Source organism: Jatropha curcas, chromosome 5 (assembly GCF_041381405.1).
Source record: "Jatropha curcas cultivar XTBG-Jc1 chromosome 5, XTBG_Jcur_1.0, whole genome shotgun sequence".
Taxonomy (NCBI): domain Eukaryota; kingdom Viridiplantae; phylum Streptophyta; class Magnoliopsida; order Malpighiales; family Euphorbiaceae; genus Jatropha; species Jatropha curcas.
Window position 1 is genome coordinate 27,843,923 of NC_143155.1, and position 139,752 is coordinate 27,983,674.

Consider the following 139,752-nt stretch of genomic DNA (forward strand, 5'->3'; position numbering starts at 1 on the left):
CTCAATAATTGAGAACGTCCAAAAGATGTAAGAGTAAACTTGGAATATGCGAAATGGTTGACCTGGACTAACACTAGAGCCGTTTTTGTTTTACAATAAACAAATCCAAATACAATGTGCACGGCCAAGACGTTTACGCAGGTTTTTTCCCGTCTCACGTGTCATGGTTGAGCCTTGACCACACACGCTGTTACCACTGTTATTAGTAATTTATTCCCAATCCAACTGAAAAACATCTTTCAAAGTATGTATCTTTATCATGAAATGTCAGTCTTTTAGTATAATCCAAACCAATCAAGGGACACAGAAGAAGAAGAAGAAGGAGAAAAAGCCAATAATGGAGAAATAATAGAAGAGAAAAAGAATTTCCATTTTGCTGATGTTGATGGATGATGGACCCCTCAACAATGTATTGCCCTATTAGGTTGCTGAATTATTATACCCCTTGATTGATTAATCAGTCAATTAACTATATTCGAGGATTTTACAATTCATATTCTTTTCAAAGGCGCAAATCTTTCAAAAGACAATATTAAATGGGCCTGGACTCATGGTTCAGACTCTATTTTAACACGGACGGATAGCTAATTGCATGGCTCAATTCCAATCAGGCCCACCAAGGAGAGGCCCTTGTTGTTCAATGCATACTTTTCTTCTTCTTTTTTTTTTTTTTTTTATTAATTTGTTTAATTTTTTTAGAATTTATTTATTTAAATTAAAAAAAAAGGTGACGCAACGAGTTAGAATCTTTTTTTTTTTTTTTGGAACAACTCAATAATGTCAAAATATATCCATATCTTATGTGAATCATTAAGATGATTTTCCATTAAAAGAATAGTTTTCAAATGAATATTTCTTTAGGAAAGAGAAAAAGGTGCAGAATAACTCGCGTAAATGAGTTTTTTATAATTTAAAAAATAAAAAAATAATTATATAGGCTTTGCATGATTAATCCGTTGCACAAGATTGTCAAGCTATTGATTTTTTAGTTAAGTAATTATGAACTTCTTAATAATAAAAGGACGGGAATGAATAGCACTGGTAAAGAAAAATAATAAAAGAATAAAAATGACTAAAAATGAATTTGGAGAAAGAATTCCAAAGATTTAAGACTATATAGCATAATTTTTCTAGTCAAACCTAGGGGTTTAATAATAATAATAATAATAATAATAATAACAACATAAACCAAGAAGCTAATTTTATTAATTTTTTCTTTTATGCGGTGGGGCATTATACTTTCAGTCTTTGAAAGTTTTTTAATGATAAACCCATCAATTTCTTGCAAAGAAAAACAATCCACTTGTCAAGAAACAACCAGTATCAATCGGGAATTGCAAAACAAATGGAGACTGCCCTGGATATCTACATCAAGATCAAAGTATCAAACGCTAGTATGTAATGACATAAGACGTAATGTATGTTTTGACAATGAAAAAGACGTAATTGTATTCTTCCTTATACATATGTTTCCTTTAAAAATTAACAACTTTGATAAAAAGGCACGCCTAACGGTTAGCTAAATCAGTCTTTAACTTCCTTGGACGATTACTACACTCTCGCCATATATAACTCTTCATATGACCACAACAAATTAGCGTCTCCAATTCAAATTAGGGTAAGTGTATGTTATTTTAGTTCTTTCTTTCTTTCTCTCTGTTTCTTGATTCTGTATTAATTCTTGATATTCTGTAGGGGGTTATTAGATAGAAGGATTGATGGGAACGTACAGAGAAGATGAAGCGAAGAAGAAGACGGTGAAGGATTATGTAGCTTGTCTGTGGTCGTTTTTGGTCAGCCTGACGGGAGGTTTAATACTGGTTTATTGGGAGTATAAATGTCGCCTTACAAGTTGTCAGCTATGGATGGTGCCTTCGGGTCTAATTCTACTTGTTACTCCGGTGGTCATTTGGACGGCCCTTGTCTTTTCAGAAATTTGCAATCCTACAGATGCATCCGAGACGAATCAACCCGTTGTTTCAAAAGATGACTTGGTTAATGACACACAGAGATACTTGAAAGAAACTACTGAAGTGTAATTAACTAATCTTGGTTGCTGAGTATTTCTCATTGTTTTAGCTGTTATAGGAGGCAAATCCATCACGAGCACACTCTGATTCGGATTTTCTTGTATTGCTGCCGCTTAAATTGCTCATTTTATACAAATCGAACATCTTAAGCTCTGTCCTAATCCATTTAGCATAAAACAAATTTGTTAATTAGTATAGCACAGCAGGTTCTTGGATAAAACTCTGCCCTAGAGATCCTTATTTTCCTTGAAGCAGAAGAAAGATAAAAGAAAAAAATTGAAAATTGAATAAACAAAATAAGAAAGAATGTTGCCTTCCCCAGTTTGTATTTTTGTAATAGTTTATAATCATCCAGGTCTGTCCTAATCCAATGGTATGCAGATATGAGCGTTTACCTGCCGTCAGGGCTGGATGGCCATTTTCAATAAGCCAGGCTTGCAGAAAATGTGAATCTAAGTTGAGATTCAATTACGAGTGCCAAAAAAAAAATTAATAAAATAACATAAGAATCTGCACCTCTTTTTTTTTTCTTATTTTCGCAGCTAATCTTAAAAAGAAAAATATCCTTTATAAAGAAATAATACAAGTTGTGTTTGTATACATCTCTATCGACTGCTTAGCCTGGCGTTAATAGCTCTCATGCTTTGCGTGGCTGACCTGCATTCAAGCACGCTTTCCCCCACCAGTTCCCCTGTATCTATGGGGACAAAAAAAATACATTCGTGCAAATTTTGCAATGAAGTAATCAACCGATCAGTTACTGTCATATGGTAAGGCAAGAGTAAGTTTTCAACTATTTGGCTCCTGCTAGGATACCCACACTGAAGTCACATCCAATGTATAAAGACTTCTATGTCCAAAATTTCAAACACAGGGGAAAGTAAGGATATCGTTTAGACGAAATAGTGAAAGAATAAAGTAAGGATACATCGCAAGAAATTGCAACAACAGAAATGAAGGAAAGAGGTTTGTGCTAGCCTCAAGCCTCAACATCAGAGCGGGTTGGGAAATCTAGGCCATGCAGTGCAGGTATATTATCTAAATCTTCCTTAGAGAACAATGGAAGTAACCATAGTGTCTTCTTTGCACCAAATACCTACAATAAAATAAAAATGGTACCATAAGAACACAAGACCGTCAAAGTTCATCTGGAATCAAAAGTGGCTTCTATAAGCCAAAACATTTTGCTGACAATTAAACATATGCATATTACAAGACCTTTTTCAATTAAAGTTATACTAGCAGAAGATTAAAAAGCCAAAAAGGGCAATGAATATTAAAATTTTAAGTGCTTAACCAATTGGGATTTGCTATTTGGATGCCCATATGTTTGTTGACATGAAATGTAAACATTTCTCCTTTTTTTTTTAATCATTTTAATCCCTTAATGCATATCTAGTTACAAGAGAAGTACAAAGTCACGCTGATTTCAAATTATTCACTCATTGCGCAGAATTTTATTTGAAAAAAAAATATTTTAAAGCCTAGACATTTTAGAATGCCATTATCATTAATAAAGGTAGAAGAGGCTGCAATTTTTACCAACTCCTAACAATAAGTGCTACAGTCTGAAACTTGAGTTTATATTCTGCAGGAGCAGGATCGTCCCACTTCTGCATATTTTACTCTAATTCTTACAATCACAGATCCGTAACTCACATGTACAAGCACACCAGCCAGTATAAGCTCATACTCTTAGAAATTACAAATATTTTACTTGCACCAATTTTATTATTTGCAAAATAGCAAAGTATTTCATATCAGTATAATAATAATATAAAATGGAAAAGACTATGCATAATATATCCAGTGGGTATCACCTGTTCAAAATTATTCTTCCTGCCCATGTCATACTTCCACCCGACTGCTCCTTTCTTCTCATAAACCTGAAATGATGAATTTGAAAGGTTATTCACAGCAATCAGCTAACCAATATTCAAATTAAGGACACTTTGACACTTGCACAGGAATTAAAGTCAAATTAAACATGCATTTAACTGGAAACTACAATTAACTATCCCATGACAATCAATGCCTGTCTGCAACATAATTTAGCTTTTTTGTCTAAGTAACAGTCAGTTTCAGATACACTCCAAACAAGGAAGAAGTTAATCCAACTTCCACATGCTAACATGTCAGGAAGCACAACTAAAAATCATTTATTTTTTAACAAAAAAAAAAAAAAAAAAAAAGGTAACAACTATTTATTTTTACCTCTACAGATGTGGTGTTACTTGACAGAAGAGAAGCATGCATAACTATGAAGCAAAGAAGACTGAGGGCAAAAGCCAAATTAAGAACTGCATCAAGGTATACAATCTGTAAGAAACAAGGGAACAATGAGAATATGGAAACAATACATGTAAAAGGAAATTATTAACCTGGGCAGATACTTTACCAAAAGCCAAAAATAGAACTGCTAGTTTGCCAGGGGAGTTTGAATGATTCTTGGCTTCATCAAAGAACTTCATAAAACTAGGCAATAATACTAGAGTGTCCATTGTTGTCTCCAGAAATGTATACAGCTTCAAGGAGAGCAGAAAACAAATGAAACCCAAGGAGCAAAGGAAGTCAGGGGAAAAAGAAAAGAATAAACAAACAAATTAAAACACCACCAGCCCCCAAAAGAAGGGGAAAAAACTCTAAATACTAGCAATGGAGGTGAGAAATGGAAGAATGTTTCCATGCATTTAAGCTTTAAACTTAAAAGTGTAAAGAAAATATGTCATTGACATTCAGCACCAGTTCGGTCAATTTGGCTTGTATTGCTTATGGCTAAATATTGAATTATCCCGGTATGATACACCCTCACTCACATAAATGCAGGATCCGCCTTTCTTAAATTCAGGTGGTTCCCATGTATTTGTGAGTGCAGGGTGCACTATTCATGAGTGCATCTGGTTCACTTAATAATTCCCTATTGCTTATATTTTGCCCCACCCCAGCTTTCAATTTACTGAAGTTTCCCCAGCCGTGGGAAATGACTACCAGACCGTCACTGTATACTTGGTTATATTTCTAAAAGTCAAAGGTCTTCACAACTTTTTCCCAAGGAGTACAATATCTTCTGTAAAAACTTGCAATAATATATGGTTTCTACGAAATTCAGAATATTGCCTTGGTTTAGTAGTAGCATCATCAAAACTTTCAGTATATAAGTGGAATTGAAGTTAGGTCCTTATATTTTTGGAGCCTCAAGATAAATCACACTAGATGATTATGCATATACTTCAATGACCAATCAGAAGCTATTTTCCTAGCATTAATTAGGATTCACATACTGAAAATTGAGTATCGTATCTAATTAAGATCCTAACTTCATACACAGTCTTCAACTAAACCATCAACTAGCCAGAAGCCTAGTCCCACTATAACCCATTCATCCTTGGGAATTGGTACAAAGATGCTAAAAAACTTGCAACCAAGTCTATGAGCTACCATATTTATCAGCTCAAATGATGTTAAAGGTAGCATGACTTTACTGGATACCTCCCAATTTTGCAAATATAGATTCTGTTGAGCTTCTCCAGCCTTTGACTGGATACTTGAAAAAAAAAAAAGAAAGAAAGAAAAGAAAAGAAAAGAAAATCCTATTTGTTGCATTATAACCATGAGTAATTATTTTAAACACTTAAAAGTGAAAAACAAGGAAGCATGAGTTTACCAAGAAAAGAAGGAAAAATTTGTAGTTTCGAGCTCCGACACAATTCACTACCCAAACACAATGATGATCCATCTTAAGAACACATCTTTGGCCTACAAAAGGTAACAAAAAGATTCGAAGAATTTCAACACTTATATAACATCACCTTAAACCAATTCCATGAGCAAGGTATGCTTCATTTTATGGGCAAACAATCAAGATCTTATCAATGTAAAAAAGGCTTATCATTTTGGTAAAATTGGAAACCTCTTTTTCCACCTTAAATTTACCTAGTTTGTAATTATACCTCAATGACAGCATGTTAAGAGCACCAACAGTGTCTGAGGGGGCTAAAGAGTAATGAATAGGATACGTATTCTGTAAACAATCTAAAGGCAGAATACAAACAGATAGACAGATAAATTTATGCTATAACAACAACACAACTCAAATGTTCAATATTCAATGAACTTCATAAAATCACTGCAGCCTGGAAGCTATTTCTCCTAGTTCCTAGCCACTTTTCTTGAAATAAGACAAAGAATATATGGCCATCATGATGATCAACTGAAACTGGTGTAGACAAGTAGTTAAAAAGAAATAACCAAAAAATCTATGTTCACAAAAGGGCAGCATTTTCAATTTTGCTAATCTCAATATACCATTACCGAGAAGAATTGAAACTATATTAGAATCTTCAAGAATCAAGACACCATCAAACTAAATAACACTACAGTAAAATCAAAAGATGCACTGTCAACTAATGATCAAAATCAGTCGGCAGTGGAAACAAAGATAAAGAAGTTTCCTTACAAACAGAGCAATGATGGCAACGCGGTGGCTTGCTATTCTGGCAGTGATTGCAAAACCCCACAACTGGTCTTCCATCCAACGCCTCAGATGCAGACCGTGTGGAACTCAAAGCCCCGGGCGCTCCATAATTCGACTCACTGATGGAACTTCCTCCCTCCAAATTCTCCTCCAACACCACTGGACTCCAGTTAACGGGTACAGAACCTGGGTCCTTAAACACTACCATAAAATAGCTCCACAGTAACAGTACGAGCTGCACTTTCATTTCAATCTTTTCTTAGCAAACAAAACCAAATTGAGAGAAAAAGATCCATTTCAAACTATGAGCTAAAAAAAATTACCAGAACATGGAACAGTACAACCATGAAGAAGGCCAAAACAGAGTGAGCACCGCCGCGAAGCAATTGGGGACCCCAAGTAACAATCACCACGGCGTAGTAGGAGACGGCGATTATTCCGGCGACTAGAAGAATCATCAAGTAGCCGAGAACTTTGAGGCCGGAACAAAATTTGAACACGTTTACGTCCATTACCCGATTAAAGCGGCGAAGTGTCCTGATTTCGGGGATGATTGGGACTCTTCTTCTGGTTCCCGGTGGGAATAGGCGTTTCCAGATGTCGGGAGCCAGGTTTGAAGGGAATTGACTGATCGGTTAAATTTGAGCAGGTAAATTTGGAGGTTGCGTCGGAGAAGGAAACTTTGGTATTCACTTACTACTCAAATAAGCTCTGCCGTCGTGCTGTACTTTAGTCTTTACAGTTCAAATCACAAGTCTCGAATCTCTGCTTCATGGATAAAATTTGAAGAACAAACAACCAAAACATAAAAATGAAAAAAAATAAAAAATAAAAACGAAACGAAAACAAAATCCTTAACGACGACGATGATGAATAAAATTTAGTAAAATTTTGAGTTTTTTTTTTTTACAGTGAAAAAATTTGAATTTTTTATTATATATAAATTTTGAATTTCGTAAATTCAAAGTGTAGCAAACTAATTAATTCCATTCGATTAATTTATTTTACCAATTTATGCACAATCAATGCACAAATTAATAAATTCTTCTTAAAAAAATTACACAAATTAATAAATATGAAAAAAATAAATGTAATACCTTGATTTATTAGTTCCAAAAATACTGAATTCAATTTAAATCAAATTACTAATATTTATAGTATAAGTTGATTATTGGGTATTTTTGAAGAAAAGTTATATGTTAAAACCGCGATAAAAAAGAAAAAGATAAAAATAATAGTTAAATCTATATAAAAAAATATATAATCGATTCTTAAATTATAATAAAATTAATATTTTGATCATCTTAATGTTCAAAATCTAATTATGAAATTCACAATATATGATTCTATTAACACTTGTCACAGTATTAATAGAAATATAGAATTATAAATTAAGAATATTGTTAGTTTTTAAAAAATAAAAATCCATCACATGATTTACATTTTTTTCAAAAAAGAAATAGAATTTAAATTGGTTTCGGAAACAAAAGGGCAATCTGAAAGAAACTCATTTATGACAAGGGCAAATTGGGCTTTAGACCAAAAAGATGAGACACTTAGAGCTTGACAAGTGGTATGTTATACCAAAAGAATTCATTAAAGATTCCTTGGCTAATTTTGGTGATATAAGATAAATAAAAAGGAGCAATGTTTTTTTCTTCCATTTTCTTCTTCCACCTCCTTCAATTTGTTTTTCCTTTCCCCTTTCCAAACCATTAAACCCTAGTTATCAAATGTCAAAAACTCTTCCTCTCATTTTTAATCTCCATTGTGAAATTTGTTTTCCGAATTCCAAGGAGCTAAAGACAAAGTTAAGAAGACAATAAATTATAAAAATCAAAAGATATGATCTTCTCTTTACATTTAAAAAAAGTTGTTTGGATTGCCGGTAAAACTTAATACACTGAGAGATGAGTGTTTTCCCTCTTTTGTTAGGTAATGCTCAAATCCTTACTCTATTTCAATTATGGTGTTAATAAATTACAGAAATTATATTTAAGTATTGAAAATAAGGGTTTAATTTGGTTATAATGGTTTTGATTTGGCGAGGTTTGAAGCTTGAAAACTCTGATTATGACATTGAGTATTGGATTAATTAGTCTTTATGTATAGATTACATGTATAGGATAATAATTAGGATTTATAAAAAATATGCATACCTTGGAAAGTTAAAAGGGGTGTAGAACAAGGGAAAATTTAATAATATTTATGGCCAAAATTAAATTGGCAATGTCATAAATATATTAGAAGGATGGAAATTAGGAAAAATAATTAATACAATTAAGTAAACTATCGGAATTTCGATTATGTTAATTAAGATTGTAAATGTGGAGTTTACATAACGACTAAATTAAATTTCCAGATATTTTGTTATTTCCCATCTTATCTAGATATTTTTGAAATGCTCCAGTTACTAGGAAGCATAACCAAAGGACGACATGCAGTGAAACATACTCCCTCTATATGTCTGTGTGTTAAAATGGTGAAATTGGCATGTATGATTGGATGTGGCTCATACTGTAGCATAAAATGTAGGGTGTAATTGTGTATCTGATGATGTTATGTGATTGCGGCTATGACATGGAATCATTTGGATATACAAATGATAGGATGAACCATATGATAAAAGGCTGATTGGACATACATAGAGATTGATACCTCTTTGTGAACATGTATATATAGAAATTATTAAATATGAAAATAATGAAGTCCTTCCACGAGGGCTTGATCTCCCTTGGTCAACTGCGGAAGATTGCGCTATAAAAACTGTGGTTCCATCAACTAATCTACATTAGATGTGATTATATGTTAATTGCTGCATGTGAATTGCGACATTCAAAAATATCAACATTATCTGCAACTAAAAGTTCATTACAAATTTTAAGAAATCATTACATTGTATTTAAGGTTATAAATATTTTTTATTATTATTCATTAAATTGAAGCACTCATTCATGTTTTATAATTTTTCTAAACATACAAATCCTTATTAGTTGATTTCATTTTGTATTAGATGCATTATTTTTAATTATATAAATATTAAATTCTACTATATTTGTAATATTGAAATAAGAATTAGTTAATTAGAACTTCGTAATTATATTCAAAATATTTTAATTGGTTATCAAACTACGTGCGGTCATGAGCCTTACATCGAGTCTATGTTGTTATATTGGGCCATAGATTTGATATGAGTTTAAAGAATTATCTAATGAATTACGAAGTCTTACGTTTATATAAGTTTTAACATTTTTAAAATATAAAGAAATGAATCGATCCGTGACAATAAATTGTAAAATGTCAATATTATTATTTATGTTGTAATGCAATAATTATCTTAAATTTCAAGTAATAAGATCATATTTCTTATTTCACTCACATCATCAAATGATCTCTTCAACATTAAAAAAAAAAAAAAAAAACAAAATATAACATTTTCGTATGGAGTTTAACACATACCAGTCATGTACCTCATAATTTATTAAAAATAAAAATTTACTGGCTTAATGCCTAAATATTATTGTCAATGCATGGTCTATCAAAGTTTTGAATTCTTTTACCTAAATATTTTTAAGATAAAAATAGTGTGCGAGCAAAGAAAATTACGAATCTCTCAACATCTAATAGTGATTTGTTAGGTACGAACCGTCAAAGACGAACCGAACCGAACCGAACCGACTGACGTAGCTTCCGGCATACGAAAAATAGTTCAAAGTTATTGTCTTAAAAAGACAGACCAAATCTAATATCTCAATTGTTTGGTAAAAAGAATTTTTAAAAACACTTTTGCCTTTGTTTTAAAATTCCAGAAACCTCGTCGACGTTGAAGATCGTGTCCTGAATCCAGCACTCTCACTTACTGGTGCCTGCCTCTTCTTCATATCTCTATTTCCATATATTTATGTAATAATTATTTCATATATATATATATATATATATATATTTTATTTGGATTAGGGTTATCGATTTGGGGATTTTTTTTTGGGTCGTTTGGGACTAGGTTTAGGGTTCTGAGCAAAGCAAGGAATACAAATATGCAACAACCGCCGCAGATGATCCCAGTGATGCCTTCCTATCCACCTACAAACATCACCACTGAGCAGATCCAGAAGGTATATTTTTTGCATCTATACACTCTGTTGTTGGTTATCAAGTGCATTAATGTGGGGATAATTGGGATTTTTGATTTGTGTGCTTTTTAATGATTGTTCCTGGGAGGAGCTAGGTAGCGTTAGAGTTGCTGTTGAAGGGGTTTATTTTGGGATGGGGTTGCATAGAGTATGCTATCAAACCCTAATTTTGCAGGCTAATAATTGTTTGAAGTGAGGAGTAAACATTAAAGGGACTAGTATACATGGATGGTTTGTTAATTTTTATCCAATTAAAAAAGATTCTGGCTGGAAAACTTTTTATACAGATAACATTTTATCATTTAATCACTTACTATTGTTAAGGTTGCCTGTCCTTGTTTTTAATTGGTAGACTTTTCACTATTCTATTCCGTTATTTACAGAATTTATGCATACAGTTACAGTAGTTCAATTCTTTTTCAGAAATGATGTAATTAAATTAGTAATAGCTTAATATTGCTTGTTTATTTAAATGTTGGTTTCCCTTTTAGATATTTTAATTTTTTGTTTTTTTTTTTTCCTTCTTTTACCTTTCAAAATGGTTTAGATAAATGGAAAATATGAAGGGACTCATCATATTGGGCTAAATTACAGCATATGAATATTTAGCTGCCGATCATGATTATATTTATACTGGAGGAACGTGCTTGTTCTACATCTGACTACCGTTCATGACATCCTGATAATTCATTCATGTATCCCTCATGTGGTAGATATCTCTACCTGCTGATTGGTTCAATAAATTTAAGGTTGCTGGAAGCATGATAGGATGTGATATGGCTTTGTACAATGAAATGATTTACCAAATCAACTTGGTGTTAAGAGTTAAGACCTGATAAATTAATATTACCTTTTGGTTATATGCTTTCTAAGCTATTTATGTTCTTTTCCCCCCCTTTCACTGGCATGTTCAGTTGTAGAGAAAGGCTCCTCATTTTTGAGATCAACAGCCTTCAAATAACTCTCGGTTATGGTGATTAGATTTCATTTCATCAACATGAGCTGTTACTTCTATATTCGTAGATAAAATCAGTATTTCATAAATATCTACATCCAACCAAATAGCTTTTATGTGGACAGAAGAGTCTAGCAGCCAACTTGGCTAGCAATATCCCACTCTGTCTTTGCATGGTCATTGCAAACGGTGCTACTGTTAATGGATGTGGAGGCTATGCTCAATGTAGTTTTAAACTAGAATCATTTTTGAGGTTAACTTAGCAGAAAATATTGGTGTTTGATTTGTCTTTTTTAATGCTTGCTGCAGTACCTTGATGAAAATAAAAAATTGATTTTGGCGATCTTGGACAATCAAAACCTTGGAAAACTTGCTGAATGTGCCCAGTAAGTGCCTTGTTCTCTGTAACTGCATATGCTTGTCCAAGACTGTCCCATCCATCCTTCTGTACAGGGTTATATTGCCTTTTATTGATTCTGTGTGTTGCAAGTTATAATGTTAGGTCTTAGTTCTGTGCATTTTAAATAATATCAAGGGTCTTCAGAGAATAATGGAAATTAGAGTGGATGACTCTACTCTTTACTCAGCACTGATTCGGAATAAGACCTGAAATCAGTTATTTGGAATCCCAAAAACACCACCAGCAGTTTTTGAGATCCAAAGCTTCACAGTTCTCTACACAATTAAAATTGGTACTTTGGAAGCTGAAAGACCCCATAAGCTTGTTGAATCTTGCCAACTTTTTCAAATTGGTAAATGCAATTTCCTGTATTAGATTATTGTTGCCCCTGAAAACCTGGAGTTATAGGACCCTTCTACCAATAATTTCAGTAACTGATCTTTTAATGACTTTGGCTCTGATTGCAAGTTTGATATTCGTAGTCGTAGTAAAAGATGCTTTACCTATGAAGCTGGCAGTCATCTCCTTGGTTTTTGTTGGAATATGTGAAGAGTTCCTCGATGGTTGCAGTTATAGATTCAAGATTATCCTTTCTATGTATGCACATGCACTCTTGCTGTTGTTTGAGTGTGTTTTCATGTCTGGTGTGTATTTGCATATCCGGCATTTGTGCAGTGTCCATATAAGATTTTGATGATCTAGGTATCAAGCTCAGCTGCAAAAGAATTTGATGTATTTAGCTGCAATTGCTGATGCACAACCACAGGCACCAACAATGCCAACCCAGGTGTGTGGTTGATCTTTTGGTGGTTCATAGGCTCTCACAATTCTTGCTTATGTATACTTACACTTTCAGATGGCCCCACATCCTGCAATGCAACAAGGAGCATATTACATGCAACATCCTCAGGCGGCAGCAGCGGCGGCAGCAATGGCTCAGCAGTCAGGTATTTTCCCTCCAAAGATGCCGTTGCAATTCAATAATCCTCATCAAATACAGGATCCTCAGCAGTTACATCAAGCAGTCATCCAAGGGCAAATGGGAATGAGACCCATGGGCCCCAATAATGGCATGCATCCCATGCATGCCGAGGCAACTCTTGGAAGCAGTGGCACTTCTGTAGCTGCAGGCTCTAATGATGTTCGAGGGGGAAGCAAACCGGATGCCCCTGAGGCTGGGGCATCAGGTGCTGATGGCCAAGGGAACATGGCTGCTGGGCACGGTGGTGGTGATGGTGCGGAGGATGCAAAGTGAATGGCCCCTCTGGAGTGGTCTACAGGGATAACTTTTCTGTTGATAGTAGGCATTGCAGAACTGTTATTGTTCTGTGATCTCTCAATAGATTGAGCAAAGAATTGGATGTTTCTCGTTTCCTTCTAGTTTTGACAGATTAGGTAGGTAAGTTGTAAGGGTCTTGGTATGCGAATGAATCAAAATTCCAACCAGATGCGAGACAAAGACAGCTGTAGATTGTAGAAGGAAGTGGTGGGATGGTACTATAATCGTATGTCAACTACAAATGCATGCATTGGTGTTTTACGAATTTTGGTCCAGAAATTTTCGTTGCCTATTTGTTGTTGTCAGTGTGTGGTGATTGCAGAGTTACAAGGCCACAATCGTTGTTTTAGCTGGTAAGAGATCTGCAAATCACACCAATGATGCCAGGGCATGCCACATCTCGCTAATTTCAACTAAATTTCTGGTCTTAACCCTTTGTTTGGACGGGTATATATATATTTTTTAAGAAAAATAACTATGAAAAATATTTTGGGAAATATATTTTCCCTTATTTGGGGGAGAGGATGAAAATATTGGAGAAAATAATATTTCACTTATTTTCTATTTGGACTCACGTGTTTTGAATTTCTCTATCGAAGGAAAGTAGAAATTTAACTTATTTTTATTAAATTATCCAAATATTCTCAAATTAATTAATAAATTTTGAACTCTTTATTAAATATTTCATCATTTAAGTGATGATATAATTGTCAATTTTTAATAATAATATTTATCTTTCAATAATATTTATTTTCCTTTAAAATTTTTTTCTTTTCAAATAAAAGAAAATAATTTTTTTTTATTTCATCATATTCAAATACAAGTATGGGAAATCACTATGAAAATTAAGCTGATAATTTTTCATCTTTTTCTTTATTATTTTCTTTCCTCCAATATACTTTTTCCTTTCTAAACAAAGGGTAAGAGTCAGACTTACAATATTTTTTTTTTTCGATTGTCATTTTTGCGATTTTTCTTTCTCTCATTCCAGAAGCCATCAGAAAAGATGATAAGGGAGAACCGGCAAAAAAAAAAAAAAAAGGAGATTGGTTCGAAAAGGGAACAAAGGACAAAAGGAAAAAAGAAAACTAGAAGAACCTTAGGAAGATAAAAGAAGAGAAAGACAAGATAATGATACCGTTTTCCTAAATTAAAGCTTCCTTGGAAGAGTGGAACAGGGTAGGGTCAAACCAGAGGGATAAAGGAGATTGAACGAGTGATCGTAATCTTGAAGCATTTACTGCCCTTTTTGGTAGACCCAGAATTTTGGGTGAATTTAGAAGACAATCTGAGAATCAAAATCGGATCAAGCTTCATGAATTCTTGCGCAAGAAACTGTTAATTTCCAATTATAAATTTTGTTGATGATCCAAGACAATACACATTCCATGTGCCAGAATTCAAACCAGATCGTCAAATGAATTGTGAATCTAACATTCCATAATTGATACACAGAATTCTAATTTTTTACCTACAACGATTTGACAAGAATTTAAAAAAAAAAAAAAAAGAAAGAAAGATCTTTACGAAATAAAGAAAAAAAAAATTAAAAAGTTGATTAGAAGATTTGAACAAATCAGAAAATGATTTGATTTGATTTTAATTTTTTTTTTAATTTAAGTCCAAAGTCTATAATCAAAAACTAGAAACAGCTGTAAAAAAAAAAAAAAAAACATTATTTTATTTTATTTGGCCTTCAGACATTTCCCGGTCCTTTTCAATCCAAACTATCTGTCTAATAATCACGCAACCGGCTCCGGCTCAACCGCACGGTCCACGCCTCCACTGTGCATTTAAAACTAGATACATCCTCTGTTGTTTTCTTTTTAGACTATGTTACCTGTACTTGTCTTTGCTGGATTAATCAGCTTCATCATCTCTGCTTATTTCAACATAATTAAACGTTAACCAAAATCAAGAAAACCAAATGCAAAAACTGTTATCTTCTCTAACAACTGATCTTTAGCCTCTCTCTTTACTTTTTTAAACCGAGATACTACTATTCATATCAGACATGAAAGAAGAGCAGCTTTCTTACCGTCACCATCATGGGAACAAGAAAACAAAACTTTCCGCGTACGTTATCCTCTTCCTGCTAGCCTACGCCCTTGGTTACTTGTCATCGCTATCGTCCCGCTTACAGCCACCCACATCTCCTCAACCCGCCACCGGTATCTTTAACAGTCTCCCTTCCCAACTCGACAACTTTCGAGTCACGACTCACTGTTCTGACCCGCTTCCCTCTAGCCTCGTCCGTCAAACGATTCTTGACCGAATATATCACGCCACCTCGCCCTACGACAACTTTCCCCCTGCGCGCGTCACTGGGCTCCTCCGCGATAAACGGGTCAAGGGATGGGGATCATACGGTGCCGTTTTCGAACACCTTATCCAGAAAGTCAAACCTAAGGTGATTATCGAAGTGGGCACTTTTTTGGGCGCGTCGGCTCTCCACATGGCCAACTTGACCCGCCGGCTGGGGCTTGACGCACAGATTCTCTGCATCGACGATTTCCGTGGGTGGCCCGGATTTCGGGACCGGTTAAAATATGTTAATATGGTAAACGGTGACGTTTTACTGCTGTACCAGTTTATGCAAAACGTTATTTATTCGAATGCTACCAAATGGGTTTTACCCGTTCCGTTTTCAAGCGGGTCGGCTCTGGAGAAATTATGCGAGTGGGGCGTTTTTGGCGACTTGATTGAGATAGATGCGGGTCATGATTTTAACTCGGCTTGGGCGGATATAAACCGGGCTTATAGAATCTTGAGACCGGGTGGGGTAATATTTGGTCACGATTATTTTACCATGGCACATAACAGAGGTGTAAGGAGAGCAGTAAATTTGTTTGCTGAATTGAATGGGCTTAAAATACAAACGGATGGCCAACACTGGGTGATTGATTCTGCTCAACTTCCTTCTACTTAGTTCGGGTTTCAAAGAAAAGGAAAAACCACCACAACAGAAAGTCCTTTGTGTTAATTTTGTAAATTTATAGCAGTCGTGCATTAATATACTTTTTCCTACTTTTGGCATTTTACCTTTAGCGGGCCAATAAAATGTTGCTTTTCCTTTTAAACTAGGCTTATTGGTTCTCATAATCGTAATGCTTAGAGACTAATTATAAGATCACGTTAATATTTGAAGGTTGAAATAGTAAATTATCAAACATCATTCTCTTTAACGTTGTCCAACATCCTTTCATGGACACGCTACAGTAACGATTTTATTTCCCCTCCGTCTTGGGCTTAAGACTTTCTTTGGCCCATGAAGACTCGGTATACTCCTCAAGCTATATTTGCAATCTTAATGGGCTTCTAATTTGCAAGCGTAGTCCATGAAGTCTTAGTTCGGCCCATCATCTGGCCCAATTCTAAGCATCGTTAAACAAACCACATTACATTGGTCCAATTCGTCATTGGGGGGCAATTTAGGATATGACTCGAATATCTACTGTGGTCCCAAATACGCACGTGTAAAAGCTTGCATGACTGATTCAATTACTCGTGCTACTAAAAATGTGGAAAAATATGGAACGAGAGCCATTTCTCATGCCATAAACATGTGCTAAAAAAAACCTCAGATTCCGACCCCCCGTCCCAGAAGTTGTTTTTGTTGTCACTGTCGTGTCTTTTAGCCATGTGAAGGGACCAACGTCCAAGTCCCATGCATTCTTGAAACTAAAATTGCCACTTTATACATATGATTCCTTAAATTACAAAAAATAAATACAATTTCCTAGTAATTAAATTCCACGTCAACTCGTCAATTTGATATAATTTGGATAAACTAAGTGATCATATTTTAGGTAATTTTTTGTTAGTCACCGTATTTTTTTTTCCTTTTCTTTTAGCATTAACTAAATATAAATATCTCCTGTCCATTAGACTAAGATCAATTCTTGAATATTTTGTTACATTTATTTCATTTATAAGATTGAAGTCTTCCTCGCTTAAAGTAAGATAGTAAAGCCACTTATTTTTGGTGATTTGTTAGTCATGTTTTTATAATTTTTGGTTAGGCTGTTGGCAATTTATAATTTAAAAAAAAAAAAAAAAAACTCTGATATGATTTTATTTGGCAGAAAGGAAAATAAAAAATAAAAAAAAATCCAAATACACGTCTTGTTTAGGATTGGCAGGAGAAGTGTTGTGAATGACCATATATGGACAGATACGCGTATGATGATGAGTATTTTCAGCAGAATTAAATGTACGTAGAGTGGTCCCTTGGTGAAGTCCACAACTGATGCGATGAGATACTAGACTGGCCTTTCGTATAATTTTCACTCTATCATTTCTTAATTAATTGGTGGAGAAAGTTTTATGAATTAATATATGCATGAAGCATGTATATGAATGGGAATATTTTTTTTTTAAAGAAAGAAAAAATTAATTATGAAATTTTTTTTTTATTTGGTAAGAAAATGAAAATATTGAATGGAATAATATGTCATTTTATTTTTTCAAATCCACACGTGAATCTCTAATTTAGAGAGAAAATAATATAAAAAAGTAGATATTTCATTTATTTTTATTAAATTACTCTACTCTAAAATATAATTTAATTCATTAAAAATTTTTATTAATCGAAATAATATTGAAGACTACACAACATAAGATAGCCTTCCCTTAAAATATTTAAAAGCACATTTCATTGTTTAAAAATAAATAAAGGTATTTTATTAACTTTCAATAATAACATTTTATTTCCTCTTAAAAAATAATTTATTTTCTTTCTTTTATTATATCTAAATATAAAAATGAAAAATATCAATAAAAATAAAATTGACATCTCTTGTCATTTTTCTCCTTTCTAAACAAAATATAAACTAATAAAAATAAGTTTTTTAAATGTGTACTTCTGATTATTATTTACTGAAAAAGGAAGAAATAGTAGTAATAATATTTTTTTTAAGAAAAAGGTTGAGGCAGTCAATCACATCCTTACTGCTGTAAATGTAATTTGGCTTTTGCTGACGTGTACAAAGAGACAGCGGTCCACAATCATATCCATCCATCTTTAAATGGAATAAATAAATAAAAGAAATTTGGTCCCCTCAAATACCCAAATTTTATTTCCATCACCCAGTTGTCGTCTTGCGCGGACGGTAGCGTTGCTATTTTGGCCGTTGCGAAGGTCGAAAACAACACTAAGCGAGTTGCCCTCGTTTTATTGGTTGTGAATTGGGATTTTAGCATATTTTAGTCACCACTTTAAATTAGTAAATAAATAACACGTGTTGAATTGAATTCTAGTGGTGGGGTGGGGACCAAGACTCCATCTTCCATCTTCCATCTTCCATCTTCCATCTTCCATCTTCCATGTCTCCACTAGTCCACGAAACAAGAAACAACCATGGATATTTTAGGCCGAGTAAAATTATACTAGTCCCTTACAGGATCTCTCTATCCCTGAAATATGTGGAACATACACTGTATCCTTCCAATGCATGAATCACACCACATATATGCCCAAAAAATGAAATAAAAAAAATAAACGTGATTTAATATCATCCACAATTCATTGACTTTTACGAGTTTCACCCATTTAATTTTTTCTTTTCGAACAAAACAATTCTGATGCCACAAATATGGGAACATCAGAAAACAAAGTTAATTTATATTCCTTCAGTTTTCAGCATTTTTCTTTCTATCACAAAACACTTATCTATAGGACATACTAAATTAAATGTACAACAATATTCTACTAATATACAATAATTCTGAGTGGAAATTGAACAAGTTAAAAGGGGAAAAAAGAAAGACTGTGGAAGAAGAAACAAAATTAAACAAACTATCCAACATATTATTAAGCATTAATTAACAACTTATTGTTCTAGCCTTCTAAGAAGTGCATTTTTCATTCCTTCTTCAGTTCTGAATCCATCAGGAACCCTAACCACCACATCTTGAAGCATGAGTTCATTGACAGTGGACATGCTCGCATGGTGCACTTGAAATTCAAGGTCGCGTAATGCAGTCAACAACTTAGCAGCTGGGTAATTAACGTTCTCAGATTGAACCCTGATCATCGCGTCATCACCTAATATCTTAACCTCAATATCAAGCGTAAAACCAGAAATAGGACTAGGCCTTGCTTGATCTACAGAAGTGATTGTGCTTTGATTATCTGTATTGTCAGTCACTTCTAATTTAACCCTTTTGGACTGATCTCTTTGTAGCTGTGAGTCCAATTCATCAATCTTAGCCTTTAATTCATTTATATAGCAAACAGCATCTGATAGCAGTGACGCTTTATCCATTCTGGATACGTTTGGGACAACCGCTCGCAAGGCGTAGAACCTGTGGTTTAGCTTCTCGCGCCGCTGCCTCTCCGCCTCTACATGGTTGAGAGGCGTCTCCCGGCCAAGACTCGGTTTTCTCCCTCTTTTCTTCGGAGTTCTTTTCTCTACCGTTGGAGCAACTAATGGACAGTCTGAGTCAGAATGCTCAGAGTCTATATAACACTGGCCTGGTTTATCAATATCTTTCTTTGCTTCATAATTAGTTTGTTGTGCTTTTTGTTCAAGACTTGCTTCTTGGTCTTGTGCTCCAGCAATTAAGCCTATATCAGCAAAAGAAATGTTCATGTCGAGTAACTGAATAGATGCTGAGTTTGTATTGGGATTTTTAGGCATCAGATCAACAAGATCTGACCCAAAAAGAGATTTTGCTTCTTGGACGAGACCCCAGTTTTCTCTAATGACATCACAAGAGCCCAATTCAAGAACCCCATTATACGTAGGAATGCAAACCAGAGTTTCAAGGCCATGCATTTGTGCCTCTTTAGCTCTTTCACAGTTGTAATATCTGAGTTCTTGAGCACCGGTTAACCAAACCAAAGAACCAGTACTAAGAACTTTACCAGGTATACCTTCTCCAGCAGAGAAAGATCGAGTGAGAGACATAACATAAAACCATTCAGCGTTGGTATCATCCATCATGGAACAATCGATGTCATTGTTATTGCCGAAGAGAGCATGGATTCCTTTCATGGCGATTTTTCTCTCACCAGAGTTTATAGCTGGAATGCGATTGTTGATAGTGGTTAGTTTTGGAGGTGTCTGTCTGCTGCTCTGGAAATGACCATCTCCCCACGCAAGGAAGATTCTGCCATTATCATCGTTTGATGTTTGCCAGAAAATAGCATAGGACCAACGGTCTGATTGGCCTTGCAGCAAGAATTGAAGCCTCTGTTGGAGACACAGTTGACTATTGTCTTGCGATAGAGAGATCAGTGAAGAAGACGAAGAGGGAGATATAATTAGGTCTTCCATGGATAACTGAGAGTAAAATGCAAGACGTGGAAGAGAATGAAAAGGTATTCGCAGATTTTCTTTTTCCCCTTAAAAAGAAAGGGAGAGAGACAGAAAAGAGGATTTGTCTTTATGGTGAGATGAACGGGATGATGACTATGGAGGACAAACACTGAAATAGTGTCCAGCAAGGGAAGCCTAGTCTTACTCTTATAATGTCTGATACTAAAATAAAATAAAAGGAAATTATTAAATGTAGCAACCATACTAAGCACAGTGTTTAGGGAAGAAAATACAAGGGCGCTGACTGAACCTAGACTGGATAAGTCTTATAAAAAAAATGGTTAAAGAATAATTATAATTTATAATGTAATTACATAATAAATAAATTAATATAAAAATAAATTATTCATTATATTTATATTAAAAATTAGAAACAAATAAAAAATAAGCATAAGTTGTTCTCGAAAAATAAATATCGACCTCTTATTATTTGAGTAAAATTGTAAGATTATCTGTGGACTGACAAATTATTTGTCGTCCCTTCCCTAGTGGCAACACGTAGCAGGGTCCAGATTAAATTAACCACGCGTTTACAGAGGAGAACTTTCTTTTTTCCGGTGCATGGAAAGGCAAACTTGCCAAAATCAAAGCAATCGGATTCTATGATAAGATGAAGAAACAGGAGGGCCTACACAACATATAAAATGTAATACTCTTGTTCTATAATTTTGTCATAATTTGAATTATAGATAGACTGATTAATTTTAGTTAATATAGGTAAATTATACTAATTTTTATTTTATTTCTTCTAAATATATTTTTATGTTAATATGTCATTGAAATTAAATAATTTATATTAAATTGTTCTTGAAATTGATTAAATAGTAATAAAATAATTGATTAAATAAATAAAGTTAATATTTTAATTTTATTTATATTAATATCTAATCAATGATAATATTTGAGACAAAAAAAAAATGATAATTATTATGAAAATGGGCGAGTATTGATCATTGCTACTCAATATAAAAAATATTAGAGAGTAAAAAAATATATTATAATATTTTTCAATAAAAAATTAATTTTTATTAATATGTTTTTGACATATCATTATTATTAAACTAATTAAAATATCTAATATAAAAGTAAATAAAGAGTATAAACTTAAATTTCTTCAATAAAAGTACAAATTTAATAGCTGTAATATTAAATTTCATATTTAAAAATATTGCAGTGCTTTTACGGAGACAATAATAGAGGAGCGGTGACGTAGTTTGGTGATGGTGGGGCCAAAGGTGTAAAATTGTAGTAGGGATGTCAGTAAGGGGTACCGCTAGCACGTTAACGGAAAGTGAGAGGGCCAGTGGTTATCGATTGGTGGTACGGAACAGCTTCCGTAGGGTCCATGTTCTTACCCGGTCTTGGATTTATTCATAACCAAATAAACCGCAAATGGGTTTTTAAAAATTATACTCAGTTTATGTATTTTGCGTTATTATATATTGTCAATCAGTTGTTTATGCAATCATTACATTATAATTTTAATTTCTTATTTTAATGCATGGAATGGCAGCATTGTCTTAATAAATGGATGGAGAAAAAAATAAAAACAGCATACATATTTTTTATATATTTATACAAGAAAATGGCGACAGCAATAGGTGTAGTGGTGTCTGATTAATTAGCTTTTTTTTTTTTTTATTTTCTTAGGGGAACCTAATTAATTAGCAACTTAATTAACATGTGCATTTTTTTAATTATTTAATTATTGCCTCTCTAGATGCCGGTCGAGGATCTTACGATAACTTACAATAAAAGGAATAATTTATATAGGATTAAAAACAGATTTGGTCCTCCGTATCTGCATAGCAGCATAGGCATAAATTTTTTTTTTTTTTTTTTTTTTATTTTATTTTTATGCTCTCTCAAGGCTTGGCCTCACTAGTGTGATAGATTAGGATTTCCACATATTTCCTATTATTCTACTAGAATTTTAGATAGAGTTTTATAGGATGGGTAAGATTTTTTTTATAGGTTTTGATTGAATTTGATCGAATCACAATAATTTTATTATATATTAAATCAAAATTACTTTCAGGACCTAATTAAACAAATTAAAAGATTTTAAAGTCAAATGAAGAATTGAAAAACAATGAGAGACTGAAAAATAAAATGCGTTATCTTCTCCAAAATCATTATTTTCTTAGTTAAAAACTTATCGTCACCAACAGTAAAAGGCCTGCAATAGCCAACATCGTTGTCGGTCATTTCGCTCCTGTTAACCGCTATATTAAATGAGTTTGTTAGTGGGTACTCTATCCATTATTAGTTAAAAAATGCATTAAAAAAAGAGGTACTTTACAACATAAAGTAAAGTACCTTCAACGGGTTTTTGAAATCTTTAAGTTGGAGGATAGATTTGTGAATATTTTTTTTATTTATACATAAGACTCGTAAATTCAACGAAATTAATAATTTTATAAAATCTTTCCAAATCAGCAATTTTTTGAATACCATTAAATTTGTATAGATTTTTAAAAAGTAATGATTGAATATCCATCAAATTTTTATAGATTTTATAAGTTCTGAATTGAATACTGAAAATTTTAATAGACTCTAAAAAAACATAAATCAAATACCATTGAAATTTTAAAAGATTTTAAATCTAACAGACTCTTAATCCAATATACCTTCCTTAATATCTCTACTCCTTTTTCCAAAAAAAAAAAAAAAAAAACTTAAATCTTATTTTTTGGTATATTATATTATATAATATATTTTAAAAACTCATATTAAAAAAAATATATAGATGCTTTACAACATGCTTAAACCATTCTCATTTTTTTATCCTGTCCTATTGTAACCATTTCGTACTATAAAAATTTATATAGATGTGATATTTGAAACTTTTACAATTAAAATGTCCCTCTAAGAATAAATATAGACTAAGGACTCTTTTATTGTTGTGCTAGCAAGATATATTAATATATATAGTTTGTGAGTCATGTGTCATTTAATTGGTTTTTTCATTTTTTATAAAAGATGTGGAAAATGAGTGGTTTCTATGTCGAGTTATCTCCGTTATAAAAATTATTATCAATTTAGTAAATATTATTTAAAGAGAAGGATTATCCTTGCAAATATAACTTGCGATGTTATTATTCCTGTTTATTAGGCTTTATGAAGTAAAAAATTATATTAATTTTAATATATAGTGTGATCGTGGGTAATAAAATATGAAAAATAATTTTTTGGATAAAATAAAATTGGAATTTTACTACCATAAATAGCAATCCCGTGATACTTTTGAAACTTACAAATAAATGAATGATTATGAATGATAAGATGTTTAATTATTTCATAGAGGCTTTTTCTTTTTTCTTTTTTTTTTTTTTGTTTTGTTTTTTTAAAGAGATATACATTAAATTTCTGATAGAAAAAGCTGATAATATATTATTGTTATGCCGAGTATAATATAAATATAATTGTGATTGGAACCCACATCTTTCTTGCTTACTAATGCTTTTGGGTTTTTGTGGTTGAGAATTTTCTATTGAAATCCTAGTAATATTTTTCAAAAAAAGAAAATCAATTTGAATTATTTTTTCTACCAGTGAACGACATAATTTTTAAGCCTAAAAGGTTCGATCTTCTACTGCTTATCCAAAAACTCTATTGCAAATGGAAATTATTTGAGAGATAAAGATAGAAAGGAATAATGAAATTTAAACATTTCATGAATTTCTTATTTAGTGGAGAAAAATTTAAAAATTAGACAACAACCTATGTATCAACGAATTTTATAATAGCTTTGATTAATGATGAAATTAATTAATTAATTAATTTTGTTTTTTCAGCTAAACAATTTTACAATTCATAAATTTTATATTCTATCAACAAAGCTAGCACTAACTAAAAGTTTGGTTTTCCATTGCTATAATTACATTTTTGGGCAAAATTAGGAGCAATTTTGTTGGCCATGGAACAAAGTTAATTAAATAATTTTTGGGCAAAAAAATTAATGTGAGCTTTTCCAAAACCCTAATATTGACATGATAAATAATTAAATATTTATGGGATTAAAATTGAATAATATATTCTATTGTCGTATGATGGCGTAATCTATGACTTCAACAAACAGAAAATTTTGTGAAAAGATTATATTAAACGCAAGATATAACGTCAATCAAATCATTAATTATGTGAAAAGCAGCACATATAAGAAATAAGTCACTTTCATGGTTAAAATATACTAAAAAAAGGCTAAAAAAAGTAAAAGGATTAGTCATTTATTTGTATTATTGATATGACTAATCTTTGTTCGTACGAGCCAATATATTACCTGAACCTGAAAAAACCATTTGCAGAGACGTCTCAGCTCAGACAATACAATGCATTTACATATGGACTTTTTGTTACCCTCGCTTCATTAACAGTCCTCATATTAAAAAATTAATTAAATAAATAAATTATCTCGTGTTAAAATTATCAATTATAAAAGGAAAATTAATTCAATAACCACTTCGATTAGATTGGAATAAAAGTTTTTTGATTGCCTCGTAGCCGTAGGATTGTACAATCATTATAAATATTTTATAATAAGAATAATATAGTGGGAACCACTTAAAAAATGTATAGATCAACATCGACCTGCCATTCGTAGGTTGGCTTTTAATTTTAGGCAGCGGGACGAAATCTACTTTTTGGACCATCTTAACCCCCAAAAAGAAAAAATTGAGAGAAAAAAGTTTTAAAAAGTAAATAATAATAAAAGAAAAAAAAAAAGCTGATAAAAAAGAAGATATGATTTCAATTTTCAGTACACTTTTCAGTTGTTTTTAAGTAGGGATATATTAAATTCAAGCCCTTCATATTTAAGCATATTTGGAAGAATATTCAAATGGCCAAAATGTTAATAATTTAGAAATTATATGTATATATCATAATGCATAATAATTAATAAAATATTAATTTTGTTTTAAAAAATAAATTTTAATAGTTCATTTATTTTCTAAAAATAAAAGTTATGTGAAAACAAATGAAGTGCATCCATAAAAAAATGGCCTTTAAATTAATTAACGATATTTTTTTTAATTAGTAATTGATGATGCTAATTTGCTAAATTTTTATTTAAATAGATAATTATTTAATTAGATATTTATATCTAATATAAAAAATTACTTTTATAAAAACTGAAATGTAAATGATTTTGCATTCAAATCAACTCTGCTAAAAACAAAATCTTTTTGCTAATTCACACGACGTTTTTATTTATTTTGAAAACAAGGATAGAACAAGTGGGAGATTAACTAACCATTATCTGCTAATAATAATATTATTATTATCTACTAATCAACGTATAAAATTAGAAATGAAGAAAATCCCATGAGTAGCATGTGCTATTTATTTAAATTATTAATTTCTCTGTCATCTATTTTTAATAAATTCTGTCAAAGGACCAACCACTTTTATAGTAAACACTTATCAAAGATGTTAGGATGACAATCCTCAATCTTTTGCTGGATTTGGACAAAACCCAGTTGAATATAATAATAATAATAATAATGATAATAAAATGACTTGTATGCATCTTTGATATAATTCATGCTCTATGACTTCAATAAATAAATGAGACAATAGGTATATTAATAAATATATATATATATAACAAATGAGCAGCCACTTGTTTTTCATTGCTACCTCGTTTTATTATTTCCTTGGTTCTGTCATTTTTCCCAGCTTAAAACGGTAGCGTGTAAATTATGGTATTTGGCCTTTCTGAGTCATGAAGATTTTTTCCTTTTAAATAATTATTTCCTCATCAACCGAAGTAGCCAAAATTTCCCCTCTTGTTTAAGTAAAAAAATATTAATTATATTTATTTTTTAAAATTTAGAGGTTCACTTTTCAGTTTTTTTATTAAGATGTGTTATTTGATTTTATTATGACAATTTTTATTTTATGTTTGTTTTTTAAAAAGAGATTTATGTTAAAAAAGTACTTACAGCAAGCTGAGGTATGGTATCATAATGTCAATTAATACGCAACAAATTTAAAATTTATTTTCCAAATAATCTTCAGTTTAGTGCATATCCAGAAACATTTAATTAATAAATTTATTTTTTATTTCTACAAATAAAAAGTACACCATGCAAATATAAATTAAAATAAAACATGTATTTTTTTTTATAATCCGACTATAATTATTAACATACTACAAAGAAGCATACTTAAATATCAATTAAACTAACTTTAATTATTACCTTGGACTTGGAGATGAGTCATCCCCCACTTTCACTACACTGCTGCTTGAAAAAAAAACTCCTTTACTACATGTGCTTAATTTCCAGATGCTTAATCGGTTCTTAACTCTTTAATTATAAGTTTTTACTTTTAAAATTTATATTATATTTTGATTAAGGTAACATTTCACTCGTGGCCGGGGGTGAGGCTGACATGACCATAACTATATTATATAGCCAACTTGCAATCAATAATTAACATTATTATATTCGTAAATTATTTTTACTTAGACAAGGAATGGTGCTCGTAAGGGTGGCCACGGTTCCGGAACCGGCGGTTCCGGTTCCACAAAAACTGAAATCGGAATCGAACCGAAAAGGTTCGGTTTTGATTTCTGAAATCGAAATCGAACCGAAAAGGTTCGGTTTTTATTTCTGAAATCGGAATCGAACCAAAAAGGTCCGGTTTCAGTTCCGGTTTGGAACCGTCCGATTTCGGTTCCGGTTTCGGTGACAAAACCGACGGTTCCGATCGGTTCTCCGGCGAATTGCATAATTTTAAATTTTGAAAACCGGTTTAAAAAAAATATTTGAACATAAGAAATTAAAAAATACACCTAAAAAATTAAAAAATACTTCAATTAAATTTATTTTTTTAAAGACTTGAACATAATTATTTTTTTAAAAAAAATTTTTCAACTGAATTTATTTTTTGTTTAAAAAAGTTTGAAAAAAAAAAAAAAAAAAACTGGTCTGTTGGAGCCATTTCATTTTGGTTATATTATATCAACAAAAATGTGTCAACGGCTAAATGCCAACTGTCATAACATTTCTCACCACATCCACTAATTGGATAAAAGCAAGTACAGCCCATATTCCTATAAGCCCATGAGCTTGGCCCAAAATAGACATTTCATTCGGTTTATAACGCCAGAACTGCCGGTTTGAACCGGCCGGGGAACCGGCGGTTCCAGTCCGGTTCCGGCCGGTTCTCTGGAACCGCAGGTTTCGATTCCAGAAAATTTGGAACCGGAATCGAACCAGAATTTTTCGGTTCTGGTTCCTGTTCGGCCCGGTTCCGGTTACGGTTCCAGTTCCCGGAACCGTAATATGGCCATGTCTAGGTGCTCGTGTCATGCCATTTTAAGAACAAAAGTACAGTTATTTCACTGTAGCAAATATTATATTAATAATATTTTTTTTTTGAAAGGTTGATTAATTAATAATATTAATTGAATATCATTTGACACTAATTAGCATATCTAGAATGCTATCAACTGCTAAAGTAATACTAAATATTTGCAATAATACCAATACAATATTTTTACAAGAATTTTATGTATTGACTCACTTTACTGTGATTATTATTTTGATTGACTTAGCTAATAGATGATTCCATATGAATCTTATCTTTCCGATTCAGTTGAAATAAAAGAAAAACGGAAAAAAATAAAAAAAACCAATTGCTAACTCACATATCTTGTCATGATTGATTCATGAGTCCAGTAGCATTAAAATCAAGCCTGTAGAAATTTCCTTCGATCTCTACCAGAAACCCCAACATTAACATTTTTGTTATTAATAGACAAAATCTATTATCATAAATCATACAAAGTGAGTCCTCTCCAGGATTATTGTCTACTTAGCAAGAGCTTCAGTTAGGGCCACCAAACACTCCTAATTAGAGAGAATTATGAACAAACACTGTTATGACTTATGATATCTATGACTAATGCTGCGTTTACACAACCATCCAAGATTCAAACATATTAAATGGTAGTCTCAATAAGCAGAATCATCCCCAAGTTTCTCCTCCTTCTCCTCCTTCTCCTCCTCCTCCTCCTCTATTATTTACAATTCCAAGATCTTGAGTCTTCTTAGCTGGCTTACTCGACTGAAACACAGGGTGTCTGCATAACCTCCTAACCCCTTTTCTCAAACTTAACCAATCCCCACTATCATACTCATCCTTGATTCCATTTTCTATACCTCCTATTTCACTTGAAGGATGCCTGCAATCTGATATTGACGCAAATTCCTCTTCTCCATTATTTTTTGCATGAAAACTTGAATGGCTCTCCTCCGTTTTGGATTCTAGTCTATTCATAGTGGCAGGCCTCAAGAACTCACCAGAACTGGGAACATCAGGTGTACAGGAATGTTCAGATTTGCTGTTTAAGTTTGACTGACAATGCTCTCTCTCGTCTCTTGGGGAAACTGTATTTGCAGTATGCAACCTAACCTTGGCAGCTGATTCATCCCTTTCTCGAAGGTTCTTCAAGATCAGTGTCTTAAGCAAGTTCATTACTTGAACTGCATGAATCAACGCAGTCAAAGGATCTGCCATCTGCATGATCGTATAAAGATTAGCTGTTAATTAATAGTATATCTGTTAAATCCTATTTAGATAAGTCCACTCAACATAAACCAGGATTGATTAGTATATGCTGGCTATCACTTAATGTGTTCAAAACCTTACAAATTCTTGTTGTCTACAAACAATATCATCTTTCATGTTAAAGGCTAACTATCTTATAGCACACAAAACAAGACATCTGAAAATAGCAATGGAACAAATTCAATAAACCTGGGTCATGTTGGGCGCAAAGACCATAGCAATGTTCCGAGCGTTCATCTTATTGTATTGTTCATGCTCCACAACATCCGCCATCAAATTAATGGCCCAACAAAGAAGTGCAGATTCTGTTGGAGGAAGTAACTTTACAAGTTGAGTGCAGTCATCTTCCGTGTTGCAGTGCATCACTTGTTCTGGTGTAAGAGAATCAAGTACTCCAGATGGTAGTTCCCTAAACCATGCCTGTATGTCATCAGCAAGATGCACCGTCAGTTCAGGAAAAAGGAAAAATAATTACACTAACCAGTAACCATACTGTTTAAAGATGTTAAACATTTGATATGCATACCTTTATTAAACCTGCTAAACAATGAACATCTATTCCGCGCTGCACTACACCTCTGTTTAGCTGGTCTCTCACATACTCCTCGTGGCTATTCTCAGCATTTATTCGAAATATTCCTTCTGCCTTTGACAACCGAAGCAAGCATGATAGGAAAACCTTAATTTTTGAACAAACAGAACAATTTCTTTTATCTAAATTAGACATTTATCTAAGAGTAGGAATACTAACACACCTTAAGGCCTCCTTCAACATACAATCGTTTCTGCATCATGAGAAGAATAGTCGGTACACTGTTTCCTCGGTCATCATAAGTACATTGCATTGACTTGGCAGACACTCCGAATACATTTGCGCTGGAAAGAAAGAATTATCAATCATATAGTCAATAGAGATGCTGAATGATCCATAATTAGGACAAAAACTACAAAAATAACCACAGGATTAATTCTATCAGACACTATATATGCAACAGAATACATGCGATTCTTTCACATTCGCTATTTAAAAACATATTTGCCGAGGATTTTGCTCTCAATCGCCTAAAAAATTCACAACTAAACCACCAAGAGGCGAAGAGCAATCCTGCAGTATTCAAGTCCAATCAGAAAACAACAAAATCTTTAATGGTTTGCCTTTGCATACACAAGACAAAAACTACTATCTATTAATCAATTCGGACCACATGAAAATAACATTTGCTTCCAGCGATTTCCTTCAATTAAGTGAAATTGATGAACTTAAAGAAAACCTTCTTCAGTAAGAGAAGCACAAATCTTAACAGCAATGGTTGATCTTGGTACAATCTCTTTATAGAAAACATAATCTATTTTTACCAAATCCGGTAGTATCTCATTCGAGATTAATGTACTCAACAGTGATTTGAAGGTTTTTTTTTTTTTCTTTTTCTGGGACAATGATTTGAAGCTTTCATAGCGTTTAATGGCAAAAGTTTAATTTCGAATGCTAGGATGCTCTGCTTCCTAATTTCACATCCTATGGCTCTCATGGCTAAAATTCATTGCGATGAAAAGCCATATTTAAGCTAGCATGAAGCATTTCAGATTCAACTAGATGTCCAACAATTCAGTCTCTTAAAACACCATTCATCATGGATTCCAAAGTTCAATGGCGGCCCAATTCTGTATCTTCCAGGAAGCTATATATTCTAGTCATCTCAACAGTAAGCAAATTAAAAATCGGAATCTGTCTACAACCCAAACCCGCTAATTTTACAGGCGAATTAACAGGGGGAAAAAAGGATGCGGAATCCCCAAAAAGTAGCAGCGACTAAACATTTTTGAAAGATGAAAAAAAAAAAAAAATACCGCTCGTCAATACAAAAATTTCACTTTTAAGAAGAATTCTTTTCTTTTAATGGAGTGCCGTAAATCTGATTGAACAGCAGTCGACACTTTATTAGCAAATCAATCATAATTCACCAAGCAAATATCTTCAAAACGACCGTCTCATAACCCACAGGGAAGGGGGTTTGTTTAACAATTCTACTCATAATTGACCAAAAATGTACTCCAAAATCCGAAACACAAAAATGCCGTAAAAGAAAATTACAGAAAAATAAGAAAATCACAGAACCAAACCTGGCACTGGGGACCTTCCTGGAAATCTCGGGCTCAAATTCAGTCGGCAAACCAAGGAAACCGTTGAACCGATCGAAAGTAACGTGAGAGACGTGCCTAACATCAGTAGGCCAGCTAATATCCATGGAAGAAATATCTTCTCTCTCTACACTGCACGTGACCAGCGACTTCCTTAACGCGGTCATCAAAATATCCAGTATAGCGAACTGATTACTGCCATGTCGACCTCGGCCATTCCCTCCTCTACCTCCAAATCTCGACCCAGGACTAATAAACGGAGTGGATATTGGGTTTGTCAAACCGCCATCAAAATCCTCGTCTTTATATTCTTCTTCGTCGTCCTCCTCCTCGTTTTCCTCTTCATCGCTGTCGTTTTGACGGCAAAGGGGACTTGGCGGTGGACAGGAATTGAACTCAGGGAGTCCAACGAGTCCGCAAGATTTGGATCGAAAAAGGCGAGTCATAATTATATTTTTCACAGAAGGATTCGATTTGAACAAATGGCAGGAACAAAATAACAGAGAGAGAATAGGAATAAAAAAATAACGAGGAGAGATTAATATTAATAAGGGAAGGCTCGGTGAGAGAAAGAGACGACGTTGGTGGTGGAGAAGAAGAAACGAGAAGAGGAAAGGAAAGACTGGGGTTTGCTTGAGGAGGAGAAGAGAAGATAGATATGGTAAGGGGGATGGAGACATTTGGTCTCCTTTTTGTTGGTGTTTTTTAGTGTAATTTGTGTGTGCATGACAATGGAAAATAGAAAGTGAAAAGCGAGAGTGGACAGATGATGACACGGGAGAGACGGATAGTTGACAAAGAGGAGACTGGTAGTACTTTTGGATCTTCTTCGTGGTAAATTAGACTAATCACTTCTTCTTCTTCCTCATTATATATCTCATCCATATAACATAACAGAAATAACAGAACACGGGAAAAAGTAGGCGCCACCGTAGCTGTCAATGTAAATAAATAAATTATTATACTGACACACGCTTTTTAACTGAATAATTCAATAATACATAATTTTGAATAGTAAAATAATAAAATTATAATTACTCTGGAATATGAAGATATTTTGGCTTCACATCAGATAAATTATAATCAAATAATTCAAGTAAAAATAGGAACTATTTGTCAATTTTTATAAAATTCCAGTACTTTTAATTCGGAATTCAAGAAAAAAAAAAAAAACCATCAGTGGGTGTTTTTCTTTTGGAAAATTTTAGTGAGTATTGAACTGATGATCTGGAATTAAATTATACCCTTAATTAGTGGATTTCTATTTAAATACATAATAAATTATAATTACTCAAAATTAGAGAATTCAATTGTTGCATGTCTCATCTATCTATAAATTCAACTCTTAATTTTCAATGTTTATTTTTTTTTTTTTTTTAAAAAAAAAAAGCCAAAACGCTTACACGTGACTACATGAGATGTAATCAATAAGGCATGAGGTTAGCAAAACTTTTGATAACAAACACTATCTTTCAACTATTCAGCATGAGAGTTGTTATCTTTTTTTTTTAGTATTGGATATATTGTTCCGCCATATATATATTTATCAATTTTAATACTTTTTTAATTTCTACTTGAACAAAATTAGACTTAATACAATAGAGTCAGGTTACCTGTACTCTTAATTACCATTTTTGTAATTTTGAAAGACTGCGTACTATTAAAAGAAATGTTGGATATTATATATGGTAATGGGGCAGAGGTTGCCAAAATAATGATAATAATTCCTGATTTGCAAGGGCAGTCAAAATTAGCATAAAACACCATGTCCATATCCCCAAATATTATATTATTAGATCATCTTTGAATAGAAAATGTTTACTTGGAGGAAATGTTTTTTTTTTTTTACTTGGTATGGACATTTTGAGTATACGAAAATAGAACATCTTTTTCTTTGGGGACAATCAACTTAATTATTGCTTTGAAAACAAGGATTTGGATCCATAATTAAGTATTAACTTATCTAATTAATCATCTGCCAATTCCAAAAACTGGTCACGTGGTCACATGGAGGTGTTCCTCGGTGGGTTCTCCCTCTCTGTCTCGTTAAACAGTTAACGTCATACCAAATACTGTACAGTGAAATTTAAATTTAATACCTCTTAATTATAGGGTTTCAATTTTAATCTGATTTTACTGCAAAGCCAAAGCTCCAGGGACACCATCCTAACGAAAGAGCATTTGAAATATTAATGATAATTTTTTTGCGTCTCAAAGTAGGATTACCGGTCCTCTTCAGCCCCGCTCCACACAATCATTATATGTAGTCTAAAAATTTCCTGACAGAAACTTGACATAATCTGCCCCGATCGATCTGATTGCCATTCCTACATCAATCGAAGTTTTTTATTTAAATTAAATTTAAAAGTTTCTTTATTTAAGATATAAGGATGAATTTATACATTTAACTATTCACTTCACTGTATAAACCGCGGCGTGATGATCTGAACCAGTGGTTCTATATGGTCCCAATACGACTGACTCTCAAGGTGTATCGCCAGCCACAGTAGGGCTATTCCAGTGCATGTTACAGGCTTGCAAAAATAATTAAAAATTTTTTGCCAACTCTACGCTCTTTTTCTTTTCTTTCTTCTTTTGAATAGGGTATTGTTATTGTATTACTTTTTCCTCTGTGTGATTAGTTGTCTTCTTCGGGCTGTTTCGTTTGGAAATTATCCGCTGTAATTAATTTTAGTCATTCATTCTCTCTGTTCGTCTTTTTTGAACTGTTAAAGAATTTTATATTTTGTAATTTATACTCACACTGCTTTCATACAGCCTAAAATGTTTCCAAATGTCCTCCTAATCCAAAACATATACATTGGTTTATTATTTAAAAAAAAATATTGACATTTTTTACTAATTCTTTGTTATGTTGTTGACAACGAGATACTAGCTTAAGTTATTATACTATATTATAAAGCCCATGCATGACGCCCCGCATGTCCTATTATATAGCTTCAAATGTTTTATTTTATTTTATTTTACTATTAAATATCCCTTAGCACTTGAATAAAAGATTGATCTCTAATGTCAAAAAAAAAAAAATAAAAGATTGATCTCTTTTCTGTAAAAGAGACGTAGAGCGTTTAACCACTGAATCAAATTTTCTTTTTTTTTTTTTTTTTTTCATTTTTTCATTAATCAGAAAAATGCACGCCAATGGTGGCCAATTGGACACGTAATATAATCGTCAAATCTATGTCCAAATAATACCAAAGGCTGTATCTAGTGCTATACGTACTATTGGTGTTTGTTAGATAATAAATATATATATATATATTTAAAAAAAAAAAAAAAAAAAAAAAAAACTTTCGAGAGACATTCTGTTATTGCATTGCATGGTGGTTGATGAGACAAATAATCTTTCGGCATCAACTCAAAATGTGATTGAACAATGATGGTGATCCTGACATTTCACCAACTCCTGTCATCTATGACAATTACCGATGTTCCAAGGTTTTCTTACTTGTAATGTACCCTTTGCTTTTAAAAAATTTGCAGATCTGATCTTTTTGTACTGTAAGCAGAAATGGCAATTAGATTTTTTTTTTTTTTTCTTCATGCAAAAAGTGTCGCATGTATAAAAGGTGAATTCAAAATGAGCCATATATGAGTTCCTTTCAAGTTACTCCAAGAATCTGTCAAAGCTCCACTAAATGAGATGATTAGGTAAATCTTTTATGTAACGGCTTAACAGAACCACACACCCAACTCAAATAAGCACCTCATAACAAAACCATGTTTGAGTTTGAAGATATTCAAAATTAAAACAGGAAGCAAAGCAATATATATATATAATCGTCGAATTAAGTGAGCTGGATTTTTCCAAATCAGTATTTTTATGTACGATAACAAGATAATTAAAGTGAGTAGCAATGATTGGGTTATTTCATATTCAATTGAGATTAGGACATGTCGGTACCTCCCTTGGATTGAGCTTTAAGATATTTCAATTAGCAAATGGGGATTTCTCGGATTTCATTAAATAACTTCAAGGTGACTCACCAAGAAATGTGTCATTTCTCTATGTTTCTAATCAATTGTCAATTAATATATCCAAAATAATATAAACACAGCCCCTTCAAATTGGAAAATTGTAGCTAATTGCATGTGAATAAAGTATTTGAAGCCCATGGCCCATTATTGAAAAAGAAAAGGCGATTTAGAGTTTTAGCATAAGAAAGAGAGAGAAAAGTTATTAATAGGACCAGGGATATATGTATGCCTTTTTAAATGCACTGGGCTGTCTGTGAATGGGGAAGAAGCTACAAAACTAAACTAAATGGTGATGGGCTTGGGCTTTGTTAACCATGAAGCTCTCCAACCCAGGGGCCCATATTAAAGTTTCTAACCCATTGGTTGTATCAATCTCCAACTTTCATTCATTGATACGTTGTGTGGGTAGGCTCTCTTTATTACGTTGTACTGTGTTGTTTTTATTGGCGATGATCTGATATCACGTAGTATAAGATTATTCAAGATAATTTATAAGTAGAGCGTAGTTTCATTGCTGACGGAGAAGAACATTTATTTCTTCACCAAAAGGATGGTTGACACTTGCGTAGAGCTTTTAATATTTTGATTAACAGTCGGTCTGATGAGTTTTTCTGCCATTTCGAATTATAGGTGGTTAAATTAAGTAGCCATTTAATTTCTCAATCATTGCAGTGTAGATTTTTAGGGCAACGCACCGAAGCATGTAACTAGCCGTATAAACGCGACTGTAAAAACAAACAAAAATATATAAATGTCAATAATAATCCCTAATGTTACTTGAGGAAATACACAAAAATGCCTCTTACTATTACACGTTTAACAGCATGGCATATTAAATATTTGTGCGACAATTGCATCTCAATTTATAAAATTACACTTTTTTTTTAGTATTAGAGAGAAGATTTGAATCCGGATTTATTGCACGTTCGTATATACACTTACTATTAATCTATGTCTTGGTGTGCAATTTGCACGTATTGTACATTTTTGTTAAAATATAATCAATTAATCACTCTTTGCTTCTTTTTTTTTTGAAAAAAAAAAGGAAAATACTAAGTTGTATTGCCTCGAAGAATAATAATCAAACAGAACAGTCGGATACTATCCCAAGATTGAAAGCAGACACTATAAATAGAAGCTTTAGCTAATAAATGAGCGCCCACGTTTGCTTGCCTCCCAATCCACATAACCTTAATCTCACTTCTAGAACTCAAAATAGTCCTATGATCTCAACAACTAAACTAAATTTTGAGTTGTCAATTAATCATTTATTGAATAGTTGAAATAAACATATTAAAATCATTGTTTTAAAAATGGTACTAACCACACATAATTTCAATGCCTTATATATATAAAAAAATTCTTAAATTATAGCATAACTAACTAACGAATAGATTATTATAGTTTTAAGAACTAAATTATATTAAAACTAACACAGATCTCTCTCTCGATAAAAAAAAGCTCATCAATTTAGAGACAAATGGAAGCATAATTTAAAGAAATATATATTAATTTCACTACAATTTAGAGATTCAATTTTTCTTTCAAATAAGGTTATTTTCGTCTTTTTAAATAAGAATGGACAAACAAATGAGAAACTTTTAGGATGAAGGATTTATGTATTAATCAGTTAATTATGTAATTAAACATGTTCTAGAAATGGTTCCATGATATATAAGATAGAAGAAAGTAAATAAAATTATTTAAAATAGAGTTTACTTAAATATTATCAATTGGAAGGAGCATGAGAATATGAACGTCAATTGTCAACTGAAAAATAAAAGCAAAATAAATGCACGAACCAATCACTACAACGGGGGTCATGCATTACCGTTCAACAAATTAATTCTCAGTTCAACGAAAAAGAAAAAGAAAATTCAAATTAATACTACTTTCTATAAGGTTCATAAGTAATTATATTGAACAACTGAGATCTTGCCACCTCGAACTCAGTCAACATCTGGAGATTACTGAATTCTCAACAATTTCGAACCTTCGGACCTGGCTGTGATGTGCATTTTCGTCAGCTGAGATTCTGTCAAATCCTGTTTATCAACTACTTTCTCATACTATCTTTACCTGTCATCTACCGTAGTCACCATCCTCCAGATGACGCCGCGTGTTACCTATGGATACGTTTTGAAGATCCGAAGTTTCAACTTCTGTGCTCAAATACCCGAACTACCCTAGCAACTGGGAACACGTGTAACTAGCAAAGGTTGCATGGGTTCAATGTGTGGTTCGTTGAGCAGGGAATCAGAGTTAGTTCTTTTTTACTAAAACAACTTTTGTCATTAAACAATTAGAAAATAACGGCAAGAAAAGTAGCAAAAGACAAAGCCAAAAGGAAATGGTCTACAGTGAGAAAGGAAAAGAAAATTAGAAATAGAGAGAGAGAAGACTGGTATACTCAAAGTTCAAATAATATACTTGTAAGCAATAAATTCGGTAAACGGAAACCTTCAGATTGTGAAATATGTATGCACGGCCTAGCAGACCATTTTCATCAACATGATTTTCACTTTTCAGGATTTGATTATGCAAATCCGACGGTGGCTTACGAATCTATGATTTTAACTTTATGTGCCTTAGAATTTCTCTAGCTGTTAAACCTCTATCTGTGTCACTCTCTCGACTTTGTTTCTTAACAGACCCTCTCTCTCTCTCTTCCTCAGACTGACTCAATACCTTCTTTCATTCTTTTCTTTTATCGTTTTCTTCACTTAGATCCCTCTGTTCTCTTTCTCCCTGTTTGTTTTCTCTCCGATGATAATCAGATCCGTCCGAAAATTTTTGTCACCATCAGATGTACAGACTTTGACTCAGGACTGATCAGATACAGCTGGAGTAGAATTGCTAGATGGGACAGTGTTACGGCAAGACTAATCCAACAACTGACAATGACGCAGCAACCACCATAGTTGCAACCGGCGATCGCAACCAGACGCCGTTGCGACCATCCACGCCGCGTAATGGCGCCGTTGGGGTGCCCTCAGTAAAGAACACCCCGGCAAGGTCCTCTAATCCGAGCCCATGGCCTAGCCCCTATCCGCATGGCGTTTCAGCTAGTCCACTTCCAGCTGGAGTGTCACCGTCTCCGGCGAGAGCCTCCACGCCGAGGAGGTTTTTCCGAAGGCCGTTCCCACCTCCATCCCCTGCCAAACACATAGCTGCTTCTCTGGCTAAGCGGCTCGGTGGTGGTAAGCCCAAAGAGGGGCCAATTCCTGAGCACGGTGGTGCAGAGACAGAGCAGCAGCAGCAGCAGTCACTAGACAAAAGCTTTGGTTACAGCAAGAATTTTGGGGCTAAGTATGAGCTGGGGAAGGAGGTTGGGAGAGGGCATTTTGGTCATACATGCTCCGCGAGAGTAAAGAAAGGGGAGTTCAAAGATCAGCCCGTTGCTGTGAAGATCATATCTAAGGCCAAGGTACAATGCTATCAATTTTTATCGCTTTTGATCAATTTTACTCACCGTCTATTTCTTTGTGTAATGCTATATTCTATTCATTTGATCTGTGAGGCTGTGCTTATTAGTAGCACATTAGGTTTAGATTTGGGAAGCTTATGAATCTTCAGAGCATGAATTCTTGATGGAGTTAGATTTTGGGCGCTTTATTTACTAATGCTGCTATTGGCCAAGCCTAATGCTTTTTTATTCTTGTCAATACACAATCTGCTTGTAATTTACTTTGAGCACTGATTTTGAGTGAATGCAATAACACGTGCATATGGAAATAAGTGGAAGGTGATATGATGTAATTTACCTGTCTTTATGTAGTAATCATCAGACCATTGCTGAATTAATTTTTGAAATTTTAATTAATAATTGTTGTTCTGGAATAAATTCTTGTTATTCTGGGACTAATTATAGTCAATGCTCCCAAGATAATAGCATTGATTTGCAAACATATTGGTGATCTTGTTTCTTTTAAGCCAAGCATGAAGAGTACCGTGATCTTGTCGTTTAGCTGTAGCTATCGTTGCTGTTGATATGGAAACACATCCATCATAATAATTCCAAAAGGAATATTTTTTTCACATATGGCATGATTGTCGGTACTGAATTAAGATGGAGAAAGTTCAACTGGAATACGAGGTGTAATGATTTATGTGCAGTTCATGCCTGCAATGTGTTGCAAAGGTATCTTGAGGCTTCATGTTTTCCGCAAGTCAAACTCAGCTTTATGCTCCTGAGGTAGAAGCATATTAATAATTAATGAGAATATGATTACAAGCTTAGATTTGTTTAGGAAGTGGTTGTCGTATTCGAGAGGATGATATGAGGTATCTGGTTTGTACAAATTATATTAAAAAAATGTAATTGAAGTTAAGATTCAGGGAGTCCGAAATGCCACAGCTAGAATCACATTTGCTCGTCCCCAATACTCATAGGTTTTCCACCACGAATTCCTACTTTGAGCATTTTGCCTTAGCTTTTTGTTTCTGAAGAAGAAAGATATGATAGGCATGATTCTTTGATGATTTTAAAGTTTGACTTACTTTATGTAGAGACTGTCAGAAGACCCATGCAACGTTCTTGTTCTTGTTCTTCTAAATTAAACTTGTCAAAGATTATCTTTTTTCAATATCCTTAAAGTAAGAATGTGATCCATATATTTGCACGATAGAAAATTTAGTTTCGCAAAATAAACTTCTGCTTATAATTGTGCATCTATCAGAATCTTGAAAAAGGAAATTGAGACCGGTTTTAGTTTTGGGTCAATTATGTTCACTATTATGAAGGATATATAGTGAATGTAATTGGTCCACACGATATGATCTGTACAGTATTTAGAAATAATTACATTCCAATTTGGAAGAATAATGCCAACGAGGGCGAAATGTACATGGCATAGTCGTGAACGTTATGTTATGGTGGCCATTTAACTATATATTTAGTGTACATACGTGACAAATTTGCAAGATGGATTTTCTTGCTTTGTTCGTCTCTCTTGGTTTTAGTTCTCTTGTGAATGAAGAGAAAAACATTGATGAGAATAACAGTTTGCAGGATTTTATGAGTTCAATTGCAATTATTGAGTTCCTAGGCTTTATTTGATCATTTGATTAATATGTGGGCAACAGTACATGCAACGTAAAGTGTTATGCAACTCTTATGTCCTATTAGTTATCTTCTTCGCAAGTTAATTTTGTTGTCAGCCTTAATCTAAAGGATGAACATTTACTATAAGGATGATCTAGAAAGAGAATAGGATTTGATATAACCAATGGCAAAAAGAGAGGATTTGGTATAATGTAACCAAATATAATGTGTTTATAAATGTTGTTATTAATCCTTTGTGTTTTGTTTGGTGAGATCTGAAACTTTCTCATATCTCCTAAGTAATTTCCTTTGATCTTGCCTGCTGGTTTTTCTACTTCAAACTTAATTTGTGTTGTCTCTTATATATGTTGAGAATTGATATTTCCAATGTAAACTTTTCTCTACCAAATTTATAGCCTAATCACAGGAAGTATTTGTGCCATGCATGTCTCACTAGTAGGGAATTTTTTCCCATTCCTATAATTGTATCCTTTGCTTGTGCTAATAAGTTAGTATTTCAGCTAAGCCTGTGTATTTTTAAAATCTCTGGCAGGATCAAAATGTTTGTACTTGACAGCTTCTGTTATTACTGATGTTTGAATACAATGCTCAAGTTTATGATCAGCTTTTATGTAAAATTGTTTAGTTGCTATGTTGATTTACAATACCTGCAATTTTATGTGACTTATGCGACAGATGACAACAGCAATATCAATTGAAGATGTTCGTCGGGAGGTCAAAATATTGAAAGCACTATCGGGCCATAAGCATCTTGTCAAATTTTATGATGCTTGCGAAGATGCCAACAATGTGTACATAGTCATGGAGTATGTCTTTTTCTCATCCTTTCTATTCCTTTCTGGAAACAAAATTTAGCATTGGTGGCTCTACAAACAGCGATTTTCCCCTTTTTATTGAGTAATATTTAAGTAATTTTATGGAATTTTCTTTTCTAGAGCTAGTGAATTTTGATGCAATTTTTCTTGACCCTTAATGAAAATTTTATTATTTCTAATAAAATTTTATTTGGTTGTCAGATTGTGCGAGGGTGGTGAACTTTTAGATAGAATTTTGGCGAGGTATATTATTGACCCTTTATGGTATATATATTATATCATTTTATTTATTGACATGACTCAGTCTCAACATTTTAGTTACAGTTGCCATCATTCATTAACTTTTGATTCCACTTACACAAAATTGTATAACCTATCCAGATCCTATGGAATCTGAAAGATTATATTAATGTACAAGATTTTCCTCTGCTGCAGAGGAGGAAGGTATACGGAGGAAGATGCAAAAGCTATAGTTGTGCAAATACTGTCAGTGGTGTCATTTTGTCATCTTCAAGGTGTCGTACATCGCGACTTAAAGCCAGAGGTTCGTTTTCTGCTTAAACTTAGCTTTCCCCTCTCTTCCCTTCTTGTGTCTCTTTCTCGTGTGTGTGGATGGGTTGGGAGGGGTGTTGGGGTTCATGGGTATTCTTTCTCCCCATGATCATCCATTGTTGATGCGCTTTCTTTCCTGTTGTACAGAATTTTCTTTTCACATCTGGGGGTGAAGATGCTGATATGAAGCTCATTGATTTTGGTCTTTCTGACTTCATCCGGCCAGGTAAAATTAATTAGCTTTCCATATTTTTTGATTGGTCTGAAACTGGATGATTTCCTTGCCTTAATGAGGCTACCTTCTGGTTAATTTACTTGCCCGTATCAAGAATGCAGTTTCCCTGTATCTTTATTTAGTCGCAGGAATAGTTTTGACCATTTCTTGCCGTAGTCACCTTTTTCCATACTCTGTAGATTTCAACTTCACACAGCTTCATACACCATGGATATGGCAGCAAAGCCAGTGTTGCTCTAATTTTTATATTTTTATATTATGAAGGTCAATGATATCAAGATAGGCAATCTAGAATAATGGGTTTCTGGACATATTAACCTATTAATATTATGTGAAATTTTCAACATATAGTTCCTGCCAATTAATAAGTTTGAACTACATTACCCCTGTGATTCTTTTCTTTACACGGTAGCTAATATGCGTTTTTTTATTTGCAGATGAAAGACTCAATGACATTGTTGGAAGTGCGTACTATGTTGCACCTGAAGTCCTACATAGATCTTACAGTCTGGAGGCAGACATCTGGAGCATTGGCGTTATTTCCTATATTTTATTATGTGGAAGCCGGCCTTTCTGGGCACGGACGGAATCTGGAATTTTTCGTGCAGTACTTAGATCTGATCCCAACTTCGATGATTTACCCTGGCCTTCTGTCACTCCTGAGGCAAAGGACTTTGTGAAGAGACTCCTGAACAAGGATTACAGGAAAAGAATGACTGCCGTCCAAGCTCTAAGTAAGTTGGTAATTCTTGTATTGCTATTTAACATGCTTACAATTGTTGATGCACATGATTTTGCGATTTTTCTTACATTATTATATCATTCTTTCTGTGACAAGCAAGTCGCTGAACAGATGCTGTTATTAAATAAACCACCCATCATCTTTTAGGAATATAAAAATGAACATTTTACAGATTACCATCGTATTTAAGCAAAAGGGCTGATCATTCTGCCATTAGTTTGATCCACAGCATTTAAAAGTGTGGGTCTGTCATTTAGATGTGGAAATACATCCGCTTAAAGTCTTTTTTTTTCATTTATAACCTGTGTGATATTCAATCCATTAGCTACCATTTACATTATAATTTCATTCTTGTTGACAATGCAGATATCCATGATTTCGTGGCATCCATACTATATTTCTTGCCTTTTGATTTCTTTTAACTAATGAATCACCATGTTGCAGGTCACCCATGGTTGCGAGATGATAATCGTCCTATACCCTTAGACATATTGATCTATAAACTAGTAAAGGCATACCTGCATGTTACACCTTTCAAACGTGCAGCACTGAGGGTACTCTTCTTCTTCTTCCAGACTGCCTTTTTTCTTTGAGATGTTATTTTTCTGAACTGAGACTTATTACTTTGTGCTTATTAACCTTTATAATGCAAATAATGTTTGTAAAGTACATCTTATAACCAAAATTATTATCAAAATTAATGTACTTGGCAATGCAATAAGGATATTATCTGCATTTGTCTTAAACTGTATACCTTATAGAAGAATAATTTACAACCATCAAAATTATTGCTAAATTTTTTTGTCTTGTTCAAGAAAGTTGGTTAAGAAATCCATACCTATTGTCATTTGTTTTAGCTGTACTGTATATAATGTTGTTTATAGTGTTACAAGATTATTTGAACAATGACCACTGACCATTTCCATAATAGCTTATGTAGCTAAAAGTTTTCAAGTTCCTAATCACTTACCATGCTTGGATTTCAATGTGAAAATTTGTTATTAGGTCCATATTTTATGTTTGAATTATGGTGTGGTTCCAATGTGAAATATCAAATAGTCACTGGAAAATATTCTTCACTTCGCTTCATCTCATGATTATGTTGATGCTCTTATAAATGTAGGCTCTCTCTAAAGCATTGTCTGAGGATGAGCTTGTTTACCTCAGAGCTCAATTCACGCTGTTGGAACCAAATAGGGATGGGAGTGTCTCTCTTGAAAATTTCAGAATGGTTATTCACATCTATTTTAACTAATATTAGTCTGAATTTGTTTATGATTTTTTCAATGCATGATATTATAATTGAACAAAAATGGAATGTTTTGCAGGCTCTAGCGCATCATGCTACCGATGCCATGAGGGAGTCAAGGGTTCCAGAAATTCTTAATGCGGTACTGTGATATGGTTTTTACTATAAGTGATAGGATAAGCTCTCACTCATCTATAACAAAAGAGGGTTAAGTTGCAAGCCTTCCGCAGCTGTTGTTTTCAAGAGTTAAAAAAAAGAATATGTATACATGTATATAATTGGAGAACTTGAGGCTAAGATGACAGTTTTGAAAAATTTGCATATATATGATGTTTCACCGATTTTTTTTTAAATAGAGCTGTTTAAGCTTTAAAAACCTCTCTCTAAGTATTGCCTTGTTTCTGAGTATTTGAAACCTTTCTTTTCTCTTCGTGGTTTAATATTGGATGGTTGTGTCATGCTCTTACTCTGTTTTCATTTTTTCCCTTGGTCAGATGGAGTCCCTCGCCTATAGGAAGATGTATTTTGAAGAGTTTTGTGCAGCTGCAATTAGTACATACCAATTGGAGGCACTTGAAGGGTGGGAGCAAATTGCCTCCATTGCTTTCGAGCATTTTGAACGGGAGGGTAACAGAGTCATCTCAATTGAAGAATTGGCACGAGTATGTACAATGTTTGGCTGTTTGATTGTGTGTTATAATTGTTGTTTGTTATGTGGAGGATATCATTTTAAATCAATCATTACTGCAGGAATTGAATGTTGGCCCTTCAGCTTATTCATTCATCAAAGATTGGATCAGAAACTCAGATGGAAAGCTTAGTTTACTTGGATATACAAAATTTTTACATGGTGTGACTCTTCGTAGCTCAAATACAAGACATCATTAGTTTTTTCTTTTTTCCTTTTTTTTTTTTTTCAGCCTTCTACATATAATTTTTTTTTTCTTTTTAATTTTTCCCAAAAAATTGTGGCATTTGGAGGACTTAGGCATTTTGGGAGGTTTGGAATTTTTCAGGGTTGGGGTACAGAAAAAAAAAAGGATGTGCATAAATGAACATGTTAGTCAAGTCAGCTCTGAGATTGTTCAGGCGAAAGTCAAGTTGAGATTTCCCTTGGTGCTTTCTTTCTTTTCTTTTTTTTTTTTTTTAAAGGTTTTATGTTGAAATTTAGCTATTGATTCATTTATCTGGGAAATGGAAATTATCTGATGCTCATAGCAATTTGATTCAAGTTGGTTAACTAATACGTTCTCGAGTCTTCAGTCAGCAGTGCTTGGACGGCTTGAGAGGTTGGTGATTGAATTGTCCACTTGATCATTTATTGTGGAAATAATCAACGGCTTAAATTATTATTGTTCTACCTTTTTTTTATTCTTAAAATCTCCAATGGGATTTGAATATGAAAACTCCAGATGAAACAGAATTAAGATCGGGAAAACATGGAGCTGTGTATCGTAACAGTTAAATAGTTAACACCGTCTGCGAGTTGCATGTTGCAATCTGAGTCTGAGAGTGTCCATTTCATAATTATCTAATGTTCTGCCAGTGCCGTGGAATATGGAAGTGACTCTAGATTTTATTAATTAAAATTCTTTTTTTATTTAAAAAAAAAAAGTACTAGATTTAGTGTTTTACAATGCTATCGTGGCCTCTTCAAATCTTTTTAAATAGGTAAAATGATAGTAAATCAGAAGTGCATGTTTGAATCGAAACCGTCCCATTCACTCTGATGGCTAATGATGAGTCAAAATAGAAGAAGCAGGCAATCATTAAGGTTTGGACTGAAGCTTTCTATAGTGTTGTGGTCTAATGAAAGATGGGATAATTATTGAACCATTTTCTGCAAGTGCATTGTATGGATCATGTGCTTTGGACTTTGTAGGAATTCTTCAACTTAAACACACACTCATGAATGATCTTTGTATCCTTTTGAAAGTGGATGGACGGCTTCAAGATATTTCCTTTTACGCCGCCGACTCTGACAATGATATATGCATAATTCCAATTAAACCCCCGCACAGGAAAGGAAAATGGTTTTAATTAATTAATTTTGGTAGAAAAATAAACATTAAAATGGCTATCCCTAAACGTAAACACATTATTTAAAGAAAAAAGAGAGATTATTTTTCTAAGCACCATATGATAGTTTTCATATGCTAGAATTTGTACGCATATATATACATATTTCTTCCAATACATATGTTGATGATAACTAACCCGACGATATAATTGGATAAAAATACATTTGGACACAGCTGAATAAATTTTCAAAAAGTGAAAAAAAAAGCATGAGTATGATTTATGTGTTGTGATGAATTTTCCTCCTAGCTTATTAGTGCGCTAACAAAGCAAAAGGGAATTACCGCAATTCGTTATAAATTACTACTAATTATCAAAGAGATTTGATCGCATTAATTACGACGAGATAGACTGCTCCATAAATGACACATTGGCGTGTCTAGATATTTCTTTCCCTTATTGTTTTTTTTTTTTTTTTTTTTTTTTTTTTTTTGTTTCTTAGATGAGAAAATTTATGAAATTTATAATTGCATAAGGACTTGGTTCAGTAAAGTAATTATATTTATTATTTGATGTAATTGGTCTCTAAGTATGGCTGTAACTGTAAAGGTAATATCATTTAGGAGTGATTTATTATTATTATTATTATTACTTCGGAAGGAAAAAAGAAAAAAATGCAGTTCTTTTTATGGAAAATAATCTCTCTATTGCGTGTTGAAACTCTTCAAGATTCACTTAGGTCCAAATTTCTCTTGATAAATTGTTTCCAAGAAGAGTTATTACCTTGCATATTTTACTGCTTCAATCAAATTACCAGCAGTAAATTACAGTGCGAGTGTGGTGGTCACATTTTACACATCAAATGAAGAGAAATATAAACAGTCCCATGACGAGTTAAATATTGAGTTCTTAGGCCATGCTATTGGCCAACGATGGCTTCTTCAAATCAATGTTTATGGCAATGGAAGCACAAAATTAAAGGGGATGCGAAGAAAGGTACGATCTTTGGTTCGGTCCAACTTCCATTCTTATATAATTCTTTGCACTGGGAATTGGATCATCTTTTATGTGGATAATGTTGCTATTAGAGAAATCCGGAAGACTGCTTCAACGAGTGGGAATTTTCCTTCTAAGCCTATGCCCTTTATATGCAACAATGTGGGGATAGTTCTGGTTGGACAACAGGTGGAGGCAGGTACAATCTTAATTACAAATATGCCCCTTTTATTGCCCAGTATAAAGATTTTCTTTTGTGTATGGATGCTCCAGCAACCCGAACCGACAACCACCCGATTGTGATTTGGATACATCTTTTACTGGTTTAACAATTAAGGAAAGAATGAGAATGAAGAATTTTAACCTATACTTATTGCTACGATCATCGTCGATGTCCCAAGCCTTTGCCCAAATGTGTAATTGATCCACAAGAAGCAGGCAAGTTCCGATAATGGATTATCCAGTGTTTAACCGGGTCAGGCTTTAAGCTTAATTAGTAGAATTTTAGTTCATTAATTAGCATAGGAGTAGGTTGGTTGAGGTGCCTCCAACTACTGGGTTGCTTATTATAATTGAAAAAATAGTTTATTTCAAAATATTTGTCATATTTTTTATTTTAAGGAGTAATAAATTTTTTTTTTCATGTTCATCCTTTTTATACGATCAATAATTATTATTTTAATTTAATAATTTTTTAAAATTAATATTAAATTAAGATTAATACAGCCAATTTATTCAATAATTTATTATAAGTTAGATAATTTAATGATTTCTTAATAAATGTGAAATTCTAAATGTTACAAGTATTATGGAATAAAGATAATATTTTATTTTAAATATTAATAAAATTTTAGAATAATAATTATTAATGATGATGATGAGTCAGATTTAATGGTCTTGTCAAATGTCAACTACTCAACTCCCATTTTTTTTTCAACTGGAACAGCAAACTTCCTCATTAGTCATTTTGTTTGCTTTGCTTATATATGTATAATTAATTAATAAATAAACATATAATTAATTAATCTTAATTTCAAAATGTATTACAAAAACAATAAAGAATCCAAATTCTGCAACCTACAATCAATTTATTACATTATAAAATTCTCGTTATTATTATTAATTAATTAATTTTTTCGACAAGCATGCCCGCATGGCTTAACAGAAGAAGCAACAGGTAGAATAATAAAAGTAAAAAAAGATTTTGTTTATAAAACGCTCTGGCTGAGTTGTCTACCGAAACTTATTAATTAAAGTACATGACACGCGTTACTATCAACAGAAACAATTTTACTAGAAGGTTAATATGAGCTTAATGGGACTCACTTACCCAATTAGCACTAAGTGCATGCATATATGATATATATTTAATTTTCTAAAAAGCAAAACGTTTTGCAATTTAAACGAAACACGTGTCTCCTGTCCCAAATTAAACACAATATTGCTTTTTTCTTTTATTTAAATAATATAAAAATAAAATTATTGAGTATGAAAGGTGCACTAAATTGATGGTCCATTTATGTGAGAGATTGCTTAATTATTTAACATAAAAAAAAAATTGTACACTAAGATATAACCAAGGCATAATCTAATAATAAATACATATGCAGTTTGAGAGTATATTTAATTTGAAAAACTTTTTGCCTAATATTCGAAAAAAATAATAATAATAAAAATTTGTGTTTTACTACCATTTAAGAGAAGATAATAGAACCTGATCAAATAAAAGGGTTTTGGAAAATGTATTTATTTGCTCTAATCCGTCATTATCTCAGTAATGACTGATGAGAAATCATTATCACTTCCGATAAATGAGAAAATTAACATAAGAAATAAAAAATACAAAATAGTCGCTATCTTAGCTAATCATATAATTAGCAAAATAATTAAAGCACCTTTAGTACCATATATATAAACAGTATAACCAAATACCTAATAGTCTCTTCTAAAAAAAAAAAAAAAAGTCAAACCCCACCATACTATGAACCATAGAACTCCATAAATACATCTGAAAAGGTTCACTGATTCTTGTTTTTGGTCTTCTGTTCAAGAACAGTGCAGTGGACTGCCCTGTAAAACCATAGTAACAACCAAAAGGCTCACTCTACGTGGAGATTATGCTTCTCTCTTATTTTGACCGTAACCTCTCTTCACCTACCGAATTCATTACTGCAACGGCGAACTTTGGATGGATTACTATTCAGTACTATTATATTGCTATGTTCAATTGTGGTTCATATCCTATACATTGATAAGTTTTCTAGAAATGTACGGATTTTCTCTTTTTTCTTTTTTCTTTTTTTTTTTCCTCCTGAAACTAATCGATATTGTAATTTTTCTGGTTAACAAAATCTTGAACTGATTGCTTTTTAGGACTCTTAGGATAGAGTCAAGAGTTAATTTGTTTTATCTGATTAAATTAAATATTCCGTGATTGTCGTCATGATTAATGTTAAAAAATCCCAAATTTGAAGGTCTAAAGCAACTGCCATGGCCCTACCATTGGTTTGGTTTGGTTTGGTTAGCTTTGTCTATTCTCTCGCTCAGTGTTGTGGCAATGCTGCAATTGGTATAGAAAATATTTTCCCGAGAAAGAAAAAGTAAAATATTAGAAGAAAAGAAACAAAGGGAAAAGCATTTACTATTCTCTTTTCCAGTACGGATCCTAACAAAATAACAAAAATCAAATACAATTGCAAGGTAATATTCTGTCGTCATTATCTCATCATCATCGACCGACTTTCTCATCGATCTCTACCGGCCAACCATAAGAGTCTAGCAAGAAACAGAAACAAAGAACGAAAAACAAACCCTAAAAAGACTCCAAATTTAAGCATCCCAGAATGAAAGAGACCTGAACCCATCAAAACCCATTTCCTGGGGAAGAGAAACGTTAGGCCTGTTTGGCACCACAACCCTTTCTTTCACCCTCTTAGAGTATTAATTCTTTCATTGTATCAAGTCATCAAACCCTAAAACAGCCGACATGATGGTGGTGATGAAGGGACTTTTCTTTGTCAATCATGCCTCGAACGTACCTAAACTCCTCCACATGGCAAGGAATAGTGATTGTGCCTTTCTGATCAAACCCATATTCTTCTTCGGCTTCTTTCAATAATTGAATGAACAGTGGATGATTAAAGTACATCACAGGCACTACGAATCTCTGTTGCTCCTCTCCCTGGCCCACCTTAATAGCCAAACACCCTTTAGGTACGTCTCTCGCTTGCTTCTTGTTATTCCCATGGTGGTGGTGGTGATGGTGGTGAAGGTGAGGCAGGTGTAGGTGGAAGTTCTTTTGACTCTTCTCTCCACTACCCATAATCATAATAATAATATTTAAGATCGGAAAACAAGAACAAGAAACAAGAAACCCAAGAAAATCTTTACAAGAAAAGAAGAGAAAAAGGCCAAGGATCTACGGTAATGGCTTGTTTGAAGAGGGTCAAGGAAGAATATCTAAGAGACCTTGGGAGGTTGGTCATGGTCGATATAAAAACCCCAAACAACACATGCCACCAAGAGGAGGAGAAGTTTTTATATAGAAATAGAGGAAGTGAGAGAGCCCCAGAGAGTGGGGATTTTTTATTACTTTATTTACATAAATATTAGCGTAATCACTAATCATAGACGAGTTAATTATTAATTGTTTTTTAAAACGGGTAAGATAACGATAATAATATGATAGTAGAGAGAGGTGAGATTGTTGCTGTAACGGACTCCTTGGGCGGGGGTGAGATAGGATTAGGATTCTTTATTTCAGTGTGGCAGAATCGTAATTATGTTTTTTTTTTGAAGGAAAGACACGTAGACAGTGAGTGGAGAAGAGTTAGACACGTGGAGGATTGTGGGGCAACGCATCATGAGCATAGCCGACAATAGAGTGTCGTTTACAGTAAGGCAATTGGAAGGGACAGCCAATAGCAGGTCTTCAACATGTCCATGTAGGCATCAAGATTGTCTCGTCAGCTTGCGGGAGGGACACATATGCTCCTGTACCAACTATCAAAGTTTTTATTTATATGTATTTGTGATTTTTATTGTTTATTTATTTTGTGGTGATATACAGAGATACCGTTTGGGTCAATCAATATATTACTATCTTATTAGTTGGGATTTCCATTGTGAGCGAAATTTCCATTTTTGTTCCTAAATGGTAGGCCAACCAATCTCGAACGGTTGAAATCTAAATATATTAAATTAATTTTAAGTTATTTTTTAAATTTTATTTCCGACCAAGTTTGTAAAATTGCAGTACTTTATAAAAATAAGGTTTTATATAAAAAAAATGTGGCCAAAAATTTAAAGTCATCAAAATCTTGAAAATAAAAATTGCAATGTGATAATATATATGTGAATGGAAATCATGACAATAAAAAGATGTTGAATAGTGATATTTTTCAAAAATAAAAAAAAAACAATTATTTTGATAATAATAAACAATATATAGATATTAGAATTTTAGGAAGGCAAGGCATGGGACTTGTCATGGTTTAACATCGAAAGTATAGAATTTTACGGTGGATTTATATAAAATTATACCATAAATAAAGAAATAATATATATTTAGATAAAATATAATTGGTGAAGGAAAAAAAACAGAAAGGAATCCAAACTCCAAAGAAAATGGTATTGTTTGAGCCATCGATTTTTTTTTGGGTTGGTAATTGAGGGATTTTATTTGTGAACATTAATTGGTCGTAAGCGTAAGTATAAAGTTAGGAGAAGTAAAATCACATGGGAACGGGGTCCACTGAAGTACGTTCTTCTCTCCTCCAACTGAATACAAACATCGTCGGAGGAATAAAATCGGGAGCCACAATGACAAAAAAGTCCCTTTCTTTTCCATCAAATTCCAATTCCATGGGACCCAAAATCTCGTTGGCCAGATATGGGAGCCCTGGATTTCTTTGTCAACAGAGAAAGATATAGACTTACCCTCCCCTCAGTGACTTAATGCGCGCCTGACAATAACATACAGGAAACTATTTTCTTTTTTTTTTTAAAAACCCCTTAATTAGGATGCCAAAATGCAAATTTGCTGGAACCGATTCGACCCAACAAGAACCAAACCATTGAAAAAACATTACAAACTGAACAATGAGAATGACAATCAAACTGAAAATTACAAAATAGTTGAGATATTATTTGATTTTATTCAATTTTTAAATTCAGATGATTTTTTTATTTCTGAGGATTAAATTTTAAGAAAATTGAAATAGTATTGGTTTCCAATAATGATTTATATTCTAAAAATATAATATTCGATTTTATTTTATTGGACACTTTATATATTAATTTGCAGCTGTGAATATTTGATCAATAAAACCTATTAACATAGTATATATATTCCTACATGCTATTGATGTATGTTGTTCGGAAATCATTTATGTATAGAAGAATCAAATGAGTTATTATTTTATGGTTGAGATAAATTAAAAAAGATTAGTTGCTATTATAAAGATTTACATTTTTAAAGGATTAATTTTTTTTTTTTTTAGTTTTATTATTTAAAAGAATATATACCATTCTTTTGATATTAAACGATGAACTTTATTAGCTTCTGATAATAAAGTTCCATATTTCATTTATAAAAGTATTTGTAATGTTTGAAATTATAATTAATGAATTATATTCTTTAAAAAAAAAAAACGAATTAAATTGTAAGCATTGAAAATGCAAGTAAATGAAAAGACCAAAGTAGAATGTTAAGATGGGATTTATTTGGGAAACGTATGAGTGTATTGCTCCACAAAATCAGATGCATTTACTTTATTTTTGGTACAGATGTTAAGTGAGAATATATAAATATTTTTGTGGCAGTAGAAGGAGGAACATTCCCGTCACTACACATTTAACAAAATAAATAAATAAATATATAATGCTAATCATACGTGTTAATGTGCAACTATATGTACCGCACTTGTACTGAATGTACTCTTACATTTTATTATTTATTAACAATTAAGATTAGACTAGAAAGACAAAGTTACATATATATAAAAGAAACAAAAGGAATCACTAAAACGCCAATGCCAAAGTGGAGTCATATTGATTCTCCAGAATAAAAAAAGTGGAGTCATATATCATTACTTTGCTAGCTGATTTTGTTTTTAATGCTAATACAAAACTACATGTGCTTTTGCTGGAAATATAAGCAAAAATTTTAAAAATCTTCTTTGTTTCTTTTTTTTTTTTTTTTTGAATATTTATTCTCTGTTAAATAGAATTTCAATTCATTATTTTATGTTTATTTTTATTTTCTGTTTGTGAAATTTTCAGTAATTCAACTTGTAATGTACCCAACAACTTTATGAGAGAGATTTGAGCTAATTTAATATTTCTTCGAGTAAAAAGCAATCAATTACCAAACACTAATATTAATGTAGAGCTATTTTTAAGATTAGGTTAAATATATCACAAGGATAGGCCTTTCGGAAATAGGATATTATAATTTTTGGCAGAAATGAATCTTTCATATAAACTTTCGATGAAAAGAATCTCTTTCCAATAATAGGATATTTCTAAGGTATATCTTGATTCCATAGTTGCTTTTCCTTTTATTTTTTTAATGGCAGTTCTTATCTTTAAATTATTCCAAAAAAAAAAAAACATTTTATAATTTGAAAACAATAAGCTACTTCTAATGTTTTCTTATCTTAAGGTGTTAATTTGGATAAATTAAAATCTAAGTGGGTGAAGATTATGTAATATGACAGTAGACAATGCTTATATTTAATATATATAAAAATAAATAAATAAATGGCAATGGTGGAGAGTGGAGAAAAAGATGCAAAGTCAAAGAAATGGGGAATGGAAAGACCACCCAAAGTGGAGGGAGTGGCCGTCGCTTTTTAAAGAAAGAAAAAGGAAAAGATCCATACTTCTTTTGTCATTTTTATTCCCTCAGCCTCCTGCTTTTTTTAATACCAGAATTTACAAATGTTTTAGGAGAAAAAAAATATATAAATATATATATCTTTTGACTTCCAAAATGCGTTATATGACTGTGGCATCTTACAACTACAAGAAGGTTCCACTAAAACCTTTCTTTGGACTCTTTCTAATTCAATCTTCAAGAGTTAAAACAACAAAAATTATCAAATTACACGAGGCTTAGAACTAAAGAATGCAAGTCGGGCTTATAGGCTTCAAAATTTTGTTTTCAAGCATACGAAGATAGGTTGTGATAGACAAACCTTGGAGCTTTTCTCATATGATTCAGATATTTGTAATTATATGTCAATTCACAAAACTTCATTGACTCTTCCGTCGTCGGCTATCTTTTCTTGAAGCACATAATTACAAATTGAATAAAACTATTTTACATCATTTTGCCCGTGGACTTGTATAAATATATCGTCAATGACTTTGGAAATATAAAAATAAAAATTAACCATAATTTTTATCTTTGAATTTCATGAAACTCGATTTTAATTATTTAAAACGGAACAAAATACTTTATTTGTTCCGTAGAAATAGAATTACTTCTATTTTCATACATATTAAGAAAAAATAAATAATTAATATTATTAAAACAATAAAGTTGTCCTGCATTTTTTTAATATACACATAGTAACTAAAAATTGAATGATAAAACTATTGATAATAAAGAACATTAAAATAGTTATACATTAGAAAATTCAGAAATTAACTATATATTTCAGGAAGAAAAATAATTTAAGAGCTTTTGTTTTTCTTCCAAAAAAAAAAAAAAAAAAAAAAAGGTGGGAAACATGAAACAAAGGTTTGGAAAGATGTAGTACTGTTTTTGCCGAAAGGCTAGTGGTCCAAACTCTAGAATACGTCGATTTTAGAAGTGGGAAAGAATTTGGATTGCTAAGGAATTTATTTTGTGCTTGTATTTTTTCTGACTCTGCCTAATCGAAAAAAGTTCTTTTTGATTCTTAGCGTCCGGAATAAAGTTAGCATTAACCATCTCGTATGGTTTATGGAATATAATATAAATATACATGAGAATTAAATATAATATAATATAAAAATATTTCTCACCAATTAAATACACTAGCAGAGATAGATAAGACTTGCAATCGACTGGGCTTTTAATGGATCATGGTAGTAGAGACAAATAGTAGGCCCAAAGTTATTTAAAAATATTGGGGGGAGGCCCAAAAGTAAGTAAGAAATGCTGAAATTCTCCGAAGAGGAAACAAGGATGTAGGAACCACCAAATAAACGATGAACTGGATAAACACAGGACTGAATGATAAAAGAACCTCAAAAACAGAAATCATTCAAGGAAAGATCCTGATGATCAATAAGAAGGAACAGTCTTAAAATTGTGAAGGACGAGCAGCATTTGATTGCGAACCTTTCATTTTAGACATAAAAGATCGTGGTTTAGCTCTTGGCAAGTAATTAGAAGGTGATCAAGTAAAAATCAAGGTGTTCTTCGATTACATTAAACAATCAGCTTGAGTCTTTAATTTGAAAAGAAAAAAGCAAGTTATAAACTTATTGAATGGCATAAGGTCCTTGACATTTTTCTTTAAACAATGGTTTCATTGACTAATTAATTCACAGTTTGTAAAAACATTTACATGTTATCAAATAAGCAGATTTCTATATGTATTTTACGCTAAAAATGCTGTATTCAGAGGTAAAAGGAAAGGAAGAACTTTGCATTCCACAGTAAAAGGTACAAAAAACCTAAGGTTTTAGTATTTTGTATGGAGACATACAAAGTACTATACATCCAAAAAACTAGTTTTTAAAAAGTTTTGGTCAATTGTTTTACAGAAACCAATAATTCATGGAAATTTATGGTCATGAAGGTTTATTCATCGACATGGAGTAAAGGCCTCTCTCTCTCTCTCCCTCTCTCTCTCTCTCTCTACAGATCAAAGATTAAAGAAACAACAGATAATCATAGATAAAAGTGAAGCAGAAAATGGTTTACTTTATATTTGCAAAGGTCAAAAAGATTCAATTCCCAAAAAGCAATTCTTTAATTACGAGACAACAGAATTCATATAAGTCCATTTTCAACAACAATGGCTAGAGTGAAATGGAAGAAAAATGTGAAACGCCGCCCTTATTCTTTAACTAGTATACCATCAACATTGGTCTAATTAAATCTCCACCAGGTGCAAAGAAATGCAAACACAATTAATGATAAAATAGAAAAGGTAATACTTGCTTCCTAGATTCCAAACACATTAAACTTACGATAATCACAAATTTCCATACACTGAGAAGGCTGTTTGTATGAGGAAGAAGAAGATGAGGACGGATGGGGAACAAGAGCATAATAAAGGCTAAGAGGCAGAGGTTTCTTCTATGCCCCTAGAGGCATGTGGGAGAGACTCTTTTGCCCATCTTTCAAATCAATTGTTTAACATTCGGCATGTTTCTTCCTCAACTTCCATGACAGAAATTTCACAATAAATGGAAGAAAGATCCTAGCTTTATAAAACCCTTTTGATCCAATGGGTTTTTCACTAACCCACTAAAATGTACAACGTAGAAACACAAAAATGGGAACAAACTCGCTGCTAAAGCATGTGTTTTATCCTGCACAAAGCTTTTCTGCAAATCGATCAGACGTTTTCATTTCACCAATCGTTATCAATCAATCTATTTTATGAGAGAGATTTTACACAGAAGATTTCTCTTTCAACACATTAGATCAAATTTAGAACATTTGGATGTTCGAGTGGATTTAGTTACTGCTAATAATATCTGAAGATTCATGTCCTCGTAAAACCTAAAATGAAGAGACAACAGAGGAAGTTTTGCGAAGAAAACGAGAATCAAAGTTTCTAAATTTATAACAAACAAATTCAACTTTGAAAAGGATTACTTTTTACTAGGGTTTCAAACAAGTACACAACAAAGCCAAGACTTGAGAGGTTCCATTAATGAGAGATGCACGAATACGATTATCCTCACATGCACACAGTAATAAAGAAAAAACAAGCGAATAAGGAGGTCCATTACCTATGGCATGCAAATCACATCAGAATATCCTATTCAAATGGGATTAGGAGAAAAGAAAGCAAATTTAGAACAATCATATCGTAGGACTATACATACATGTCAAATGTAAACGAAGCACCAGAGTTGCGATATGTAGAGAAATATGTGTCCAATTGTAAATATGTAAGTCTGCATTTGCATAAGCAATTTCTATCTCTCAATCTCTACAGAATCGAGAAACTTTTCAAAAAATGACAGAAAAAGAAAGTAAAAGGCATCACTTTCTTGCTATTACAAATTCCCAGAGGTTACTTAGGCCTTTTCTAAAAGATTTATTTTGAGATTTAAAAGTCCGAACACAAAAACAACAGAATAAAACCCTAAGAGAGAGAAGGAAAAGTAGAAGAAGAAAAAGAAGTAAAAGAATGTTTACCAAAGTTCAAAGCCAGATCTGAATAAACCAGAAACGGACAGATCGGATACTGAAAGCCATCATGAGAGAAATCTGGCTATTGATGAACTATAAAAAGGCTGACAAAAGAGAAAAAAAAAAAACACCATCATCGCACGAACAGGAATGAAAATAAAAAGAAAGTAATGATTAAACTTTTATTCAAAGTAGATTGGTCAAAATACTTCATCATTACACCAATCTGCACAAGACCAACAACCTTGATTAGCCTAGAAACGAAAACCCACGATCTAAAAGTGCCTGCGTTTTCCCAAAAAAAGACAAATATAAACAAATTAGAGAAACGATGAGAGAACCCAAACCTTTGCATGCAACCCTTGAAAAGAAAAATCAGATCTCCATGGAAGCATTAATTGGGGGGAATGAAGCCTGGTCCGACGACACTATCACATGATCAATCTAATTCTAAATCCATACACCTATTAGATCTATGGATATAATTAAAGAAAAATCATCAACAAAGATGGATCAAAAGAGAGTCCTCGAGCCAGACAACATTCCCCTCAAAAGAGAAAGCTCCCTTTGCACAGCTTCTTCTTCAGTAGAGAGAGTTAAAGGGAAATCATTGTGTTCTTCTTTGGGTAAAAGTCTTTATCTTCTATCCCCCAAGAGTCTCGCCTATCTTCATGGGGGATGAGAGCGAGAGAGATAGGGGGAGAGAGATTGGTGATGATGAAGAGATGATGAAGAGAATGATATGGCATGGGGGTTATAAGAAGGAGTAAAAAGAGTGGAAAGCCAACGTTAAAAAAGACAAAAGATAGGTGCAGACCCGGCCCTACCAGCTGGTTTTTCAGTTCCAGAAATGACCACGACTCCATGCACTCTATTTCTCATGTATACAAGATGGGAGCGCTAAAATCCATTTCCACCGTTGGATTTCTGAGATGAATATGATGGTAAACACCTCGTACGGGATTGACTATATCTACACGAGAAAAACCCACCATTAGATTATAGGTCTGATGGTTGATGGTGTCATCAAACATGAACAGTGGATGTGTACTATGTAACCTAGAAATCGAGACACATTATGGACCGTCGGATGGCGAGACTGTGCCATGCTACAAAAAGCTGTAATTTCCATCATAAAATTAGATTATTGATTATTTAATAATACTAACTATTTAAATAATTGAATAGAAAAGGAATCAAAGTAAAGATGGCCTAGAATTGAGTCAGAGGAGTGGTTGAGTTATTGAGCTGCCCGATAATGGTAACCCCATTTAATATTTTTACACTTTTTGGAATCAATTATTTTGTAATTTGGACTTTCCAATCTTTTAATAATTAATTCTCCTATTTGTTAGTGAGAATTTTTCAAAAATAAAAAATTAAAATAAAAAAAGATTTTTGTATTTTTATGAAAGATTGGACCCTCGTCTGCCGTGTCACTTTTAGGCAGGGGCGAGGAATTCGAGGCGATGACCGACAGATAGAGTCAGGGGGTCCACGCTTTCCTTTTAACTTTGCCTTTTTACCCATCCCAATTCCTCGGTGACTCTTTTTTGCAACTCTTAGGTCAAAATGACTACGTTTTTCACTTGCTTTTTTTTTTTTTTTTTAAATTTCTTTCTCTCGCATTTTCGATCATATTCATCACTACACAAATCTTTTCCTTTTTTTGCTTATTTTTATCTATTTTTAGGTCTGAATTAATGATATAGCGTAGCTTTCACAGTACATGGACTTTAATAATAATGTGGTTGTGGGTCCTCTGAAAAAATGGGGTGGCTTTGAAATCGCCCTTAATTGCAGGCAATGCATAGAAACCGCTTGTTAGTGGGACACTTAATTATTTCTCTACTGATTCTTGATTTAGGGTTTTGTTTTTGAGTTACCTCATATTGTTTTCATAGCTTTCTCAATCTTTGAATTCAAAGCAATTATCTGTTGCTCTTAAAAATTAATTTTCGAGTTCATTGAGAGGATGGCAACAACACATGCTTTCGCGATAATGGTGTGTTTGGCTTATTAAAAACATCCCTCTAATTTCTTTGGTGTCCAGATAGAGACTAGGCAGGAGTGACTATATCATCTTCAGATCACACACAGCCATGGAATTTAATGGGTCCAATTCCTTTTTTTCCTCCCTTTTGCTATTTCTCTCTGGGTTGTGACAGGCCTCTTTCCCTGCTTTTTCCCAAAGTTAATAAATGCTGGTAGAATAATTAGTTTTCCGACTGTTACTCAATAATTTAGAGATATTAAGCTGCGTTTTAAGTAAACTATTGAGAAGTGAAATCAAATGATGCAGAGTTAATTACAACAACCTGCCTGCAGAATGCTATGCTCCACATTTTCCCCGCAAGCATATTTCTTTAAAAAAATACCGATAAATAAGAAAAGGAAAGGAAAATTTTTTATTTGGAATTGATGAGATGAGAGAGAGAGAAAACTGTGCTTGTACTTGTCACCATAGTAATATTTTGTCTTACATTGCAACTTGTATTCTCCATTAAATTTGATGTAATTGCTAGCTGGACAAGTTCATGTGATTGACAAAGTAAGATTTTTTTTTCCCAATTGTTAATGTCCAGTTAATCACAGGTAATTAAAGGTCAGTGATAAATAATCCAAGTTAATATTAAAATGTAGTAATGCATATTAGCGACAAAGCTCTCTCTTTCTTTTCCTTAAAAAAAAAAAAAAAGATAGACTTCTCTTTTTACTTTCAATAAATTTTCCTTAAAAAGAGTGAGAAAATGGATGACTGTTCACTAATAATGGGGTACAGTGTAGTAATGGAAAATTAATGAATATTAAGAGTGTGAGGGAAAGAGATAAGGGTTTGTTTGGAAGCGAGGTTGGTGCCCGTAAGAAGTGCTGCCATGCTTAGCTATCACTTCTCCCTACTGTACATCAGAGTGACAAACGGAGAGGACGATACTGGCTCCAGATTTCAACGCTTTACAGTCTTGAAAATTGTGTCTCTATATATCGACAGAGAGAGAAAATGGGATAGGAACAACACGTAAATGTCAAATCCCAGCATCTCCAAACCAGGTTGTCGACATTTCAATTTTATTTCTTTAACATATGCTGTTTGTTTTAATTCAAATTCTTTGACAAAATCCAAGAAAATCTTCATTTTATTAATTAATTATCCAATTTGTTAAGATAATCGAGTTGATTAACAATGAGGGAGTACAGCCTTTTTCCATTTAGGCCAGCACCACCTGGGCATATTAACATGATCCCTACCCTCAAAATGCAACAGTCACGTGCCAAATGTCTCTCTCCCTCTCTCTCTCTCTCACTCTCTGCAGAGGAGTAGTTGAAAAGGAAGAAAACGTTAAGCCAACTTTAGAGGTAGCTTTTTGATATTTAAGTCAAATTGATGTCTGGATGGAAGAAAGAGGGCATAACTTATACTCTTAAAAGCAAAAACAAACATACAAAAGCTTACGTGGTTAGTGTTGTTAATTTTGGAAATTTTATTAAGACGGCCATTCTGCACATTCTCCTATATAAATTTTGACACCTTAATCTTTTTTTTTTATTATATAATTTAATTTTCTTTGTACTGGAAGAAGACTTTCTTAGCACCTAAAACATTGTTTCTGTAGGTTTGTAGCATTGTAATTAGTGAAAGTAGCAAGTACTGTACAGTAAGACTCTCCTCTTTCTTGGTTTATAATTCAATTGCATAAAGTGGATTTTCCTACTTGCTGTGTTTTCTGCTCCTTAATATGCTAGCTTAGCTACACCTAATCATCAAATCAAAAAACACTAGCAAATCGCTATTGCTTCTAACCTCATTTTAATACGCGTATTATAAACAAATTAAGATTTGAGCCTCCAGAATTCAAAATGCAGGAAATCTGCCGGTCATGAGACAGTGTTGTGATTGTTCATGCTATATATAGGTGCCTAATTTAACAGTGGAAATTCTGTATTTGGATGCTCATTTTTTTTTTCTTTATTTTCTTTTGTACAACAGTAAAATCCATATTCCTTTTCCAAGAAAAACAAATTGTAGTTCAGACTCAGAAATGGCAAACCACTGTTCACTTTGAGCGAATAAAACAACTCGACCTCTATTTGAATATGTACAAAGTATACGAGGAGTTATGCCTAATTTTGCTTCAACTCTGAACTGATTATATTCTTTTCCCAAAGCATAATACGAACCCCATAACTGGAAACCGTCCCAACTTCATTTTAACTACTTTTGGCCCATTTTAGGTTTCCATTGCGTAAATAGAGGTTACTATTTTGACTAATACACACCCCAGTCTCCTCCTAGCACTATTCCGATTTAGTGGATCTTTAAATTGGATTTTATTGGGCCGAGAAGAAGGCACCAAGAACTGGACCTTGTACAACTCTTCTCTAGATGGGCCATCCACGACAGGCCCGTCCAAATTAAGACTGGACAAGGACAACGATTAGTATGACACGCTCACAAAACTGAGACAAATTTGGTTTTGGTGTACAAACTGAAAGGAAGTATTTTTCTTCCCTATATAGAGATTTTGACCTGATCAAACACGACAAATTTGATGATGACCATGACTGTGATTTAATCTAATCCCTTTGCTTATTCCTTAAATCCAACGTACCAAAAGTGACCCATTTGATCCAACATTTTGAAAGATGAAACCATATCCCATTCGCTTTACGCCATATAGACAAGCAGTCTCTGTAGCTTGTGATGGAAATTTCTTGGAGCTAATTTGACAATTAAGTGCATACGTAAACAACTAATTTGACAATTAAATTTGTAAGCTTATTACAGAATTTGGTATACGAGATTGGTCCATTCCATTGGTTGTTTTACTTGCCTATACGGAACAAATGCTACTGCAAATAATTACAAATAATTATATTTTGTATATACTCATCGTTTTCGTGGACTGTCTTCATCACTTGTGCTTCCCTTTTACTTTTTCTTTAATTACAAACTTTATAGTCAATCTGCTTGTCTATCTACTTTTCATCAGAGCTCTATCTTTTTAAAAGGATCCTTAATACAAAATATGATGTATTAAAACATATATTTTTTTTAATATGGAATTGTACAATCCATATGAATATGATTGCACCCAAAGAAAAAAAAGATTTGCTCTAGTTACTTTAAATTATTTGGATTATTTGTCATGGACCTCATTTAATGCTAAGATTTTAATTATGGGCACCATATTTCAATTATAAGTTGATAATATATATATTCTACGCATATAATTACGAGAATACTTACTCTATTCGTAAATGTTTATTACATCTGAGAAAATATCATATTTATAAATATTTATGGATTTGACCAATAATATTTTTTTTTATTTTTATCTTTATATATGATTAATAGTGATTGCTTCAATTATTCAATAATTTATTATAAATTAAATAATAGGATAATCAACGTATCAATAATTTATTATAATGCAGATAAATTAAAAATGTTATAGTTAATATATTAGTAATTTACTGGTATAAGTTTGACAAATTAAATTATTTTTTTAAGAAATGTAAAATATTCAAATGCGATCAGTATTTGAAAATGGAAAGAGGATGAGCCATTGGATTGTACACTCCAATTGATATTCAATGGACTACGAAATTCCCACGTGTGTGAGCTCGTATTATAAGAATCTGTTTTTTTTTTAAAAAAAAAAAAAAAAAAAAAAAACTAAATAGACGTTGCATCGTTGGGCTTTCCAAAGGATTAAAAGACAAAGGCTACCGAACCACGTGGCAAACAGAGAGAGCATATAAAAAAGCACAATAAGACAGAGACGTTCGATTCAAACATTGTCCCCACAACGAGTCTCCATATGCTACGATATTGAAGGAGCAATAGGCACGTGTATTCTAACATTGAAGAAGCTTTCTACGTTGGACCATCAATTTCTCGCCACGTCGTCAAGTACACCTAAAACTACAAAAGGAGATGACGACAAAATGGGATACTATGTTTTGACCCAATGCAGGTGTCAAAGATCTATTGGGTGACGTGTGACAGCCGATAGATACTTGTTCTTGGGCAACTAATGTCATTGGCTGGATTTTTTATTCATTTATATTTTTTATAAATAAAATAATAGATTTTTTAAATTGATATTTGGTGGAGAACCAAAGTCGGGCACGTTCAGACTGAGCTCCTGACAGTGACTCAATCCAGTATGGCTCGAGTCGACCTGTCCGTGGCTCGCTCGCTGCTTAGCCATCGGATTCCAAATAACATCAGTAACTCTGGGTGAAATTGAAATAATTGTCAATGGCGATGATATTTATTGCAAATATAAAAACTTTCAAAATTCTGTACCCAATATGAATTTTATTTTCAAAAACTTTTAAATCATTTAATTATAAAGAATATTTTCCCTAAAGAATAAGAAAAGATCAAGGTCTTCAATTCATCTCAGAGATGATGAAGACCAATGGCTACTGACCTTGTATGGAGAGGAAACATATGAGCTACACTTGCTGGACATGAAATCTGGATTTTATTGTCTTTTTCTTAAACGAGGAAAGCAAGAATTAGAGTATCAGTAATTCATGTTGCCGACAAAATATATAACTAATTAAGATGAAGGCGATGACGTGAACAACAGTGACAATGACTATGCAAATGTATTTTAATATGCTGCAAAGGATAAAATTACTAAAATGTGCTGCAATACTTCCTTTTTTTTTTATTTTATTTTAAAATATTATTTGGATATCTTAATCATTTTAAACATTTTGTCGGCACAATTTTACACCCTTCTTCTATCATCATTACATTTTGATAATTTTATGCAAAAATTTTTTTATATATTTCCTATTACAGATATAAATTAATAATGATTAAAGCGAAATAATTCTCTCGAGGAAGTCAAATGTGTTATTTTTTATAATATGACAATAAAAATAATAGTTGATAGAATAATTAATATACACTTACTTATTTACCAAATTATTTATAAGATTTGTTTCAATTGATTTCTCAAAAATGAATAGAATGATGCTATTTTTATTGCATATTTATTATTTAGATAAAACTATCAATTTTGTTCAATTTAATCATTTCATCTCCTCCTTGTTTTATTATTTCATGATTATAGAAACCCATTTATACTAAAATCAAAATCTGAAATCTTCTCTTTTCCGATTGAAAAACATAAAATTTGTCTATAATATTCACATATTATTTTTCGATGGAAAAATCTTTTCTTTATTTGAACGAATGTCTTTTTTTTATTATTTATTTAAATAAGCAAAATAAACTGAAAATTATTTAAGGAATGTAATGTTTTCCTTTGTTATTTGAAAAAAGGAGGAAAAATTTTGAAAGAATGGGTAATATTCATTTATTTTCCACCTAAGCTTACATCTTGTGAAATCTCTCTAATTTGGAGAGAAAATAATAAAGAAATTGAGAATTTGACTTATTTTTATTAAATTATCAAAAATAACAAGAATTACATTTTATTGTTTAAAAACAAATAAAGACATAATTTTACATTTCTGGTGACAATATTTTATTTTTTTCTAAAAGTTTATCTTTTTCAAATAAAAGAAAATAATTATTATATCAAAACAAATGGTGAAAAATAACTATGAAAAAAAACAAAAGTGTTAATTACAGAGAATGATAAATTAAAGACATGGATGCAAATAGACAAGCCGGCTTGAATTGGCTACCCAGTGTTTATTAAATTCTGTGGGCTAAAGCTTCCCTTATAAACTTATTAAAACCAAAAATGATTATCAGAGAAAACTGGTAGAGTTTAAAAAAATGGACTATGTTCACAAGGAAAAGCACTGTACGCTATCAGATCCAATACGTCCTGGATATAAAAGTCCCACAGAGTTGGGAATATAAAGCAGCGATCATTCGCTTCAGACAAACCATCCATGAAAACACACTCACTCGCTCACTCCTAAAACATTCTCTACTCCACATGTTTGACGAAGAAGAAGTATATTCTCCTTGTGCTTCTGCGGAGGACCTCTTTACCGCCATGGACACTGCACTCAGTACAACCTCGAGAAGAAAAAAGACCAAGAACAAGAGAAGATTCAGCGATGAACAGATTAAATCATTAGAAACCATGTTCGAATCAGAATCAAGACTGGAGCCTCGAAAGAAACTTCAGTTGGCAAAAGAGCTTGGCTTGCAGCCAAGACAGGTTGCAATATGGTTTCAGAATAAGAGAGCTAGATGGAAGTCTAAGCAGCTCGAAAGAGACTACAGTGTTTTACGCGCCAATTACAATAATTTAGCTTCCAGGTTTGAGACCTTGAAGAAGGAGAAACAAGCGTTGGCTATTCAGGTACTTTGATCAATACCAAATTCACATTATTATTTCATAATTCTATATCATAAGCTAATTGATTAACCTAAAAAAAATTAATTTGACAGTTGCAGAAACTGAATGAGCTGATAGAGAAGCCAAGGGAAGAAGGAGAGTGTTGCGGCGAACAAGAAACAGGTGTGAATAGCAGTGAAGGTGAATCGGAAGCTAAAGGAGTTATCTCGTCGTTTGAAAGATCAAGAAATGGATTAGGAGTGGCATCGGATGAAGATAGCAGCATAAAAGTTGAGTATTTTGGATTAGAGGAAGAACCTGATAATAACCTTATAAGCATGGTGGAAGCTGCAGATGGATCATTGACATCACAAGAAGATTGGAGGAGTTTAGAATCCGATGGTCTTTTTGATCAATCCAACAGTGGCAGCGATCAGTGGTGGGATTTCTGGGCTTGAAATCGACAGAGGACTGTATATAGGCAAATAAACTCAAAAAAGTTTATCGAGAGGAACATTTAATTTCCAGTGAATTGAGTACCAGTGATCAGCTCAGTAGCCATGAAACTAGTAAAGCTAACACCGGAATGCTTGTATGTGAATGAGAGAGAGAGAGAGAGAGATAGTGCACAAATACCTCCGAACAGAAAGAAACATGTACCCGTTTAATTTAGAAGCTGTAATTGCTGTGCTATCTCATACAAATTTGCTTGGTCTTGCACTGTTTTTAAATTAACAAACTAATTAATTGAACAGAAGCGGTTGGAAATGAAGGAATCCAGCGATTCAAAGTGATTACTGAAGCAAACTCAGGAAATTAACCAAAAAATTCAATTTACATGAATCTTGCCCAATTGAATTACAACAACATTAAACCTCTAATGGGAATGATCAATACAGAGATATCCGATTTCTTATGCTAACGGCACTGTGAGCATATAATGGACGGTATCTATATAATTTAATTCGCAAAATCATATAATAAAACCCACAAAAATGTGAAGAATTCAAGGAAATTGACCTTCAATTTCCCAAATCCGAGTTCAAAATTAAGCACCTTTAATTTGATTTCAATTGAAAAATCCGATGCTTGATTATTTTTATTGAAAAACAATAAAAGGACATGGATTTTTTTTTTTTTTTGTTTTTTTTTGGGGGGGGGGGGGGGGAGGGAATAGAATCGGACGGCTGATGTTTTTCGTTCTCAGAGTTGACGGCGGGATGATAGGAATTATGGGGTCCCCACCTTCTCCTATCCCCTCCTGTACGATAAATTTTTGGTGGTTAGCTTCTGGTCAATGACGGGTCTCATCTTCTGCATCTTGCTGATTTAACTACAGGAACGGCGCCGTATAAGGTCTAAGACGCAGAAAACGAGGTGTCGTTCTGAGAGAAATTTGTTCCACTGCCTAATGCTGTTTCTCCGTAAATCAAGCTACTCTCCTTCTCTCCCTCCTTCTTGTTGCTGCTTCAATTTGGTAAAGTGCCCTTTGAGGCGATAGAGAGTAATGAACGACCTCTCCAGTGCGGTGCTGAGAGAGCAGAATAGCGAGAACTGCAAGCCAATACCCAGAGTAGCCGTCTTCATTTTAGTGGCTCTATTCGCCATTGGACTTTCGGTTTCGATTTTCATACTGATTGTTGTCCATAATGCCATCTTCTTTCTCTCTTTCCTGCTTATCTCTGGCTTGGTTATATCTTTCATAGCTTGGAACAGAGTTAATTGGAGGCATAAAGCTGCAGTTTTTCGCTTTCTTCGCTCCTTCCCTGACTCTGACCTTGCTTCTGCACGTGACGGTCAGCTCGTTAAAATCACTGGGGTACTTCACTATTTCTCAGTCTTTTACTCCCTTATTAATTTTTTCGCGTTTCTGCTTTTTCTGCTTTTTGTATATTTGGTGAAGTATGAAATGCCTTGTCCACGTTTTATTGCTGTTGCTCGGAAAATATATAAAACTGGGAGTTCCATTCTATCGTTAGTTGGTGCTGTATTTTAAGTTTTCACATATACAGATATCGATAAATGAAAAAAAAAAAAAAAAAAGCCTATTAGTCAAAAGAACTCAATATTTACAGCAATTCTATCTCTCTATTTAATCAATCTATAGCTTAATTAATTTCAGCTGAAGGATTTTCTACTTTTCGTTATCCCTATCTGGAGTGAAAGTAAGAATGGCATAGTGAACTATGCAACAGCTTTGGCCGTTTTAGTTATTTACTGAAATGCAAATAAAAATAAGTGGACTTGTGATTATCAAATTAAGTGAAAAGTTCAAAACTTTGTTGTCCCAATGAAAAATGATTTATTCTTGTCTGTGACTGTGGATGCCTATAGATTCTCTTTCTGTAAGGAATGTGGTGCTCTTGACAAAAATTGGATAATGCAATTTTTGGGTTTCGGCAGGGGTCGTTTGGTTTGTTATTTAAAAATAAGGAAAATAGAAGAAGGTTATAAGGTTGCAGCCTGACCGCCTGAAGTTGTCTTTTTATGTTTTTATTTTTTATTTTTTTTAAAAAGTCTGGGATTACCTGTCTTGCCTTTTCTGATTCTGCAAGTCATTGACAATTAATAGGATAATGGTTTTATGATTTGTTGAATCTACCTATTGTTGTCAAAAGCTTAGGAGGTGTTATGTTGAAGATGGTAGCTTGTTACTTTCTACATTATGAGCTCATAGAAGGCATCATTTGAATTGAGAATTTTCGTTTTGAGTATAATCTTAGTCAATTTCTTAATATTTTTAAAATTAGAATTTCTACAGAATTACCAAGCAGCTAAGCGGTTTGCTAGCAAAGTGAGTCAACTTCAAGACAAGGAGTTGACAGTTTTTGACTTGCCAAGGAGATAAAACATTATTATGTTTTGTGATTTGTGTAGTGCAGAGATGGATGTTTCAAAAACTGGTAATTGATTAGGTATTGCCTTGATGGAGTCAAAGAAAAGCTGTTAATTTCTTCGAGGATATAGAAATTAGAACATGATAAATTGGTTCTGGTGTTTTTGCTGCTCACTTCCACTTGATGGATGATCAACTCACCTTTCTTTTATTTTTATTTTTTTTTCCCTGGCAATTTTAGCTTGCTTCCTGTGGGAGTGTTTCCTTGGAATCTTCATATGAAAGGGCTACTAGATGTATCTATGCATCTACACTTTTGTATGAATATGGAGGATTTGGACTCAAGCCAAAAGATGCTAATACATCATGCTTCCAGTGGAGTTTAACATACTGTGAGGTGAGGATCCTCATCTTTAAGAAAATAGTGAGATTAGAATTGATATTCTGTTAAAAGTTTTATTCAGTAATTTGATAGATAATATCTGTTTCCTTATCCAATTTAAATAAACCTTTAACAGGATAAGCTGTAATCTGATAATCTGTCTCTTTACAGATAAATTTGCATCAGTAGAATATATTCAACTTGAGAAAATAATTACTGTTTTCATATGCCCTTAACTACACCTTGGCAATCTTTTCTTCAACGTGTGTACCTTAACTTTTTTTTTTTTTTTTCCTTAAAAGCACTTCAACTTGAACGAAATGGCCTATTCTGAACACCTAAAATGAACTCTAACCATTTCTATGCTCCTTTTGTTTTCGTTAAATTTACCTTTCAAATTTTGTACTTTTTAAATCTTGCAGCTGTTTGTCCAATTGGGCTCAATCAATAGGTCATTGAATTCAAGTATTGCTGAAAGTTTAAAACCAATCAAGATAAAGCTTATGATTCGAGGGTTATAAACTGCTTGTTGCTGATAACCATGCCTTCACCCCTTTCACCTTGTTTCAATGTTCCCGTTTCTATGCTTTTCTAATCAAGTGCTTGGTCTTAATTGGCATCAGACTGATTTCTTCACTTCATAGCCTCCTTATATTTCGTGGTCTACCCTGTCTGTTTTTTTCCCTATCTATGGTGTCTCACTGACTGTCAAATTCCACCTAGAATCATCTTGTCGCTAATTGTCTTATCAATGTGACAATGTACATTATAGACAGCAAGGATTTGCTCGGATGGCAACAGGACTGCTGATCCTCATTTTAACATTTAACTTCATTTTGCAGTCCTACTCAGTCAATTCTTCAATAATAGAGCCCTTTGGGCATTGTTATTGCTAATAGCAGATTTTAGGCTAAAAGTTAGGAGTATACATTGGTCATGTTTGAGCCATTAGATTTGGCTCTTTTGCTGTGTGATTTTCATAGACAAAAACTTATTTGGAAAAAATTACCATGTGAAGCTTTTCTCAAAATCAGCTTTGGCCCATAAGAATTCACACTTCAAAGAGCAACTATCCACTGATTCAAAGAAATTTTTTTCTAACTTTTCGCCCAAAATCCGCCGTTAGCAACAGTGATGCCAAACTAACCCCAAATATAAGTACAAATAGTGAAAGTAGAAGTCAGCATATAACATAACTGATTCGTCTGCAGTTTCATTTTGTCTGCCTATACTCTGACCAGTCTATTGTTTCAGTGGATAACTAGGATGGAGACTCATTTCATGGCAAAGTCATGCCACATGTTATAGGAGCAACCGAGCTATCTGCTATTTTGTTTGATGGAATAAAATTTAATTAATAAAAAAAAATAAAAAAAAGAGGCAGAGAGAGAGAGAGAGAGAGAGAGAGAGATAGAGAGAACCCTTTGTAAGTAAGATATCTAATGCGTTGATGGGGACCTTAGAAACTTTCCTGCTTCATTAATGTTTGTTACGTCTTCTGCCTTGGTCTTGCTTGTGCAGCCATCAGCAGTATCTGGGAACCTGATTAAGAAACAGTCAACCTTTCCATCAGTGATAATGTGAGGTGAAAAGCATGCCATACATAAATGATTTGTAGTTAAACCAAAAGCACCGGCCGCCTTTGCTTATGCTCTATTCTAAATTATTTACATAGAACTGAAGTTATATGAATCTGGAAATCCTCATCCATGTTTTATTCCTTGCGGCGATTTTCTGATTAGGATTTGTAACTGGCAGAGATATTCCACCGACTTCTACATAACGGATAGAAAATCTGGTATCAGAGCTTTGGTGAAAGCTGGTCCTGGTTGTAAAGTTGTTCCCCTGATTGTTGAGAGCAAACTAGTCGCTACTACAAGGCAATGCAGAATTCTGTCTCCTCACTTGAGGAAATGGTTGCAAGACAGAAACCTCTCAGTTGAAGCCCGTCTACTGCGGTTAGAAGAAGGGTAAGCATACTGATTTATACAAGAAGCCGAATTTTCCAAAACATATTTGTACATATGCAGGTGCAATGAGCTGGAATTATGTATTTGCTTGGGCAGGTATATACAAGGAGGTAGCATTGTGACTGTAATTGGAGTGCTTCACAGAAATGATGACATTTTGATGATTGTTCAACCACAAGAGCTTCTCTCTACAGGATGCTTGTGGACAAAGCTTATTCTTCCAATTGATATTGATGGACTGGTGGTAGGACTCTCTAATCTGAGTGGCCCCATCAGTAACCCAGATTTCAGGCAACACACACAACAATAATGTTAACCTATTAGACAAGTATTAAGGATTCTGATTCATAAAATTGATTCCTTCTAAAAAGGTATCCGTTCCTATTTTGATTTCACTTGTTTAACAATGTACGCTAACACTGTTGATTAATTTTGAAATTACACAGACTACAAAATCGAAACGTATATCAACAAATGGGCCTAATACGGCCCATTTTCTGTTTTCAACAGCTCAATCAAGCTCGCCAAAGAGGCTTTTAATCGGCCCAATCAACCTCCGGCATACAAGATAGTATACAACATCTCCCTTCTGAAGGAGCAATCCGAACTCTGTTTCGATTTGAATTTTACAATAATATATTGCTAATATTTATGATTTTATATTCAAAACACAAATCTAGACGTGTATTCGTTTCAAATGACTATTTATTTATTTGAATAAAATTAAAATATATAATACTAATAATTAATTTGGTAATTATTGTCAATTTAGAGGATGTACGAGGTATATGCCAACTCCTTAGCATTAACTTAATAATCATCATTGTCAGGATTTCTTCAAACCCTTTTTCTTTTTTCAGCGAATCACTCTTATGCTGCCCTTTCAGTTATAAATTATTGTCATCATTAGAAATTTCTCCATAAATTACTCTTTTTTTTTAAAAAAAAAAAAAATCTTTCTTATGTTTATAATTTTGCTTCGACACAAATACTAAAAATCTTTCTTATAATTAAAAATGTTTTTTAAAAGTGGAATGTACCATTAATTTTAAATAAAATATAAAAAATAGGCATTATACTGCTGTTTGGTAGTGTTCTTAGTCCTTATCGCACTATCAGATTCAGACAACATGTTACTTCAATGGACCTTTTTTTGGTTTTAATTCCTTAGAGACATGAGTTTTCATCCTAATTAAAAAATTATTTTGCTAATGATTTCTCTACACAATTATAAAATATACACACGTCATCTGAAGATTTCATTTTCCAAGTTGTAACGAACTTTTATTTTTTTTTATTTTAAATTTACAGAGACATTTCTTAGGTGGATGGTATTGGTAGGTATTGGAAACTAAATTATCGGTTAATATTATACATTATTACTAGATATTTATTTAATAATTTAAATTGTTAATTTAATGTAGACATTATTAATATTTGATTGATTTAAAAGCTGACCAAACCACGAGTTCACTAGCTTACTCTAAATTTTTGGTAAAAAGGGTTTATGCGTCATTATCACATTTCGTTTTCCGTCGTCTACAGGAAGGATTAATTAAGAGAAAAAATAAATTAGATTCCATTGCCGTTTACCTGTGTAGCCGGTATCAAAGGATCACAACAAAGTTCTTGTTAATTAAATTAAAACAAAATTCCCGGTTGACCCAGATTCCTTTCGTATTGACTTCTCAGTCAACACAACTCCATATTGGCAATTTGGCAGAAAAACATTTATTTAATTATTACTAATAATTTTACTTGGCACTAAATCATTTGTTCTCCCATAAAAATCTTGTGCTTAACAAGAAAAATATAGAAAATAAATTTTTTATTTAAAAAAAAAAAAAAAAAAAAGATGATGGTTGAACTGCATTTAGTGGTCACAGCACATTGGTTGGCTGTTGTTTTAGTCTTATTTTATGTTCACTTGTTACCTACCTGTCTATGTTCAAATCTAATCCAAAAAAAGGGGTACAAATGTAGTTTAATTAAAGTTAAAATGAAAAAAAATCCATGAATATGCTGCTAGTTGGTGATATAGATCAATTTGATGCCACCGAAGCCAATGATTGAGTCCTATGATCTTCAATTTGTTATGTATCGCGATTTTGTTAATAAAAGGTAGATTTAGATTCTAAGTGAAAAGTTTATTTTTCCATCCAAATGATATTAAAAGAAATAAGGAGTTCAATTCAATAGAGTAAATAATAAGTTGATATCAAATATTTAAATAGCTCAGTTTGGATAGATGTTTGATGCCCTAAATGAGTTGTTTGGCACCATCTAATTTTAATAACATTTGATATCTTAAAAAGGAAAAATAAATAACATAATGGTCTATAAATTAAGACTAAATAATCTATTTCTATCTGGAATCAAATCTTGAAAAGAATTAAAGAATATCACAATCACAAGCTCAAAGATTTTATATATAGCTGGATTCACTTTGCTTATATCCTTCCATTTCCATATATTTATAATTAATTCATCCATATTCTTCCTTTCTTGGTGTTTTACTGTTTTTCTATTTGCTACGTACCTTTAATCTTTTACCTTCTGTTTCTTGACTTATCACTAAAAAAGTAATAAATATCTTTGATTTGAGTTGTAATTTAATAAATAATTAATTGACACATTGTATAACAACTGTAATATTTCGTCCGCAAGAACACCAAACGAAAACAAAAATTTTCATTGGTCATGATCGAATTTTACATGAGTATAAACATTATCTTTGTGTAGGAGAGTAGGGCCCATGCAAATGCAAACTTCACGTCTACTTCTCCATGCTTCTGTTGAGCTTTTATCAGTCGAAATGCACAAGTGGCAAGCATATATTATCCATCACAAATAACAATTGTCTGTGCATAATTGCATATACAAAAGAAGCCATAACCCAAAAAAAAAAAAAAAATAATAATAATAATAATATAAAGAACGAACAAAAGAAAGAAAAGGAGCACGGCTTTAAAGCCGATCGAAGAAAATAGTAATACACAAACATATTATCTTTCTTTTTGTTCAAAGAGACAAAGATTCAAAGTCAAGAATCTTTAATTAGACCTTCCCCACCCAACCCATGCTTAGATTATATATGTATGGCATCAAATCCAATCATCGATCTATCCAGTTGTTTATGCTTAATTATAATTATTAAGCGGGTTAGGCTTAACTATCCCACTGAACTATTTCATATCCTTTTTTTTTTTTTTTTTTGAGTAATCAAATCGATTCCATTAATTCCCATGGTTTCTCCTTCAATCACTTCATTGTTTGCCAGGAATGATTCTGTTTCTGTCTCATTATTTTTATGTCCATACTTTTGAGCCACAAACATTTTACTAATTGCTCTACCTTCCTAATGCAAAACAAATTGATTGGACCAGGATTTCACTAGTTCATCATCATCTCATATAACTAAATTAAATAAAAAGGAAATATATCAGTGAATTTCTTGTTTTATATTAAAATAATATTTCCAAATGGGTTAAAGAGATAAGCTTTAATAATGTAATGTGTAAAGATTGACCTATAATTTAAGTTTAAAAGTAGTAAAAACATTTTTATCTTTTTTTTTTTTTTTTCTCACTTCATTGGTTAGATATTTCCGTTAAAATTTGAATCTAATATCTTTTACTTCAAATTTCGAACTATAACTACAAATTTTAGGTACATGTTCTTTGTAATAAAGCACTAAAAATATTATATCATTTACTTGTGTTCATGATGATCAAAATTAAGGGAGTCTTGAGGCCTATCTTTGACCTCTTTTTGGTAGTTGAAGCAATTAATTATTTTTTTATTTTTTATTTATTTTGAAGAGTGCTTATCTCATTTACTTGGATTGCATTTCCCTGTTATTATCACTAAATATCATATTTTAGATTACTCGTAAGACCAAGTTCAAGAATTCAAAAGCTAAAGGGTTAATTTCTTATGAACTTGTTCAAAGTTTTTTAAACAATTCTGTGTCTCCTAGCTAGCTATTTTACTTGAATATATACTTTCAATCAACCAATATACACGTGGTAGAGTTCATGGGAATCATATCAAATGAAATCAAAAATAATATAGGTTGTTCAAACTAATAGTCTGATATGCGAATTATATATATATATATATAATAGTAATTAATTAAAAATATTCTTCCATCCTTAACATCTAGGTAATTTCCTTTTCAATTTGGCTACAATATATAAGCATAATATTCATGGTTGAACGTTGATTTTTGATTTAAGACTAAATTAAACACTATAATTTGAAAACCTACCCCCAGATTGTTTATATCCTCCATGAATATTCTTTGATTAATATGCTAATTAATATTAGTAAATGTGAATAAATTAGAACCTAAGCAATAATATAATTATATATTTATATGTTTGATTAAGCAATATTGGCAACTTAACTATCTCTTACGTACTTTACAAGTAAATTTTGACAAAGTCGTCTATAAAAAGATTTGCAAGAAACCTCATTTGTTGATCAAAGATATATATATATATATATATATATAGGTTATGTTTCCTTGGAGGGATAAAATTAGAGACGAGTCAATGACGACCCCATGCATAAGAAACTTCTTGGAAAGCTCCCTAGCCTTCCCTAGGAGCCAACAAAAAGAATAGCTGCCATTTCTTGGAAATTTCTTTTATCACATTCACATATATTATAATGTAATGTGTATACCTGCTTTTCAGTTTTAAAATTTGAACATTGTTCTATCTATAATCTATGTCATAGGTCAGCTTGAATGAGAGAATTTTCTGATAAAAAGTTTCTAACCACATGTATAAAGAAGAGATGTGAAAATTAGCTCATGATTTTTTTACTGCTAGCCAAAAATGTAACATTGCATTGCATATATAGTGTAAGAAAATCAACATGAGCCACTCATATATTAGACTATCAATGAAGAAATTTTTTAAATTTATTGATATTTTGTTCAGTGAAATTTATATATAAATACATATTTGAATTAGCAAACATTCATGAGATATTACTGAAGCCTATATAATAATGAGAATATGCCCAAGTGGATCCAACCCATCAATGATCGGTCCATTTTGAAAGGCCTTTTTATGATCTCCACATCACATGGCATCGAGGAAGGAAGGTGAAAACTCTGGGAGGGTTGGTATACCTACAAAACAAGAAGAAGAAATATAAAAACAATATTGAATTATTTTATTTATTTATTTTTGGCAAAGTTTCAAGTCTTTATCGAAAAGCAAGTGGGTGAAATTTGCGTTGGTGCAATTCTGTTGACATCTTTGTCATGGACCTTGTTTGTCATATGAAATGACTTTGTCTAATCATTTATACATTTCCTTTTTCTAGTGGATCATCTCCTCTCTCAATTTCATATTTCAGAATGGACCAACTCCTTTTTTTTTTTTTTTTTTTTTTTTTTTTGTATTTGCCAAAAATGTTACCATCGTCGATCTAGCTCTTTCTTTCTTCTTTTATTTGTTACTTTCTTTTGTTGGTAATGTCAAAAAAAAAAAAATTACTACTATTTTTTATCATCTGATTTTCACCGCTGGACTAAAACATCAATTTGCTTACAATAGACAATTACAAAAGCATATTAACCTAAAACACTGGTCAGTAAGTCACGGACAATTGTGTATTTTTAATAATGCGGCTTGGTCTTTCAAAATTAGAGCTTAGATTCCCAAATACCTCACCCTCATTTGACCGTTCGGTTTCTAATTAGAGCAGCAACATCAACGGTCAGGGATTGCTGACCGTGCAACGTTGAAATCGAAACCGTTGAACTACTTCGAACAAGGGTTAAGAACGTGACGCATTTCCGGTCCCACGTTTGACAGTTGGGCCCGCGCTAAATTAACTTTCTACACCATGTCTTACTCCAAGCCTGAGACATGGTATCGTAGACCATGTGTGCTGTCTCGTAATTTCATGTCCTTTTTTGCCCTTACATGTACAAAACCACGAGGGCAATTCAGGGTATATAGAAATTATAAAAACGAAAAAGTGACCTGTGCACTGCAGATTTCTTTTCCATTTTTAACCCCAAATGGATGCCACGTGCAACCATCTGCATTAATTACAGCTAGAAGCTTCGGTACGCGGGTAGTACGATTAGTCACCGTCATGAACGTAGACATCTGCATGGAACCGACACGTGGAGGTTTAACAGCGATGGTTCATCTACAGAGTCTACACTAAACGATGGTGCTGTTGTTATGGCCTTTTTAGCCATTGCCATACCGCGTTTTACTCTCGCCATTTTTGCTTGCTGCCCACAAGAAGCGGTGAATAAGCAGGGCATGAGTGCATGGGTCTCATGTGCAACCTCTACTTGGGACCCGACAGCTTAGCGCCACACGAACCCCACGTGTCATTCGTTTGAACCTGAAATTTACTGCGTCCCATGTTAAGCCTGTTCTGGCAAATGTCACGCGCAAATCTCAAGCAGTAACGTCACGCTCCTGTCTGTCCCCACTAAAATTTGGCTCTGTAACAGCTGTATTGAGACTTTTCGCAAATCGAGGATTTTATTTATAAGAAATTGATTTTTCATTTAATTTTATTTTTCATCATGACAATCTTTCATTTGCTACCTTGACCTTGAAGTTTGATGGAGTAGTATTATTTAAGCAACTCATTACATAAGCAGCCCCTTTTTTTAGGGGTCAACTCACATAGTGAAAAAGGGAAAACATTTTATTAATCACAATATTGTGAAAAATACCAACGTGTGAAAAATGGAAACAACAAACCAAGATATATCCATGCTAACTACCTCAAAAACGACATTTTCTAATTGATAAAATGTTAATAATGATAATAATTTATACAAATAATGCTGTGTTTAAGTAGTAATCTTTTCAGAAATACGTCCATCCGAATTAATTTTTTTATTCAATATAAAATGTTAATTAAGAATTTTTCCTATTTAAATAACACTAACCCTTTGTTTGGGGAGGAGTGGAAGGAAAATATTAGAGGAAGGAAAATAAAGAGAAAAATAATGAGGATTTGTTAACTTTTTTTTCATAATTATTTTTCACCTTTGTGTTTAGACATAACGAACGAAAGAAAATTAATTTATTTCCCTTACTTTGCAAAGGGCAAAATTTTAGAGAAAACAAAATATTATTAGTAAAAATTGACAATTATGTCTTCACTTAAAATAATGAGGTATTCAAAAAATAGTTAAAGTTTTTTAATTTGATTTTGAGTATTTAGGTAATTTAATCTCTCGTATCCGTAATAATTAAATAATTTTTCTCTTACCATAGAGTTGTTTAATTATTGCTATTAAAAATATTTTATTTCTTCTTTATTGGCATATACAAGTTGGATCGCCATCTATTCATAGTTGGAGATTTCATATCATCAAGTTCAAGTAAATTTATTTTATCAATGGTCTTATAATACGATATGTTTTTCCATTAAAGTTTTTAAATTCTTTTGCGGGTAGGAGTGAGGAATACTCGATTTTTAACTGGAAATTGAATCAAACCGCTCATTTTGACAAAAGTTAAATAGTTTTTTTTTTTTCTGAAATTCACTTAATAGTCTTTGAATATAAAAATCATTTGATTTTTTATTTTTTCCAGTTATCATATATAAGTAACTAAATTTATTTTTAACCCAATTTTTTTTTTTGAAAACACAGGATACATATGAACTAAACTAATTTAGTTATGTTTAGATCGATTTTTATAACATTTGATTCTGAATTCCATTGCCATAAAAATATATTCAGATCAACTAAAATTGAGTTAGATTATGTTTTGTTCGATTTTGTTAATCAAATGCTCACTCCTATATACAAGTGTTAGTTTTAGCAAATTTTTAAAAGAACATAATTATGGATAATAACATAAAATATTTCTTTTATCCTTCTATTTGAATATGAATCAGTTTTTGTCTAGATTATTAATCTCTTTCATCAAAATTATTTCTGAATAAAAAATTTTAATTTTTTAATATTTGTATTTCTTATTCATATGAAAAGATTATGTTGCAGTAAATTTTTTTTAATTTAAATAAGACTTGAGAGTTCATATAATTAAGAATAAGCATTTTATATTTTTATTTAAGTTCTCTGGCTTTATTATTTTTTCTTTTTAATATGTATGGTATTAAAAAATCAATGGAATCCATTTATTAGCTCGAGCCACTTTTGAAAAAAAAAAAAAATCAATGGGAAGACATTTTGTTGGCACGATTATTTGAAACGAGCTTTTAAAATCCTTTTCCCCCCCTAAAAATTCTGTTCTCCACACAAAGGTGTGAAGATTTTTAACAGTTAGCATAAGGATGAAGAAATCAGTATTCAGTGGAAGTAAGACATTGCACTCTCATTGGCGTAGATATACGGCAGTACACCCGACAAGAAACGTCAGCAATAGAGTATATGATACCACAAGACTGGAGCGTCGTCCTCACGCGTCCCAATGAAGAAGGCTACCTTTCTGCATATCGTCGTGCACTCGTGGCGGCGCTGCTCAAAATTCCTAACCAAATTCATATAATTAATTATTATATTATCAGTTATACGGTCCTACTTAGTATAACGGTTATTTATTTATTTATTTTTCTATTCCCGTTCGACTCTTTTGCGCCTCCTCTCTCTATATATAACCCAACGCCTTTCTTTCTTCTCAGCCCCAAATATCAAAACCCACTTTCCCTCTCTCTGTCAGCGTGATAAACTGATACTAAGCCCGCCATGAGAACCGACATAGATAGTCTCTGGGTCTTTGCTTTGACCTCCAAATGTAGAGTCTTTACACAAGAAAATCTTGCATGGTCATTTTTGATAATCTGTCTGGCTTGGCTAGCCATTGCCCTTCTCCACTGGGCTTATCCTGGTGGTCCTGCTTGGGGAAAACACATGCTCAAGAAAGGCTTTCCTGCTTTTTCTAAGCCAATACCGGGTCCTAGAGGATTGCCTTTAATTGGAAGCATGAGCCTTATGGTTTCCCTTGCTCACCGCAGGATTGCTGCTGCTGCCCAGACATGCAAAGCCAAAAGGCTTATGGCCTTTAGCCTTGGCGATACACGTGTTATCGTTACATGCAATCCGGATGTAGCCAAAGAAATACTAAACAATTCGGTTTTTGCAGATCGTCCCGTTAAGGAGTCTGCCTATAGACTAATGTTTAACAGAGCAATTGGGTTCGCTCCTTATGGTGTCTACTGGCGAACCTTGAGACGAATCGCAGCTACACACCTTTTTTGTCCTAAGCAAATCAGAGCCGCTGAGGTTCAGAGATGCATAATTGCTTCTGAGATGATGGCCATGTTCAAAGACCATGACCAAAGTTTTACTGTTCGCGGAGTACTCAAACGTGCTTCCCTGAATAACATGATGTGTTCTGTTTTTGGACGCCAATATAAATTAGATTCTCTAAGTAGTGAATTTGAAGAGCTCAGAGACTTAGTTGATCAAGGCTACGAGTTATTGGGTACCCTTAATTGGACCGACCACCTTCCTTGGTTAGCAGATTTCGACCCGCAAAAAATCCGGTTCAGATGCTCCAACCTTGTCCCCAAAGTGAACCGGTTCGTTAGCCGAATCATCGCGGAACACCGACTTCAAATCGGTGACGGTGTTGAGCCCCGAGATTTCGTCGATGTTCTGTTGTCCCTTGAAGGCCCCGAAAGATTAACTGACGCCGATATGATCGCCGTTCTTTGGGTAAGCAAAAGCAGACACATAATGAGTATTCATTTCTTTTAAATGCTGTGATAAAGCATACTAAAACCCTTAACATAATACTCCAACTAGTATTAATTATTAAGCAAAGCATATGTACCTTCGTAATATCTTATGGTACAAACAAGTATCTTACGTGTTGTTTGGTAGCTGACGTGCCCATAAATTATTGTCTGTGACCGTGACAATAACAAAGCATATCAAATGTAAAATTTGTACCGAATGATTATTCTCGTGTGATTTATAACAGGAGATGATCTTTAGAGGCACTGACACCGTGGCGGTTCTGATCGAGTGGGTACTAGCAAGGGTGATACTTCATCCTGATGTTCAATCGACGGTTCATGATGAACTCGACAAAGTGGTGGGCCGATCACGGACCGTCGATGAATCTGATATCACGGCCATGGTGTATCTACAGGCAGTAGTGAAGGAAGTTTTAAGGCTACACCCGCCTGGCCCACTTCTCTCCTGGGCCCGTTTAGCCATAACTGATACAACAATTGATGGTTATCACGTGCCTGCAGGGACCACTGCAATGGTGAACATGTGGGCCATAGCTAGAGAACCAGAGTTGTGGGCTAACCCACTCGAATTTATTCCCGAGAGGTTTCTGGCTAAGGAAGGCGAAGTTGAGTTTTCTGTGCTAGGCTCGGATCTTAGGCTTGCACCGTTTGGGTCGGGTAGACGGACCTGCCCAGGAAAGAATTTGGGTCTCACTGCGGTGACGTTTTGGGTCGCCTCATTATTACATGAATTTGAATGGTTACCGTCCGATGGTACTAATATCATTGATCTATCGGAGGTACTGGGGTTGTCTTGTGAGATGGCCAATCCTTTAACCGTTAAAGTACTGCCTAGGCGACCATCGTTTTATTAGAAATGAAAATGAAAAAGAAAAAAAAAAAAAAAGAAGGGCAAATTATTATGAAGTCCTTAAAGGTTTGACTGAAATTACTATTTTCTCTCTATTGTTTAGAAAAAATTATGCAAAGTTCTTGATGTTTAGTTCTGTTAAATTACTTAATTTTTCCGTCCAAAAAGCACCTGTAATATTTGTAGCCATTCATATTTACTATATTGTCAGTGCTTAGTTCATCACCTTACTACTGAATAACCTCATCTAACGGCAAAGTGACGGAAAGATTAAGTAATGTAACAAACCAAACTTCAGGGATTCCAAAGTAATTTTTTTAAACAATAAGAGTGAATTAGTATTTTAAGTAAAATTTTAGAGGCTTTATAATAAATTGCTAAAAAAGAAAGCAAAAGGACCAAAAAATAAAAGGAGAAAGAAGAGTACTATGTTGTGTGTGGCTGGGGGATTACAAATCTGAAAACTTGATAAACCGAAGGATCGTGTTGCTTGTGGTGTGTCTGGATGTCGGTTTTCCTAGTTTTAAGTTATTCCGTTATAAAATATCTACTGCTCTCCACTCAATGTAAATACCGGAGAAACTATGAATCTTAATACCGTTCTTTCAAGTTGCGATTTTCTTGCACCAATTGTAATAAACCCAGCTGCTTTCTTTCCACATGCGATTGGGTCTACATCCTTGTTTTTTTGCTCTGAGGGATATTTGTCATATGGGTATTTTTTGTGCAGTAAAATTGCCGTAAATATCACGATAACTAAATAAATATCCATCTTTTTTTAATTCATTGGCAGTTTTTATGAATCAAAAAAATACTCTGGGTCACAACGGATAGTCCTCCCGTTAGCTCACTAAATTGATAAAAATAACTGTAGTCAATAAGACTTTAATTCGAAATCTCACACTCCTTGTATAAATGAAAAAATCAACCATACCATCACCTGATTGGCACAAAAAAATATCCACCTTTACAGGCATAAAAATATAAAATAATTGTATTATCGCAAACTTACCTATAATCCTATTTTATTTGCTATTATTATCTATATCTAAGTGATGGAGTAATTGTTTGAAGAAATGAAATTAGAATAGAATAGCAGTTCTAAATATGTTAAAATTAATCCAAAAGTCAAATCAGCATATTAATCCTTGGAGGGGCCAACTCTAAGAAAACAACTTTACTTGTATTAAGGTCTGATCTTAATATTTGTTTTGTTCAATAGCTTTGGATGAGGTAGGGTTTAGGCATGATGGCCCCTCCTTCATCTTTTCCTGATCACATGATTTGATTGTACGTTGAACATTATTTTTCAATTAAACAAATTTATATTCTTAAAGATATTGATATTTGCAATATTTGAAAACAATTAATGTGAGAAGGTACCAAATGTGAAATCCATTTGAAAAATCTGAATTTTAATCATTACTTTGATCTAGGTTGACTTGATTTGCTATTGAAAATTGAAGATGCTCATCATATTATTCGAAAGATTCAGTTTTTCTAAGTAGTAGTATATATGTGTATGCGTGAGCGTTAGCATTATTTTTTTTAAAAAATGAAACCAATTGATGTTTTTTCTTCTTGGAAATAAAATTAATATTAAATTCCAAAGAACGGTTTTTGCTTGTAAAACTAAAGGGTAAGATTCTGTCCGGTTCACCACAATTAACACGTGAATTTTAACCCTTTTTTTTTTTCTATTTTTTGACCAATCTTAATTGCCATTACTGCAACATCAAAACTGTCCTTAGGCTTTATTAATTAAAGTTATTATGTAAGCAATTATGATTAGGTAGGAGCTGGGCCCAGCAGCCAAACAATGGTTGTGGTGTGATTAGTGTCCAAAACAGAAATATGCAATGTTGTTCCAACCTTTTAGGAAATAGCATGATCAAACTCTCAGAAGAGGACAATTTCATTCCCTGTAGATGACACTATGCTTGTTAGGAAAGATAAGAGCCATTAATTTTTTTTTTTTAAATTTCTATTTTATTCTTAAATTTACATTCAACTTAATACCCTCTTTTCCATTATCTTTATAGTGTCGTGTCGGATTTTAATTTTAATTTTTAATTTTTTTTTTTGGATCGTTATACTCCTCAATTCAAGATAACACAATCGTTCAATTTAATTACAATCATTAATTGATTAAGCTCACGTCCCAAAATAATTTTTAAACTAAGTTTTATCTTTTTCATCCACTTAAAAGTAATAATTTTTATAATTAACATTGTTGAAGAGATCTGAACGAGATGAAACTACCAATATTGTTTTTAATTTATCTTTACCAGCAAGTATATATCATATGTGGTGACATAAGCAAATAGATTTATTGGGGTGACGTAGTTAAAACCAAGGTTAGAAGTAAAGTTATACGAGAGACGTCTAAGACACGGCATTGACCTATTAAATTTAATCAAGGTAGTTAATTGCTTAAGTAAATAATGTAGTTGAGGTGGAAAAAAGTTTAGGTTAAAAATTCAAATTGCTGTCAACTTTGTGTGAAACAGACATAATTAAAACGATATGAATATGCTGATAACAATATGGCTATTACATCAACTGGTAAACAGGCGTCATTGGTGATGATTAACTATTAATCATTTGATTAAATTGAAAACATACATTATTGGAAGAATTAATCAGTTCCTTTTCAGTTTTTTTTTTTTTTTTTTTTTTTTTTTTTTTTTTTTTTTTTTTAAATTTTAAATAGGAAGATATAGATTCTATGTACGTAAATATCATCATCATCTTCTTCTTTAAAAAAAAAAAAAAAAAAAAAAAACAGCTAATAGACTAGAAAGTTTCACTTAATTAGTGAGGCTATATATATGTGTTTTGACTAGAATCAATCCTTTCTATTATTAGATTAGGAAGGAAAGGAAGGAATTGTACCAAATCGAATCATAACCCAAAAGATAAATACATTAGCATTAGAAGATTAAATTAAGATTAAGATTAATATTGTTGTATTAACAAAAGTAATAAGCTAATTGATTAAAGTAAAAGGGGACAAAAATGAAAACAAAAATGGAACAAGAAAATCTTACGTGTAGAAAGGGCGATAAGTTGTTGTCGTGCATTTGGCTCTCATGCAATTAAGGCGGTCGAGAGGAACATATAATGGAGGTATTGAAAGCGTTATATGAAATTGATAAAGACCTCTCAACTGCTATATATAGCTGTGTTGTTCTTTGTTAGGTGGATAACTAAATATCAATATGTAAGAGTACGTACTCATCAAAACCCGTCAAACCCTCTCCGTTGCTTTTTTCCTTTTTCTGTTTTTTTTCTCATCTCTTGTACATAATTTATTTCATAGTGGTGTGGCTTACACCCCTTCTTGCGTACAGTTTTCGGAGTTTTCCTCTTCCCTTCGTACCAGAAGAAAACACTAGACTGCGACCTGCACGAGAAATCTAATCGCTTGCAACAAAATTGCATAATTCTTTTTGGATAAGGAACAATTGAATTAATATTAAAGCTTGAAATGTTGGATGCTGTGTTTCCTGCACTAGTTGAAGTCATTTTCAATTCGATTGTTCTTTCATATTGATGGAAAGCGTATGTGATCAACTTAATTAATTAAGGTTTTTCTGCTTCTTTATATAAATGTCAACTTGCTCATAGTGAAAGTGATGCAAATCAATTTTGAGTTGAGAGTCAATTAATTAAAACCATATATATATATATATATATATATATATATATATAGATGGGGATGGATGTTGTGACCCAGTTGAGATCTTTGTGATTTTTCAATTTCCTCTTACTCAGTCAAGTGGCCATACGCATCATCACTAGGAACCAGACATTAATTGTATAAAAAGAAAATATTTTGATTTTTCTACTGGATGAGTGTACATTGATGATGGATGAAAGGAGAATAACTAAGGCAATAATTGTTCATAATCTTAATAAAACCAAATTATATATGTATGTTTGAATGTGATTGGTTGAAAAAACTCAAGCTAGCTAAACAAAGGGTTTTAGCTATCATATCGTTTAATATTTGATAAAGGGCAATGTTTGGCCAAATCTGTGAATGTTGATAATGTAATGTCATAGGAAAAAGGCAAAAGTAATAATGTCATTAACCTAATAATCATGACTAAATAGCAAATGGAGATAAGGATGTTGTACTAATGAGCTTCTAATTGGGTTTGCTGCGCATGTCCTAATTACTGCAGTAGAAATACTTTTGCTGTCTGTCTGTGTCTTTAGCTAGCTGGTGCTGAACTAATTGCTTCACTTTATAATGTGTAATCTACAGTTTGCAAAAACATATCCCAGAAATCTCGCACATTTCAGCTATTAATCATGTTGATTAATATTCTTGTGTCGGCAGTACTGGAAATTCGAAATCTTCATAAAACGATATCCCTTACTAAGGCTTTCTTTTTCCTTTATCCTTATCTATTTTCCTGGATTACTTATTTCCTGTTCTTTTATAAAACAACAAATTAAAAGGATAGTGATATATTTGCAGATAACAGAATAAAAATTTTATTTGAACAAAATTGCTCTTTCCTTTTGGTTCTTTTTATTATGCAAGTTCTTTCATGTGACTCACCTTCATCATCCACCGAGTTTGAAAGTACGCCATCTTTTTTACTGCAACATATCTTGAAACTCTATTTATATTCTCCCATTGCTGCTGCCTATAAGAGAAATTCTTTTTTAAAAACAATTTTCTTGAGGACGGTATCCCCTCACCCCTCCACCGATTTCTGCTCCTGGGTTAGGCTTAAGCCGACATGTTTATTTAAAATTGTGGTGTTTATTTTTAAATGGGTTTTGTTATTAAAAAAATTTCAAGAATATACGTAAGTTTGCATTTATGTTTTTAAAAATAATTATATCAGTAAAAGAGACTTGTGTGATCAGATTTAATGGTGAAGTATAGAACTACTTAACAAAGACACTCTACATTTGCCCCTGTAATATTAGAGAACATGTCATTTCTGATGATTCACACCTTTTATTTTTAGTAATTAAAATAAATTACTGTAATATATTCTCTTTTAATTGAGGAGTTGTCATGTCAGGTATAAATAACTTTTGTAAATTGTAATTGATGAGCAACAAATTTATTAGAAATGTTACATTATTGACTCCAGACATCAAATTTTATTTTTAAAATTTTTTGTATAATCAAAATGCATGCATTTGGAGAATTCAACAACTGTATTTGTGGGATGGGCCTTGTTATACCCCATATTTATTGGGCCTACAATCACGAATTAAACATCAGTTTCAACTATGGGCCTCTTATCAACTGTATAGACCAGGCTCACTCTAAATATGAGCCCAATCCCGATTTTGATCCCAATTTTGGTTTTTTTTTTTTTTTTAAAGAAAAAAATTACTTTCTTAATGTACTAATTTTTTTTTTTTTTTTGTAAAAAATGGTTTTTATCTAATATAAAATTTTCATCACTTTGGTAATTTTACTTTTGGCGGATAAATCAAGCAGCAACAAACGCTAAAGACCAAATCATGATATGAAAGAGGGAGCCTTTTATTATTACAAAATAGAAACAAAAGAGATACAATCCGACAAAAATGAAAACACAATTGAAAGTAGAAACCCTTGTTTAATTAGAGAAACAGAGAGCTCCGCTCTACCCCAAATCAGCAAAAATGCGAACTGACATTAATCCTTTTTGACGGCGGATCTCAAAGCAAATGCAGCGCCTAGAATGAGAAGAGGTAACAGAAGTTGAAAGAGCCTCACCACCAACGGATTGTATCTTGGTTTCGTAGGTAAATGTGTTGGAGGACGGTATTTCCTTCCCGAAGCTGGAACGCTCTTCGGTTCAATATCGCCTATGTAATATTTCTTCATCAGTTCTTTTGCGTCTTTGCTGTGTCCAACATCTTGGAAATCATCCGTTGCGTCTTTCTCTGCAATATTTATTTCTCATCTCAATTTTACTATTAAAAGGATTCCCCTTTTTCAAAACTGGATTGCAATCTTACCTGTAGCTGCTAATAACACTTCGTCTCCTCCTGGGTGCTCTTCCAGAAAATTCGTTACATCGAAAACCTAATTATACGGTTTAATTAATTAATTATCAATTACAAATCAATCTTGATTACCAGAGATGTGATAAACAGACCTGGCCATGGATTAGAAGCCAGCAATCATGTCTATCCTTGTGCTTTACAACGTCATCGAAATGATGGATTTTCGGTGTAATATCCATTTCTGTGCTGTTATTCAATTAAATTCTCATCACACAAAACAACAAATTAATATAAGAAAACAGAAAAAACAAATAAAATGAAGAAGAAGAAGAAAGACTCTTACTTCTAAAAGAAAGCAAGAGATCCTTTGAGCACTGAGCTTAAGTTAGTAAGCAAATCGAACTCTGAGCAAGAGCCTGCCATTTATATATTAATAATGGCGTAAATGACCTTTGGGACTTTTTTACTATTGCATAAAATTTTTCTAGATTTTCCTTTTTATTTTCTTTTAATTCTTTTATCAGAAAACGTTGAAATTTTTTAGATAAACATCCAATTTAACTCGTGGATTTTTATCGAATATTTAATTTAATTGAGTTTCACGTAATTCATAATGTAAATTTTTAAAGTTCTATTTTTAAAATAACAAAAATGTGGCAATTTTCATTTTTGGTCAATTAAATCCTCCTCTTCTAGATATAATAAGATTAATTAATTAATTAAAGCTAGAGTAATAATTATATTAAGAGGATAATTATATATAAATATACTTTTAAAAGTTTTACAGACTTTTATAAAGTTATAATAAATAATACTGTAACATTCAGTTAAATTTATAATTATGACTCAAAATATTCGCTTGGTCACTGAAAAATAATCATATCAAGCTAATTATAAAACTTTGCGCTCATTCCATTGTAAACACAAAATATTAACTTGTGAATAGAATTCAATCTCTTAAAACTAAAAAGATAGACTTGGCCACGGTTCCGGAACCCGGTTCCAGAAAAGCTGGAACCGAAACCGAACCGAAATGGTCCGGTTTCTGTTTCGGTTTCGAACCGTCCGGTTCCGGTTTCGGTTCCGGTTCCGGTTCCGATCCGATTATAAAACCGACGGTTCCGATTGGTTTTCCGGCGAATCGTATAATTTTAAATTTTAAATTTTGAATACCGGTTTTAAAAAAAAATTATGTGGACATGAAAAATTAAAAAATACAGTTAAAAAATTTTAAAATATGAAGACCGGTTAAAAAAAAAATTATTTGAACATAAAAAATTAAAAAATACACCTAAAAAATTTTAAATTTTGAAAATCGGTTTAAAAAAAAATTATTTGAACATAAAAAATTAAAAAATACACCTAAAAAATTAAAAAATACTTCAATTAAATTTATTTTTTTAAAGACTTGAATTGTTGAGTGTTGAACATAATGATTTTTTTAAAAAAAATTTTGAACTGAATTTTTTTTTTTTAAGTTTGAACATAATTTTAAAAAAAAAAAGGGCTTGAACTTAATTTTTTTTTTGTTTAAAAAAAAAATTAAGTTGCCTACATATCCTCTTGGGGTTTAGAGGAATCAAAGCCCACGTAGTTCTTACTTACCTTATATCAATTTCACCCCTTTTACCTTAATCGCTATTTGCACCACCGGTTGATATTCCCGTTGAGGACCCATCGTATAAATCAAATAAATCTTCATTTTCTTTTGAATTTTCTTGGGCTCTTAGTTCGGCTTTGGTCCAATCATCCACGCACGCTTGTACTTCTAATGAATCGGGTGTCATACGAGATCGTGTTTCATCAAGTATGTTACCTCCTTGACTAAAAGCTTGTTCAACCGCAACAGTGGAGACCGGAGCTGCTAAAATTTGTTTTGCAAGTAAAGAAAGAATTGGAAAAGTATTTGCGTGACGACTCCACCAATCTAAAATTGGAAAATCTGCATCTGCATAATTATCACCAAACTCAAAAGAAGTTGTTAGATAATTGTCAAATTCAGAAATAGAACTGGATTCTCTTGTTCTTTTTTGTCTTTGCAATAAAACTTGTTGAGCAACATCAACACCACTTACCCTTTGTGTTGAAAATTGTGGAATATTAGATTGAGAAGAAGTAGAAATAGAAGTAGATAAACTAGAAACTTGAACAAATTCATTATATAATTGCATAATATTTTGTTTAACTTCATGCACTAGTACATTTATATTAACATTATCTTCAACATCAAAATTTAATACGTTATAATAAATAGTCAAATAATCACATAAAACATCCATTCTATATCTAGGATCAAATGCAATAGTAACAAGATAAAGAGGTGGTATATTTTTAAAATAAGATAACCATTTTTTTTTTTCATTGAAAAAATACAATCTTTTAATAAATCATCATTTTGAAATTCTTGGAGTGCAGTAACAATATTAATACACATAGGTAAAAATAAATTAGATGTGGGATAATAAATCCCACTAAATTTATAGGTAGCCTCATTAAAAATTTTTAAAATATCTAAAATTTTTACACAAATCTCCCAATTTTGTGGATATAAATTAATATCCTCAATATTATTAGTAACAAAAAAACATAATAATTCTTTATAAGAAAAAGACTCGTTTAGTAATTCATATGTTGAATTCCAACGAGTTGGAACATCCATTGGAAAACGTTTTGGTCTTTTATTATTTTCTTTACAAAATTTAGCCCAACTTTTCATCACTTGGGGATGTGTCCATAAATATGAAATAGCTTTTTTAATTGGAGAAATAAAAGAATCAAGAATTTTCAAACCATCTTGTACACATAAATTTAAAACATGGCATGCACATCTTATATGAAAAAATTTACCACCAATATTTGGTTCACAAATTTTTTTAAGTTCAATAATTAATCTAGTATTTGCAGAAGCATTATCAAATGAAATTGAAAAAAAATTTTTTGTCAACCTATATTCATCTAAAATTGAAACAATAACTCTATAAATATTATTTGCAGTATGTTTATCATCAAAAACACGAAAATTCTTTTTTGAATTTTCCAATCATCATCAATCCAATGACATGTAATACCCATATAAGAATGTATTTGCCAATGATCACTCCAAACATCACAACAAATTGAAACACGAATTTTCAATTGAGAAAATAAAAGCTCTAACTCTTTTTTTCCTTTATTATATAAAGAAATAATAGTTCGTTTTACAGTATTTCTTGGTACTCTTTTAGCACAAGGATTTAAAGTTTTTTGACAATAATTATTAAAACCTACTTTTTCACCAAAACTAAAAGATAAATGTTCCATAGAAATCATTTTTGCTAATTCTTCTTTTTGTATTTTTTCAGAATATTTAAATAAAGAAAGGTTAGAAGCGTACCCGGAAATTTGTTGTTGAGACCGATCAACTCCTATTTTTGTTGGATGTTTTGCCTCCAAATGCTTCCAAAATGATCCATAGCCGTCCGCTTGTTTAAATTTATAAGATTTTCCACAATAATTGCAAATTACATCGTACATTTTCTCACCTTTGAATTTTTTTGTGAAATGAATGGAAAATATGTCGGAACTTTGTATTGCTCTTGTAACAATTTTTGCTCGTTGCTCTTGCTCTTGCTCTTCATCTTCTTGAAATTGCTCATTAAATTCGGATTCTTGAGTTGGAATATCCAAATTTTCATTTGGAAAACTTTCAAAATTAAATTGGTCGAGAATCATATCATAGATGTCGTTTGTAGGGATAGATGATTCTCCAATTTTTCCCTTGCCCTTACCCGAATTTGAGTTTCCTCCACTTGCCATTATATGATAATAAAATATAATTTAGAAAATTGAATAAAAAAAATTAGAAAGATTAATTACTTAATAAGAGAGATTGTAGAGTAGAGAAGAATAAATGAATAATATAGAGTAGAGTGTAGTATATTGTAGAGAGAGTAAGTAGAGAGTGTAGTATATTGTAGAGAGAGTAAGTAGAGAGAGTTGAGATTTTTTTGTAATGAATTTGTAAATAAAATGAGATATTTATAATAAATCCAAAAATTCATTTTTCCAAAAATACCCTTAAAACTAGCCGTTATATAGCCGTTTATGGCTGTTGGGAGGGGTAATTAAGACATTTCACAACAATTTAAAAAAAAAAAAAACTGCAAAAATCTGACAGTTACAACGGCTAGAACCGCCGGTTCTAACCGGTTCGAACCGGCGGTTCTAACCGGACGGAGAACCGGCGGTTCTAGTCCGGTTCCGACCGGTTCTCTGGAACCGCCGGTTCTGGTTCCTCATTTGCTGGAACCGGAACCGAACTGGATTTTTCCGGTTCTGGTTCCGATTCTCACCGATTACGGTTACGGTTCCGGGCCGGTTCGAACCGACGGTTCGAGTTCCCGGAACCGTAATATGGCCATGACTATAAAAAGATATTAAGTATACTAGCTCAGCAAGTAAAGGCAAGCAAAATTGAACGTTGTTGTAATAATTTATACAAAACTGCGGTCTGCCAAAATTGAACAAATTGATTTTTACGTAGCAATTTAATAATTTATCCAAAATAGAAAATACCTTAGCAAACCCTACATGTACAGTTTTGGAGGGATGATTAGAAATGTGAAACCATGGGCGTTAAGGGCATTGGAAGTCAGAAATAAACGTGAAATGATTTTCGATAATTTTCACCTACCAAAGGATAACGTGAATAATATGCAGCTCGTTTTCCCAACCACTTCTTCTCTTTCCCATTATCTTATTATTTTTTTTTCTGCTGACAGATGCTCACACCTGTGCCACCAGTTTTCTCCCTCAAAACTCTCAACATTCCAAATTAACAACCCCCCTGCTGCAGATCCAAAGGTATGTATGAGAAACATAATAATAAATATATAAAGCATTCTAACCTCTGAAACTATAATTTTATTATAAATAACCATTTTCGGGGACATATTGTATCTCAAAAAATTGCAGTCACCAACTCTAAAAAGCAAGATTATTACTAAAAGTTACAACTTCAGTGATATTCAATTTGAATGCCACGTGGCAAAATCCCAAAATTTATGAGCATTGGGCTCATTTAACATATTGCACGTCATGCTGGGGCAATTATTAAACTGAGAAAACGGACTTGAGCCTTCAGCTAGCCTGACCCACTCCAACAGTCCAAAAGCTTTTTCCAGCCCGACCCATTGGTATTTTTTAAACTTTGCTTTTACATTCACCGTTGACCATAGGTTGCAGACTGTCTCCTTATCTACAGTTACTATTACTAGTGATTCCTTTTTTTTTTTTTTCCCAGAAAAAAAAAAAGAATGAAAAGATGGACATAATTAAAGAGAAAAGGCTCCTGAAACAGGATAATGAAATGGACTGAAGAGACAAGAGGAGGGACCAGGCCTGAAGAAAAAAGGAGCATTCATTTTGGGTTTACAACACAAACAAAGTGGCTTGTTGTTTAGGGAAAGGATTTCAACTTTAGAAGTATTTGTTTGTCCTAACAATAATACCACCATTACTGTTATGCACAAAATTAAGTTCAATAATTTTCTCATAGATATTCAAACAATTAAACAATAAGAAGCTGCAGATAATTAACATTTGTGACAACCAAACATCCAACAATTTACGATATCCAAACAAGCCACTATGAAAACCTTACAGAACACGGAATCACATGGTTCAATGTCACAAACTCACACGCAACGCCCTTAAAATTGTCCACATAATTAAAAAAAATAAAATAAAAGAAATAAAATACATACATTTTCTAGCAAATTAATTAATTAGTTCATCACTCAAATTTCATATGGTAGGACCTGCAAGCAAAAAAGAAAATGATGATTATCAATTGATAATAAAACATAATATTAAAAAAATAACTAAAAAGGACAATTAATTAATTAATTAATTAATTCATATGGCATGTTTTATAATTTAACAGTTTGTTTATTTGTTGGTGGGTCTATTTTATCCTACAGATGTTCATATATATCCATCGAAAATGACAGGAATGGCAGTTTCAGAACCTCTAACCTGACCTCACCATGCATGATGATGCTATTATAAAGTACGTACAACTATAACAGGTTACTACTAACTAATTAAACACCTCTCTTAATTATGTTTAATTGTCATTTGATTAATTGAATTAGTTTAAAGTGGGCCAAGCTGATCAATTTTGTTGACACACCCAATGATTGGCTGTTTAAACTTTAAACACACATTGTAATTATCCATTGTACTAATAATAGCATAATATGTATACATCTAGCTCAGACAAATTATATTCTGAGTGATGTCTGAATGATATCTGTACAATTGAATTGAATGATTCATTGGACATAGATTTTACATATCACATTCGTTACTTATTTTTTTAAAACTTAATTAGTTATAATGTCTATGTTTAGTCATATGCCGACTTGAAGTATTGGACTGTTTAGTTGATTGAACATTAATAGATTTGTCTCTTCAGGTGCTTTTTTGTTTTAGTGTCACCAAAAATAATAAAAATAAAAAATAAAAAAGAGTTGTGACACTTTTACCTCTTAACGTTTTAATTTATATGAGACACATTATTGATCTAATTAATTACTTTTTCATATTTTTTTTAAAGTGCAAAAAATTGGGATCTCTCGGATTTCATTAATTGCGTTGAGTGTTATGTGATAGAAAACTAATATTTGATCATTTTATAAATAAATAAATAAAATAATAATAAATTACTGTACCCTTCGTCTCTTCCTATTGTCTGATGAAGTACAAGATAAAGAGTAGAGAAAGAGGAAAATGCTAGCGACACATTAAACTATGAAGTCCACTTTAGGCATCAAATTCATGGGGTAGTGTTGTTTTCGGCATTCAAGTTATGGGAGATGAATCTCCAATAATTAACTTGTTTTCTTTAATTAATTCTGATTAATTTTGCTAATAACTACTCCATTATTCATCTAAATTTGGAGATGAATGATTGTAAATTAGTTATTCTCATTAATTATTTAACTAATCAAATTTGTGCATGACAATAATTAAAAATGATAGAGTTGATTTTTTTTTTTTTTACCTTGGAATGTTTGAAGCAGACTGATTCAGTTGTTTCGTTTGCATTGCTAATTCCGAGTTGCTTGTTTTGACTGTCTGTTTTATTGCCTTTCCCTTCAAGTTCTGGATGGATTTTTCTCTTTAACATCCTCCTCATCAACTACAATGTTATGCAAAATTTACAGGTTAATTAATTTGTAAAAATATTTTCAAAAACTTGGTGAGATGAATATTATGTAACTCACTTGGTGAAATTTCTTGATCGGACGTGAATCGTCTCCGACGTGAGGAATGAGTTTCTTAGCAAAGGAAAGGCCATTCTTTGCACGAACAGCTGTTTTTTTATTTCCTGAAGAATCTGTGTCGTCAACCTGGTTACAACAATCAGGTTTCTTTTTCATATCAGAATCCGCCAAGAAGAGTTCTGCAAGTGTTATTCTTTCTCCCTTCCTTTTTCTTTCATCATTTTCATTGCTCCTTGAATTCTTCTCCGCAGTATTTTCATCAAAAGGTGATCTAATGTTCTCAAAATTATGTCCAAATCTTGTAAATATTAAAGGGTTCTCCTCCTCATCTTCTTCTACTTCGTTTTCGCTAACATTGTCATCTTTGTCTTCGTCTTCACTATCAACAACTGAATATTGTTCTTCCTGTTCGTCTTCAACGTCAGTATCATCATCGTCGTCCTCTCCTTCACTTTCTAGAACAAAATATTCATTTTGTTGATAATTAAAGGGTTTTAAAGGGTCGAGGCCTAAAGTGCCAATTGTTAAAATGCCACCCTTCCAGCCATCAAGCACGTCCACCAGAGCTACTTGTTTCAGTAATGCTTGCTTGTCTGCTTCATTTGTAATTGATTCAGCTTTTTTCACATTTCGAGCTAACCCATCTATGCAAATTAAAACAATTTCCTCTTCCAGTCAATTTCCCAAAATCACAATAAATGTAGCCAAAAAGAAGAATTTTTTTTGTCTGAAAAAAAAAAGAACAACTTAGTATAATCAAACCTTTAAGGGCGCCTTGATGAAACCTCCTCTGCACCCAATTAAATATCTGTAGCCAAGAAATAAAATTATTCATCAAAAGATTTTCACAATTACAGGGACAACTGTACTAAAGAGTGATGATCGCTATAAGACTAGTAGCCAAAAACAGAAAAAAAAATATATAAAAAAGAGGGAGCAAAATAATTCTATATTTAAAATGATAGAGAACATTTTATCCGACCTTCATATTCTGAGAAACAACTTGGCGAGCGGATTGTTAGAAGGGAAATGCCAAAGAGAGTAAGTAGATGAAATGATGATTTTGGAGAAGAAATAAAAAGCAGGGGCCAAATAGGGGTGGATGCCTCAGAAGATGACAGTTGTCCGTGTGGGACCCATGAGATAGGCATGTTTTGGGGTGCATGGCATGTTTGAGGACCCACAATGTTGGGTCTATCTGGCATGATCGATGGGTCGAAATTCTAGATATGATGTCTGCCTATATTATATATTATATATTAAGGGAAAATGGAAAATGGAAAGTTCTCTTCCCGTTCTATTGCATGCTATCAGATACCAAACTCTACCTAATCTCTTTCCTTTCATAATTTCCTCTCTCATCTACATTAGTATAAATTGATCGTATTTATTTCTTGCCAAACAGAACAGGGAATTTGACGTGCAGAATAGTAGTTTTTACTTTTTAATTCAATGGGTAGAATCATAGTTGTTGGTCAAACCTAGTATTGTAGTCAATGCTTAGTCCGTTCAGGTTCAATGATCTTGTGTACATGGTGGGGTAGTCCTATTTTCAGATTCACATCCCATTTGCAAAATGCCTGGAATTCTTTTTCTTTTTTTTTCTTTACTTTTCCTAAAAAAAAGGTGACGTGCACATCTAAAAAAAAAAAAGGTATTCCATCAAAATTACTGTAATCATAATTTTGTTTAGCATAAATTTATTTATTTTTTTATAACATTGCTGTTTTCAGTCCATTGGACTAAATCTAATTCTACCCACATCGTGTTAGGTCCATAAAGAAAAAGCGCATTCAACGGTAATGTTTTCCATTCGAAAAAATCAAATACTCAATTTCACGAGGGACTTAAATCCTTTCTATTTACACTAATTTTAATTGGTTTTGGCATAAATTTATTGATTGGATGTATCTTTCCCCATGCGAGAGGATGTTGGAACAGATTAGTGCAGTTGGATTCGCGGTGCCTTTTAAAGAAAATTGAATAAGCAATTCCATTTATGTAAGCCTGTGAATTTAGCTTAATTGCTGGACCCTACAGAACATGGGTTTCAAGGAACGCTTTATGTTTACATTAGGTAATCATTACACCGTCAAACATTGCCTAACTCACCGAAATTGATTCAAGTGGATTCAAAATCGCAATTTTGAAATATTGATGATTTAATTTGATTTATAAATTTCAAAAATTAAACTATTTGTTTAGTTTTCAATTTTAAGTTAAAACTGTCCACATTTAATATATAGCAAGTCCATAAAGCACTTATATTTTATTATATATAAGTAAAATTGATAATAAGTGATTATATATATATATATATATATATATGTATGCAGCTAGAGCTTTAGATCTAAGACACATTTATATTTCTGTCATGCACTGCTTGTAACTTTGTTATGCATAACAAATTCTAACAGCCATGGTTCAACTCCATAAAGCACTCGATGCTTCTCTATGCATATGGACTTCATTTATTAGACGATCTGTGCATGCATCTTTTTATGTCATTGATATATACATTTATTGCAAAATCATTCATTGCACGTTCTTATTTTATAATAATTAAAGTGATATTAACGTGGGATAATTAAATGAATTAATTAAGTATAATGTTCATGGATCAGTTATTATTTCTTCAAGTGATGACTGAGGATAAAAAGCATAAATTCTTCTGTGTTCTGTCATTACATTCCTAATTTTTGTTGATGGAGGAAGAAAAATAACACACAACTCATTTATTATTTACATTACATAAATTTACAATTTACAAATTAATAAAATACCTCTTTTCAAATCAAGGCAAGTGTGTTTTACTTTCTTAATTAATAATCCAGACATGTGGAAGATAGTTTTATGTATTTTGTTCTATATATTAATATAATCATCAGGACACGAGTGTAAGAACTACAAAAGGAAACTAGTCAAATATTTATTTGATTAACTGCAGAATGTCCTTTGAAAATGACAAGTTACAAATGAAAAAGCCCTGGCCAGGGAGAACAATAGCCATCAGAAGAAAAAAAAAAAAAAAAAAAAGCAGAGGATTGCAAACTGAAGTGGAAATGAGTGAGGGAAAGGAGCTTTGGATTCTTAGTGAAGGATGAAGAAACAACTGGGTGATATGTTGTGGGGTAAGGAAGGAGGGTTTGGTCCCTCCTGATTACAACCAAGCCTTCTTCTTTTTGAGTCACAACAACAGCAAAGAGGAAGAAAATGTAAAATTGATTGAGCACATTACAATGTCTATTGTCTAGTGCAAATAGAGAGTGACTTTATATGGTCCATAAATTATTTATTTCTACCTTTTTATTGCCTTTTTCTGTTCTAGTATACAATGCTTGCAATCCATTTTTTGGTCCACTTTAGAAAAATTCTAATTGACTCAACTTGTATAAAAATTATGTGGACACTGAAAATTCATTGACTTGCCCCACAAAATGTTTTCTTTTTTTGAAGGTGCCCTACAAAATGTTAATTGGAAAATTATAGGGGAAAAAAGGAAAATAAATAGCTAAGTCGAAAATCAAAAGTTGACAATTGAATTATATATAATAATTGCTTGAGTTAGTAGAAACTCTCTAGGTCATCCGTGAAAAAGTACTTCAGATTAATTATTTAGTTTCATATCCAAACAGGGTATAAGGACACTTCCAGCTAATTCCAATTTCTACACTTAAAAAAAAAAAAAAAAAAACATCTATATTCATTTTTCTATAAAAGGAAAAAGAAAGTAGTAGATCCTATTTTTCTGGTACATAAAATTGCGGAATACTCTACGAGGATTGGAAAAAATTGGCAACCGCTCACTTATATGAACTGGCAATCCAAACCCTGACGAGAAATAAAACAATTATTAGGAAATATATAAATAGTTGGCAGAATCCCGTCCACTCTCTGTATTCTTTTGTCGAGAAAATCTTTTACTTTAAAATGATAGCCTCATGGGTCATGAAGGGTGTAAAACCAGAGCCATAAATTTGAATGAGCAATTGCAATCAATGAACATAGCCTAAGCTGAAGATGCAAGATTTTAAATATAAGAAACCAAAGACCCACCTGTAAAAGTTTTATAACATTCATCAAGCTTCCATATATGTAAGCCAAGCAGGTGACTTTTATTTTGCAATAGTCTTCATTTTATTGGCTCATCTCATTATACCTGTTGTGCTACAGCGCTTCCTTCTTCGCCAACTATGCCAATTAAACAAATGAGATTAAATCATTTCATCAGTCACATTTACTTTGAAAAGAGAGAATATATATATAATCATTCAATTACAATATCAGCAACAGATCTTAGGATGATAGGAAGAGAATAATTGAACAGACTTCCCATTTTCTTTTTGTTGATCAGTGTCCAAAAAAAAAACATTATTGTTCTATAATTGTAGTGCTAGTTTCTTTTTTACTTTTGTTTCAAGTTATAATCCTATTTCTTTTGTTAGAAGGGAATAATTTTTTAAGTTTTCTATTCTATCCTTATTTAATATGCATTTCTATCAACAAAGAAATTATTATTACCATCAAGATTAGCTAAATCCATAACTTTATTTGCGTTAATTTTTATATTAAAAAAATAAATTTTGATTAATTTCAAAAATAATTTAATATGAATCATTTGATTATAGTAAAATAATATAACTCATTTAATAATTCAAAAGTATATTAAAAAAATAAGCAAAAATTAAAAATTGTAGATAGATAGAAATTTATCTTTGTAAAAAGGAAATCCATAATATCTTTGTAGGGAATTCACTCTTAAACCCATTTATTTCGGAATGATTCCATAAGTTTTTTAATTAAAATATCTTCAAGTTTTATATTTCCCCTTCCCTAAAAAACGTTTTAGACTCCGTTAATTCAGAGGCGACCATGGGCTCTGTAATCCAATAGCTTTCTATAGAACGCCAACTGAAATATTTGGGCCTCATCAGAAGGAAAACTTTGCCTAATTACATGAATGGGCTTTAAGACCAAGCCCAGCCAAATAGTTTTTTTTTTTTTGAAAGCCCCAGCCAAAAGGTTATAACGCGTGTGCTGGACTCATTAGTGAGACTCCAAAACTCCATAGTTACACACTAATTTTATTTGTAAGGTTAGGAGATTCTGGATGGCGGTGGAAATACGAATGCGAACAAAAAATAAAAATAAAAATAAAAATAAAAATAAAAAGAAAAAAGAAAGATTGTTTCGAAATCTCAACTTGTTACATTATAAATTTAAGTGCGATGCAATTCGGGAATTATTACATTTCCATTATGCAATGCAATATATAAAACGAGTAAAAGTGTAACTCAAGAGGACAATGGACAATATTTCTTCAATTGGAATCCACTGAAGGTGGAGTAACAATGAGGAATCAGAGTCCATATGCCCTTTCATTATCTTCACTCAGTCTAACTTTTATGTTTATTCTCACCAATAACAATAATAATTAATATTGTAGCCTAAAATAACACACAAATTTTATAAGTAAAACCTCATTATATTGTCTTTACGAGATCTTAGCCATGATGGCCATTGCTGCGATCCTTAATTTGGAGCCCCCCACCGGCTGCCGTTCTAGAGACAGCAAGATGAATTCCAGGATCATGGTGACTGTAAGAAGAATTGTAAACAATGGAGTTGTTAACACCTTGCACATTGCTGTTCATAAATGCACTCATAGGAGCCGACATCGTTGACCTTCCTTTGCGGCTTCTGTCCTTGTTTTTGGGCTTTCCTTCTTCTCCACTGCTGCTGCTGCTGCTAGAGTTTTTCCCTTCATTTCCAACGGTTTTGGTATGTCCCTTGTCGTCAACATGATAAGATTTTCCTTCAAACACATGTTTCTTATTAGGAGAACGTATTACTTCCATATAAGCACCTTTGTTTTCTCCAGCAATTGTTATGACCTTCATTCCTCCATCTTCAGACTCCGAAGGAATCTTCTTGCGGTGTACTTTTTCTTTCGTTTCGCCATCTCTTGGCGCTTCTTGCTTCCCAAGATTAGCAAAGCTGGACTTGATAGAATCTACAAGACTTTTCTCTGATGAGCCAATGCCGTTGAACCAGGGCTTAGGCTTATCGATAGTCTTTTGAACCAGAACTGTCTTTTGCTCTGCCTCCAATGGGATCTTAGCTTCTGTCTCTGCATCAGATTTTATCTTGGCAGGTGGTAGGATTAGAGGAGAAGGAGGCGGAGCAGTAGGCTTAAGCTTAGGCGACCGAGGAGGGGTTTGTACCTCTGGCTTGATGGTCGTTGGAGCTGGTGCAGGGCTAGGAACACGAGCTGTAGTGGTAGTTATGGCTTTGGGGACTGGAGAGGTTGGCACTGAGGAGATAATCGGTTCAGGTTTGGGAACAGGAGAAGTTGGCACAGAAAATGTAGTTGGCACTGGCTTAGGCGCTGGGGACGTTGGTACAGAATAAGTTGGGGCGGGTCTTAGGACTGGCGAAGGCGGAAGCGAGGAGGTAGGAGCTAAAGCTCTAGGTTTCGGAGAGGATGGAACAGAAGTAGAAATAGTGGCGGGAACAACCACTGTGGTTGTCGTAGTCGGAGAATTAGGCAATGAAGAGGTAGGAGCAACTGGCCTTAAAGCTGGAGAAGTTGGTACTGATGCCACACCACCTCCTGGTTTCGGAGAGGATGTTTGAACGGAAGCGGGTGGTGGAGCAGGAGTGGCAGGCACAGGTGGGGCAACAATGGATTCTTGAGGCTGAGTAACAGGCCTAAATGCAGGTCGAGCAGCCGGTGGCCGTGGCTCAGGGGCTGGAGCTGGAGTAGGTTCAGGTGCTGGACGTACCATTGAAGGCAAACGGAACCATGGACGCGGTGGGGGTTGATTTGCCATTTTCTTTTCTTATATTTGTGTAGAGGGCTTTCTGATTATTTAGAACTTCCAATAAATAAGTATAAATATATAGGAATTGAGCTACAAATATAGATGTAAGATGGCTGGTGCGTGTTGTTATTTATAGCTTTAGCACTTTGAAGCAATGATAGATTAACCAACTTTATATTCAAACACAAAAAGAGAAAAAAAGAAAAATCCATGATAAAACGCACACATTAACACAGAGAGAGAGGAGGAATAAGGGAAAGGCATCAGATTCAGAAAGCACTTACAGCTAAAAAAAGCTCACCCATGAAATAAGATTGGTATCAATTAATAGTTCTGCAGAAGTTTTAAGCTTTTCCAGGCATTTTATTGGGTTTGCTTAACTATTCACTCGTCTTTTTTACATTTTCTTACTCTGTATTACTAATTGGTGAAAGTAAGAAAAGAATTTATCTTCCTTATATTAATTTCAACCTGCATATTCATGCTGTATATATTGCGGCTCTCTTTTTCATTGTCCAGAAAATGAATGCACAAAAATTTTTTCAAAGATTCCCGAACATGTCCTCCAATGCTGAAATATGATTCTTAAAATCCATAAACATGTCTTCATATGGACTTTGCTTGTTGGGAGTCGTCAATTGGTGATTCTTGCTCCCTCTTTTTTCCCTTCGCCTGCCTTTACGATTCTTCAATATACCCTCATATGTTTCATTTTTACTTGCATTAATAAGAGCTTTGGTTGTTGGATAGTTGAGATTAATTGGCGCCAATCTTTGATAGGGACGGAAAAAGATATTCTTTAAATGTGCCAAAGAGAAGAAAAGAAGACAAATGGGTCCTCAGAATATCTCTCTTTTACTATTAATTTTTCTGTTGCTTCCTTAGGATCGAAGGTTTCGAATCTTTAACTGGAAAGCTAACGGCATAACATTTATGCTTTGTTAGTATCGAAATAAAAAACCACTTGATCTAAAATTGAGATCACATATAATAATACCATCATCTACTTGGATTAAGATGTTCAACTGAGAGAAATGTCAAAAAGAGATGCTAATATGTTTCACAAAGTCCACGAGGTTACCAGCTTAAAAATGATGCGAGTGAAAAGGTCCGTCAATTGTATACTCTGCTTTTACAGAAGTGGAACTGAGAATTTAGTTTCAAACTTTCGCCCATTACAGACAATTAGCATTAAGCATATAGTTTTATGTACTTGGAACACAAGCAGCAACATGCTCAACCCTTTTTTGCATATTACAAGATTACTACGGGAAATAAAGATTAAACTTGACAGGGTGTGTTTTGTAAATTTACAACACAGCAAGTGGTTTGGCATGGTTCCTAGTTACATCATGTAAATTCTTTCCTATGAACTGAAGAAGATACAATAATACTAAAATATTCTCTCAAGGGAATAATACAAGTATTACATGTACGTGTAAGGCTACGAGCAAATGTCTTGAGAAGAGGATGTATAAAAAAATTGTTTTTGCTGATCATACAAATGGCTTCGCTGTTATTGCTCGTGAAGGAGCTCAAATTTGGATTACCACCCTGGCACCTGAAAATCAAGGCCATTTAGTGAATTCAAACACTTTGAGAACTATATCCAATCCAGTGGGGATTTGCCATATGAACAGCAAAACATTTAATGCATTCAATGCAATATGAAGGTTTCTTGCTGTCTCATTCCCTTTCTGCATAGCAGGCACTAGAGCTGCTGCTGCCGCCCATAGAATTGTAATGCCTGTAAAACCAGAGAACAAAGGAAGATAAAGTCAGTTCCCTAGAATGTGAAATAGAGCTCCATAAAATTCTAAACCGACCGCACCCTTCAAAACCTCATCCTTGTCGCTTACATTCACAGAGCTCATACTATACCTGCGCCAGCAAACAAATGGGGTCCAGGGAATAGCTTTCCAGTCCTCAACCATGTGTTGAAGCCTCCAGCAATTGATTCAAACACTCCAAATCCAAGCAGAATTGATCCCGCATTGAAGTGTCTGTCCTTGAATGACCCTTTTATCAACTCCTTCCTTTCCTGCATAAGAAACATCGATAGTTTGCATAACTCATACCCTACTCCCTTACTTCTGAGATGATAGATAAATAATCCCTGGAACTAGAAGTCACTGTTACAAGAGTCAACACTAGTGGCATTATCAGCAACTTTCATGTCAAGACAATCTGCCAATTGCTTTTCTTCAAAAGTCCTCATAGGTCCTAGTAAAATCATTTTAGAAGTGCTCTTGACAGTCTTTAGGTTTCATAATCGCCAAGATGGACGCGGTCATTTTACTCTGTGAATTTAATTTTGCAGAATCTAACATAACTAAACCAAATTCTAGCATTTTTATAAATGAATTATATACATCAGATTCATTTATACCAAACAAGGTGAGGATTTTGGAAGGGCCAAGTGAATCCAACAGTCAACATTCCCCTGGAATGCAAATTGAAAGGCTATTTCTGTAACCAGGTCCTAATTATGGAGTAATCTTATTATTACACCAAGTCCAGCAGCTCAAACACGGTGAAAAATGCATATAATTTACAACCCGCAAAAAAGGAACTCAATTGCATGAAATCTGAACCACTCTCTCAGCAATCATTCAGGAAAGTTTACAAACAGGTTATATACGCTTAAGAAACCAATTAGTAAGGTCTTTCATTTGAAGCTCAAAACTTTCTTACCTCGGTGAGTTGCTGGACTTTGAGATCAATAGGAGATGGTGCTGCTTCAACAGGCGTCCCTTCAGGGGTAACCGGAGTAGGTTTGACTTGCTTCTTAAGCTCATTTATCTCATTCTGTATAGTCCTGACTCGCCTCCACTGCCACCCCAAATATCCAGCCCACAGAGTGTAGAAAAACAAACCACCCATCACAAGCGGATGAATGAGTGCAAAAGTCCTTCCCTCCAATATCCCAAATTCGCCGCCAACAGCAAGTGCATCCTGTCCAATCAAAATCGGCCCCCATACAAAATGTAAGCATAATTGGAGCCCAAAGGTAATGAATTAGAAGAAGTTAGAGGAAAAACTTGCCTTTGTGTCTAGAAAGATAGGAAATGCGAATGCTGTAAGGGGAAGAGAGGCTGAACAGAGATTCTGAATAGTTTCAGAGAAGAGCTTTTGTGGGACCGGGAAGCGTTTGTTGGAGACATCCAATTTTGATGGTTTGGAAAGATATGGCAGCTTTGACTGTATAGTCAGAGGCCTTCTGACAAGAACCGTGGACTTCAGAAGGCCTAGTGTGGTGGCCATGCTCTTCTTCTCTGTTTCTGGGCGCAGGCTACAGGGAGAGACGGAGAGAGGCCGATAGGAAATCAGAAAAGGATAAGGAGCTGAGATTTCCTGGGTTCAGCTTTGCAATATGATTGGGACCTGCTCACTTTTGAATAGAACACAATGGACAGCACGAGAACCTCCCAATTCGCTCAATCTTAAGGAACTAAGCATTTGCGAAATGGGCTGCTCTAGGCCCACAAAGTAGAGCCCAGTTATTTCATTAGGCTTCTTCTTGTATTTGGGCCTTCATTCGGCCTTTTATTATATTAATGGGACGACATTACGACCGCTTGTCTATTAAATTCACATAATTCATCTGACATTAACTATTCTGATGGATGCGCGCGTCGTTCAATTATAATGCGGGTCATTTAATTTTATACGCTGTCTGTCTGCGTCCACAGTCATCTATACCACCAGACGACCTGTGGTTTTGTTAGGCTAGGCTTCATTCAATATTATAACAAATGCTAAATAATTCATGGACTGAAATAATGTATTGAACAGAGTAACCACTAAAAATCATGAGTGGATTTGCCTATTTCTGTATATGAGGGCACCAGAACACCAACCATTAATTTGTAGATGAGGCTCCAAACCATCATAGTTTGTGGAGCCAATCAAGTTACAAGTCACCAAATTAGTTAAACGACAACTATGCAGCAACTAAAATAATCTAAAAATTCTTAAAATTCACAATTAATCTTAATCTGCATAACTTTTTGTGATGAACATGGCAAGGCAGACCTTCAACATCAAATGCTAAAAAATCATTAATTAAATGTATGTAAACCTTAAAATTTTAAAACCCATGTCTCAGTAGAGCTTATAAATATAAATAATGATATTGACTGAGGTGCGTTTTGATACTTTAATAGATACATTTGATGAGTTAAAAAGTCTAAAGCAGGATTCTTTTTTAAAGAGAAAAAAATAAAAAGAAAAAGTCTTCATTATGCAACGAGAACCACAAACAAAATAGCGGCTTTTTGGGGGGAAAAAGGGGCCAAGGACGCTATTATGGTTAAGGGTTAAGCTTTCAACACTATTATATGTTTTGAAATCTTAGCCAGTCATTTTCTATAAGCTCGCAAGGGTTCGTCATATCTCTCCATCATTCTGTACCACAACTTAGTACTATACATGCACCAATCAGACGTTGTGAATTGATTCATCCACATCACGCTTGTGTACTCCATACCAGATCAAATTGACGATTGAATCCATTAAATAAATAAAAATGCATTTCAATCCCATTTTATCTTTACCCTTTATTAATATTAATTCTTTATGTTATTAATATCAAAATGTTATTAAAATTTAATTTATTTATTGCTTGTGGAAGAATATTCTTCATGTAGGAGAGGCTAGGGATGGACGTCCGTGTTAATTCCGTGTGGCCTTGAGAAGCAAAAACATAGGGCTCTACGCATCACGCAAAAAAAAAAGATGTCTGTAATAGTAATAGCAGCACCAATCAGCATTACCCACACGCAATGCTCTAGAACCCGCCATTTGTATAGGTGAGTTAGAAGTTGACATTTCCTAAATACATGGAGATGGAGAATATATAGTTTGATATTTTTCGATACGGGGGAAATGCCGTGGGAATAAAGTTGTTTCTCCAAAAATTCAATTCCAAACCCTGTGTGATTTTTTTCAATTTGCTTACTCCTTTATTAGACTTTTTCTTTTAGTCATTTAACTTTTCTAAAGTAGCTCTTGTCTTGCATTGTCTCATTTTTTGATTTTTAACCTCTTTTCCCAAAATCATGTCCCATTATGTAAAACATTTTTTTTTCTAAAAAAAATTACAAGCATACCTTAAACAAAATTATAGGCATGGTGTTTAGTAGTAGAAATATTAAATTTTGTCTTAAAAGCTATAACTGAACTTTAATTACCATACTCTTTTAATTTTAGAAAAATTTGCTCATTAAAAAATTCGAAAAAAATCACAATATTAAGCTTTTGAATTTATGTTGAGGCAAAGGCTCGTTTAAAACTATATTATTTCTTGAAAGTATATATGAAGCTTAATCATATGAATTATTTCTAATTATGAATCAATTGAAAGAAAAGTAAAAGTAAAAGTTTGAAAGGATTGAAATTTTGTCTCTTAAAAAGATTATAAAAAGTTAAAAAGTTTGCCATTTACCTGTTCAGGATTGGAAGTATTGACTTAAACTGATGAAGTATTAAGTTGATGCCAGTTAGTGTACACGAAAGAAATTATAAAGTTGAATTAAAAAATAATTAAATGAGAAAGTGTGACTAATTCTTTAAATAATGCAGCTTGTTAAGCTAACTAGTCTGGTTCATGTGACTAAATCGATTGGAGAGGGAGAATAGAGTACTGGAAAAAGAATATCCTATTCCTACGATATATACAGATCAATCTTATGAAGCTAATTCTTCATTGTTAGATTTTAATGTTGTCATCTTCGACTTCGCTGAATTTTTAATTACTACGTCTCTAATGCTTTTTATAAATGGCAAATTTCGTAATTATAAGCTGTTAGCCAAGTCAATTTGTAAACATCCGAAGAAAAAAAATGAATTTAAAAATAAAATGCAACGGTGTAGCTGAGCTATTTGATAATTTTCACAAGATTAAGTCGTTAGATAGTCTAGCTATATATTGTATTATTGTTATTAATGCAATACGTTCCAAATTATAAGAAATTTGATGATAAATGTGAAAGTTTTTTTTCCTATCCAACAATTTTATTTTCATTCGTGGCTTTTCTCAAATGGTATTCTTAAAAAATTGTTTGCATTATTGAGTTATCACATGGAAAAATATTATACATATTAGAGAGAGGAAATTTGAATTAAAATTCGAGATTATATACGCAGCAAAAGTATGTTAGCTTTAGAGATTTAAATAGTTTGATTTATGATAATTTTTAAAAAATTTTGAAACCAAAAAGAAATGTAAACTTTTCAAATTAAATTAAATATAGTTTAATTCGATTTTATAAAAGATCCAAACTAATAAGTTTGTTTATTTAACTGTAATATAATTATATTTACTAAGTTATTTTTTCTTTTCAGAATTTTGACAATATTTTTTCAAGAATAAGATATTCTTAATTTAATTGTTCACACCAATTATAGCTACCGATAAAATTGGGAAGGATAAATGAAGATAAATAATGATTAATAAATAATTTAAATTATAATTAGTGAATAAATATATAAAAATTTATGTGTTGAAGCCATAACACTGATTAATTAAATTAATGAAAACAATTTTTATCAAGATAAGGATAACTGTAAACGTAAATATATATATATATATATATATATATATATATATATATATAAAGAACGGAGTCATTGATCCAATTACATAAGCCTAATCCAATGAAAATATACCGAAAAGAGTCGTGCCAACATAAATAACGTTTCGAGAAAATACACATAAATAAGGTAACCCAGATCAGTTTTTTTTTTTTTTTTTTATTTTTTTTTATTATTATAAATTATATTAATTAAAAAAAAAAAAGCATATAAACATCTTGCTGGCGAGTAGCTAGAATTGACGGAGAATCAAAAGAGAAGTCATCATTCTATCTCTGTGCGTCTTTCCGGGCATAAAATATTTGACTAAATACAGGCTTTAGCATCGGCTTATTTATTCAGTTACGATTTCAATTATACTTGTTTTCTCCTTGGGCTTTGACCCATCTTTCTTCAACCCTCGCCGGCAAATAGCCGTCTCTCTATGTTTAACAAACCCCCTCCTCCTGTAAACTTAACCTTCACGGTTCTTTTAAAGCCCTCTCTGTTATTGTCTCGTTATTCCTCAATCAATCATGTGTCGTAAGAGGAGCAATTTTCCCCTTAAAATCCCCATTAGCCAAATCCTTTTATGGGTTTAATAAATTTTCCTCTGTCTATAATCATGAAAATTCTTTTTAACTCATTCTTTCTGTTGTTTCTAATTGTTTGTTTATTGTTTCTTCTTCGCGTTCTTTTAATCAAGAGCGGATTAATTTATTTGACCAAAAAATGGTGGAGAATAATCGAAGATTGTTTTCATGTATTTCAATTTTTCAAGGTACCAGAATTCAACGACAGCATGCAAGAAAATCAGCTTTACCGGAAAGTCTCTGTTTATCTAAACTCTCTGACTTCCATGGAAGATTCCGATTTCACCAACCTCCTCATCGGAAAAAAGTCCAACGAAATTATCCTTCGTCTCGATCCTAATCAGATAATCGATGATGATTTCCTTGGAGCTAGAATTTCTTGGATAAACGAAGTGAAATCCAATGCCACTCAATCTAGAGCTTTCATTCTGAAGATTAGAAAAGCAGATAAGCGGAGACTTCTCCGGCCTTATCTCCAGCATATCCATACAGTTTTCAATGAGCTCGACCAAAAGAAGCCCGAATTGAAGCTTTACATGAACATCCACAATGATCATCATCATCATCAAATTCAAAATCAAAACCGACGGTGGAGATATGTTCCATTTTCTCATCCTTCGACGTTTGAAACAATTGCCATGGAAGCCGATCTCAAAAACAAATTAAAATCAGATCTCGAGTCTTTCCTCAAAGCCAAACAATATTATCACCGTCTCGGTCGTGTTTGGAAACGATGTTATCTCTTGTACGGACAATCAGGTACCGGAAAGTCCAGCTTTGTAGCTGCCATGGCTAATTTTCTTGGCTACGATGTGTATGACATCGATCTTTCGAAAGTTTTAGACGATTCTGATCTCAAATTGCTCCTGTTACAAACTACAAGCAAGTCGGTGATTGTAGTCGAAGACCTTGATCGGTTTTTGATGGAAAAATCAACGGCGGTGAGTTTATCAGGTGTTTTAAACTTCATGGATGGGATTCTAAATTCTTGTTGTGCAGAGGAGAGAATTATGGTTTTTACAATGAACAGTAAAGATCAAGTCGACCCGGCTATTCTAAGACCCGGTCGAATCGATGTCCATATTCATTTTCCATTATGCGATTTCTCATCGTTCAAGACATTGGCGAATAGCTATTTGGGCGTGAAGGATCATAAGCTGTTTCCTCAAGTCGAAGAAATTTTCCAAACCGGAGCGAGTCTAAGTCCGGCCGAGATAGGGGAACTCATGATTGCGAACCGGAATTCACCGAGTCGGGCATTGAAATCGGTTATAACGGCGTTACAAACGGAAGGTGATCGAAGAGGGTCAGTGAATATCGGGCGGCGGTTGTTGGATTCCGGGTCAAGAAGCTCCGTTGAGGAATCTGGCGATCACTCGGGGATATTTTCGAGAGAGAGTGTCAACGCTATGAAAGATATCAAGAAATTGTACGGGTTATTGAGGTTGAGAAGTAATCGCAAAGAGCAGTCGTTTGATTTGACAGAGGGAGGGAAGGTAGGGTGATGTTACATGTCGTATTGATTCGGATTAAAAAAGTACAAGGCCAAAGGCATATGTTAATAGAAAATAGTGTAGTTTGGAACAATTGCTAGCTTTGATGCTTTGTTCGTTCCCACCACCCCCCCGAATTACAAAGAATATTATTTTGTCATCCTTTTTTTTTTTTTTTTATATGGTATTTGTTCCTCTTAAATCTTAATGGTTTTCTTCATCATTATTTTCTTCACAGCCCATGAGAAAAAGAAAAGAAAATAAATTAAATGGACATTGAATTGAATTCTTATATGATCGAGCTTTGCGGATCCCGGACTCTGTGTCACAGCCTCACAGGAATACGAGAACTTATAGTAGGTGGCATGTGTCTTCAATATAATAATCCATCACCAAATATCAGTATTTTTTATTTTTATTTTTTTTTTTTGTAAACAGTTTCAATGGTCTTTGAATTATTACGTTCTCTAAAATCTATTTTTTCTTTCTGCTAAAATTAAATGAAATGACGAAATCAAACTTAAAGTTAGGTTAATCAAATCAAATAATATAAGAAAATAATGAGTTACAATAGATTACATTTGAATTATGATTTTTAAGTCCATCAAACATCTTTTATTATTGATAAACATTACGTGTAATGATTCCATTATACTTTATTCTCTTACTCTTTATATAAAATGATTTACATTTTAGTAGTTCTTGACTTTCTATATTACATAGTTCTTAAGAAAAAGGTGGGCTACTATAGATTTTTGCAACTTTAAGAACAATTTTTTTTTTTTTTTATTAATATATATAAAGTGAATGGTTTTTCATCAAAAGGACTCTTTAAATTTCGTCGAAATTTCAAAACAGAAGATAAAATGTTGATGTGAAGATGTGTTGTTTAAAAGATGACAGGTCATTTTTGTTAGGTGACGTAATTACTATCATCTAATTAAGGACATTGACATTAAAAGGGGGGAAAGGAAAGTAAAATGTGAAATTACTTTCTTCCTAATGTGTTTGCAATCATGAAGATTAAAGCTAACAAAGCTTATTTTAACATATATTTATAATTTCTGCCCCTAATTCACAACTCAGTCCGTTATCAAATTTATTTTATGCTAATACTCAAAAAAAAAAAAAAAAAAATGCTATTCCCACTAGCAGTCGTAAATGGCAAAATTACCCCGGCACAACAAGGAGGTCAAACTTTTAAACTGTGTGCAACTGAAAAGGGAGAAACATGTTAGTCTTTTTCCAAGTGAACAGAGAGGCAGAGGCACACACGTGACTCAAACTGAGTCTGATATCTAAATGTGACATTTCCTACTTTTTCTTTTTCCCTTCCACTTGACGGGCAAATGCTAATCCTCCTCTCCTCCCAAATTTAAAGAAAGATGCTTCAGTTCAGAGTTCAGACAAAACTTTCTTACTCTCATCATTGGTGATGATGTGCTTCTCTCTTTCATTTTAAAGTCGTTTTGTCTTTACTTTTTAGCGTTTTGCTACAGATTTACCACAGGAAATTTGTTCATCTCTGATCTTTTATTTCAGGGTTGTTTTATTCATTTCAATTTCTTTTTATATTATTAAAAATTTTAAAGAACAGTGTTGTGCAAGCTATTATGAATCGAACTCCTAACTTCTGAATTTTAAAATACGCATTATATAACATGTCGAATTTCCACTTCAAAGGAAAAAAAAATCTTATTAGTTGAATTTCTACCACAAAGATATTATAAAGGTTCAGATGTCAATTTTTTCTTGCCATTCTATGACAAGAAGCCAATTTAGCGATTTGAAGTTCTAAATTCAATGACCTAATTGTAACAGAAAAGAATAACGCATTCTAATTGTAGCATTAGAGATCCGACTTTCGCAGCATATTTCCTTGTTTTGGGCATTTATACACAAATATGATAGTGGCTAGGTTAAAAACGCATTGAGCTTGAAGCTGGAGATACACATATTAATGTAGGAGTACTGAGGTTCTGAAAATATGTTTGACAGTGCTTTCAAAAAAAAAAAAAAAAGAAAATATGTTTGACAGTAAAAAACTTTAAAAAGTGCAATTATGGAAGCCAGAGAGATGGTCCTGCTAACGGGAAATTTGAATGGTTGGCTGGGATTTTATTGCTGCAAGTGCAAGCTGCCATAGACATGGACTGAAGTGCCTAGACTATAGCTTTTGTAGCATCAACTACCATAATTTTTTGGACCCATCTCCACTATTTGTCCTACTTGACTGTAATGCGACCTGCTAAATGTCCTTATTAATGACCCTTGCCAGTTACCAGAAGCCTCACAGCCTTCAGGGTTTCACCCTTGTTTTCAAAATTTTTGCACTAAAAAATTCATTATTCTTCGAAGATCGGATTATTAACAATGCAAAATAAACAAACTTGGGTCCCAGTCCCAGGGGCATTTTTCTTTTAATTTTTCAGTCTAATAAAAAAATAAACAAGTCGTTTTCATTGTATAATCATTGCTGAATTCATAATTTAAATATATTGATTTTCTTTAAATGTAATCGTTCCTTGAGTATAAGGTGATGATGGTGATCAGAATTAATATATGACATGTGGAAGCATGATTGAAGAAAGCCATACAAATTGATGGGTTGGGCATGCAGAACCATTAATGGTGTGTAAATTTTATAATTTTGTCCAAATATGAAGCAATTTTAAGCACATGCAAACAGCACATAGGGTTGCTTGTCATTATTGCTGAAAGCATGGACAATATCTAGACTAAAGACTTTTTTTTTTTTTTTAATATTTTTTATGCATTGGCTCCGAAATATTTAATGAGATTTTTTTTAAACCACCGATATTTAAATCTTATTATTAGAGCGGCTAATAAGATTCAGGGCTAAGTATAGAATTTATTAGTCAAATATAGAAGACAAATTGTTAGTTGGTTCTTGCCAATAATACCTACCACATAAATGGTAATAATTTTATATTGGTTTGGGAGTTTGAAGGGTGAGAAAAAAGTCTACCATTTGTAACAAACTTCTTTAGTCAGATTCAAACAAAAAGTTGTATTGACGAAAACAGATATATTTTCAAATTTCAATTGTGCTAAACTACCTTAGGTTTGATAACAATTGTCGACAGCTATCAGCACATTAATGTCAATTGTTTGGAAAATTTTTTAAAATTCTTTATTTAGAAAAAATTTAAAACTCATTTAATTTAGTTACATATGCTAGTTGATGCCAACTAGTGTTAAAATATACAAAAGAAATTTTTTCAAGATATATATTAAGGAAAATGATTTCTCCTTGTTTGAAAAGGGTGAAGAAGATATTGAAGTTCTGGGTCCAGGAAATCAGAATCTCTCTGATTGGAAGAAAACTAGTAAATGAATTGAGAAAATTACATTCTCTTGGAATAGATTGCATTGTTTTTTCTTCATTCACTATTTTATTTTTTCTCTTTTCCAAACAAAGCCTTACTATCAATTTCTTATCGGGCTCGCAAAGTCCAAACGTAAAACGGGTAAGTGGAAGCTATGATAAAACTAAAGAGGCCCTTAGTATAGATGTCCACTACTTTCGAACTTGAACTGGGCTAGACAAGGCCCATCAAAATTTCAGAACATTTCAATTTTAATCTCCAATGACCTTTTCTCTCTCCTATGTTGTGTTTTAAGTGTTAATAAACCAATTTTTTGCGATTTCTTATAATTCCACCTTATTTTTTAACTTTTTAACAAATATACTCTGAAATAGAATTTAGAATTACACTCAATAATGAAATTGAAAAAACAAGGTATAATTGCAATAAATACACAGAGTTCATGTCATTTTTATGTCCTATAATGATCAGTTACACCCTTTAATTGGTACTCAAAAAAAAAAAAAAAAAAAAAAAACACCCTTTAATTAATATAGGGTGCAACAACATAAAATTTTTTAATAATTTTATAATTTCAAAAAAAAAATCAGCATTTATATGCTATATGTAATACTTAATTTCAACATTTAAAATTTCAACGTAATTTTTATTTTATTCTTTTTGATTTAGAGCATAGTTTTCATTTTATCGACCACCCTTATAACAGTAAAAAAAGACCTCCATGTAAAAATTAAAAAAAAAAAAAAAGAAAAATAAAACTTTCCATAACCCAAAACTTTTGAAATACAACCCAACAAGTAAACAATAGAAAAATTAAAATTAAGTAAAAACTGAAGCAAGGATCAACATTCAACATGAGCAAGTAGATAATTTTTTCATCTCACTTATCTCCAAATCAGACCCTGAGATAATATCAATCTTAGATCCTTTCAATGTGGTTGCATCACCACCGTTCAATTTAAGATCGCCACATTCCAACGTCTTCTTAGAAATCACACCATAAATTTCCTCTAATAGCCTGAAAAATGCTCTGTCCACATTGTCGCCGTTCAGAGCTGACGTCTCAGAGAAAAACAGGCCTTGATCCTCCGCGAATTCTACCGCATCTTCTGTTGGAACTGCCCTTTGGTCTACCAGATCAGCCTTGTTTCCAATCAACGTGATCACTATGGAATTATCAGCATGGGCCCGTAGTTCCTCTACCCATCTAGCCACATGATCAAAGGTTGGTCTCTTGGTGATGTCGTACACTAGCATTGCCCCCAATGCTCCTCTGTAATATGCACTTGTTACTGCTCGATACCTACACCGGTTTAGTTTTACTTTAATGTTTTAGCACTAGCAACTTGTCTCTGTTCTACTATGTTCATAGCTAAATCCCCAATAATGTCAAGAAACGTTAGAAATTATACTTTGAACTACATTATTTGATAGAGAATAGATTGCTTTATGATCAAAAATTCAAAAATCATTAAATTGAAATATCGAGGTCGCTTAAAGTTTGAAGAGAGTAAGAGGAAGATGAAGTAACTATTTACCTTTCTTGGCCAGCGGTATCCCAGATCTGGGCTTTAACCACTTTGCCTTTAATGTTCACAGTTCTAGTCTGGAACTCGACACCAATAGTGGACTTGGAATCAAAGCAGAACTCATTTTTAGTGAACCTTGACAGCAACTGAGTCTTACCCACTGCAGAATCTCCGATCACAACCACTTTAAACACATAATCTATTCTCTCTTCTACACTCTCGTGATGATGATTATCGAGATCAACACCGTTCATTTCTTGATTCATTTTTCACTTCTCAAAGCACTTCCCTTGTTCTTCTTGGCTTGTTTCGCCGCTATTTGAAATATCAAAATGGAATTATTGGCCTCTATAGTCTTGTTGCGGTAAGTGGGAGCAAGTAAAAAAAAAAGAAAAAGATTGAAAATGACGACCAGACAAGACCGGTTTCTTCTCAAAGGATTTTACTCTGCTCGCACTCTAAACAGTGAAAAGGAGGATGAAGTTAGAAATTCGGTCCCTCTTTAATTGATATATAGTGGACGCACTGTGCATTATTTATGTTGACTAAGTTTGATTGAGGAGAATTAATGTTTGCCATTGTTCTGTCAAAAACAATGTTTATTGTTCATGCTTAGTGGAATTGGGATAGTTGGGATTTGTTGCCGTAATTAAGTGCCCTTCTGGCCCACTCATGCCTCATTTCCTGCCATAATCTGCTGATTCAGCTTCATTTCTTTACTGTAGAGTTTTGATTCAATAATTACAGTTAACTGGACGTTAATAATTAATAAATACTGCTCCATTAAACGTTACATTGTAATGATTTGAAAATTCGATTTTACTCTACTCTTTTCGCAGTGATTTTCCCATAAATAGAATGAACTCCAGTTTGTTCACCATATATTATTTTAATTACTCTGGAAGTTATATATAACTCTTATGTTATCGACTTATCCATAATACCTGCTGCTATTAGAGTTTTGATTTTGATATAATAAAGAGAAGACATTCATTCTCGTTATTTCAGATAAACTTATTTTTCAAGTAATTAAAGTCTTAATTATCCAAATTGAAAGATTCCAGACGAAGAATACATGTAATGTAATGTAAAGTGCCACTTGCCAGAAAGAAAGACAGTGTGGACGCACCACCAACAAATTTTGTTGCTCTCATTTAATGCATCAAATCAAATCGTACAATTTCAGTCCTATGTAAATTGATTCATCTTTGAATTGCTTGGCTGCTGAAATTTACAGACCAGTGATTTTATCCGAGTTAAAATTTTTTGTATTGTTTGATAAATTGGATCTAGCTATTTGTGTAAAAAGGGTAGGTCCAATTTTTCTCTCCTACCCCTAACCAATATGCAGGAAACTTCTAAAATTGTATTTATGTTTACTGTTTAAAATCAAAGTGGACCTCCTTCTAATGTTTTGCTTTTGCACCGACAGAGTTTGCTACAGTTACATACCTAAGAATGACGATAAAGCCTCCACACCTCTCGAGGGAGCCAGTGATGGCTGATGGGCTTCAATCATCAATTATAACTACAAGAACTTCTGTACCGATCATAATTTACCGTTGCACTCTATTTCAGTTTTACGCAGTTACTATAATTTATCAATTATATACATTCTGTTAATTAATTCAAAATAAAAATAAAGTTGTTCATCACACTTATTAAAGTACCGTGTCTTGGCTAATAAAATTTGATTCCAAATTTTTATGTAGAAGATTTTCTTTTTGCCAGTAACAGTGATTATTATAAAGAAAACTAATATAATGATGATCAGGGTAGTTTAAAGCTTAAGCAACCTTTTGAATTTTAAGTTGTGAACATAATCATGCTACAAAAAAGCAAGCAATTAAAAAGCAAACGTGAATGAATGAAATTCACAAAGAATAAATAAATACAGTAACTAAAACGATAAAGAGAAAGCAAGGATTAGGAATGATAATAGAAGGGCCATTGCTACTTTAGACTGTAGTATTAATATGAATGTTGTCATGATAATGCATGTAAAAAATATTCAACTAACATTTGTTTAATTAACAAACGAGTGGAAAAGACTCTGTGTCCTTTAAGTGAGAGGTTCATTGTTCCATTATTGTGCAGAGAGAAAATCTCTGTTTGGAGTGCTGACACAGCGCGAATAACATTAAACTTAGTCCGATGAGTCTCGAACACACGTGGCATAAAAAAAAAAGACAAAAAAAAAAAAAATCTGTTTAACTACACTTATTGGAGCCCCATGGAGGCCTACATGGTGATGGTACTCGTTTGTCATGTTGGAAACGAATACCATAAGCTCATAGGCCGTAACAATTGTGGGCTTTTAGATGTTTGCCACTGATATAGCACAATCCTACTGGGCCTTGTGGCACTTGATAGCGTGTGAGTACAATTTTCACCAACATTAACCACAAATACCGTGTATTTAATTCGGTAAATTAAATATGCAAAAAGGAGCAGATAAAATAATTATTTAAATTTAAATTTTACAAATAAAATAATTTTTTTTTTTTTTTTTACCAAATAGAAATTCATTGAAAAAGTGAAAATAAAGTTTTATAACCAATATTTCTCCCTGATCCATGGTACTTGGAATGAGATATTAATACAGAAGGATAGATCCAAACTTTTCCTAGCTAGATTGTGGGCATCACTATTAAAATGCCTTCTAATAAACTTAAAAGAAACTAACGAAAACTGAATAGCTAGATAGAAAACATCATGTATTAAACTTTGAATATAAACCAAATGAGAAGACGTATTTGAACCTGCATCCATGACTATTTTTGAGTTTCTTTTAAAAATAACACTGTGAAAATGATGCCGTAAAGCCATTTTCACAGCTTGTCTAAGAGCCATTGCTTCCAAAATAATGGGATTGATTTGAAAAGGGATTTGCTTCATTGACCATGTTATAACCCTGTTCAAATGAGAACGTGTTATAATAGCAATGCAACCACAATTCATCTTGTTATTCACACTGAATCGAAATTGACTTTCACAACATTTGGAGGTGAATGAGTCCAGGGACCTATAGATTCGTTAAGGAATGGAGATGGTTGATCATTTGGATGATTCAAAAACCTGCAAGCATCATTTCTGATTTCCCGTCGAAGAACTTGCTTAAGCAATTCTTTCCCTTTAAAAATACTCTGCCATCCTCAAAATTTGATTAATACATAATTAATATTGATGATACATATCTAGATAGCAAATTAAGCCTTATTTCTTAAATTTATAAAATGCGAATGAAATATTATGATTTTTCATTTCTCGGAGCAACAAAACTAGAGAGGAGGTAATGGCTCTGATTAATTGGATTTCTTTTTTATTTTATATTATGGGGGAGTGATGTGGCTAAAATATATCCTCATTTCTATCCCACCAGAAAACAAAACTACAGCAAGCATCCGCCTAATTAGTCAAAACAGTATCAAACGCGCCTAAGCACCTGACCTCCGTCTCCATGGATGCCATAACCTCTGTTTCATCCCTCAAAGTCCCTGCCTTCAACTCGGCACCTCGCGAATTCCATCACGTCAAAACTTTCTCCACATACCATCAACTCTCTCCTCACGTTCCCAACTCATCAATCTCCAACAAAAGCACCGCCCAAGCCCCATATCTCAAAACTCTTGATTCTCCACATTCATCCGCCTCTCGAAGCTCATCCCTCAAGCCATCTCCCAGTTCCCACAGAAATCCAGCTAGCGGTTATGCTGCGGCGCTTCTAGACATAGCCCAACGCAACAATTCTCTTGAAATTGTCCAAAAGGACGTCCAAAGATGTTCGAAGCTGATCCAAAATAAGCAAATTCAAGCAATTTTGATTAATCCACTTGTGGATGAACAACAGAAGGGACAGTTAGTGATGGAAGTGGCAAAGAATGGGAAAGTCAGTAGGCTTTTGATGCGATTGTTGAAAATATTAATAGATAGCAATAGGATAATGATGGTGAACGAGGTGTTAATGGAGTTTGAGAGGATATTTGACGAGTTGAGTGGAACTAAAGTGGTTTTGATTTCGTCTAAGAAGAAAATGGCCGAAGATACTCTGTTTAGGATTGCTCAAAGCGTACAAAAGCTTAGTGGGGCTGTGAAAGTGAAGGTACGAAATTTGGTTGATGGCAAGTTACCATCATTTGCTGTGTAATTGTAGTTATACTCCAAGTCAATGTAAAAGTTTTTTTTTTTTCCAATTCTGATGCAAAATTAAATTACCCCTGCAATTGATTGGATAATCCAATTTGACAAACCTGAAGACATTTTCCTGGATTAGATTTTATGATGATGAAATTCATTACTGTTGCAGTTGATATGAAAGTTTTGAATTTTGACCATCAAAGTAATAAAAGATGCCTCTTTCCTAAAGCGCTCAATGATAATTGCTTCCTGCATTTCAAAACGCTAGTCACTAGGTATTTGCTTGGAGCACTCGAAGAAAACAAAGCATAGAATTTCCTCTCGACGATGTTACGTTACGCTCACCGTCCTAAAATAACAACCGCCTCACTCCATTCAATCGCCTGCATACGCTCGCTTTCCGCCGCCAATCTCAACACCCCTCTTCCCGAATCCTACACAGTCACTCCTCCAATCAAGCCCTGGCCCCAACGCCTCTACCCCAAACGCCTCGTCTCCATGATCATTCGCCAGCAAAATTTAGACCTTGCACTCCAAATCTTCGATTACGCCGGTAAATATCACCCTGGTTTCTCCCACAATTACGACACCTACGATTCTATTATCTACAAACTCTCTCGAGCTCGCGCCTTTGGCCCTGTCGAAGTCTTGCTATCTGACTTACACAAAGCCCAAATCAAATGCGGCGAACATCTGTTCATCACTGTTATTCGCAACTACGGCCTCGCAGGTAAACCCGAATTGGCTCTCAAAATGTTTATCCGCATCCAGGAATTTAACACACAGCGTTCTGTTAGATCACTAAACACACTATTGAATGCTTTTGTTCAAAACAAAAGGTATGATTTAGTGCACGGTGTGTTCCAGAATTGCAAGAGCAAGTTCGGAGTTGTGCCTAATGTTTTCACTTATAATATTTTGATTAAGGGGCTCTGTAAGAAGAATGACGTTGAAGGTGCAATCAGGGTTTTAGACGAAATGCCCACCATGGGTATAATCCCAAATGTGGTAACTTATACAACGATTTTAGGCGGGTACGTCTCGCGTGGTGATATGGTTAATGCTAAAAAGGTTTTTGGTGACCTTTTTGATAGAGGATGGTTGCCAGATGCGACAACATATACTATTCTGATGGACGGTTATTGCCAGCAAGGAAGATTAGTTGATGCAATTAAACTTATGGATGATATGGAGGAGAACGGAGTTGAGCCAAATGATATTACTTATGGGGTTATGATTCAGGCTTTTTGCAAAGAAAAGAAAGCTGGTGAAGCACGTAACCTGCTCGATGATATGCTTAACAGAAAGTATGTACCCAGTTCCTCCCTTTGTTGCAAAGTTATTGATGTGTTATGTGAAGAAAGGAAGGTAGAAGAAGCTTGTGACTTGTGGAAGAGGATGTTAAAGAAGAATTGCACGCCGGATAATGCAATAACAAGCACACTCATATATTGGCTTTGTAAAGAAGGGAAGATATGGGAAGCGAGGAAGCTGTTTGGTGAGTTCGAGCGGGGTTCAATCCCGAGTCTTTTGACATATAATACACTCATCGCTGGGATGTGTGAGAGAGGAGAGTTAAACGAGGCAGGAAAGTTGTGGGATGATATGATGGAGAAAGGCTGCGAGCCTAATGCTTTTACATACAATATGCTGATTAAGGGGTTTTGTAAGATTGGAAGTGCCAAGGAGGGTATTAGGATTGTGCAAGAGATGTTGGATAAACGATGCATGCCTGATAAGTCGACTTACGCTATATTGATCGAGGAGTTGCGAGAAACGTCAATGGAAGCTGAGGTAGATAAGGTTGTTTCAATGGCCATGGCAAGTGGAGGAATTGATAGTGATTCATGGGACTACTTCTTAAACAAGCTTGTTGGCAATCTGGGTAGAGGGACGGATGCTCTTGATAGGTTGTTAGTAGAGAAGGCCGAGCAGAGACCTGCCTTGTGAACTTCAGATATGCGAAGGTATCTCTGTTTCCTGCATTGCGTTTTGACATCTCCGTGTAAAAGAATTAGCAGCATCAAGACATACGAGTTTCCCTCTAGATGGATGACTGGGCAACGACACAACAAAATCTACCCTATTCGATAGTCAGTACGAAAGCAGCCATTAATGGAAAAAAGAGAAGAAATATACAGTTGATGAGATGCCACAAGAATCAAGAGGATCCAATTGTTATTCACATAAGAAAACAATCACATGTTTCATGCCATGTGATTTGATTATGTCCCTTTTAAGTGTGGAAATATTACAGGTTTGATTAGCCCACAGTTCAATTTGAATGTTCCAAGTTCAAGTATGAAAACACCAAGCATGCTTTGACTGCCAATAAGGCGATAACCAAAAACATTGATTGTAGCCAGGGCCAGCAGAATCCGAACGAATCTGAAAATTTGAAAAATTGATCTTTTTTGGTCTCTGCAGGATTTTTGTTCATTATGAATGTCGATCTAACTCAGTGCTAACATTAGAAAACGTTAGGAAGTGAAAATCATGCCATTCGACAAATACATTTTCTCCAATAAATGTAAGAATTTTGTGATCTCAACAACCATTAATGATCAAGCATTTGTATTCTTTGCCAGTCAACATGACCCTTTCATTTGAAATCGGCGTATAATAGTAAAGATGCTTTTCTTTTTCCTTAATCGAGTTTAATTATTTCATTGAAGAGGACAACAGTCGTAATTTTTTCGTGATTCACTGTCTACCTCATAGTAGTAAGAAAAATCAAACTTGTAATATTAATATGATTGAAGACGTCAACATTATCATGTCAGTAAGTTCGTTAACGCAAGCTATTTGAACCCAGTCAAGTCATTACATGGAATGGTGTCGTTAAATTGGACATGATGATAGTTCGAGAGCATTAGCCTGGTGGTTGGCACCAGATGGACACACCAAGTGACAGCTGGCCCATAGGCATCGACAGTGAGTGGAAGGGCACGTGGTGGTAATCGGCGATACGAGCGCGAAGCGACCAGTTGAACATTCAAACTTGACCCTTTCAAATGTTCATCGTGCTTGACAAGATATTTAATATTAACTTTTTGGCCATCCGGTTTTGAATTTTATTTTCTAATAACTAATTATAAAGATTCAATAGATGGGAGGACGACAAAAACCCTGTTGTTTGTTATCATCCTACCAATAATAACACATACTAATATTTTTTTTCATTCTTTTTTAATACATTACATATACTTACATGCACGTTAGAATTCAATATTTCTTCTCACCATTTTTTAATTATGGAAAGAATTTATAATTAATGAATTTTAATAATTCCATTTCAAATATATTTCATAGTTTTTGAAGCGATTCAATGTAAAGCAACCAGCACAAATTTCTTATTGTGAGGCTAATGAAAAATTGTTTGTCTCGAAATTATTTTGGAGAAAAATTAACAAAAAAATATAGCTTTAAAGTCAAACTAGAAGACCGAAATTCTTTGAAATAGAGAAAAAGGAGGAAAAAAAAATAAAAAGAAAAGAAGTCTTGGTCTTAAATGGGGAGAAATGCAGGTGAAATGATTTTTGAGACCATTTCGATCAAAGAAAATATATAAAATACACTAAAGGAAAAGAAAATGAATACTCTATTTGTGCCCTCCGCACATATACTATATTTTACTGTATATTATTAATTATTTTATTTTTTTTGAAAGGATTAATTATTTTTATTTATATAATAACGTAATTGCAGGTTTGATATTTTATTTATAAATTTTACTTTTATTTCGGGTCCTTTTAGCACGGCTGCTCCATCGCGTATTTTCCCGCAAAATCTTTGCGCAATTTCCCGGAAAAGTTCCGCAAAAAACCAGTGGTTCTTTGCAACTTCACGACCAGTTAATCTCCCATCAGGTCGGTCTCTCTTTCTCTTTGATTATTGGAAGTTTGGTTTCACTGTGATTCAACGTTTTGAGTGCTTGTTGACTATTTTTTTTTTTTTTGGTCTTGCTTTACTTTGATTTTTGTTTTGCGTTCTATTTTCCTTGAATTGCATTTCGAGCTTTAAATTGAGGGACGAATCCAGCACTGAGATTTATCTTCATTTGTTTCCGTTTAATTTTGATTGAGATAGACATGTATGTTTATGCTCCGAAGTTGGTGATGAGTCTGTTAATTCTTGTTTGGTCGCTGATAAAATGTAGGAAAAGCAGTAATTATGCAGATACTAGAGAACTTAGATTTCTGGTTGTTGGTGGCCGGAGAAAGCAAACATACTTCAAATACCGGCACAATAATTGCGTGCAATCAAAGTTTATCCATACATTTTCTAGAGGGAAAAACTATGAAGTGTGTCGTAAAACACTTTTTCGATAACTGAAACTCATCTGCACGAACCTCAAAAAATTGATTAGGTGCTTAGTGGAAGCTTAAACACTAACTACATGAACGTCTGTTATTCAGTCTTTTCCCCACGTTTTTGGCAACCAAACAGAACTTTAACGTGTGATTGTTATTTTCTTCTTTACTTTTTATGGAATGTTTAGCAAATAAAGCAGGCTTAGTACCATTTGAATATTAACTATTTTGGTCACATCACATTGTTGACTATATTATCAATTTAGGATTTAAAAGTTTTACGTGGATGTTTCTTCTCAGATACTTATTTAAAAATGGAAATGCTTTTTTGTGGAGTAAACCTGGAGGATTGATATTGCCATGAAACCTGACCTATTTCGAAGTTTCCAGACGGTTGTCTCACAACCGTGTTTGTATCACATGGACCTAGAAGGTTTTACTTTTTAGCTTTTGTTGGGAGTTACAAGATGTCATTAGATGTGATTACTAGTGCTTCATCTCTTCCGGTTTCAGAATTCCTTACCCAGATTGTAGAGGGCATGATTGAGATTGCATATGCTGCCAATAATGTACTGATTAAGAAGGACAGCTTTAAAGAACTTGCCATCTACTTGGAAAGGATTGTACCTATTTTAAATGAATTAAACAAGAAAGAGCTGGGTCATTCTGAGAGCTTAAACAATGCACTCGAGATTCTCAATCGTGAAGTGAAAACTGCAAAGCAGCTAACCGTGGAATGTACTAAAAGAAATAAAGTATATCTCCTAATGAATTGTCGTACTATAGTTAAGCACTTAGAGGACACCACTAAGGAAATCAGCAGGGCTTTAGATCTCCTTCCTTTGGCTTCTCTAGATCTTTCATCTGGTATAATTGAAGAGATTGCAAAACTCCGCGATAGCATGCAGAGAGCTGAGTTCAAGGCCGCTATAGCAGAAGAAGAGATATTGGAAAAAATTGAGTCAGGAATACAGGAGAGGAAGGTTGATCGCTCTTATGCAAATAACTTACTGGCTTCCATAGCTGAGGCAGTTGGTATCTCAACTGAGAGGGCTGCATTAAAGAAAGAATTTGAGGAATTCAAGAGTGAGATTGAAAATGCCCAGCTAAGGAAGGATCAAGCTGAAGCTATACAAATGGCTCAGATAATTGCTTTGCTAGAAAGGGCGGATGCTGCTTCTTCTCCTAGAGAAAAGGAGATGAAGTATTTCACAAAGCGGAAGTCTTTGGGTAGTCAACCGTTGGAACCTCTCCAATCATTCTATTGCCCAATTACTCGTGACGTTATGGTGGATCCTGTGGAGACCTCTTCAGGACAAACATTTGAGCGAAGTGCAATAGAAAAATGGCTTGCAGATGGGAACAAAATGTGTCCTCTTACCATGACTCCTCTGAACTCATCTGTTTTACGGCCTAATAAAACTCTGAGGCAATCAATAGAAGAATGGAAGGATAGGAACACAATGATTACAATTGCTTCCATGAAATCAAAACTCATGTCTGAAGAAGAGGAAGTGCTTTGTTGCCTGGAACAGTTACAGGATCTCTGTGAACAAAGAGACCAGCATCGGGAATGGGTGATATTGGAGAATTATATACCAATCCTTATTCAACTTCTTGGTAATAGAAATCGTGAAATAAGGAATCATGCTCTAGTCATTCTTTGCATTCTGGCAAAAGATAGTGATCATGCCAAGGTACTCTTGACTTTTACTTGATACTTCTTAGTGTATTCAAATTTTTTTTTCTAACAAAGAATGGCAATTGCCTGGAATCATGGTGAAGCTGGGGTCTTTTCTTTTTTTCTTTCCCCTAAATATTGTGAAATGCAGCTGCATTTTGCATATGTTCAAGTTCAACTATATGAAATGGATTTAGATAATGAAAATATATTTTCTCAAGGCTTTATTGGGTAAACTGTGTATCAATTTGTTCATAGACACGCACAAGAAAAATAGTTTCAGCAATTATTGTTAGTGAATCTCTTTATGTAAATTTTAATATATTTTTTTTTTTTCCGTTTGATCTATGTGAATGTTTGCTGGGGTCGCTAATTTTTTTTTTTTTTTTTTTAAATTCTATTACCATCATTTTTACTTTTGATGGAGACTAAATGAAAAGGCAAATTACTGTCATTTTTTTTTGAATTAAATTCTGGAACACGTTTTATTACAATTATCCATCATATTGACTGTCATTTTTTTTCCTAATATCATTTAATTCTGTTTTCCATCCTATAGATAATCTGCATAAGCTGGATGGTTTATTTTCAATTTTAACTTTGACCAAAATTAAAAAATGTTGCAGGAAAGAATTGCAAATGTTGATAACGCAATTGAATTTATAGTTAGATCTCTTGGGCGTCGAATTGGGGAAAGGAAGTTAGCAGTGGCATTACTGTTGGAATTATCGAAATGCTCTGTTATAAAGGACGGTATTGGAAGGGTTCAGGGTTGCATTCTCCTATTGGCGACTATGTCAAGCAGTGATGACAGTCAAGCTTCTGCAGACGCAGAACAGATATTGGAGAATCTCTCCTTCTCTGATGAGAACGTCATCCAAATGGCAAAGGCGAATTACTTCAAACATTTACTGCAGCGTCTATCTTCAGGTGATTTTCCAGCATGTGACTACCTATTTTAGCTTCTTTGATGAATTTCATGCTGATTTAGTTTATCATTAGAATTTTCTTTTCTGGATATAAATGGTATTCAATCAGTCTGAAGTAGTTTCAATTCTTAGTAAACTAAGCAGCAATTGTCTAGTGAAGTAATCGAATTGAATTATTCTAGTTAGTTATGGTGAGACACGTGCAGCTCTCGCAAATGGTAATGTGTTTTACTAGTCTAATGATAAACTCTGGGTATCAAAGCAACATGTAACAAGATAATGTGTTACAACCTACTGCAATGCTATAAATCTCTTCAGTTGTCCAACAGAGTGCTTCAACAATTTAACCTGGGGTGTAAATTGGTTCTATCAACCACTTCAAATTGTAATTGCATCCATGTCACATGTTATAGAGTTGCAATCTTTGAGTAGGCATACTCATATTTTTAAAAGCACTTATCATTTGCTTTGTAGGGTCAGAAGATGTGAAAATGATCATGGCATCAACCTTAGCAGAGATGGAACTAACTGACCACAATAAAGCATCTTTATTTGAGGGAGGTGTGCTGGGTTCACTCCTTCACTTGGTCTTAGATGGTAATGCAGAGATGAAAAAGGTGGCCATCAGGGCTCTTCGGAACCTCTCAAGTTTACCAGCAAATGGTCTGCAGATGATCAGAGAAGGTGCAGTTCGCCCATTACTTGACCTTCTTTTCCGGCACATCTCATCTTCAGGTTTGCGTGAAGAAGTGGCAGCCACGATTAAGCACCTGGCTGAATCGACAGTGTCTCAAGGATCCAGCTTGACACCAATTTCATTGTTAGAATCTGATGAAGATGCTTTGATGCTCTTCTCTTTGATAAACTTGACAGGTCCTGATGTGCAACAAAACATTCTCGGGATCTTCTACGCCTTGTGCCAGTCCCCGTCAGCATCAAAAATCAAGACTAAATTGACTGAGGTATACAAGAGCTTGCACATGCTATGTTATCCATCTATAGGAAGTTAACCGATGCCTGTTCTCGTGTATAAAAACAGAAAATTGATGTTCTGCTCAACTGATAATTTACGTATGCCATTAATACGAAGGTTGTATAAGCTACAATAATACATGCCATAGGAATGTTCTAAAAATGTGAAAAAAGAATGTTTCGCTCAAGACATAGACTGACATGAAATATCTAAAATCAATATAGCATGTTGATAATGTTGGTGGCTTGAGATGATTCGGGATTTGCTAGTCTAATAAAACTCAACTTGAGAGAAGCAATGTTGTGTAGGTCATTGAGATTCTGATCCTATTTGAAGATTTCAAGGATTAGTAATGCGAAGTCATTCAACTATTAGAAAGTGAAATTTTGAGAAATAATGCCAATATAAGACCATATTCTTTAAGCTTGGACCACATCTGGCAAATTGTTTGCTGTAACTACATGGCAAATTACTTCTCTGCTTCTCAGCCCTGATGCTAATCTTTTGGAAATATTGAATGTAGGAATTCCTTGTTGTTTCTTATTTTAGGGAAAAGATCTTTTGTCCTCGTGTAATTGTCTTGATTCTGCCACTTCATCTGTCTCTAGATTTTGAATTTTCTGCATAAATTTGTTAGATATCATCATATGGATGCTAACTTGTTTAATCATGACCAGTGCTCAGCTGTGCAAGTTTTGGTCCAGTTGTGCGGGCATGAAAATCAAAATGTACGAGTAAATGCTGTTAAGCTTTTCCATTGCTTGGTAGAAGATGGTGATGAAGCCATCATCCTGGAGCATGTAGGTCAGGATTGCCTTAAGACCTTGCTTAGGATCATCCAATCTTCTAATGATATGGAAGAGATTGCTTCAGCAATCGGCATCATCGCTGACCTCCCAGAAAATCCCCAGATTACCCAGTGGCTTCTTGATGCAGGGGCACTTCCAGTAATTGTCAGATTTCTTCCCAATAGCAAGCAGAATGATCCCCATAAGAAACAATTAGTCGAAAATGCTGTTGGAGCCATGTGCCGCTTCACTGTCCCATCGAACTTGGAATGGCAAAAGAAAGCTGCAGAAGCTGGCATTATTCCTCTACTAGTCCAGCTGCTAGACTCTGGAACTACCTTGACAAAGAAAAATGCTGCTATTTCTCTTACTCATCTTTCAAAGAGTTCTCTGAAATTGAGTCGCACAGTACCAAAACGTAAGGGGTTCTGGTGTTTCTCTGTTCCACCAGAAACTGGCTGCAGGATTCATGGGGGAGTTTGTGCTATTGAATCATCATTTTGTCTTGTGGAGGCTGATGCAGTAAGACCTCTTGTGAGGGTTCTTGAAGATCCAGATCCTGAGGCGTGTGAGGCTTCTTTAGATGCACTACTGACTCTAATAGAAGCTGAAAGACTTCAAAGTGGCAGCAAGGTGCTTGCAGAAGCAAATGCTATACCACCAATAATAAAATTTCTTAGTTCTTCTTCTCCCACATTGCAGGAGAAGGCTCTAAATGCTTTAGAGAGGATATTCCGACTGCCAGAGTTCAAACTGAAGTATGGGTCCTCTGCTCAATTGCCTTTAGTTGACTTAACTCAGAGGGGAAACAGCAGCATGAAGTCTCTGTCAGCCAGAATACTTGCTCACTTGAATGTCCTTCACGATCAGTCTTCTTACTTTTAAAAGAAATGCAATAGCTCTGATGCTTTTATTTAGTCTCAAGGGACAGTGGCAGCTTGGTTATTCAAAAGATGGTTATCAGTTCAAGGACACTGTTTTGTGGATTTACACTTGCATTGACAAGGTAACGGCCATGCACGATTCTCATCTTAATGCTTTATGTCTGCGATAATGGTCAAACAGGTGCAAGGTCATTATGACCAAGAATGAGAATAAACATTCGTAACACAAGGGCAGAGCTGCAATATTGCACTCTGCCTCTTCTCCTAGAGAAAGCTGAAGAGTGGAGTCACCGGAGTTGAAGCTTTTTCTATCTTTGTTGCTGTAAAGAGAACTTTGCTAGAGAGAAGGGATTGTTGAAGTGGCTCATATTTAAATGCCACAGAAATTGCTCTGTACAGTTGTAGTCCAATCCGCTATTCATTTGACTAGGAGGAAAGAACAAAATCAGCGCGAATCACTATTATCAGACTAGGCATCCACACTTGGATTATATATGTTTTTTTTTTTTTTTTTTTTTTTTTTTTTTTTTTTTTTTTAATGTTAGAATTGTATTCTTTGGTCCTATTCTTGAAGCTTCTGTTACTTTCATGTGTTAGACTAAACGGAGTGCAACATTTAGCAATGAAGTCAGATATATATGTGTGTATATGTATATACATAACGGTATAATCTGGAGGTTTAATTCCTTTGGATTGTAGAGTGTAAAATTTTTAGTTCTTCCAGCAAAGTGCAGTTCATGAAATAGAATTTGTGTTTGTATTTTCACTCTTACAGGATTAAGGTTGTTTACTATCCTCGATGATTAAGAATATATATGTTTAATATTATAGGAATTATACAGGATTGGTTGATGGATGGTAAGATAATATGCACAAGTTTGATTAAACAAACTCTTCATTTAGACGAAGTAATTAGCTTGTTTAACTTTGGTTTAATTGAGTGGCTCTTTCGCCTGAACTCTTGGAAAAATCCATCTCATAACATAACCATTCACGTTTGAACTTGCTAATATATAGATTGACGCTGACGCTGAAGGTCGTGTAATGCCACAAAATACCAGTCTGATATGAACCGATTAAAACAAATTCACGCCTTTACCATTCGAAATGGTATAGACCACACTAAAACTCTCATAGTAGAAGCACTAAAAATCCCAAACATCTCTTACGCCCACAACCTTTTCAACCTTATTCCCAGCCCAACTGCCTTTCTCTACAACAAGCTCATTCAAGCCTACTCCTTTCAAAGCCAACCCTACCGATGCCTCTCTCTTTACTCCCAAATGCGCTTCAAAAACTGCCTTCCCAACGAGCACACCTTCACATTCCTCTTCGCTGCTTGTATCTGCTTTTCCTCCGACCTCCATGGCCAAATCCTTCACACCCATTTGTTAAAATCCGGTTTTAATTTTGATATCTTTGCCCTGACAGCTTTAGTTGACATGTACGCTAAGTTGGGCAAGTTACGGTCGGCCCGCCATGTGTTCGACGAAATAACTTTTAAAGATATACCCACTTGGAATGCGTTAATTGCAGGTTATTCAAGGTGTGGGAATATGGAGGAAGCTTTAGATTTGTTTAGACGGATGCCTTATAAGAATGTGGTTTCATGGACCGCAATGATATCTGGATACTCGCAGAATGGAGAGTATGCTAAGGCGTTAGAAATGTTTCTGAATATGGAGAAGGAGAAAGGTTTAGCGCCAAATGAAGTAACTATTGCAAGTGTGCTTCCAGCATGTGCAAATCTGGGGGCATTGGAAGTAGGAGAGAGGATTGAAGCGTATGCCAGAAAAAATGGACTATTAAGTAATATGTATGTCAGCAATGCCTTATTGGACATGTATGCAAGGTGTGGTAAAATCGATGTGGCCAGGCAAGTGTTTGACGAGATTATTGGCAAGAGGAAAAATTTGTGCTCTTGGAATTCAATGATCATGGGCTTGGCTATCCATGGAAGAAGTCATGATGCTCTGCAACTTTATAACCAAATGATGGTAAGAGCTTTGTTCTTTATTAGCCCTCTTGTTTATTTTAGCGAATGTCTTGATTCTGAAGCAAATTTTTGTCCTAACATTTTTTTGTATGGCATTCCCTTAATAATACAGAGAGAAGGAACTGCACCTGACGACGTCACATTTGTAGGACTTCTCTTAGCATGTACTCATGGAGGTATGGTTGTAAAAGGGCGGCAACTTTTTCAATCAATGGAAAGAAAGTTCAGGATTTCACCTAAATTGGAACACTATGGCTGCATGGTTGACCTCTTAGGGCGTGCTGGGGAACTGCAGGAAGCTTATGAAATTATAAAGAGTATGCCAATGAGACCAGATTCTGTAATATGGGGAGCATTACTAGGTGCTTGCAGTTTTCATAAAAATGTTGAACTAGCAGAAATAGCTGCAGAGTCTCTCTTTGAACTAGAGCCGTGGAATCCAGGAAACTATGTGATCCTTTCCAATATTTATGCAACAGCAGGCCGATGGGATGGAGTCGCAATGCTTAGAAAGCTGATGAAGGGTGGCCATATTACTAAAGCAGCAGGATATAGTTTTATTGAAGAAGAAGGTGAAATTCAAAAGTTCATTGTGGGAGATGTATCACACCCGAGGTGTGAGGAAATTTATAGGTTATTGAATGAATTTTCAGCTACCATGAAGCTACAAAGTGTAGCTAATTTTGAATCTGAACTTCAAGAACTATGTTTAATAGAGTAGACTTGATTAATTGTTTTCATTAACATTGTCAGCATAATGTGATGAAATGAAATGTATTTTAGCACATTCATTACATTAAAAATGTGATATCAGAAATGTGTTTAATTATATTACATAACATTACATTAGGGCTCACCAAATGTTGAGATTTTTTTACTATTATTGATGACTGAAAATCATTTACAGATAAGTATGGTCTTTGTACTATTGGGCTCACCGCAATACGAACAGACCCAATAGCAAACACTAAATGGACTCGTCTCTATTTATATTCAGACAGCCCACAACAGAAACAATAAACCCAATTTCAATGCAAGTGTTTATAGTTAGACTATGAATTCCTAAGATTATGCTGTCTTCTTCTTAGTTCTGTATCTTCTACTCCTTCCCACATATTTAAGAATCTCATCAATGAGAATCACAGGAGCTGAAAACAAGATGACTAGAAACCACTCATTGAGACTCAGTGGGACAATACCAAACACATTTGCCAGGAATGGAAGGTAGAGTATGAGGAAATGGAGTCCAAATGAAACTGACATAGCAACTAAAAGCCAAGGATTCCTCCAAGGTGGCATTATGACCAAGCTATTGTCTTCAGAAAGTGCATTCAGGGAATTGAACATCTCGATTGCTACCAATACAGAGAGGGAAAGAGACATCGCCTTCACTTTACCAATGGAGAAATAGTCACAAGGATCTAAAAAGGTGATCATCTGTCCTCCACCAACCGAGTAGGGAGTCGCAGTGAAATTTGACCATTTTGAGCAGTCCCCCCAATTGCGAAGCTGAGATAGTTCAATGAGCGTATGCCCGTCACTCACCAGATTGATACCCAGAAAAGAAGCACGAGTGTACCACAAAATGAAGATTCCAACTGTTGCAATGCCTACATAAGAACCAATAACCTGTATGGCAAGAAAATATAAACAATGAAATCATAGATAAAAAACATAAAACAGCTCAACATTTTTCCAAAGTTAGAGTTGAAAATACCAAATAACGGAAGAGAACCCAAGAATTTATAAGGGGATCATTGCTTTTTCGAGGCGGTTTATGCATTATATCAACATCAGCAGGGTTAAAACCAAGAGCTGTTGCAGGCGGGCCATCAGTAACCAAATTCACCCATAAAAGCTGCACAGGTATCAGACACTCTGGTATTCCCAGTGCAGCTGTTAGAAATATGGATATCACCTCTCCAACATTAGATGATATCATGTACCTACAGATCGAGAGGAACGTACAAGGATTTATAGTAAGCTAGCACTCACAGGGAACTGATGATTCACAAAGGAATATATCATACCTGATAAAAGCTTTCATGTTGTTATAAATTGAGCGTCCCTCTGCAACTGCTGAAACAATGGTACTAAAATTATCATCAGCTAAAACCATATCTGAAGCTTCCTTGGCGACCTGCAAAAGGAGAAGATAGAATGTATTGCCATGAGTTCTGAAAAGTTTTACCCTTAAACAAAAATGAACTTCTTAGATTGGTAAAGTATGCTTCTGCCGAAAGCTCATAAGGTTTGTGTGAAACTTCTCAATCTGTAAGCTTTTCTGCATATATCAAAGCAATTCGCAGCATATGCATCATGCATGGGCACAGACACACAAGTGAAAGTAAAGAAGATTAGATGAACCATATATTCCCGAAAAATGGGGGAAAAAGGTTTAACTAGCTTACCTCAGTCCCTGTCATACCCATGGCAATTCCAATGTCAGCAAGTTTGAGAGCAGGTGCATCATTCACTCCATCTCCAGTCATAGCAACAATCTCACCCATCTCCTTCAGCATCCGTACAATTTCTTGTTTATCCCTGGGCTCAGCACGCGAGAACACCTTTCCTCCAGGTTTAGACAAAATTTCCATTTGCTGTGAAGGGGTGAGAGCCGTAAACTCTTTACCAGTAAAACTTCTTCCCCTGAGATCTTCGTCTTGATAAAATAACTTGATCTCTTTACAGATTGCTTCAGCGGTAGACTTGTTATCTCCTGTTATCACCATGACTCTAATACCAGCACCTCTACAATCCTCAATTGCTTTATGAATTTCATCACGTGGCGGGTCCTGCTCAATAGCCAAATCTTTTTAGCTATATATTCTGATGGTTAGTTAATTTATGTGAACCCGAAACTTTGAAACATGCACTCACCCTCAGACCAACAACCCCTACAAAAATTAAATCCTTTTCAATGGAGGAGTAGCAAGCTGGATCAAGCAACTTCTTGTGGGCAGGGTGATTATCTGCATAGTAGTCTGAAAATTCTCCCAGGTCATCCTTATATGCCAGTCCCAAGCACCGCAATCCTTTGGAGCTCATCTCCAAGAGTCTCGTAAGCAATAGTTGCCTACAAGTTTCATCAATGGGAACAAGCGATCCATCTGCAAGCTGCACCTGTGAACTACGCTCCAGTAAGCCCTCAACAGCTCCCTGCAAATTCAACAAGGAATGCTAGGAACTAAAACCACTACGATAAAAGCACTGACCAATGTATTCACCTCATTGCAATTCGTGTTTCTGGACAATGATAAAACAGGATAGAAGATAATAGATCAAGTCTTCTATTTTTTCTTTTCATATAATAAGGCTGATTTCATTAAAGCTCTAATTAATGAGGATCACCATTGATTATCACCTTGACAAGAAGTCGATTACTCCCATTGGGCTCCCTGACGATGACACTCATCGACTTCCTAATGCGATCAAACTCCAGCGTCGCAATCCTTTTTGATCTCTTTGTCCACCATTCACAACTTCCTACACTAAGAAAAAGTTAATGAGACGGAAGGCTGAACAAAACTTCCAGCCATTGTGGGGAAAACAAGAATCCAGGTTTCTTCTCACCTAATTTTACTGTATTGCTGTCAATCAAATAGTTTGCAACAAGTTCAGCATCACGAATTTTATTTCCTGCCTTGACATCAGGGACTCCCATCTTCTCAACCAAAACCTTGAGTGCTGCCTCAGTGGGCAAACCAGTGGCTCGGAACAGACGTCCATCACAAAAGATCCCAGCATCATTGCAAAGAGCACATATTTCTGCCATGGCTTGTAAATTAGCGTCCATATTGTAGCAAGTCCAATCAACAATACCCCCATCCTTAGGATCATAAGTCGTTCCCTCAACATGAAAAATTCTAGAAGAGGTAGTTTTCCCACCCAAAGTGAAGAATTCTGACACAGACATCTGGTTTGTGGTTAAAGTCCCAGTTTTATCTGAACAAATCACAGTTGTACATCCCAAGGTTTCCACACTTGGAAGTTTTCTAACAATTGCATTCTTTTGTGCCATTTTCCTGGTGCCTAGAGCTAGACAAGTTGTGATTACTGCAGGAAGACCTTCAGGAATTGCAGCTACAGCTAGGGCAACAGCAATCTTGAAATAGTAAGTGCATTTCTCAAAAGAAAATCGGATATTTACAGGGTATCCATTCACAACATCCCATGAGAGGAAATTTTTGTAATTTATGATCCAAACAATAATGCAGACGAGCCCAATTGCAGTTGTAAGCCTGCCCCCAAATTCATCCAGCTTCTTCTTCAAAGGCGTATCACTTTCTTCTAAAGAAGCTTCATGTATTTGCTTCTGTATCTTTCCAATCTCAGTGTTCATCCCAGTGCTTATAACAATACAAACACAGATCCCATTCACAACAGTTGTGCCTGCAAAAACCATGTTTTCCTTGGCCTGCAATTCACAGTCGTCTATGAATATAAGAGAAGTGCCTTTCAAAACAGGCATAGCCTCCCCAGTCAATGAGCTCTGCTCAACCCTCAATGTTGATGTCTTTAGAGCTGCAACTCTCATGTCAGCAGGCACTTTATCCCCAGCTCGTAATTCCACAATATCTCCTGGTACAAGCTCCCGTGCTGGCAAATTCGGTACCCAATACCCATCCCTTAGAACCTTTCCGAATTCACATTGCATCTCCTTCAGTGCTTCAAGTGCTGTTTCAGCATTACTCTCTTGCCACACCCCAACAATGGCATTGAGGACTAAAATCAACACTATCACAAATGGTTCCACATAAGCTTCACATCCAGATTCCTCCCCAGTTTCACTTCCATGCAAGTAAGCTAAAATAAATGATATAATAGCCGCAACCAGCAGAATTTTCACAAGCATATCATCGAATTGTTCCAGTAAAAGACGCCACAAGGGCTTACCCTTTTCTTTTGCGAGTTCATTCCATCCATATCTCTCACGCCGCTTCTCAACATCATATGAACTTAAACCCTTATCCGGCTTCACATTGTACTGTTTCGAACATTGCTCAACAGACCATGACCATGCAGGGAACGGTATTTCTTCCATTGCAGTCAATTTGGAGTTCAAAATTCCACTCTAAACAGAAGATTTGGGTGAATCTCTTTCCAAATTATATCAGGAACCTATACGATAGTTAATTCACAGTCAACATGTGGGATGAAATTAAATAGAAGTAACAGAAAGCATGGATTTTTAGTTTTTTACGGTTTCTAATGACTCATAACACTGCTTACAGTAAATAGAAATACTCTTTTCTTAAAAGAAAAAAAAAAATTCTCTTAGAAAACAAATAATCCCAATTATTTCCAGAGGACTTTTATCTGTTTCTTCATGACCACTATAATTAATGTCGTAAGTCGTAACCAGAGGACAGACACAGAAAATGACAGAGAGAAGTTGATGAAAGTAACCGCATATCTCAGGTTTCAACCCACTACTGATAAGTGTGATATAACCTTAAAAAACCGACTCACAAAAATAGGATTAATTCTCATAATACAGCCCAACTAACCAAAACCAGATGAGAAAAAACCAGACGAGAACAAACAATTATACAGTTCGCATTAATTAAACCAAAGAGAAACTGAAACATCCTACAACAACCATAATCTTATCCATTGAAAGAAAAAATCATAACAGGAAGTCAGAACAAAATCCCATACTTACATTGGCATGAGAGGAAATAAAGTGGAAAAAAAGTGAGCTTCTGAAAAGAAGTAGAAAATACTAATAGGCAACAAAGTTGGCTTGGAGACAAAGCAAACCCCAAAGAAAATTCTTTAGTTCTGTGGGAAAATAAAAAGCAAATCTTCTAAAATCAAGAAAAGAAGTTAAAGAATTGGATTTGGACTGGTCAGTCTTTGATCTTGTATGGCTCTGCTTTTTCTGAAGAAGCATGGCGTTGGTGCTTTTATTTTGGAATTTTTTAGATATCAAATTTCCGTCAGACGGTTAAAATTTTCAAATTTTGGACTTTTATTTACTAAAACACCCTGCGTATGGCGGATTACTTTTATGCCCTTGAGGCTTTGATATTTTTGCCTTACTTGTTTTTGACCGTACGCTCAACCAGAATGCATGAGTCATGAACTTGTTGTGCGTGGGACATTGTCTCGTACGCACAACAGCATAATAATACTGCTACCGAGATTATTTCCAAAAGTAATATATTTTCAGAATTACATTTTACCATAGTAATTTTTTTTATACGTGTAAAATACTTGAAATGAGATGAAAATAGTAGTAGTATAAAACAAATAAAAAGATAAATTTATCAATTAATTAATTAATTAATTATAATTAGAAATTCAAAAGGATGGATGGAGAGCACTCATGGACATACGCATTTTATATTATAAAAAGTGAAAGGAAAATGAAAATGTGTCTTTTGGCCCTGGAGGAGATATAATCATAAACAAAAACTGTTGGAATTGTTTAAACTTTAAACATAAAACGCATATTCCTCGAAGTTTCTCAAGTTACTGTCGGATGCCACTGGGCCTTCAGTTTGTTATCGCTTACTTATATATATATATATATATATATATGTGTGTGTGCGCCACTGGGCCTTCTAATTAATTATTAATTATAATACTCCTGGAAGAAAACTAATTTGGTGAGTAATTTCAGCAGAGCAACCTCATTTTAGAATTTATAATTGCTAAATTCTCTACTCGATCTTACAAAGAAGGCGGGCATTAATTAGCTAAGAGTAAAAGTAATACTATGAAATCATAAAAATAAGCAGTTGTAATAGTTTTGATAATTGTTTAAACAGAAAAGACACATTCCTGGAAGTTTCCAAATTACCAAATTCCCACTCTGTCAGATGTCATTAAGGCCTTCCTTTCTTTCGCTATTGCTTGCTTTGTTCGTTACGCACTTGCTTCTGCATTGACTTTAATTTTAATTATAATTAAAAAAAAGTAGTAGTATAAAATAAAGATTAGCGGCCACCAACTTTCCAGCTCCGCATGACTTTGTTCCTGGCTAGTGTTAATTTTCATTTTTTAAATATTGAAAAATGGAATGATAAAAATAATTAAATAATGAAACCAATAAATTAAGGAAAAATAAATGTTTAGTCCCTGAGATTTTATAAAATTATTCAATTCATACCTGTATTTTCATATATTATATATTTAATTTTCAAAATTTGATTCCGTCCAAAATCTGACCTTTTTCCGTTGAACAGGTATAAAAAGTCAAAAACACCAAAAAGCTAAAAGACAAAACTCTATAATTATGAGTCTACTTTACAGATTGAAATTCTATCTCTCGACTAATATTACTTACTGTGAAACATTATCTCCACCAACAACAAAAATAAAACAGGTAAAACCACATCAACAAAGAGAGATTGAGCACAGTTGCCTTTTCTTTATTTTGAGACTTTATTTCAGCAAATCTTGTTCTCTTAATATTCCTCAAACTCGCCTCATTCTCCACTAAGAAGAGCAACAACAACCCAAGAATGCTATTACCCACCATCGCCACCACCTCCGGCACGGCATAGAATGTCTCCGTTTTCCACATCTTTAGCATCAAATCTTAGAGAATCGAGGAAGATTAATAGGAAAAGACGAAGAGGAAATGAGGTGAAAATAGAAAAGCAGCTCATCAATCAAGAATATAAAATATGAAAAAAGAAAGTCCTCCTTTTTGCGGTCTAGTCATTACCCATGCCTTCAGTGGCCCTTACAATTGAGTGGTTACCGGATTGAAGAGAATTACTACAACTAGGGATGATTCTCGGTGCTCAGGCCTTTGAAAATGAGCTTAATTATCTCAGACTTGCCCAAGTTTAGCTTCTCCTTGATGACGCCGAGAACGATGCTTTCCACTATGATGATGATCGCTTTAATTTTTTGGAGGATCACAGTTTTGTTCACTGTGTGCCTGTTCTTCTTCTTTATCTCTTCTTTTTTTTTTTTTTTTTTTTTTTATATTTGTCTTTCAATTTTTTCTCCTTTCTTGAAAAGCCTAATCCTTAGAATCATGGTGATTGCCCCACCATAGACACCAAGCTTCTCAGATCGTTAAGTGAGAGAACAAATATCGAAGGGAAAAAAAAAAAAAAGGAGAATAAAAATTTAATCCTTATAAACGGTAATTTTGTACTTTGATCTCATTAGGGGTAGCATTTGCCATTTAAAAATATATCTCTCTACTCTCTTCTGCCTTTTAACGGGAAAAAGCGCATTTGGACGAAATGATTATTTCACCTGATGCAATCAAATTTGGGAACAAGTTGAATAATTTTATAAAACTTCATGGACGAAAAAAATATTTTCCCATAAATTAAAGAAATGGTAAGACCAGATTGTTTCCTATCTATAATCGCGGTGGTATATAATACTCCACAACAATAATGATATATTTGGTTGACTAACAAAAGAAAATAAAAAAATAATGCTCCATTTGCTAACCTTTGATTGCATATTTGGTTCTGTTGCTTGAAAAAGACGTCGCAAAACAATCCTTTTGAGTGAAAGCTGGCCTTTGCTTGCTCTATGATTATGAATTGTAATAATAATATTATTTCTTTTCCCTTTACTGTATGCATTCCTACGCTGCATAATTCAATATATGTATATATAAATAATTGGAACTTATAATTTTGAGGGTGTCCCTTACTTGGAAGTTAATTAAAGTTCACTTATTTTTTTCAAATACAGTTGCCAAACCTGCCATCGGCGGGCCATTCTATAATTCCATCAACTTCTGCAAGAAAGAAAGCTTTTCTTGCTTGCAGGACGCGTTTTATTATTATTTTTTTAAATAGAAGAATATGATACAATTGCGCGTCAAAACTCGTAATTCCAAAACTAGTCGATTCAATTTGAAAGCAAATATTTGGCTCCTCTCATAATTGAAAAGTACTTTTTGTTCATTGGTTGTTCAGGCATTCCTAAATTACAAGGTAAAATGTATATCATTCTGGTTCTGCGAAATCACCCTTCTGTGGATTCTGGGCAAAACTGAAAAAAAAAAAAGAATATGAAGTTGAAGTGTTGAACACTTGACCATACCTATATTTAACAATCGCGGTGTTACACT

The 139,752-nt window shown here is 33.6% G+C and overlaps 21 protein-coding genes, 2 long non-coding RNA genes and 1 pseudogene across 28 annotated transcripts; 12 read left to right on the forward strand and 12 right to left on the reverse strand.

Moving 5' to 3' along the window:
- Positions 1–2,578: 2,578 nt before the first annotated feature.
- LOC105642787 (DHHC-type zinc finger family protein) lies at positions 2,579–7,341 on the reverse strand. The gene is made up of 7 exons (XM_012227730.4): positions 6,828–7,341; positions 6,487–6,739; positions 5,695–5,786; positions 4,429–4,555; positions 4,245–4,330; positions 3,851–3,916; positions 2,579–3,126 (listed from the first exon to the last, which is right to left on the reverse strand). The coding sequence occupies exons 1-7, from the start codon at positions 7,014–7,016 to the stop codon at positions 3,010–3,012; spliced, it is 930 nt and encodes a 309-aa protein (XP_012083120.1). The 5' UTR covers positions 7,017–7,341; the 3' UTR covers positions 2,579–3,009.
- Positions 7,342–10,219: 2,878 nt separating this feature from the next.
- GIF3 (GRF1-interacting factor 3) lies at positions 10,220–13,533 on the forward strand. Of its 2 annotated transcripts, none has more exons than XM_012227732.4 (5): positions 10,220–10,366; positions 10,505–10,616; positions 11,899–11,975; positions 12,692–12,776; positions 12,846–13,533. In XM_012227732.4, the coding sequence occupies exons 2-5, from the start codon at positions 10,539–10,541 to the stop codon at positions 13,242–13,244; spliced, it is 639 nt and encodes a 212-aa protein (XP_012083122.1). In that variant the 5' UTR covers positions 10,220–10,366; positions 10,505–10,538; the 3' UTR covers positions 13,245–13,533. The 2 variants fall into 2 exon arrangements, with proteins under 2 accessions (XP_012083122.1, XP_012083123.1); XM_012227733.3 differs by having other exon boundaries at positions 10,237–10,366; positions 10,511–10,616.
- Positions 13,534–15,084: 1,551 nt separating this feature from the next.
- Positions 15,085–16,348, forward strand: LOC105642789 (S-adenosyl-L-methionine-dependent methyltransferases superfamily protein). The gene has a single exon (XM_012227734.4). The coding sequence runs from the start codon at positions 15,283–15,285 to the stop codon at positions 16,195–16,197; it is 915 nt and encodes a 304-aa protein (XP_012083124.1). The 5' UTR covers positions 15,085–15,282; the 3' UTR covers positions 16,198–16,348.
- Positions 16,349–18,956: 2,608 nt separating this feature from the next.
- On the reverse strand, positions 18,957–20,729 carry LOC105642791 (basic helix-loop-helix (bHLH) DNA-binding superfamily protein). The gene has a single exon (XM_089722084.1). The coding sequence runs from the start codon at positions 20,546–20,548 to the stop codon at positions 19,100–19,102; it is 1,449 nt and encodes a 482-aa protein (XP_089578210.1). The 5' UTR covers positions 20,549–20,729; the 3' UTR covers positions 18,957–19,099.
- Positions 20,730–28,316: 7,587 nt separating this feature from the next.
- On the reverse strand, positions 28,317–32,144 carry ROPGAP3 (Rho GTPase activating protein with PAK-box/P21-Rho-binding domain-containing protein). Its single transcript, XM_012227736.4, has 5 exons — positions 31,292–32,144; positions 29,926–30,046; positions 29,697–29,816; positions 29,360–29,590; positions 28,317–29,119 (listed from the first exon to the last, which is right to left on the reverse strand). Exons 1-5 carry the CDS (start codon positions 31,987–31,989, stop codon positions 28,568–28,570), a joined length of 1,722 nt encoding a protein of 573 aa, XP_012083126.1. The 5' UTR covers positions 31,990–32,144; the 3' UTR covers positions 28,317–28,567.
- Positions 32,145–37,669: 5,525 nt separating this feature from the next.
- LOC105642793 (CDPK-related kinase 3) lies at positions 37,670–45,197 on the forward strand. Its single transcript, XM_012227737.4, has 11 exons — positions 37,670–38,735; positions 41,049–41,179; positions 41,390–41,431; positions 41,624–41,732; positions 41,888–41,966; positions 42,413–42,709; positions 43,162–43,271; positions 43,841–43,948; positions 44,046–44,108; positions 44,461–44,628; positions 44,717–45,197. Exons 1-11 carry the CDS (start codon positions 38,169–38,171, stop codon positions 44,852–44,854), a joined length of 1,812 nt encoding a protein of 603 aa, XP_012083127.1. The 5' UTR covers positions 37,670–38,168; the 3' UTR covers positions 44,855–45,197.
- A 1,379-nt stretch (positions 45,198–46,576) lies between these two features.
- LOC105643327 (putative xyloglucan endotransglucosylase/hydrolase protein 28 pseudogene) lies at positions 46,577–47,433 on the forward strand (annotated as a pseudogene).
- A 2,156-nt stretch (positions 47,434–49,589) lies between these two features.
- Positions 49,590–50,576, reverse strand: LOC105642794 (auxin-responsive protein SAUR32). The gene has a single exon (XM_012227739.4). It carries the CDS (start codon positions 50,307–50,309, stop codon positions 49,947–49,949), a length of 363 nt encoding a protein of 120 aa, XP_012083129.1. The 5' UTR covers positions 50,310–50,576; the 3' UTR covers positions 49,590–49,946.
- A 5,305-nt stretch (positions 50,577–55,881) lies between these two features.
- On the reverse strand, positions 55,882–58,461 carry LOC110010448 (uncharacterized). Its single transcript, XR_002285446.3, has 2 exons — positions 57,695–58,461; positions 55,882–57,573 (listed from the first exon to the last, which is right to left on the reverse strand). It is a non-coding gene; the product is annotated as an uncharacterized LOC110010448 (long non-coding RNA).
- A 6,622-nt stretch (positions 58,462–65,083) lies between these two features.
- On the forward strand, positions 65,084–66,333 carry HB12 (homeobox-leucine zipper protein ATHB-12). Its single transcript, XM_012227740.4, has 2 exons — positions 65,084–65,653; positions 65,743–66,333. Exons 1-2 carry the CDS (start codon positions 65,123–65,125, stop codon positions 66,085–66,087), a joined length of 876 nt encoding a protein of 291 aa, XP_012083130.1. The 5' UTR covers positions 65,084–65,122; the 3' UTR covers positions 66,088–66,333.
- A 514-nt stretch (positions 66,334–66,847) lies between these two features.
- LOC105642796 (protein SHOU4) lies at positions 66,848–71,574 on the forward strand. Of its 2 annotated transcripts, XM_037640350.2 has the most exons (5): positions 66,848–67,448; positions 68,707–68,862; positions 70,606–70,817; positions 70,914–71,061; positions 71,264–71,574. In XM_037640350.2, the coding sequence occupies exons 1-5, from the start codon at positions 67,137–67,139 to the stop codon at positions 71,387–71,389; spliced, it is 954 nt and encodes a 317-aa protein (XP_037496278.1). In that variant the 5' UTR covers positions 66,848–67,136; the 3' UTR covers positions 71,390–71,574. The 2 variants fall into 2 exon arrangements, with proteins under 2 accessions (XP_037496278.1, XP_089577726.1); XM_089721600.1 differs by lacking the exon at positions 71,264–71,574 and having other exon boundaries at positions 66,854–67,448; positions 70,914–71,212.
- On the reverse strand, positions 68,933–70,640 carry LOC110010449 (uncharacterized). The gene is made up of 2 exons (XR_002285448.3): positions 70,519–70,640; positions 68,933–70,389 (listed from the first exon to the last, which is right to left on the reverse strand). It is a non-coding gene; the product is annotated as an uncharacterized LOC110010449 (long non-coding RNA).
- Positions 71,575–79,445: 7,871 nt separating the features above from the next.
- LOC105642797 (cytochrome P450 78A9) lies at positions 79,446–82,002 on the forward strand. Its single transcript, XM_012227742.4, has 2 exons — positions 79,446–80,499; positions 80,768–82,002. Exons 1-2 carry the CDS (start codon positions 79,528–79,530, stop codon positions 81,395–81,397), a joined length of 1,602 nt encoding a protein of 533 aa, XP_012083132.1. The 5' UTR covers positions 79,446–79,527; the 3' UTR covers positions 81,398–82,002.
- A 4,891-nt stretch (positions 82,003–86,893) lies between these two features.
- LOC105642798 (cytochrome b5) lies at positions 86,894–87,856 on the reverse strand. 3 transcript variants are annotated; one of them, XM_012227743.4, is made up of 4 exons: positions 87,707–87,856; positions 87,516–87,609; positions 87,376–87,442; positions 86,894–87,300 (listed from the first exon to the last, which is right to left on the reverse strand). In XM_012227743.4, the coding sequence occupies exons 2-4, from the start codon at positions 87,600–87,602 to the stop codon at positions 87,050–87,052; spliced, it is 405 nt and encodes a 134-aa protein (XP_012083133.1). In that variant the 5' UTR covers positions 87,603–87,609; positions 87,707–87,856; the 3' UTR covers positions 86,894–87,049. The 3 variants fall into 3 exon arrangements, with proteins under 3 accessions (XP_012083133.1, XP_012083134.1, XP_089577200.1); XM_012227744.4 differs by having other exon boundaries at positions 87,516–87,604; positions 87,707–87,833; XM_089721074.1 differs by having other exon boundaries at positions 87,516–87,627; positions 87,707–87,723.
- Positions 87,857–92,942: 5,086 nt separating this feature from the next.
- On the reverse strand, positions 92,943–95,714 carry LOC105642799 (NAD-dependent protein deacetylase HST1-like protein). 2 transcript variants are annotated; one of them, XM_012227746.3, is made up of 5 exons: positions 95,614–95,714; positions 95,394–95,439; positions 94,632–95,275; positions 94,409–94,546; positions 92,943–93,161 (listed from the first exon to the last, which is right to left on the reverse strand). In XM_012227746.3, the coding sequence occupies exons 1-5, from the start codon at positions 95,617–95,619 to the stop codon at positions 93,141–93,143; spliced, it is 855 nt and encodes a 284-aa protein (XP_012083136.1). In that variant the 5' UTR covers positions 95,620–95,714; the 3' UTR covers positions 92,943–93,140. The 2 variants fall into 2 exon arrangements, with proteins under 2 accessions (XP_012083136.1, XP_037496165.1); XM_037640237.2 differs by lacking the exon at positions 95,614–95,714 and having other exon boundaries at positions 95,394–95,578.
- Positions 95,715–99,816: 4,102 nt separating this feature from the next.
- On the reverse strand, positions 99,817–101,605 carry LOC105642801 (serine/arginine repetitive matrix protein). Its single transcript, XM_012227747.4, has one exon. The coding sequence runs from the start codon at positions 101,462–101,464 to the stop codon at positions 100,136–100,138; it is 1,329 nt and encodes a 442-aa protein (XP_012083137.1). The 5' UTR covers positions 101,465–101,605; the 3' UTR covers positions 99,817–100,135.
- Positions 101,606–102,688: 1,083 nt separating this feature from the next.
- Positions 102,689–104,871, reverse strand: LOC105642803 (plant/protein). Its single transcript, XM_012227750.4, has 4 exons — positions 104,501–104,871; positions 104,150–104,410; positions 103,337–103,496; positions 102,689–103,202 (listed from the first exon to the last, which is right to left on the reverse strand). The coding sequence occupies exons 1-4, from the start codon at positions 104,717–104,719 to the stop codon at positions 103,024–103,026; spliced, it is 819 nt and encodes a 272-aa protein (XP_012083140.1). The 5' UTR covers positions 104,720–104,871; the 3' UTR covers positions 102,689–103,023.
- A 3,403-nt stretch (positions 104,872–108,274) lies between these two features.
- LOC105642802 (P-loop containing nucleoside triphosphate hydrolases superfamily protein) lies at positions 108,275–110,274 on the forward strand. The gene has a single exon (XM_012227748.4). The coding sequence runs from the start codon at positions 108,621–108,623 to the stop codon at positions 110,124–110,126; it is 1,506 nt and encodes a 501-aa protein (XP_012083138.1). The 5' UTR covers positions 108,275–108,620; the 3' UTR covers positions 110,127–110,274.
- A 3,935-nt stretch (positions 110,275–114,209) lies between these two features.
- On the reverse strand, positions 114,210–115,493 carry RABA3 (RAB GTPase homolog A3). Its single transcript, XM_012227751.4, has 2 exons — positions 115,003–115,493; positions 114,210–114,767 (listed from the first exon to the last, which is right to left on the reverse strand). The coding sequence occupies exons 1-2, from the start codon at positions 115,257–115,259 to the stop codon at positions 114,314–114,316; spliced, it is 711 nt and encodes a 236-aa protein (XP_012083141.1). The 5' UTR covers positions 115,260–115,493; the 3' UTR covers positions 114,210–114,313.
- A 2,852-nt stretch (positions 115,494–118,345) lies between these two features.
- On the forward strand, positions 118,346–119,265 carry LOC105642805 (ATP synthase subunit delta, chloroplastic). Its single transcript, XM_012227752.4, has one exon. It carries the CDS (start codon positions 118,454–118,456, stop codon positions 119,138–119,140), a length of 687 nt encoding a protein of 228 aa, XP_012083142.1. The 5' UTR covers positions 118,346–118,453; the 3' UTR covers positions 119,141–119,265.
- A 142-nt stretch (positions 119,266–119,407) lies between these two features.
- Positions 119,408–121,556, forward strand: LOC105642806 (Pentatricopeptide repeat (PPR-like) superfamily protein). Its single transcript, XM_012227753.3, has one exon. The coding sequence runs from the start codon at positions 119,458–119,460 to the stop codon at positions 121,078–121,080; it is 1,623 nt and encodes a 540-aa protein (XP_012083143.1). The 5' UTR covers positions 119,408–119,457; the 3' UTR covers positions 121,081–121,556.
- A 1,285-nt stretch (positions 121,557–122,841) lies between these two features.
- Positions 122,842–129,470, forward strand: LOC105642807 (U-box domain-containing protein 44). Its single transcript, XM_012227754.4, has 5 exons — positions 122,842–122,999; positions 123,744–125,140; positions 125,751–126,054; positions 126,528–127,015; positions 127,704–129,470. Exons 2-5 carry the CDS (start codon positions 123,911–123,913, stop codon positions 128,697–128,699), a joined length of 3,018 nt encoding a protein of 1,005 aa, XP_012083144.1. The 5' UTR covers positions 122,842–122,999; positions 123,744–123,910; the 3' UTR covers positions 128,700–129,470.
- A 172-nt stretch (positions 129,471–129,642) lies between these two features.
- LOC105642808 (Pentatricopeptide repeat (PPR) superfamily protein) lies at positions 129,643–132,324 on the forward strand. Its single transcript, XM_012227755.4, has 2 exons — positions 129,643–130,695; positions 130,807–132,324. Exons 1-2 carry the CDS (start codon positions 129,766–129,768, stop codon positions 131,413–131,415), a joined length of 1,539 nt encoding a protein of 512 aa, XP_012083145.1. The 5' UTR covers positions 129,643–129,765; the 3' UTR covers positions 131,416–132,324.
- On the reverse strand, positions 131,548–136,622 carry ECA2 (ER-type Ca2+-ATPase 2). Its single transcript, XM_012227756.4, has 8 exons — positions 136,360–136,622; positions 134,268–135,815; positions 134,059–134,180; positions 133,575–133,853; positions 133,106–133,489; positions 132,725–132,834; positions 132,412–132,640; positions 131,548–132,323 (listed from the first exon to the last, which is right to left on the reverse strand). The coding sequence occupies exons 2-8, from the start codon at positions 135,736–135,738 to the stop codon at positions 131,763–131,765; spliced, it is 3,156 nt and encodes a 1,051-aa protein (XP_012083146.1). The 5' UTR covers positions 135,739–135,815; positions 136,360–136,622; the 3' UTR covers positions 131,548–131,762.
- Positions 136,623–139,752: the final 3,130 nt, after the last annotated feature.

Coding starts and splice junctions, on each gene's coding strand:
- LOC105642787 (XM_012227730.4), bottom strand. CDS start 7,016: ATGGACGTAAACGTGTTCAAATTTTGTTCCGGCCTCAAAGTTCTCGGC. Junction 5,787..6,486: donor TTGCCATCATTGCTCTGTTT/GTAAGGAAACTT, acceptor TACCTTTTGTAG/GCCAAAGATGTGTTCTTAAG. Junction 3,127..3,850: donor GGAAGAATAATTTTGAACAG/GTGATACCCACT, acceptor ATTTTATTGTAG/GTATTTGGTGCAAAGAAGAC.
- GIF3 (XM_012227732.4), top strand. CDS start 10,539: ATGCAACAACCGCCGCAGATGATCCCAGTGATGCCTTCCTATCCACCT. Junction 11,976..12,691: donor AAACTTGCTGAATGTGCCCA/GTAAGTGCCTTG, acceptor TTGATGATCTAG/GTATCAAGCTCAGCTGCAAA. Junction 12,777..12,845: donor CACCAACAATGCCAACCCAG/GTGTGTGGTTGA, acceptor TTACACTTTCAG/ATGGCCCCACATCCTGCAAT.
- LOC105642789 (XM_012227734.4), top strand. CDS start 15,283: ATGAAAGAAGAGCAGCTTTCTTACCGTCACCATCATGGGAACAAGAAA.
- LOC105642791 (XM_089722084.1), bottom strand. CDS start 20,548: ATGGAAGACCTAATTATATCTCCCTCTTCGTCTTCTTCACTGATCTCT.
- ROPGAP3 (XM_012227736.4), bottom strand. CDS start 31,989: ATGTCTCCATCCCCCTTACCATATCTATCTTCTCTTCTCCTCCTCAAG. Junction 29,591..29,696: donor GTTTAGCAGGTTTAATAAAG/GTATGCATATCA, acceptor GATGACATACAG/GCATGGTTTAGGGAACTACC. Junction 29,120..29,359: donor TTGCGCCCAACATGACCCAG/GTTTATTGAATT, acceptor ACGATCATGCAG/ATGGCAGATCCTTTGACTGC.
- LOC105642793 (XM_012227737.4), top strand. CDS start 38,169: ATGGGACAGTGTTACGGCAAGACTAATCCAACAACTGACAATGACGCA. Junction 42,710..43,161: donor GACTGCCGTCCAAGCTCTAA/GTAAGTTGGTAA, acceptor ACCATGTTGCAG/GTCACCCATGGTTGCGAGAT. Junction 44,629..44,716: donor CAATTGAAGAATTGGCACGA/GTATGTACAATG, acceptor TCATTACTGCAG/GAATTGAATGTTGGCCCTTC.
- LOC105642794 (XM_012227739.4), bottom strand. CDS start 50,309: ATGATTATGGGTAGTGGAGAGAAGAGTCAAAAGAACTTCCACCTACAC.
- HB12 (XM_012227740.4), top strand. CDS start 65,123: ATGTTCACAAGGAAAAGCACTGTACGCTATCAGATCCAATACGTCCTG. Junction 65,654..65,742: donor AACAAGCGTTGGCTATTCAG/GTACTTTGATCA, acceptor TTAATTTGACAG/TTGCAGAAACTGAATGAGCT.
- LOC105642796 (XM_037640350.2), top strand. CDS start 67,137: ATGAACGACCTCTCCAGTGCGGTGCTGAGAGAGCAGAATAGCGAGAAC. Junction 68,863..70,605: donor GGAGTTTAACATACTGTGAG/GTGAGGATCCTC, acceptor TGTAACTGGCAG/AGATATTCCACCGACTTCTA. Junction 70,818..70,913: donor CTACTGCGGTTAGAAGAAGG/GTAAGCATACTG, acceptor TTGCTTGGGCAG/GTATATACAAGGAGGTAGCA.
- LOC105642797 (XM_012227742.4), top strand. CDS start 79,528: ATGAGAACCGACATAGATAGTCTCTGGGTCTTTGCTTTGACCTCCAAA. Junction 80,500..80,767: donor ATATGATCGCCGTTCTTTGG/GTAAGCAAAAGC, acceptor GATTTATAACAG/GAGATGATCTTTAGAGGCAC.
- LOC105642798 (XM_012227743.4), bottom strand. CDS start 87,602: ATGGATATTACACCGAAAATCCATCATTTCGATGACGTTGTAAAGCAC. Junction 87,443..87,515: donor GGCTTCTAATCCATGGCCAG/GTCTGTTTATCA, acceptor CCGTATAATTAG/GTTTTCGATGTAACGAATTT. Junction 87,301..87,375: donor AGTGTTATTAGCAGCTACAG/GTAAGATTGCAA, acceptor TAAATATTGCAG/AGAAAGACGCAACGGATGAT.
- LOC105642799 (XM_037640237.2), bottom strand. CDS start 95,466: ATGAATAATTTTATTTCTTGGCTACAGATATTTAATTGGGTGCAGAGG. Junction 95,276..95,393: donor TCATCAAGGCGCCCTTAAAG/GTTTGATTATAC, acceptor TAATTTGCATAG/ATGGGTTAGCTCGAAATGTG. Junction 94,547..94,631: donor CGATCAAGAAATTTCACCAA/GTGAGTTACATA, acceptor ATAACATTGTAG/TTGATGAGGAGGATGTTAAA.
- LOC105642801 (XM_012227747.4), bottom strand. CDS start 101,464: ATGGCAAATCAACCCCCACCGCGTCCATGGTTCCGTTTGCCTTCAATG.
- LOC105642803 (XM_012227750.4), bottom strand. CDS start 104,719: ATGGCCACCACACTAGGCCTTCTGAAGTCCACGGTTCTTGTCAGAAGG. Junction 104,411..104,500: donor CTATCTTTCTAGACACAAAG/GCAAGTTTTTCC, acceptor TTGATTGGACAG/GATGCACTTGCTGTTGGCGG. Junction 103,497..104,149: donor AAGTCCAGCAACTCACCGAG/GTAAGAAAGTTT, acceptor TTTCTTATGCAG/GAAAGGAAGGAGTTGATAAA.
- LOC105642802 (XM_012227748.4), top strand. CDS start 108,621: ATGGGTTTAATAAATTTTCCTCTGTCTATAATCATGAAAATTCTTTTT.
- RABA3 (XM_012227751.4), bottom strand. CDS start 115,259: ATGAATCAAGAAATGAACGGTGTTGATCTCGATAATCATCATCACGAG. Junction 114,768..115,002: donor GATACCGCTGGCCAAGAAAG/GTAAATAGTTAC, acceptor AAACCGGTGTAG/GTATCGAGCAGTAACAAGTG.
- LOC105642805 (XM_012227752.4), top strand. CDS start 118,454: ATGGATGCCATAACCTCTGTTTCATCCCTCAAAGTCCCTGCCTTCAAC.
- LOC105642806 (XM_012227753.3), top strand. CDS start 119,458: ATGTTACGTTACGCTCACCGTCCTAAAATAACAACCGCCTCACTCCAT.
- LOC105642807 (XM_012227754.4), top strand. CDS start 123,911: ATGTCATTAGATGTGATTACTAGTGCTTCATCTCTTCCGGTTTCAGAA. Junction 125,141..125,750: donor AAGATAGTGATCATGCCAAG/GTACTCTTGACT, acceptor AAAATGTTGCAG/GAAAGAATTGCAAATGTTGA. Junction 126,055..126,527: donor ACTGCAGCGTCTATCTTCAG/GTGATTTTCCAG, acceptor TTTGCTTTGTAG/GGTCAGAAGATGTGAAAATG.
- LOC105642808 (XM_012227755.4), top strand. CDS start 129,766: ATGAACCGATTAAAACAAATTCACGCCTTTACCATTCGAAATGGTATA. Junction 130,696..130,806: donor AACTTTATAACCAAATGATG/GTAAGAGCTTTG, acceptor TTAATAATACAG/AGAGAAGGAACTGCACCTGA.
- ECA2 (XM_012227756.4), bottom strand. CDS start 135,738: ATGGAAGAAATACCGTTCCCTGCATGGTCATGGTCTGTTGAGCAATGT. Junction 132,641..132,724: donor AACATGAAAGCTTTTATCAG/GTATGATATATT, acceptor CTCGATCTGTAG/GTACATGATATCATCTAATG. Junction 132,324..132,411: donor GGGTTCTCTTCCGTTATTTG/GTATTTTCAACT, acceptor CTTGCCATACAG/GTTATTGGTTCTTATGTAGG.